This window comes from Eucalyptus grandis, chromosome 1 (assembly GCF_016545825.1).
Source record: "Eucalyptus grandis isolate ANBG69807.140 chromosome 1, ASM1654582v1, whole genome shotgun sequence".
Lineage (NCBI taxonomy): Eukaryota > Viridiplantae > Streptophyta > Magnoliopsida > Myrtales > Myrtaceae > Eucalyptus > Eucalyptus grandis.
The window spans coordinates 19,554,194-19,698,372 of NC_052612.1; the positions used below are offsets into that span (position 1 = coordinate 19,554,194).

At 39.6% G+C, this 144,179-nt stretch overlaps 6 protein-coding genes and 2 long non-coding RNA genes across 11 annotated transcripts in view; 4 read left to right on the top strand and 4 right to left on the bottom strand.

Annotated features, from left to right (window-relative positions):
* Positions 1–23,836: 23,836 nt before the first annotated feature.
* Positions 23,837–25,763, top strand: LOC120291057. Its single transcript, XR_005548856.1, has 3 exons — positions 23,837–23,896; positions 24,468–24,541; positions 25,460–25,763. It is a non-coding gene; the product is annotated as an uncharacterized LOC120291057 (long non-coding RNA).
* A 1,037-nt stretch (positions 25,764–26,800) lies between these two features.
* Positions 26,801–32,855, top strand: LOC104422262. 3 transcript variants are annotated; one of them, XR_721180.3, is made up of 5 exons: positions 26,804–27,525; positions 31,246–31,410; positions 31,540–31,644; positions 32,131–32,250; positions 32,349–32,855. It is a non-coding gene; the product is annotated as an uncharacterized LOC104422262 (long non-coding RNA). The 3 variants fall into 3 exon arrangements; XR_001985862.2 differs by having other exon boundaries at positions 26,801–27,537; positions 32,131–32,855; XR_001985861.2 differs by having other exon boundaries at positions 32,131–32,855.
* Positions 32,856–51,664: 18,809 nt separating this feature from the next.
* Positions 51,665–54,415, top strand: LOC104422172 (mitochondrial succinate-fumarate transporter 1). Its single transcript, XM_010034451.3, has 2 exons — positions 51,665–52,443; positions 53,647–54,415. The coding sequence occupies exons 1-2, from the start codon at positions 52,033–52,035 to the stop codon at positions 54,181–54,183; spliced, it is 948 nt and encodes a 315-aa protein (XP_010032753.2). The 5' UTR covers positions 51,665–52,032; the 3' UTR covers positions 54,184–54,415.
* A 2,070-nt stretch (positions 54,416–56,485) lies between these two features.
* Positions 56,486–63,644, bottom strand: LOC104422084 (chlorophyll synthase, chloroplastic). 2 transcript variants are annotated; one of them, XM_010034345.3, is made up of 15 exons: positions 63,263–63,619; positions 63,033–63,077; positions 62,831–62,919; positions 62,501–62,588; positions 61,670–61,755; positions 61,490–61,576; positions 61,347–61,412; positions 61,169–61,252; positions 61,011–61,072; positions 60,406–60,481; positions 60,227–60,289; positions 60,037–60,118; positions 57,996–58,072; positions 57,485–57,532; positions 56,486–57,051 (listed from the first exon to the last, which is right to left on the bottom strand). In XM_010034345.3, exons 1-15 carry the CDS (start codon positions 63,381–63,383, stop codon positions 56,989–56,991), a joined length of 1,137 nt encoding a protein of 378 aa, XP_010032647.1. In that variant the 5' UTR covers positions 63,384–63,619; the 3' UTR covers positions 56,486–56,988. The 2 variants fall into 2 exon arrangements, with proteins under 2 accessions (XP_010032647.1, XP_039156616.1); XM_039300682.1 differs by lacking the exons at positions 56,486–57,051; positions 57,485–57,532; positions 57,996–58,072 and adding an exon at positions 58,851–59,207 and having other exon boundaries at positions 63,263–63,644.
* An 11,023-nt stretch (positions 63,645–74,667) lies between these two features.
* On the top strand, positions 74,668–86,778 carry LOC104421999 (AMP deaminase). Its single transcript, XM_010034235.3, has 20 exons — positions 74,668–75,255; positions 76,342–76,523; positions 76,763–76,946; positions 77,792–77,970; positions 78,075–78,126; positions 78,256–78,383; positions 78,480–78,659; positions 79,362–79,429; positions 79,529–79,671; positions 82,149–82,210; positions 82,641–82,754; positions 83,230–83,370; positions 83,446–83,598; positions 84,186–84,239; positions 84,310–84,420; positions 84,523–84,696; positions 84,803–84,883; positions 85,608–85,706; positions 86,194–86,326; positions 86,401–86,778. Exons 1-19 carry the CDS (start codon positions 74,673–74,675, stop codon positions 86,263–86,265), a joined length of 2,760 nt encoding a protein of 919 aa, XP_010032537.2. The 5' UTR covers positions 74,668–74,672; the 3' UTR covers positions 86,266–86,326; positions 86,401–86,778.
* Positions 86,779–109,631: 22,853 nt separating this feature from the next.
* Positions 109,632–113,969, bottom strand: LOC104421922 (protein SCO1 homolog 1, mitochondrial). Its single transcript, XM_010034128.3, has 7 exons — positions 113,634–113,969; positions 113,216–113,407; positions 113,014–113,104; positions 111,129–111,341; positions 110,590–110,679; positions 110,351–110,483; positions 109,632–110,095 (listed from the first exon to the last, which is right to left on the bottom strand). Exons 1-7 carry the CDS (start codon positions 113,775–113,777, stop codon positions 109,981–109,983), a joined length of 978 nt encoding a protein of 325 aa, XP_010032430.2. The 5' UTR covers positions 113,778–113,969; the 3' UTR covers positions 109,632–109,980.
* A 1,281-nt stretch (positions 113,970–115,250) lies between these two features.
* On the bottom strand, positions 115,251–118,575 carry LOC104421791. The gene is made up of 6 exons (XM_010033931.3): positions 118,209–118,575; positions 117,800–118,067; positions 116,852–117,043; positions 116,090–116,771; positions 115,855–115,961; positions 115,251–115,769 (listed from the first exon to the last, which is right to left on the bottom strand). Exons 1-6 carry the CDS (start codon positions 118,395–118,397, stop codon positions 115,717–115,719), a joined length of 1,491 nt encoding a protein of 496 aa, XP_010032233.2. The 5' UTR covers positions 118,398–118,575; the 3' UTR covers positions 115,251–115,716.
* A 25,513-nt stretch (positions 118,576–144,088) lies between these two features.
* Positions 144,089–144,179, bottom strand: part of LOC104421716 (protein trichome birefringence-like 3) — a 3,952-nt gene continuing 3,861 nt past the window's right edge. The window contains exon 7 of the mRNA XM_039302003.1: positions 144,089–144,179. This exon is cut by the window's right edge and continues 622 nt beyond it. The gene's annotated coding sequence lies outside the window, so the exon portion shown is untranslated.

The window sequence follows — 144,179 nt, forward strand, 5'->3', positions numbered from 1 at the left end:
CAAAATGGATCGGTTAAGTGCCAATGGTGAGAAAATTCGGCCAAATTGCATACATGGCATTTTCCAGCAACATGCTTTACCAATGTGGCAAACATTTAAAAAAAAAAAAAAAGCACATGTGGACTAGGAAAACAACGTTGCCCCACCCGTGCTGGCTTGGCCAAGCTAAATGATATCGTTTTCCTTAGTGCTAAATGACATCGTTTAGCTTATTTTGGGTTTAACTAGATCTGGCCATCGCCACTCCTCTCTGTTCATGCTCGCGTTCACACCAAATCTGACATCCTATCGCCATTCATAGGTCACCGTTCACGCTCACTAAGGCGGTCATCGCTCGTCATCGTCGCTCGCCGTCATCACTCGTCATCATTGCTCGCCGTCATCACTCGCTCAAGTTTGTTCTTTTCTTCCCCTCCCCTATGGTGAAATTAGGGCTCGGACTCATCTATTAGGGTTTTAGGGCTCAGATGTGGTGCTATAACCCTAGTGGGGGTTCGAATTGGCAATTTATGGCTCGACGAGGGGAAAATTAGGGGTCCTATGCTACTATGATGTGTGATTTAGAGCTTGGATGTGGTATTATGATGTGCGAGAGTAATTTTTAGGGGTCAGATATGAAATGTGATGTGCAATGGTGATTTTTAGGGTTCGAAGTAGTTGTCATGGGGACCTCTGGGCATTTTTTTTAAAATTGAAGTGTTGAAATGAGTGTCATGAGACCCATGCTTATCTTGGGGACCTCTTTTTGTTGGTCAATATTTTAAGGGAATGCGACATAATCAAAGTAGTTGTCGTGTGGGAACCTCTATTTGCCCTGAGGACATCTTTTCAGTAAATCTTGTATGATCTATACATCTCTTCCCTCTATCTTCTTTTCTTTAATAAAGTCTATGAGAGTGGACCTCCACATCAATTGTTTGTTGTCTTTTGTGAATGTGGTCTCAAAAGTTAATTGTATTTTTTTTCTCCTTGGTTGCAGAAATGGTTTATGATAAGAACTATGTTACTGTCATTATTTGCTATGGTGGGGATTTTGTGATTGGAGATGATGAGTGGGAGTATGAGGGGGGAATGAGGGCACTATCTTTATATATATATATAAAGAATGCATCTTATATTGGATTTGTTCGGGATATAGTGACATGTTTGTCTTGTAAAGTACAAAGGTTGTTGTATTGTGTTCTTGAGAAAGTTTGAGAGATGGTTTCAGAAATTTAGAAGATGATAATAGTTTTAGGAATGTCCTATATCATTATCTTTATGGCGAAGAGGCGAAAGTATACGTTGAGTATAATAGTGATAGTGAGGACAAAGATGATGACGGAGATAGTACCTAAGTAGGAGAAGGATGAGATGGTATTTAAGCTAGTACTGAGGTTAGAATTAAGGAGAGCATGATAGACAGGACAGGGAGGAGAGGGGCGCAGATGATGTTCACCGGAGTGATGGTGACATAGGTAATGTCATAATCATTGAATTAGATTGGAAAGTGGCTGAATCCAGTGATGGTGATGATGACGATGAAGGGTTGCCTGTTGAAAATTTCTTAAGTGATGACAACGACGAGGAGCTTACACAATCAAGGAAAAAACAAAGGGACTTTTTGTTAGATAGATTTACAGCTTTGCAAGTAACTAATGAAGTTCCAAACAAAGACGAAGGCCATGCAGATGCTGGTGTTGCTGGCCAGGAGACTGATTATGAAGAAAGCGTCGAAAATGCTACTTCCCAGGACAAGCTTGAAGAAGATCAAGGAGCTGTGCGTAAAAGGAAAAGTAAGTTTCCTTCCTATGATCCATCCGTTGCCTCTCCTACTTTGTCAGAAGGTATGAAATTTCAAGATACGAAACAATTTAGGGAAGCTATACTGAAGAACCTCATTGCTGCACAAAGAAATATTGACTTTATTAGAAACACTAAGAACTTTGTAAGAGCTAGGTGTTCACAGCAAAATTGTTCATGGAAGATCTACAGTGCATTTGTTAGGAGTAGTTGGTCTTTTTAGATTAGAGCCTACCAAAAGGAACATACATGTTCCATTAATTTTCAAAACAAAAAGGTAACAAGTGCATAGTTGTTCAAGCACTTCTTCGATTTGATCACGCTGATGCCCGAGATGAAAGGTACTAACTTTAGGATGCTAGTGAGGGAGCATGTAGGCATCAATGTATCCAGGAATTAGTGCAAAAGATCAAAGCAAAAGTGATGAGGATACTTATTAGACAATATGACAAGGAATATGGGCAAGTGTGGGATTATACTTGGGAGTGTAGGCTGCAAAACCCTTCAAGTAGAGTGTGTATAGAGGTGGTGGAGAGGCCACTTCTGAATAGTGGGACCAAGTTTGATACGTTCTATGTGTGCTTCGAAGCATGCGGACGAGGATTTTTAGCTAGTTGTAGACGGATTATAGGATTGGACGGCTATTTCTTGAAGGGCTTATGCAAGGGAGAATTGTTGACCGCCATTGGAAGAGATGTGAAAAACCAAATGTTCCCACTAGCTTGGGCTATTGTAAGGATTGAGAACAAGGACAATTGGTCTTAGTTTTTTGAAAAATCTTATGACTAAGTTAAAGATAACAAATGGGGAATGGTGGGCGTTCATGAGTGACCAATTAAAGGTACTGCTTGCTTTTTGAAAAATCTAATCAATTGTTTACTTTATGATATTAACATGTTATTTACTTATATTTCTTACCTTGAATTATTGTAGGGATTGGTTTTGACAGTAGCCAAGTTGTCACGCCCCGATCCTCGGGGACGTGCCCATCCTTCTACTTGGTCGATTTTAAAGTGCGATATCCCAAGACTAAGTATCGCCGACCTTTCTTTTTATTACGCATGCGGAAGCAGTTTTAAATCCCCAGACAATAAAACAATGAGATAGAAAAGCAGGCCATATTTTTCTTATTGAAATTCTCTGCCACACTTTTACTAACAGCACAACTCATAGTATATTTACAATACTATTTACAGCAAACAAGTCCCACACCCATCTACACTAAGACAGGGTTCACAAAAGGGATGGGATCTCAATCCACACCCGGGTTATACTCAAGATCCCTCTCTGGATCATCTTCTTCTTCAAAAGTCTTTCTCCCCTTCAGGTTCCTCCTCCTCAGCTTCTCCTCAGGGTCCTGAAATGGTTATTCAATAACCAATGAGACCACGTCTCAGCGAGTCCTTCCCCCTAAGACCCGATTAGTAAACTAATACGCCAAACGGTTGCCTAAGCACAACACGAGTCAGAGGACTTACCTTGGCCTCAGTTCCAACTTGTAATTCAAGGTTAAACACAGATATTCAAACAATTCACGACAACCGATCAAGCACTGGTCAATCGACTTAGTCGATTACATGTCAATCAGACCCTCTCTTGGTCATTCCCACTCATACCATGATCTCCCAGTGGTGTACTCATTCACCAAATCACATGTGTTTCTCGGGCGTCGTTTTCGCCAATGACATACCAATCACCGACACCGTGGGTTCTTTAAGGCGCCGTTTTCACCAGTGATATCCTCGATCACCGAACCACATGTCCTTTCTAAGGCACCGTTTTCGCCAAGGTGACATCGGCTATAGACAACATCGTGAGTTCTTTAAGGCGTCGTTTTCACCAGTGATATTTCCTTAATCACCGAACCACGCTTGTTTATAAGTCATTCACGTGCGTTCTTTAAGGCGCCGTTTTCGCCGGATACTTCCAATCACCGAACCACGTATGTCCAATAATATCGTACTGGATTGGTCTCAACCAATAATGTTCTCGTTAGCTCTCACCATTCTCCCTACTATATAGCCCATCAACGTACTGGCGCTATATACCCATGCTCGGCCATTACCAATCAAATATTCAATAACAAACAATTTAGGACAATTCCTAAAATTCCACAATTAATTCCATTCCACACAACGTAGAACTCAAATAAATAAACAGCACCACGACAATCAACATAAAATTTGGTCGCCGGCCATCCCGGTTGAATTTCCGGAAAAATAATTAATTAAATAATTAATTTCGAAAATTAAATAAATAAATAATAAAAATCCAATTTAGGCCCGTATCGCCTGATTGGAGCCCGAAACGGGTCAGGAAAAAATCCCGAGATGCATTCAATAAATATTAGAGGCTCTCTACTTGCTAATGACTAAATCTAACCACCTAACATGCATCATTAAGTCACTAATTTAATTGTTCTAACATAATCTAACCACCTAATTGCACTTAATTAAATCTAACCAACCCTAAGAATAATTAGCAAACTAATAAAGCATTAGTGAGTAAAACTCACTTGATTAAAAGCGGGGACCGAATCACCGCAACGGCGACGCGACGGCGGCTGAGATCGGGCTTTCGACAACACCGGCAGGCTTGGACCGGGCCTTAAGCTTGGCCCAACAAATCTCAGCCCAACTGAGATTTGTTCTTGCTCTGAAATGGGCTTGCTCTTGGGCTTGGGCCTGCTGAAACTGGACTGAACTAAACGGGCTTTGCTGAATTGGGCTGAAAAATGCTGGACTGATGGGCTCATGAGATTTGCTGGCCCAAAGAAGCTGCTGGTTCTGTTGAAATCAATTCGTGGGCTTCAATGGCCCAACTGCTGGGCTGTTGGACCGAAGACAGAAGCAGCTTCGGTGGCTGAGCTGGGGAAGACGCGGCCACGGATCTGCTTCGTGGAAGACCTCGCGGACGGAGGCAGCTGGCAGGCGGTCTTCTTCGCTGAACGCTGACCAAGCTTGGAGACTTGGACCGAATGATGAAGAGAGCCCACACAGAAGCAGCTTGAACGCGTGGACGGCGAAGCAGCTGTAGCAGTTTTGCTGGTCTTCGATGGATTGCAGTATTGACCGAAGAAGCAGCTGTTGGCGAAGACGTCCGTGGAGGTATAACTGGCGATGGGTGAAAGATGGGAAGAAACGTGGCAAGCTGTTTCGGTAGAGAGAGATGCGGGCATGCGCTCGTGGCCGAGAGATGAAGCGGACAGCTGCAGCTTTGAAGAATTCCTCGTCGATGGAGTCAACACGGCTGCTGCTTCGCTGGCTCAACGAGGAAGCGGTTGCATGGAATGGAGCTGCACGTCAACAACCGGCAGAGGAAATCGCAACTTTGACTGGTGGGCTCCAAGGCGCGGACGTGTGGCGCTGCAGCTTCAACCAAGAAGCAATTTCGGTGGACTCGTGCGGCTTCACTTCGGTCTTCAACTCAGCTGTGTTGACCGAAACAAGAGAGGATGCAGCCAAGTGGCAGCAAAACCAAGCTGCTCGGTGGAGAAGGCGTGCGGATTGTTGGTGGGCGACAAGAGCTAGTGAAGCAGGGCGTTCGTGGAGCTGAGGAAGACACGCGGAGGAGGCTTTGCTGGGCTGGACTTCGACCGAAAGAAATAAAGCAGAAGCTGAGACCGCAGAGTTAAAATGAAGAGGAGCCGTGCGCGAGGAAGAAGATAAGAGAGGGGTGGGCCATCCTCGCCAATTTTCCACAAGAAATATCTTCAACAATCAATCTAGCCAAGATTAACCCTGGGCCCGTTACACCCACACCTCTCACAACTTCCGATTGTTGATTTTTACAGTGAGGAGGGGAGTTACGAATTTGTGCCCATCTCTTCCAATTGGACCGTCACACTCATGCCGAATATCGAATGTGTGCGCGTATTTTCATCTCTCAATCCATATCTCAATTTTGTAACCAAAATTAAATCTCCGGGCAAGGACCTACAAAAGGATTGAATCAATTAAACTTGGCGCGTTTTTAGCGTGACCTACACTGCGGTGACCCGTGGTCGATTTTCTTCAATTTTGGCGGTTAGCAAAAAGCACGAATATGATTGACTTTAGGATAGCAAAAAATTCATGATCGAGTTCTCAAGTCTAATTGCCTTAAAATTCCTAATAATTTCCCCCGAGATAGTCTAGTTATCTCAAGAATGATCGGTTACGAGAATTGACAAAAGAAAATCTGGTTGTGCTGCACATATACAAAAATTCCTAAAAAAGGATAAACTGAATATGATTGACTTTAGGATAGCAAAGCATTGGTGCAAGGTATTCTTCAATGAGGAATTCAAGTGTTATAACATCGACAACAACATATGCGAAGCATTTAATGGGAAGATAATAGATGACAAATGCAAACCAATCATATCGATGCTTAAAGATATACGAGTTATGAGCATGACTCGGCTGCACAAACAAAGAGATGAGGCTGCAAAGTAGACTAGATAATGTGGTCCTCGGATTGCCAAGAAATTGGATGAGAACTTGGCTGCAAGTAGGTATTGTCATCCCATTTGAAATGGGGATGACGGATATGAGATAATGAAGGGTTCCGATAAGTATGTTGCCCATCTAGGTATGAGGAAGTGTTCATGTAGAGCATGGCAATTAAGTGGAATTCCCTATGCACATGCCATATGTGTCATCCAGTTGAAGGGCCACAATGTAGAGGATTACATTGATGATTGATACAAAAAATCAAAATACCTTGCTTCGTACCAGTTCATAATGCAGCCAATCAGAAGTAGCAAGTTCTGCGAGTCAACAGATCATGAAGCACCTTAACCTTTGCTACTAAAGAAGAAAATGGGAAAACCAAAATGAAGATGAAGAATGACGGAGGGTGAGGTCTCAAGTCAGCAAAGAATGAGTAGGATAAGTGTAGAGATGACGTGCTCTTATTACCGCATAGCTGAACACAATACTAAAGGTTGTCAATTGAGAAAGTAACAAGAACAATTGAGGCCAGCTGAAGGGCTTAGTAAAGAGACAATTGAAGAAAGACAAACAGAAGGGTTAAGTGAGTCGACTGTTCTTTAGTCGACAACTAGAATCCCAGTAAGTCATGAAATTTGTGTTTATGTTGCTTTTGGTTTATCATAAATATTTACATAATATCCTATTTGGTTTTGTGTGTAATGTCTTTGTCAAGTTACAAGAATGACACGTAAAGGATTGGCTGAAACCCCTGCTATACTTGAAATTGAAGGGCTTGTTCGAAGAAGGCAAAGGTAAAAGACATATAGTTGAAGGATTGGCCCAAGCAGCTAAACGGCCAGTTCAGTCGACTGTTCTTCAAAAGAGAAAGAAATATCCAATAAATTCAACAATTTGTATTCAGTTTTCCTTTACGTTATTATATGACCCGATATTATATTTATGATGTCTTTTGCCTCTTTCTCAAGTTTGAAGAATACAAGTTGGAGCTCAACTGCCAATTGAAGGGCTACCAAAAGAACCACCACAAGTGTCACCACAAGGCCACCAGAAGAATCACTACAAGGGTCACCACAAGTACCACCAGAAGGGCCAACATAAGGTGTCACTGAAACTAAAGGGCTACATAGAATGACAACTAGAAGAAGGCTATGTGAAAAGGCAGCTACAAAAGGCTATCTAGAAAATGCCCAGCTGAAGAATTGGTCGAAGAAGCCCCGACTGTAGTTGAAGGGCCAAAAGAATGGCCCAAGAAATCACAAGCAAGAAAAAGAGCCAACAAATCACAAGTTCCTGAAAGTAACGCCCCCCTTCAAACAAGAGAGGCACTTGGGAAGAGGTTAAGATAATCTGGCTATGGATTTTATACAGATGAGCGTACTAGAACAATCATTCTGAATGTAAGTTTTATTGGATGCATTTAATTTAATTTATGCTGCAGACTTTTGCTAACAATTTAATTGTCTTTTTGTAGCCTAGGAGAAGTTCATAGGTTCTTATCTCTCAAGATCCAACTCAAAATCAACGGCTACATAAACAAAGAAGAAAACATCAGCTACGCCAACAATAAAGAAGAGCAAAAACCTAGTTGCAAGTCCATTTGAATCAATTTAAGCTCGGACAGTTACAGCTCCTTCTAAATTAATTCAACCTGGGACATTTACAGCTCCCTCTGAATTAGTGCATACTAAGAAGGTTGAAGAAGAAGTTGCACGTCTAGTTAGAAAGAGTGTAATGATTATGAATCAAATGAAAGGCACATCAAAAGGAGCACGAATAGGGGGCGTTGTGTATATTGATTGATTAGATGGGACTTGATAGGATTTGTGCAATTTATGAGTCAGTTTTGTTTATAATAACTTGCTATGAATTGTTTTCTTTTTTTTTTTTTAGTTTGACATTGAGTTTGTGAGACTTAATTTCAATATTAATGGAATGATCTTATTGTTTGTCAAATTCTTTTGTTTTTTGTAAGATGTGGATTCTGATTTTACTTGCTACTGTTGGTGTTAGGTTTATGGTGGTAGCTAAAGTGTTAGTGTGGCTAATGGTGGTGGATGGTGATGCTTGGTGGTAGTGGGTTTGTTGTGGGGGTTTGGTTGAGGGCTCGTGCAGCATTTGGTTCAAGTGTGCAATAAACACATCTTGCACCAAGTGGTGTTGGTGCAAGGCTCAACTTACACCAACACTTTCTGCAGCAGACCCACCACCAACACAATGGCTGCTGGGTGGTGGGTCTATGGTGGTGGTCGGATGCTGGTGTGGTGGCTGGTGATGCCTGGTGGTTGTGGGTTTATGGTGGAGGTTGGGGGCTTATACTACACCTAATGCAAGTGTGTAGTGTGCACATCTTATACTAGGTGTAGTGGTGCAAGCTAATGCAAGGCTTAATTTGCACCAGTACCTTGTGCAGCAACACCACTAGCACGGTAGTGACTGGAGTGCCTAGTGTGGCTAGTAGTGGTAGCTAGTGGCCGATGGTGGTGGCTGGTGCAATTTTTAGAGAAAACCTATAAAAATTGGCACTTAACTGATCACATTTTAAAAAACTTGACACTTAAGTGTTCACTTTTAATTACGAGTAACACTTAAATGATCACTTTAATAATAACTTGACATTTAAGTGATCAATTTTTCATCACGACTAGCACTTAAGTGATCACTAAATACAACTTATGGCACTCGAGTAATCACTCTTGTTTGTCTTGTGTATACGCTAGTTTGTAGCAAAATAGAGAAGCTGATGGTAATTCAACTTATGGCAACTCCATTCAATTCAATATTTGCTGCTGATTTATGTTTTTTTTTTTTTTGTGGTGAAAGGTAATTATATTAAGTTTTAACCAATAATTACAAACAAACGACACCAAAACATACACTCATAATGAACAAAGGCATAATAAGTGGAAGGGTGCCGAAAGGAAAAAAGAAGGCCAACAAGGTAAAAGCTACACGGCATAGTTAGCACAATGGTGGCCACATCCACAAGAAGGACCAAAAACAAAAGAAGGCGACCAGCTAGCCAAACAATGGCAACCCAAGTCCAAAAGCCCCACACAAAACGTCACCGCCCAAAACAGCAACGAACGAGACAAAACGACAGGAATGAGGCCAGCAGCAAAGCACAGTAGTGGACCATCCTACAGCACAACTCCCATTACCGAGAATACTATGGAAGCACTAGAGTAGAATAAAAGATGCATGGGTCAATCCCATAGCTACGTTGAAGCCTCATGTTTCTTGGATTGTCCTTTTCATTTGTGAAAGTTAAGGCCTTATCCTTAACCACTTTAATAAGGTGATTCTTCACGGCCGGAACCGTCAAGGTATGGTTTCTAAACAGAATCCCATTCCTGTATTTCCAAATAAGGTGGCAAAGAGCACCAAAAGAGAACCGGGTGATTGAGTGATAAAAGTCCTTACCATAATGGAACTTCATAGCCCAGCAAAGATCGTCAGCTCAAGTCTCATTCCACCAAGGAAGGTTGCATCTAGTAGCCCAAATGAAGGCAAAATTAGCTGTAATGCTACATCCAAAAAACAGATGATGAATAGAATCCGGCGTTAATTTGCAAAAGGCGCAAACCGCATCCCCAATCCTACCATAAGATAAAAGCAAAGCCTGAGTAGGAAGATGGTTCTTAGTAATAAGCCAAAGATTGAACTGATATCTAGGAGCTATAGCATTGTTCCAGATCAATGGAGCCCAATTAACCCAAGACTTCTTTTCTGATGAAGTGCCACGCCGAAGCAATCGTGAATAAACCAAACACTCTTCCATGCCAAGTAAAGCGATTTGGTACCTAAGAAAGAAGAGGAAGGGGTTGCTCCCAAGACTCTAGCACTGCTCGCATGGGCTAACCAGCAGGTGAATAAAGATCAGCCACCATAGCATGTCTGGGTAATCCAGAGCTGTAGATGAAAGAGTCAAAAAATAAGAGGTTGAGGGGGCCTCTTGAGTGCCAATGGTCAAACCAAAAGGAAACGGAACGGCCGTCTCTTATCCTCCAGAGAAAAGATAGCCGAAATTCAGTCCTAAGATGGAGGATACGCTTCCACGCCCAAGAGCAGAAGGTGGGTTGCTTAACCACCCAAAACTCTTCCTTTTCAGGAAGGTCGAATGGATCCACCCACACCACAAAGACTCCTTGTCTGTAAACAAGATCCATATGTGTTTCAGCATCGCTGCCTTATTACAATACCTCAATCTGCAAATGCCTAGCCCTCCTTCCTTCTTTGGAAGGCAAACATCATCCCAGGAAACCTCAGTCTGCAAATGCCTAGCCCTCCTTCCAATAAAGACGACCAGCAAAGGAGATGAAGTGCTGGGTCCACAACTAGACTCTATTGGTTATGCAATCAACAAGGGAGATGCAATCCACCTTGCTAAGTCGGGAAGAGATAATAGGAACACCAAGATAACGCACCGGCAATGTCCCTTCTAGAAAACCAAAAGCAAGGAGAATCTCCCTATGCAAGACTGCCAACCTCCAGCAAGAAAGATCTCACTTTTATTGGAGTTAGGCTTGAGTCCACTCCAAGCAGAGAAGGTATCCAAACCATCCTTTAAGAGTGAGATGGAATCCAAGTCAACTCTGTAAAAGAGAAAAACGTCATCCACAAAGAAGAGGTGTGAAAGACTCAAAGCCTTGCATCTCTAGAAGAACTTGAAACCCAATTGCATGGCCCAAGCACTAAGGATCTCAAAAAGACCTCCATAACTAAGGTGAATAGGTAAGGAGAGATCGGATCCCCTTGGCGAAAGTCACGGCCACTAGGGAAGAACCCATGAAGTTCTCCATTAAAAAAAAAAAAATCGAAAATTTAGGAGTGCAAACACATACCAATGATCCAAACAAAATGATCCCGGAAGCCAAAAGCACGAAGAACTAGCTCAAGAAAGTCCCAGTCCACCGTGTCATAAGCTTTCCGAAAGTCCACCTTGACCGCACACTTGGGCTTGTATGGATCAAGGTGGAAACAAGCAAATAACTCCTAGGCAAGAAGGATGTTGTCTCTAATTCGCCTGCCTTTGACAAAAGTATTTTGATAAAGGCTGATAATATCAGTAAGGACTGTAGCAACTCGGTTAGCTAAAACCTTAATAATGCATTTGTAGATAGTATTACAATAAGCAATAGGCATGTAATCATTAACAAACGTAGCATTAGGAACTTTCAGGATCAACACTAGGATGGTATTGTTGATATCCTTGAAAAGTCTCCCCGTGGTAAGGAAATCCTTGACCGCTTCAATGACCAATGGCCCTACCATTTCCCAATTATGCTTGAAGAACTTGACACCAAAGCCATCTAGCCATGGGGCCTTCCCCCGAGCAAGGGAGAACAAAGTTTCTTGAATCTCCGTAATCAGAGAAAGGACGAGAGAAAAAACTGACATGTTCCTCACTGAGAGGGCACCATATGACCTCCTGAAGATCCAGCAAGGAGGGGCTGGAAGACAGGGGACACAGTGCCAATAGCTCTTGAAAATGAGAGACGAATGTATGCTACACCAAGCTCGAATTTGATATTAAAACACCAGAAGAATCCATAACAAAAAGAATCTTGTTCCTCAACTATCTCCTAATAACGGAATGGTGAAAAAATTTGGTATTCCGGTTACCTTCCTTGAGCCACCTGATCCTGGACTTCTGCCTGAAGAAGGACTCCTCCTGATTCCTCAACTCCAGAAAAGTCCTCCGATGAGTCTTCTCCAAATCTACAAGAAGCTCACTAGTCGGATCCTGCCGAAGGCCAACCTGGGCAAATCTAAGAGCATCCCTCATAGCTGTAACCCTCTCGGAGATATTAGAGAAAGACTCTCTATTGAGTTGCTTCAAACGGCCTTTAAGGGCCTTCAACTTACTCACCGGCATGTACATAGGAACCCCTTTACCCGGACTCTCCCAAACTTGTGAGACAGTGCTGTGGAAGGTCGGGTGCTTAGTCCAGAAATCAAAGAACTTAAAAAATTTCCTTGAGAACACCGGCCGCATCACTCTAACCACCATAGGAGTGTGGTCAGAAATGCCAGGTGCAAGAAAAGACGCTTCCAAATAAGAGAACTCATGGCTCCATTTAGCATTCACAAGTAGTCGATCAATCTTCCTAGCCTTGCGGTTAACCCCCGAGAAAGTAGACCAAGTAAAGCAAAAGCCAACATACCTCAAGTCCTCTAACTCAGATTGAATCAAACAATGATTGAAATCATCAAAGCAAGGAATCCAAGTGTCAGAGCTACCAATCCGATCAGAGAGATCCTTGATAGCATTGAAATCACCCGCCATTAGCTAAGCCACATCCTGGCATAAAACACTCCTTTGAATAAGATCATCCCATAACGGCCTTCTAGTTACAAAAGTATGTTCCAGCATGTACCACCGAGACACAGCAGCAAATACCAGACATGAGAAACTTCAAACTACCATGAATTGCCTGGCTATTGGAAGAAATCATTTCAAAATTCACCAAAAAATAGTTCCAGCCAATCCAAATCCTACCCCTATGAGAGAAATCATAGTTGGCCACCCAATTCCAACCCGACAACAGCCTGGCGGAGATGGAGTCAAATCAAGAATCCTGGACTTTGGTTTCCAACAAACCGATTAGACAAAACCTATTAGATGACACGAGGCTCCTAACTTCTGCTTGCCTCAGGGGGTCAAGAAGACCTCTCACGTTCCAAATACCAATATACATATATATAAAAATATATAGATAAAATAAAAAAAAAAAACAAAGGGAGGAACGGAGGACCTACCTCTCGCCTATTCGGCTTTCGCCATGAGGCCGCCAAAGCAGCTGAAGTTGCAACAGTAGGGGGCCTGGATCAAGGGCCATAAGCTGCTGTTTATGTTTATATTTAGTTCAAGTAAAAAAGCTATCACAACACATTGACCCAATACACATATCATTGCTATTTTATATTCAAGAACAAGTAAAAATATAGTACAAGTAGCATATAATTCACCCATTCCTTTTCCTTGACTTCCCCACAAATACAAGTAACCCACAATACATATGACAGCACAAACAACAACAAAGCCACAACAATCTTGTGAAATAACACAAACTTTTTCTCATCTTCCAAAAAGAAAAAATTTGTCCACTCATTTTTAATTATGGCAGTCGGAGAAACTTTTTCTCATCTTCAAGTGCTTTACATTTCATCATAAAGTAGGATAGACAACAAAATAACACCATAATAAACGCTTGGTAACACTTTCGTTCAATTTTAATCCTTGAAACTTCATTCTTCAAAAGTTTAACCGAAAATACTTGAGCTTGCATTGAGTCAACATTGTCTAAGTTGTCCACAAGTATAGATGGAGATTGATGTCGTTCATTAAGTAGATCCAATATCACCTATGTGGCTCGGTGAGAGAATTTCGCATTGACCCATTTGAAGTATTTGCACTTCGACCCTTCTTTATATCAGGTGCATCCATAAAATCTTCTCCCAGGATTCATTCGAGTCCACGATGTTCTTCTTGGACTCGGTAACCCACAAAAACAGAAACTTTGGCCTTCTCCTTCACTTCCGTGAGAGGAATTTAAGGCACTACCAAGAGTCCTACTCTCCATTTCCAATATTCAACGATGGAATTTTGGGCAAATCGAAATTAGGGTCAGGACTAGGATTCGAGCACTTCAATGGGGATTTTCGCCGATTTAGGGTTTTAAATTTGGGGCAATTTGGGAGACGACGTCATTTTGGCAAAGTCGGGGTTTTATTTTGGTCACCTATGGAAACAGCGTCGTTTTGGGTGAGTTAGAGCTATCAACAATGCATCATTAAGCCATAATCTCGTCGTCAAACCTCACCATATCACCAAAAATATCCTCAATTATTCATATCATTCATCTAAACAATAGATTGCAACCTAAAGCTTGAATCCTAGCCCCGATCGTCTATTGCGATCTCGCCACTTTTGAACTTTAAGTAATTGACTAGAATAGCTCCTTGAAGATCTAAATCGCATATGAAACTTCGAGTTAGAATCAAGTGTGAAGTTGTAAACTAAGAACAATAGATTGAGTTTCTAAGGTTTAGGTGAAGATTGGTTCAAATCTAGCCGAGATTAAGTCACGGATGACTCGAAGAATGGCTAAGTCTCACGATCGCATGACTTCGAGGGGTTGAGGAAGTCACCGGACAACCAGAACAAGCTGTTGAACTACCAGACGATTGATCGATGTACAAGCCGATCTTCGATCCATGAGCTTGAAGCAATCGATCGGGAGCCTATTAGTGAGGGGGATGAACGGCGAGCTTTACGAACATCAAGGAAAGAGTCTAGTGGTGGTCAATGGTGGGCTGGCTTGCCAAAATAAAGTCGGCGATACAGCGTGGCTAAGGAGCTGAGAGAGAGATTTCCGCGAGAGAGAGAGCGAGAGAGAGATTCTGAAAATGTGCAACCCCCTTTTGAAAAATGAAGAGAAAAACCTTATATAGTCCTCCTTAAATTCAATCTCAACTATTGATGTGGGATTTAATCTTAAGGGATAAGATCAAAATGCTTTATGGTTAAATAAGTTTATGATTGGCTGAAATTTTATTCACTTAGATTAGTGACATGGCATATCTAATGTTTGAGAAGTATCCTCTAACGAACGGCCGAGATCAAATCCTCAAAAAAATTATCAAAGGGCATTTTGTTCATTTTTGCCCCAAAAGAGAAATTCATAACTTCAATAAACTATGGGCATGGGAAGGTCGGCCATGAGCTGGGCCAGCTAGGAATGGTCATCAACCACCAGAACACCACTAGAAAATGGCCGCCTGTTGGAGGTCGATCGAATCGGTCTGAATCGGTTCTGATTGGTTCAGCTAGCCTTGGTCGATTTTGGCTGGTTCTGTCCAAAGTTTTGTGTAATTTGGGCCCCATAAAGAATTTCCATCCAATTAGAAGGGAAACGATTCAAATTTCATCAATTTAAACCAATTAAATCCTTCAAAAAATATCTTAAAGAATCAAATCGGTCTAATTATCTCAAAAATATCAAAATTTATGCACAGATTTAGTGGGTACATGAACTCAGACCTTCCGAACAATTAACGTAATTTTTGCAATTCCCACACTTAATTGACAAATTGATTGAAATTGAATGCAATTAATATTACACAATAGCGATAGATGCAATTAATTGCACTAAATGTGGCCTAACTATTGATACATGATTTTTAGTCTGTGTCACAAATGGTAAAATATCGATATTAGGGTTTTCGATTATGACGAAACTCTTTTCTCGTGCAAAAAGTGTCATTTTTCATTTCTTTTTCATTGGCCTTTCATTTGTGGATGATCTTCTAGCCACTTTCAATAATTAAAAAAAAAATCAAATAGTTGACTTTTTGGTCAATTCTTTAACCAATAGTCAATCTCAGGTCAAATTTTGGCATTTTGCAAAGTTTGGGAACACCTAGAATGCCAAAACTTGGCACGGGGGGACACTTAAGTGCCAAAACTTCAAAAAGGTACACTTAAGTGCCAGTTTCGAAGTTAAATGGAACACTTAGGTGCCACTCCGGCTAAAATCAAAATGGCTGACGTGACAATTTTCCGGGGAGTTTGGTCGAAAACGGCATCGTTTTGCACGTTGACGTGGCGATTAAATGCAAAAACGACGCCGTTTCGTGTCTTATATGTAAATAATAATATAAAAATTAATTAAACTTAATTTAAACTTAATTTTATTTAAAATATTCTAAAAATCAAAAAACTTAAAATTAAAAAGAAAGGGGGGCCGAGGGCTAAGCCATCGCCGCCGCCGCCGCCTCCCCCGCCGCCGGAAGGGCGGCAACGGAGGGGGAGGGCGGCCGAGGGCCGGGTGGCGAGGGGCCACGAGCCCTCACCCTCGCCGCGATCCTCGCCCCAAATCTGAGCGAGGGCTGCGGGCCCTCGCCGCCTCCCGCCATCGGCCGGGAAGGGCCGGCGACGGAGGGGGAGGGTCATTTGGGGTCAACGAGCCTTAGCCAAGGGGCCGGGGTCGGCGACCCCGAGGTCAACCCTCCCCGCCGCCGGCCCTTCCCGGCGACAACGAGGGCTCAACCCTCCCCCACCATTGCCGGAAGGGCGGCAACAGAGGGGGAGGGTCGGCCCAGTCGTCGGCCCTCAACCGACCGGTGGCGAGGGCCGCGAGCCCTCGCCGGATCGCGGCGAAGGCCGCAACCCTCACCCTAAATCTAGCGAGGGCTGCAGCCCTCGCCGCCTCCCCGCCATCACCGGGAAGGGCCGATGACAAAGGGGGAGGGTCAATTGGGGTCAACGAGCCTTGGCCGGCCGGGGTCGCCAAGCCTTAGCCGGGGGCCGGGGTCGCCAAGCCTTGGCCACGGCCGGGGGTCGGCGACCCCGACCGACTCTCCCCTTCGTCGCCGGCCCTTCCGGCGACGCAGGGCTCGGCCCTCACCCGCCCCCTTAGGCCCCCACTTTTTTAAAAAATTTTAAGTTTTTTAATTTTTAATTGTTTAATTTTTAGAATATTTTAAATAAAATTAAGTTTAAATTTAATTTAATTAATTTTTATATTATTATTTACACATCAAATACGAAACGGCTTCGTTTTTGCATTTTCTCGCCACGTCAACGTGCAAAACGATGTTGTTTTGGACCAAACTCGCTGGAAAATTGCTAACGTCAACCATTTTGCTGAATTTTGACCGAAATTGCACCTAAGTGTTCCATTTAACTTTGAAACTGACACTAAAGTGTACATTTTCGAAGTTTTGACACTTAAGTGTTCCTCCGTGCCAAGTTTTAACCCTCGGGCTGTTCTTCTGCCACATTTTGCATAAAAAGTTTCAAATTGGTTCTAATTTCACTTTGACCACGATAGTTTTCCAAAGATTCAAAATTTTGATCATAAAATCAACCTTTTAGTAATAAGTCACTAAATGCTTGACATTTAACCAAAACAATTGAAAAATATGAAAACTTAAAAATCATCTCATTTTAGCTTCAATTTGACTTTGGCATTGAAAATTATGTGAAAATCGATTAAAAAAAAAAACCTAAATCAATAAAGAACCTCATTTTCCAAATTTTTCAGATTTACGTCCAAAATTGCCCAAAAATAAAATTACTTTCTTTCTAATCACATTTTGACTTTTTTATGTTTACAATATTTGATTTAGAGGCCATTTCAAAATCACTTGTGTGACCATCTCGGTGATTCGGCATATCAAAGTGAAAATTGCCATTTTTAGCCCTAATGAGAGGTCTTGATCGGTTTTTTATGGTTTAAGAGTTATCACCCTCAATCAACTCATTTTTTCAAACTAAATTTGAATCAGGGATCAATTTTAGCAAATTCAATTGAGAAATTTCCAATTTTATGGATTTAGCTTACTTGAAGTTTGGAAAGTTAGGCTAATGAGCTTCAATTAGTGTAATTCAAGTTAACCCATTCTGGACTAGGATTTAATTTGATAGGTTAAGGTTCAATTTCATCTTTGACCCTCAATTGAATTTTGACATAAAGTCCATACCATCATCCTAGTGTCAATTTGGATGTATTAAGTCATCATGAACATGCATAATTGAACCAATTGATATCTTCTTTTATCAATTAGAGTCAACTTCAATTAATTTGGTTTTTGAGGATAGGAATTACACAAATTGCGCTAGTTGGCTAGAAATTCCAAATTCGTGCACCCATTTGAGTTTAACATTAATTTTCAATATTCTTGGGGTGGTTAAAACAATTAAAATCAATCGAGATGTTTTTGAGCAATTTAATTGGTTTAATTTCAACAATTTTAGACAATTTACCTTCGAATTAGCCCATTTTCCTTCTTATCGAACAATAATTCTTTACAATTATGTTATATTTGCATAAAATCTTGAAAAGAACCATCGGAAACTAGCCAGAACCGACCGAACTGTTCAAAGTCAATTTGGACCGGTCCGACCAACTAGACTGGCTTTCGACGGGAAATGGCCAGTTCTCCAGCAAGCCATCGATGGCTGGCAACCATCCCTGATTAGCCCAAGCTAGGACCAACTTCCCATATCCCTCTTACGCAAAATTTACGGAATTGTCCCTAGTGAATTTATCAAAAAGCCCTTAAGTGCCATGTCACTAATCCTAGTCATTAGGATTAAGCCAATTAGGAGACATGCTTAGGGATTAAGCATTAAATCTCAGTCACTCATCAATGATTAATCCTAACCATTCATTTTGACATGTCATTGATCTATGGAATCATTTTTAAATCAATAGGATTAAGCCTTGATCAAGAAAGAATATTTTAAGTCATTGGATCAATCTAAGGGCCTAAATTTGATCTTGAAGGGGGTATAAGTTCATTGTTCCCTCTAAACTAAGGGGGTTGAATCTTTTTTTTTGTAGAAACTCTCTTTCTCCACCGCTTCCTTCGTCACTCCTCACCAACGCTCTTTCGATGGTATACTGGTGCTCTAACCACCACAAGGAGCCCCTCAGTCCAATCACAACTATTGTCCAGTGTTAGTACTGCAAGAGAGCTCTGATCGGAGCCTATTTCTCTCTCAGTTCAAAGACTGGCTCACTCGTTAAAATCTCACCCGACCAGTGCGATTGGTGATTCCAATGACTAGCAATTCTCCTTCAATGTTTAACACTTTGCGACAACCTCAGCCAACCTGTCCTGCCGAAGTTCATCCAATCAGTGGCATTTCTCTCTCTCATCTTTAATCTTCTTTGCGCTAGTCATTTGAGCTTAATCGAACACATATTCACTTTGTATTTCTTACGAAAATTATCTAGACCTCACAAGGAGGTTGGATTGGTCATCCCTTGAAGATCATAGATGGCCAAAATTCGAGCTCATAGAACAATCGCAACGAGGTAAACATCGTCAAATCATGAATTCAATGAAGCGAGGTTGCAGTAGGCAATCGATGCTAGGATTTGTACTTAGGTTGTGAATTATGTTTATATGAACTATATGAATGTTTGAGGATGATTTTGGTAGTATGATGAGGCTTGATGATGATATTACGGCTTAATGATGCTTTATTGATATTTCTGGAAAATCCAAAATTCTGATCTAACTAACCTGATTGAGGACTTGAAATGAGGTATTAAATGAGGTTTTTAAGTTTCAATGCCTTCATGAGATCTAAATCTAACGAACTTTTCAACGACATATCATACGCCTAATTTGAATGTCATTTGCCTTGTCAAAAGATCATCATAATATCGTGGTTTGATTTTGGAAATTCAGATGACTGATTGAACTAATTTATTTAACATCTTCACTTGAGTTTGAAGATGACATCGATTGTCCTTGATAACTTATAATGATTTGTAGATGAATTAAAGAAGTTTCTATAGACATCTTTTTTGTTAGATTTGGACATCGTTTTCTAGGTCAAATAATTTTTACAAAACCGAAGTTAGATATGTAAAGTTGACATGCTTCGTTTTAGTGCTATGTTTCTATAACCTTTCCTGTTCGTCAATTTCCTGTAATTTTTTGTGCATAGATTCTTAAGTCGGTGCCTTAATAAAAGTTATTCATTAGGTTCAGATCTACATCATATAAAATTCCCATGATGATTGAAGCTCATTTACTTAGGTCGATTGCCTTTAGAACATATGCACACATTGCTGTGATTTTGCTTTGCTTATTGACCTATTTGCAGTCGAAATTTGTGGGGTTAAGTACACTATCAATGCCAAAAGTTGTGTACAGTGCTCACTTTGGTGCCAAAAGTTTATTTTGGATCACTTAAGTGCCAAAAAGTTTGAAAAATGATCATTTTGGTGCCAACGCCAATCTGATTGACGGAAATCCGACGTGGCTTTTTTTATTAATTTTTAAGCTGATGTGACTCGCCGGAGAGTACAGTCGGCATTTAAACAACAAAACGACACCGTTTGGTATCTTTCCCCCAATTCAAAACCCTAAATCCCCAAATTGAGAGAGAGAGAGAGAGAGAGAGAGAGAGAAGGCATGGCATGGGCTTCCCGTCGTCTTCTTCCCCGAAGAACAACACTAGCACTAGCCAACAGCGACACCAACAGCGCACCAGCACTAGCACCAGCACAACTCCGCCTCCGGTTCGTCCGACATTGTTGACAAGCCCAAGCTCTTGTCCTCCTCCTCCTTCTCCTTCCCCCTTCGAAAGGACCCACTTTAGCCACTCCCTGAGCAAAGCCCAATCCGCCATCTCCATCTGTGCCCTCCTTGTTTCCCTCGCCCTCCTCTCCACCTTCGACCCCCCTTCTTCCTCCTCCTCCGCCCTCGCCTCATATTCTTCCCGTCACTTTTTTGCCCAAGCAACAACCTCAGCCTCTCCTCGCTCGCCTAGTTAAGCAACTACAACGGAGGCCAAGTGACGTGGCTAAGCGACGATGGCCGAGCGACTGCGGCCAAGGGACGATGGCCGAGCGACGGCGGCCGAGCGACGGTGGTCGAGCGAGCTAGGTTGACGTTGGGCTAGGATCAGTAAAAAAAAAACCCTAATTTCAATCCCCAAATGAGTTGTGCGGCGTCATTTTTGTGAGGCCATCCACGTATAACGGCAAAATGACGTCGTTTTCATAAGGAGGATAGAAAATGATATCGTTTAAAAGCCATGTCATTTTTTTTAAAATATAAAAGTCACGTAACTAATTTGGTCAGAATCTCTCGCCGGTGACACCAAAGTGATCGTTTTTTCTCCGATTTGGCACTTAAGTGATCCAACGAAAACTTTTGGCACCAAAGTGAGCGCCGTACACAACTTTTGGCACTGATAGTGTACTTACCCAAATTTGTGATTGAATCTTCTTGGAAGTTGTTCATTACCTCCTTGTTTACAAAACATAAAATTTTCATAATGATTGGACATAATTAGGTCAGGTTGATCATGCTTAAACTAAACCTATTTGTTGCTGGAAATTGGTCGTTCTAATTGATATGCATGTAATCGATAGTTTTTGTAAATTCGTGTGTTTTGAATCTAGATGTGATGTCTTCATGAGTGATGCTTCTTGATGTACTTCTGTGTTGCTGGTTCTGCTGAATGAGTGATGCTTGTTTATTGATTTTTGCAAATTCATGTGTTGATAATTGAACGATAGTGTCTATATGAGATATGTTTGGGCCATGCTCAATTTTATTATCAAAAATATCTAGAAAATATCAAAAATACCTAGAAAATAAAAACTTGATTTACTATTTTTGCCAACCCTCTCAAAGTTGCTGGGCTCATTGCAATTCATTTTACAAAATTGATTTGTGTGCATTATTGAGTTTTATAAGTGCATATAGTCCAAACCTCTGGATATATTTTACAGCATTGATGACCATTGGTCTGATTAACTCCAACATTTGTGTCACGATGTAGTTGGCCAAGTTATTTGTCTGGTGGAAGCCACACTACGGTTTGAAGCCATTCCCTCATTTGCTTGTCTGTTAGACTCCTCAGAACGTCAGCATTCCCTCACTAGGCCTCCTCCGCTACGGCTTTGAGCGGCGGAAGGTTTGGAGCGTGGAGTCCTGTCATTGCCGTTGCGCAATGAAGGATTTGCACCCACGGCATTATCACTTATCAGGCTCTTAATGATTTCTAGTTCTAGCCATTAAAATTCCTCAAATCAAAATCCAAGGGTCCCAGTGGGTGTGCTAAAAGATATTTTACCGAAAATGGGGTTTTACCCAAACAGTGAAAAATCCTTCACTAAAGGTTAATCTTTGATTTTTAGATGAGGTGAATTTTGTGGTGATTTTGAATAGGAACTCACTCGGCATTATAGTGAAGATGAACATCAAACTTGAAAATAAAAGACTGGAAATGATAAACGATGATGGACAATAAATGGACGATCATATTAGTAAACTGATAAAAGTATAATGAAAGGACGATCATATTAATAAACTGAGAAAAGTATATTGAGAATTTATAGTCGTTATCTTCTCTCATGACTACACACGGCCACTTATATAAGCCACTAATTACAACCATTCATTAGCAGTTATTACTCTAGGTACAAATATAATCGTAATCCTAAGATTCCAAGTCTCCCATTTGCACATTAGTCTCATCCACAAATAGTTACAACTTCCATGGCTACTGGACTACTCAATCATCGTTTGGTATCCTTGTCTTCAATCAATCTCCTTGCTCTCATGTCCTCCCTTTACTTCCAACACTTAGCCAAATTTCAATCAATCTCCTTACTCTCATGAAGTTGTCAATGACTTTATTCAAGGTCTCGGCTTCTTTTTTGGCATATGGGGCAAAGTGGGGTCGTAAGATTCTTCTCCGGTATAAATTTTCCACTGTGGTAATGCGTTTTGGCATGCGTTCGGAGGAATAGCCTTACTTTAGGTAGAATGTTTGAGCTCCAAATATGTTTCCATAGGCCCGGTTGTATTTGGTGAGAGGATGAGGCTTTGTTGGGGTGTGGGGGTTGCGGCGTTATCTCTTGTAGTCAAGTAGCCGCTCTTTCCGAGTATGCTCCAGATTTTGTTTGCATCCATACTAATGTATCTCGCTGTTGAGGGTAGGCCAATGGGTGTAGCTAGAACCTCCGTCACCCTTGGTTCATCAAACATCATTCGGATCTTTGTTTCATTCCACGTGCGACTTCTCTGTTCTATGAGTTCACACACTTTCTGCGGCTCGTCTCTCTCGCCGGACCTCCAATTATCCCGCTTCTTAGCCATTTATCTTCCCTCACCATAATTTTCTGACCATTACCAACAGACCACATAACATTTGGAGATATAGAATCCCTTCCCGCAATGATGCTTCGCCATCCCCACAAGGGTCTTGTTCCTATTCCAGCATTCCAGAAATCGCACTTTGGGTAATATAGACCCTTCATTAATCTACTCAATAAAGAGTTAGGTCGCTGCGAAATCCTCCATGCTTGCTTTCCTAGCATTGCCACATTAAAAGCTAGTAAGTCCTTAAAACCAAGCCCTCCTTCATCTTTCCTAAGCTTCGAGACTCCCATTTCTTCCAATGAATCCCAGCAGAATTTTTCCCATTTTTCCACCAAAAATTAGCTATCTTCCTCTCTATTGCTTTACATATAGACACCGGGATCTTGAATATAGACATTGCGTATGAGGAATAGCCTGCACCACCGATTTGATTAGTATTTCTTTGCGCTTTAGTTAGCAAATTCTCCTTCCAGCTTTCTAATTTCTTGTTCACTCGAGCCAAAATCCAAGCGAAAACATCTTTTTAGATCCTCCCCTAGATGTCAATATCCATGCTAATGACTTTAGGTTTAAGCCTATTTGTCATCACCTTAGATATTATTTTATAAGCGAAATTACATAGGCTAATTGGCCGAAACTGTTCGATCTTTTCAGGATTGGGGATTTTGGGGATAAGAGAGATTGATGTTCTGTTTAGATCGGGGTTTAGGTAACTGTCTCAAAAAAATTCTGCACTTCTCGAATATATCATGGCTGATAGATGTCCAATGGGTTCGATAGAATAATCCATTCATCCGTCTGGTCCCGGGAGCCTTAGTGGCCCCTAGTTGTTGCATTGCAGCTGTGATTTCCTCCATTATGCGGTTCAACAAGCCTCGATTCATATTTTCATCAACTGAAGCTGGAATTTGCTGTATGATAGGTTGAAAATTACGTGTCCCCACTGAAGTGTACAAGTTTTTGAAGAATCTTTGCTTTGTTATCTCCTTTAAGGGCTCTTCCTCTTTCACCCATTCATCTCCTTCATTTTCAGCAAGGTAATTCTGTTTCTAGATCTCCTGCGGATAGTAGTTGCATGAAAAAATTTTGTGTTTCGATCTCCCCATTTAAGCCATGAAATCCTTGAGCGCATACCCCAGTACATCTCCTCTTGTCGCCATAGTTGTTCAATTTCCCGAGTTATCTGCTTTGCTGTCTCACTTTCTTGATTTGTTTCCGGAGCATTTGTCAATCTTTGTAAATCATGCTTCAGCTCATTAATCCTGGTTTTTGCATTATATAGCCTCTGTTTACTCCAAACTTCAAGTTTTTGTGCTACTATCTGCAATTTCTCCACCATACACAAGTTTTGAGGTCCCAATTCCTCCCAAGTTGTTCTAACAAGATGCCCGCACTCCTCATTTTCAGACCAAATGCCTCATATCTGAAAGCTCTCCTTTTCCTCTTCCTTCGTACATTTAAAGATACTAGTAGCGGGCGTGGTCCGACCCGATGGCTAGTAGAGCTGTACATTCAGCATTGGGGTGTGCTATTCGCCATTCTATATCACATAAAGCTCTGTCAAGCCGCTCTTTGACTAACTGCTCCCCTGTTCTGTTATTTTTCCAGGTGAATGCACAGCCCTTGCTCTCCAAATCCATTAAGGAGCATTGTAGAAGGAAGTCCCTGAATGCAGTAAGTCTGTAAGTTTCTGCCCTCTTCTTTCCCGCTTTTTCCCAATGGTATAGTATTTCGTTGAAGTCCCCCAAGCAAAGCCATGGTAAATGGTTTCTAGTGCTATCTCTATATAGATCCCCCCATAACACCACTCTTTCTTGAAACACATTAGGGGCATGTACAAAGGTAATATGCATTTGCTGTTGGGTTTCTTTAAGTACGCATTGGGCATTAATATGGCTTTTTGACCAAGAGTCCATAAATAACTCTACTTGATCATCCCAGAACAATGCTAATCCCCCTGCAATTCCTTCTGGATTCACCACGAAACTATTTTTATATCTCAGCCTTTTTTGTATGCGCTGCACCTTTTTTTCTTGATTTTTTGTCTCCATTAAGAAAATAACACTGGGCCTTTCCTGGGTCGCTATGACCCTCAGGGCTTGAATTGTCAAGGGTGTGCCCAACCCTTGACAATTCCAGCTTAATAGCTTCATGGATGATCCGGTGGCTTATTAGGGCTAGCCACCAAAGCCTTGTTTAGACTTCTCCATCACATGGATAGGGGTTTCCACCAGCGTGTGGTGTCCGGGACCTGAGTTTTGAAGATTGTGCACCATACGGGCAAAAGCGCTTGCCTTTTTTCGTATTTGAGGCCTTTGACATGCGGGTTTTAGATTTCCCCAGCCCCTCTTCCTCTGGTATTATCTCTTCTACAGCCATCGCCGCTTCCTTCAATTGTTCTTCATATAGAATCATTTCTGACTCTGTATCAATACATCTGCTTCCTCTCTTCTGTGGCCCTCGCTCCTCCATTAATAGCATTTCTATGGGCTGATATGAGTGTCTGTTCTCCTGATTAAAGTGCTGTTCTGCATCATCCTGCCCACAGATGGCTAAATCTTGTTCTGAATTTTGCTCTTGCTGATTCTTACGTGTTTCAGGATTTGCATAGATGGGCGTCTCGGGCACACTCTCTACGTCCTCCGGTATTATCTCTTGCTTTCCATAAAATATCTTCCCATATGGACTGAGTTGACGAACTTCTGCTTTTAACCATTGGCCAAACCTTCCTGGTAGGTTATCTGCTAACCCCGATTTCTCATAGGGTATTTCTCTGCAAAATGTGGCATAATGCCCAATCTTTCCACACGAGTAACAGTAATGTGGGAGTCGTTCGTATTTGAATTCAATCCACAGCCTCTTTTTCTCCAAATTTACTAGGACTCCTGTCTTCAGAGGCTTCTCCGATCCGGCTTGATTACGGCCTTACCAAACTTGTATGTTCTTTGTTTCCTTTTGTTTCTATTTTCACCTCAATCACTTCGCCCAATTTCACAGCTATATCTCTTATCACATCATAAGTTACTCTTCCATAAGGGAGCCCATAGAATTGCACCCAAAATTCGCAGTGTGTAAAATCATAACACAACTCAGGAGTATCAGGATCACATTGTTGTAATACTAATAAATGACTAGAGAAAGACCATGGCCTCATATCGAAAACTCTTTGTTTCTCAACTTCAGATTGGAAGGAGAAGGAGTAGTAACCCGGTTCAAGAACAGTGCAGGTAACAGTATCAACTCTCCACACCCTTTTCATTGTGTTGAGGAAACGATAAAGTTTGCATTCGGATTAGTATAAAATTTCCCAAACAGAGTTTGCGGCATTGACAGTCTTTCATCGTAATATCACCTTTTATCTCCACAACATCTTCTTCGGACCATAGATTTCCAAGGCTTCGCAAAGAGCCGCAACTCGCCTCTCTTCCTCATTCGAGGCTGCCATTTTCCGTCTCAGATTACGCTGGCTGGCTTAACTATTTGGAAACAGCGAGGGTCGTTACCACGCTTGATTTGAAGGGAGCTCGGATGCGGGTATATCTAAAGGAGGATTCGAAGGGGTATTCAATAGATGTCAATATCCATGCTATATACTTGTCGATTGTCAATGGTTTGAATCACTTTCATCGACTAGTCTTCCTTGCACGAGTAACCCCAATGGTGTATTGACTATGATAAATCAGCTTTTTTTTCAGTGTATAACACATTCGCTTACATGTTAAAATCTAGGAAGGATGTTGTGCAGCCTACCTTTTTAATTAAAGAAAAATTTTATCATGCTTCTTAGTGTTTTTTTTTTGGGGGGGGTCTTGATAGCGTTTGAAAAAACATGAAATGATTTGATACGTCGTTGTTGAGAAAGATGCAGTAAGTCCTGGAGGAGGTTGCATGAGAATCAAGCTGGCCCTCTTGACTTTTTTTTTTTTTTTTGGTCGAACATACTTGTTGCATTTAATATAAGGAAACATTACAACCTGAAGAAAGTGCGTCAGCATAAACTAGATCAAGCAAAACAAAAGGAGAAAATAGGATGCAATTATGGGCTGACATCAAGTAATGGCCCGAGACGGAGTTGCGGGCCTTCGCAGCCCAGTCGGCTACAAGGTTTGCTTCACGTCTGCAGTGAAGTAATTTTAGGTTAGAAAACCTGGAGAGCAGAGCAGTGGCTTCGTCAAACAGAGGGCGAAGAGTCCATGGCGGCTGACGCGTTCGTTGCAATGATTCGATAAGAAGAAGACAATCAGATTCAACCTCCAGAGAAGCATTGTGGAGTCTTTGCGTGAGTAGATGCTAAAGAGTGTGTAGGTCAGCGCCAACACCTCCGCTTCAAAAGCAGATCGCGCCTAGACTCGGCCGGAAAACAGATCCGTAAGTCTTCCCTTCGAATCTCTACTGATACAGGCAATGGACCCTTCGTCACTACCATAACTGGCATCAATATTGCATTTGAGGATACCCAATTTCGGAGGGCGCCAGAGGTGCGATGGGTGCAGAGAGGAAGAAACAGGGCTCGATCGCAGTGCTGCAGAGTGGAGCCGAGAAGACTTTGTTTGAGCCACCGCTGTAAACACTGCATAGGAAGCATCGGGTTGCTGATTCCGAAAAGTGAAATTGTTCCTCATCCGCCATATCTGCCAAAGGGTGTTAGCAATCAGGGAAAGACCGGGTGAGTTCTAAGGTAAAATTACTCTTTTTGTAATCCGGGAGTCTAAATGCTCAGTTGTGTTCGATGGGGTTGGGATATTGATCTGGGGATCGGTCCAGATGGCCTGAGTCCATGTGCAGTTTAAGAAAATATGCTCGATGGTTTCTAGGGCGTTCTGTTGACATAGTGAGCATGTAGGATCTGTGATGATATGTCTTTGCAATAGATTTGCTTTTGTCGCTAGGGCATTGTGACAGGCAGACCATAGGAAGATCTTCAGTTTCGGTTCAGTGTTCATTGCCCAGATTTTGTTCCATAATGCCTGCTGGTTCTGTTGAGATGTTGAGGCGCCATCGTTAGGTTGAGTGCTGAATGACTATAAGAGGGTAAAATAGTTGCTTTTGACAAAATATTGACCATTGGCTGTGGCTGACCGTATCAGACGGTCAGCTGAATGAAGAGGTCTTACCGGAATAGTAAGAGCTTCCGCTGCGATCTGTTCTCCATAGAAACGTTGGAGCAGCATCTAGTTCCAATTGTGGTGGTTCTGATCAATTAGATCGGCCACCACGAGAGGTTCATCTCGTGAGTTAGGACCATGCAAAATACCCATAGGTAGCCACCGATCCCCCCTTATTCTGATGTTGTTACCGTTACCAACTGACCAACGCGTGTGCTGTAATATAGCATCCCTGCCCATAAGTAAGCTCTGCCAGCCCCAGGATGGCCGAGAGCCTTTGACAGCCGATAGGAAATCCGCTGAGTGAAAGTATAAACCTTTAAAGAATGAACTCCATAATGATTGAGGCTGCTGTAACAGGCACCAAGCCTGTTTCCCAAGCATCACTCTATTGAAAATGATAAGATCACGGAATCCCATTCCTCCAACAGCTTTTCTATTTTTCATAATGTCCCACTTTAGCCAATGGACAGCACCTCTATTATGGTCATTTCTCCACCAAAAGCGAGCAATTCTCTATTCAATAGCTCTACAAATAGAAAGGGGTAGCTTAAAGATAGACATGGCATAAGTAGGGATAGCCTGAATAACCGATTTGATAAGAATTTCTTTACCCCCCTTTTGAAATGAATTTCTCTTTCCACCCCTCGAGTTTTGCATTGACTCTGGCTAAGATCCACAAAAACATCTCTTTCTTCGAACGACCCCATGCTGAGGGTAAGCCTAGATATCTGCCACAACTTTGTAAAATAGGAACCCTAAACTCCATAGACATGTTTTCCTGAAGGGTAGTGGGACAGTGTTTGCTGAAAAGGATACCTGATTTGTTGCGATTGATTTGCTGTCCTGTAGCCACACAATATAAGTTTAGAATGTTGGCAAGGTTTTGACATTCTTGGACACAACCATGGAGGAAGAATATCGCATTATCAGCAAAAAAGAGATGAGACAGGGTAGGACACCATCTATTTAAACGAATGCCTTTAAGATGTCTGATACTGACTACTTGTGTAATAAGATTCGATAAAATATTAGCCAATAGGATAAAAATATAAGGGGATAGAGGATCACCCTGGCGGAGACCACGAGATGGATAGAAATAAGGCAAGTGCTCCCCATTAAACTTCACGCTGTAGGCGACCGTGGTAATACACTGCATAATCCAACGGGCTCATCGTTGATGGAAGCCCAATTTCAGTAGATAATCTTAAAGAAAATCTCATTCTACACGGTCATACGCCTTTGTCATGTCTGTTTTGAGAATCGCACTGAATTTGCACCGTCTCTTACGCGATCTAAAGTAATTAATAACTTCTTGGACAATCAGAATATTATCCTGTATCTGTCGGCCTTTCACCAAAGCTGACTGTTCTTTAATAATTAGAGTATGCAACCACGGTTTGAGTCTGTTAGCCAGTACCTTAGAAATAATCTCATATGCAAAATTGCATAGGCTGATTGGGCGATATTGTTCAAGCAGCTCTGGTTGAGGGGTCTTAGGAATAAGCGTGATAATAGTGTGATTAATCCCATTAGGCATTACCCCCGACCTGAAGAAGTTCTGAACTAGATGAAAGAGGTCTTCTTTAACAATGTCCCAATGTGTTTGATAAAATAGGCCGTTTAACCCATCAGGTCCTGGTGCCTTGGTAGTCCCCATCTGGAAGGTTGCTTGCCGAACCTCCTCCATCATGACAGAATCAGTCAGCTGGTCATTCATTTCAGAGGTTACCAGTTGGCCGCATTGATCAAGTAAAGGGGCATGGTGTCGAAATCCCGTCGTTGTATATAACCGTGCAAAATAAGTGGTCGTCATGTCTTTGAGAGCATTTTGGTCACGAATCCAATGCTGATCATCGGTGCGCAACATGGTTATTCGGTTGTGCTGCCTTCTCTGAATAGTTGAGGCATGGAAGAAACGTGTATTTTTGTCGCCCCACTTCAGCCATTGAATTCTAGATCTTAAAGCCCAGTATTGTTCTTTTTGTGTCCAAGTACGACGGAGTTCCTCTTTGATTTTAGATGCCTCTACCCTGTCATAAGTAAAATTTGGCTAATTCATCAAATTCTGAAGCTGATTTTGAAGACACGACACATTTTCATGTCTATTGGAATATTTTTTCCTACCCCATGCAGTTAAAGCTAATGTAACACACCGAACGTTAGTTAGAAAATCCTTAGATGAATTCCAAGCCCGTGAGATAACTTGATGGCATTCCTCATCCTCATTCCAGTAGCTCTCATAAAGAAATGGTTTCCTTGTCTTCTGATAAGATGCCGAAGTGTTGATTAGAAGAGGATTGTGGTCAGATCCCACGGCTGGAAACGCATAAACCTCTGCACCAGGAAATAAAAGACGCCAATCCATAGTACATACAACTCGATCCAATTTCTCCTTCACCAACTCCTCCCCCTATCTATTATTCATCCATGTAAACCGACATCCATTACTCTCTACCTCAGAAAACTCACAATCATTGAGTATAGTTCGGAAGGACAGCATTCTAGATTGATTAGCAGGGCGTTTGCCTACCTTTTCCCAAGGGTAAAGAACCTCATTAAAGTCGCCAGCACATACCCAAGGTAAGCTGTTGTGCGAATGTATCTGTCGGAGTTCGTCCCACACTTGTTGTCGCTGCTGAAAGTCAGTTGGCGCGTGCACAAAGGTAATACATATAAGTCGACCTCCCCACCCTTCACGACCCTGAAGATGAAGTAGATGTGGACTAGAACTAAGAACCTGTAGATGAACCATATCATTCCAGAAAAGAGCTAAACCACCAGCAAAATCATTGGGATTTATAACATGGGAATTTGGGAACTTTAAGCTACGTTGAATAAGTTGAAGCCTAACTTCCGGTTGCTTTGTTTCCATAATAAACACAACAGCGGGCTTTTCTTTGGCCGTCATGGCCTTAAGAGCTTGAACTGTCAAGGGATTGTCTAAACCCTGACAATTCCAACATAATAGCTTCATTTGTCTGTTGGTGGCTGTTTTAGGCTAGCCACCAATGCCCGAACATCAGCTTCATTTGCTAGGAAGACAGGGGTTTCCAGTAGATTTGAGTCCATATAGTCCGTCAAGAGTAGGCTCCTTGTGTCATAAGGGTTGTATCTTCGCTGTTTTTTGGCTGAACCCAAAGTAGGTTTCGGCCTAGTATTCTTCATCTTCTTTGGTACATATATCTCCATAGGATCAGGCTGAATACCTTTCAACTTGTAGTCTGCAGGGATAATTGATGTAGAATCGGACTGAGCTCCTTTCAACTTGTTGTCTGCAGGGATAAGTGCTGAAGAATGCTCGGCTAAGGGCTTCTAAAGCTGCTGCACAGGTAGAACTGGAGGTTCTCGGTGGTTTTGAGCAGCATTGGAAGTACCATCTGCTGGAATTATAGATGGTGGGGGCAATAAGGGAATATTCAGTATCCGTCCAAGCGGGGTTTCAGGTACAACATCTTCACCTTGCGCTGACATTTCCTGTGGAGTATAAAAAATGTTCCAGTATGAGCTATTTTCCTTTACTTCAGCGCGGAGCCACTGACCATATGCCATTTTCTCTCTACCTTCATGCATAGCTGCAGTATAGACAATGTCTTTGCAATTCATCGCATAATGCCCAAGTTTGCCACGGGAATAACAGAAGTGTGAGAGGCGTTCATACCGGAAATCAAGCCAAAAAGGTTGGCCATTAAGTCTAACCAACTTTCCTGTTATGAGAGGTTCAGCCAAATTGATTTCAACTCTTACTTGACCGACTCTAGATGATGCACCTTCCTTAGAATTCACCTTCACCTCTAGTATCTTACCAATATGCTGCACCGCCTTCCTAAACATACAGTCAGAACACCATTCTAAAGGTAGTCCTATCACTTGAATCCAAAAAGCACATGTAGAGAAGTCATAACAATGGAATGGTGTATTAGGAATCCAGGATTTGAGGATAACTAAGTGACCCGAAAATAGCCAAGGGCCTCCTTCAAGTATTCTCTGTTTCTCAACTTGGGATTGGAACTTTGCAACAAATATCTCTGCCTCACGCTGTGATATGTCCACTAAGTCAGTCCGCCAAGCCTTTTTTAGTGTGGTTTGGAAAGCTGGAAAGTTAATGGCTGGATTAGATAGGACTTTACCAATGAGGGCTAACCTACATTCTTCTATTGTTTCAGGCGAGGGATTATCGTCACAATTCTCAATTTGCTGTTCAGTGGTTAAGCGTCCCAAGCTAGAGCAAAGAGCAGCCAGGCGCGAGGTATCGGGAGGGTCGTTCGTAGCCATCCAGGAGAAAAGTAATACTAAAATCAAAGGAACTCAACCTTCAAAAATCTAATACCCATAACAGAATGCGGAAATAGCCCCTTGACTAACAACAAGTCCCCCTCTGCAGTGACTAAAGAAGTCAAAATGGAGGCATGCAGAAACGAACCAGAGTGAATCGGTTGATGATTGAATGGGCCCGCCTGCCATGGAAGTCCGACAGAATGAAATCCATCCAAAAGTAAGCCGATGATGTCATAATTGTTGAAGGAAACAGGGATGCCAGTATCGATTTAAAGAACGTAGAAAGTGGAAGAAAAGTTGGGCGAAAACAGGGATATCGAGCGAAAGGGTAAAAGATGCCACCTAATTTTAGGGTTCAATTGCAGGAAAGCCATGAAAATGCCAGCGAAGGAAGGAGAATCGGTGGAATTGAAAAGGAAAGAAACAGGAATTGGGGTTTTGAGAACTACCAAGAGCGGTAGAGAGAGCTCGACAAAACGAGAGGGTTCTAACCGATGTTAGGAACTTGCATGCCCTCTTGACTCTTGAGGGAGACAATTTCGCAGGCGATTTATAGACTTTTTAAGGTATGAAAAAGAAAGAGTTAACTTAAAATTCCAAGTCAATGATTTCAGATCTTGAAAATGTCGTCTTTTTTTTTTTTTTTTTTTAAATCTCATTTCTTTACTCGACCTTTTTCCACCCTTTCCGAACTAGTAAGGGGATGGAGGACGATTAAAACTTGCACCCATGAATCCATACGAAATTCCTCATCTTTCGTAAAGCGAATAGATCAAATGCCGTTATCACGCGGGCAATCATCCATTAAAGAACCCACTTTTAGATGTTAAATTTATAGATATGCGAATCCACTCCAACCCCACCTAATGTTAAAATATGATCGATCATTGAGGAACCCATGTTCTAATGATAAAGCATATAGATCTCACGCAATACCATCAAGTGGGCAATTAAAAATACATTGATTCTCTTCAGGTGCGGGTGGCACCACTCTCTGGCAAGCTACTCAACAGACAACTGGAACTGGACCACGGTCCAAACCCTCCATATAACAGTCTCATTTAACACCCCCGGGCCCAAAAAAAAAAAAAACAAAACAAAACAAAGAGTGGATTTCGTCCATCCGTAGTAAATTTTATATGTTTTTATATTTTACGACATTGTATATCAAAGTTATTAGGAATACAAATTGTTATGATCCGACAATTCGCCTTTTAGTGGACCTGCCTGCCCATCCGACTCAAAGAGGCATCCTGCCATTTTTACTCATTTATAAACATGGGTAAACAACCCACACGCGCTAATAGATATAAAAATCGCGATGTGTGTATTTATTTTGTAACTCGAGTATGTTCTGGTACCGAGTATTAATCCATACACTTTTTGGACAACCTGTTAACAAGATTCTTAGTTTTTTCTTTATTTTTGAATGGGGAGGTTTTTGCGTTTTCTTTTGAGTGATCGAACATCCCCTATTCGTATGACTGTAACTTCCTATTCTTGATTTTCAATCTCTAGTTTCTTGTGATGGTTTGGTCTAACAGTTGACGTGCTTATTATATTCCGTGACTTAATAGTGTCTTTAATAGGAAATCTATCGGACACGATTTTCGGGGAAATTTCAAACAAAGGTTTGAATCAAAAGTATCTTATCAAAAGATGGCTCAAAATGAATGTTGTCTAAAATAAATGCTTAAAATAACAAATTAGTCTTAAATAAAGGCCCAGGCTCACTAATCACTCAAATCTTCATCTGGCCAGGGGCATTTTCGTCAAAAGCCTTTTTCTTTTTTGTTGTTTCTCTTTCACTCTCTTTCTTTGCTATGCTCTCCTTTTATTTCTGTTTTCTTTTCTTTCTTTTTCCTTCCACATTCTCATGGATTGCATCCTTGTTAGGATTCACATGTAAGTTATATCATAAAAGTCTCATATAGGAGAATTGATGTGATATTGAGCATTTAATATATCATATTTATCTCATAACTTATTGGCTTAAGCTTTTGAGTGAATGTGGGTCCAACCGAATATATTGACAAGCTTGGATTTGGGCTAACTCTTGATGATATCCCTAGGTGAAAGTATCGGGCTTTTGTTGCACACTCCTAACAAAATGGTATCAGAATCAATGATTGCAATTTCTGGGCCGATAAGCATTTGAGTGAAGGTGGATCCAACTGATATATTGATGAGCTCAGATTTAGGCTTCATCTTGGCAATCTCCCTAGGTGAAGTTATTAGGCTTATGCTTCTGCTCCCCAATCCTCTTCGACTTCTATAGTCTCAACTGTAGTTCCCCACATATACTCCTTTGACACACTCATTACTCACCTCAATGAAACCCTGCAGGTTGTCGAGACGATGGTGATTAGTGGCTTCAGCTTCAACGCCAGAATTCTACTGGCCAAGGTGGCCACCTTCGAGCCTCAGTAAACGGAGTTCGCCCCGACGCTTCTCGGAGCAGCAACTTAGAAGACGAAAGCCAAACCTAGATCTTGGCAAATGGATAATTCCTAATTCTAGGATGGAGAGCACAACGGGAAAGTTGCTTTCGTCTCTTCCCAATTTCACATGCCCTCTAAAGCAATGGGATGACAGACGAGTGGCTACCAACAAAGCTTAGTCCAACATATAAAGCAGCAGAAGAAAGAAGGACAAATATCGATTTAAGAGAGAGAGAGAGAGGAAAAATGAGAAGAGAAATGGGATGATCTTGTGCGAGCAGCAATGGCTATTAACAAGCCGCTAAAATCTCCGATTCACCGTTCAAAAAGAAGATATTTAGCATCCATTAAAGCATCAAACGAGAGGTAAAATCTCCGATTCACCGTTCAAAAAGAAGATATTTAGCATTAGCATCCCTTAAAGCATCAACCGAGAGCATGAGTAGTGAGATGGAGAAGCTAGGTGTCAAGATTGAGAGGAAGCCTCCCGAGTGCGGTGAGGTTTTCTCGAAAAGAATTATTAAAAAAAAAAAAAAAAGAAGAAGATGTGTGGTGAGGTTGCGTAGGGAATAAAGGTAAAAGAAAAGGAAGAAAAGAAAACAAAAAGAAAAAGAGGGAAAAGAAGGCGAGAAAGAAAACACAAAAAAAAGGAAAAGAAGAAGAAGTCATCGGACGAAAATACCCTGGTCATATCAAGATTTGGCTAGTCGGTGATCTTTGGATCTCATTTGAGACTAAATTTGCTACTTTAGACCCTTAATTGAGACTGAATTTGTCACTTCATATCTTATTTGAAATTTTTCCCTAGTTGCAAGTAGTCAATTGTGCCCACAAATATGGGGTCGACCATAATATATCTAGGAAGAGATGAATTGTTTCTTTGATATGCCAAGCTATTCTGGAAACTTGACTACTCTAGTGTGTTGGGATCAGGATTCCACATTAAAATCCGTAATGGATTCGAAATGGGTACGGTCATCTAAAATCCATCCTATCACTAATCATTCTCATGGATTTTGCATTTTCTTCCATCCTCGATTGGAATCACACTTTTTAATCAGTGGGTAATGAATTATGCCATCACGGATGTAAGTTCAATGATCTTTTACCCCACAGGGCAAGAATGTATGAAATGACAATGTCATGCATACATTGGATCATTCTTTGTCACGTGCAATTTCTGTGTCTACTATTTACTGACTCCTTAGGCTGCGTTTTGTTTGTATTTCTTTTTTTTGTTTTTAAACACTTTTTTTGTTTTTTTGTTCTTTTGTTCCCAGGAACAAAAGAACGAAACAAGAAACACAAATTTTGTGTTTCTTGTTTCAAACACAAATCGAAACACTTTTGAAATTTTTCTTCTTTTTCTTCTTATTTTCTTTCTTTTTCTTTCGCCGCCGCCGGCCTCGGCCATGGCCGGCGGCCTCGCCCGAGCACGGCGAGGCTCGCCGGCCCCGGCGAGGGTCGGCCTCGCCTTGGCGAGCGAGCTCGAGCTCGCCCGGATCCGGCGAGGCCGAGCTCGCCCCAGTCCGGCGAGGCCGAGCTCGCCCGGGCCGCCGGCGAGGCTCGGCCTCGCCGGGGCCGCGAGCCTCGCCGTGCTGGGCGAGGCCGCCCCCTCGTCGGCCGGTCGCCGGCCATGGCCGAGGCCGCGACCGGCCAAAAGAAAAAAAAGAAAAAAGGAAAAAAGAAAAAAGAAAAAATAGAAAAAAATAGAAAAAATAAAAGAAATAAAAAATTATACAAATTTACCAAACGTGTTTCTATTTATTTTTGTTCCCGAACAAGTTTACTAAACGCGTTTTTGTTCAAAAATTGTTCCCAGAACAAACACTTTTTTCTATTTCGTTCCCCGGAACAATTTTTAAACAAAAACGCAAACAAACGCACCCTTAGTCTCGATTAATCACAAAGTTGTTGTAACATGCTGGATTCCTTCTTATATCCAACTTTATCATGTCTTGAGCATGTATCAAATATATGAGAGAATAAATTTTATCTTATTCTGAATATTAAATGCAGCCTTAGAAAACTATATCAAATCCTCAGTGTTTTGGTTGACTGAGTCAAGCCTCTCTTTGCTAAAAAATAATAGGAATGCATACCTCTCTATATTTTTCCTAATTTATAGGATGGTGTTGCGCCGCGCGGGCCCAACTAGCTTAATTGCACGAAATCTGTCTCTTCACGTCCAAGGAAGGAGTTGTCATTCCACTATATATTTCCTAGTTTACGGGAAAATGTCCTGCTCGCCGGACTAGTTTAATTGCGGAAAGTCTTGTTATCCTTCTTGATAGCGTTTGAAATGATATGAAACGATCCAATTTGTCGCTTTTGGTTGATGAAGATCCTAATGAGGATGAGAGGTCAAATGAATAGTGCAGCAAATCCTATAGGAGGCTACATGTGGATGGCAAGTGGACTCAGCCATTATCTTTGATGGCTTTATTTAATGTGATGGGCCTAAGTTGGCCCGTCCGCCCATAATGGGCCTAAAAGCTCGGCCCACAAGATTAGGGCCCATGGATGGAGGGATATGATGAAGGGGTACGTTCTTTTCTTTTGGAGGGACATATAAAAGGAGAAAGAGAGAGGGAGGAACGAACCTTTTGGCATTTTTAACGTACATTCCGCCTCCCTCTCTCCCTTGAAACGCTCTAAAAGAAAACGGTAAGCAAAAGGCGAATCCATCTTCCCTTCAAAGCCAATTGACGTCATCGGATCGAACGGGATCGGTTTCTCTTCCTCTTATCGGCGTCGGTGTTTAATCTGTGGCTAACAAGGTATGCTCGATTCCGTGGTGTGCTTTAGGATCGGTGATACATGTGAATTTCCCGGGCTTGTCTTCCGCATTCGTTTTAGGGGTTCGATGTAGTGTCGAATCCGGATTTTGGGAATCCGACAATCCCAACATTGGTATCAGAGCCTTAGTTCATGTTTTCCCGACCCCTTTCATGTTTATGAATGATTTTTGATTGATTTTTCGTGAAAATAATCGGTCGACATGGATCAGGGCGAAAAATCCCGACACTCGAGCACTGTTCATCCATTTTTTTGAGTTTCGTAAGTTGAAATCGATTTCGATGGCATAGGGTGAAAGAGCTCATCGAGACGCGTCCGTCGATGGGTCGAACGTCGCCGGGAGACGCCGGACGCGGCCACACGCGTGGCCAGAAGCTGCTGCGCATGGGCGCCACGCGCCTGAAGTGCTAGCACAGCCAACGCGTGCGCCACACGCATCGGTCGATGAACCGGCACGTGCGCGACGGCACCGGCCGGCGAACCGGCACGCGCCGGTCGGCGAACCGACACATGATGACGTCACCCAACGGTCAGTAACCGCTGGGATGACGTCATCGCCGGCGACAATTGGCCGGTCGGTCATCGGCCGGCGACCCGACCCGACCGGCGAACTGACCCGACCCGAGACGCGACCCGACCCGAGATCCGACCGGTCGCTCGCGCGTGCAAGGCACATGCCGGGTCGGTTCATCCAACCCGACCCGACCGTTGACCGTTGACTTCGACCGTTGACTGTTGACAAAAAAAAAAGGGATGAAAAGAATGTGTTTCTTTTTCAATTAAGTCTATGTGGATTATATGTGATCCATTATTTGTTCTGCATTTGTTGTAGGAACAATGCCTCCCCTAAGGTTGCGCATACCTATTCGCGCAATTACCGATGAACAAAAGGAAAGGCTTTTTAAGTTGATAGCTGAGCTGACTGATCATCGATGGGAGAGTGGTAACTTAATTGATCATGTCCTTGAAGTCAACGGGAAAATTCAAAAGGTCATATGGAATGGTCGTCCTATGCCACAGTCTGAGATGGTGCGATTTTTCATGAATACCCTTCCACCAGAATGGCAAGGAGTGTTGAATCGCATATGGAATGTCAACAGAGCCGCTTCATATAGGAAAATTGTAATGGATTTTATAGATGATTATTACTGGATTGTTACAAGGGAAAAGATCAAGAAATTGAATAAAAGATGATCTTTCCCAGTTCATGTACTGACTTGGTGTTAGATGTAAAGGCTGATCTTTGTTAAGTGTGCTTTGTGAACGTCTTATGTAATGTTTACTACCTGATTGTTATTGATGTAGCAACTGATATGTTAGTTATATTATGTGAAAGAATTATTATTCTATTGGATGTCAAATATTATTTGCTTCCTGTTATTATTGGTTGCTGTGGGTAGTTCATAGAAGTTTTTGTAGCTTCATAGAATTTATTTTGCATAAGACAATTATATTAATGATAGTTTTGAGTTAGGATTTTTGGAGGATGATTGGAAACATAGTGATCTTTTGATTCTGAAACCTTACTTGAAATTGTTCATTAATATGATGGGTCTATGCAAAATGGATGCATAAATGATAGGCATTAATAATTCGTGCATATATGTCTGATGTGTTCAGATCAATGGCTCAGCCACAAAGAGCATAGTTGCCGAGCTGAACAAAGGTGAAAAGCTCAATGGCGATAACTATAAAATATGGCACATGAAAATCCAATATGTGCTGGAAGAGCAGAGGCACTAGAAGCTCTTAACCTGACCATGGTAGAACCTGAAGAAGGAAACAATGCATAGCACAAGAGAGATAAGGAAGCATTTGCTGCATGGAAAAGAAATAACTCTCTTACTCGCATTACGTTGCTGAGTAGCATGGAAAATGACGTCATGCGAGAGTTCAGGCGTTTTGAGAACGCCAAGGAAATGTGGGAAGCATTGGTAGCAAGATTTGGTCATACTTCGGTGACCAAACTGAGGTAGCTCACTATTAGGTTTGACTCTTATAAGAAGCCTCATGGTCAGACCATAAAGCAACATCTTAGAAAGATGTCAAACATAATAAATGAGTTGAAAGATGCTGGTCATGTCCTGACAGATGAGCAGCAAGTGCAAGCAGTGATTTGTTCCTTGCCTTAGAGTTAGGAGCATATGAAAGTGCACCTGACCCATAATGAAAATATCAAAACATTTGATGATGCAATGCGTCATCTTGAGCTGGAAGAGGACCGCCTCTTAGAGGCTAAGCCGGAAGCTGAAATTTATCATGTTGGTTCTAGCTCACATGGAGCTTCAAGCTCCAAGGGCAAACGTCCTAGCTGGTTTGATAAAGGGAAAGGCAAGGAAGCAGGTCCTTCAGGGAAGAAACCTAAGCTTAACCAACATGAAAGAGAAAAGCGTCCTCAGATGAAGAAGCTTGCAAGGGTGAAGTGTTAAAACTGTGACAAGAAGGGTCACTATGCTCGCGACTGTCGTGAGCCAAAGAAGGTAAACACCCCTTGTACTTTTCAGAACTTTACTTTTGTGTCGAATTCTATATTCTTGACTGAGTCTAATCCTTTGTGGACTATAGATTCAGGAGCGACAGACCATGTAGCAAAGGATAGAGAATCCTTCGTGGAATTCCAACGAGTACCAACTGGAACTAAGTGGATCTATGTGGGAAACAACTCCAGAGCTAAAGTGAAAGGAATTGGCACCTGCCAATTGAATATGCGTGGTGGACGCACTTTGTTCCTACATGATGTATTGTATGCTCCGGAGATTTATCGAAATTTAGTGTCTATTTTAGTGTTAGTTAAATTAGGTTTTAATATGAACTTCCATAATAGAGGTGTTGATTTGTTTTTGGATACAAATTACTATGGTTGTGGTTATTTTCTGGATGGTTTCATTGTATTAGATATTGACTATGTTAATGCAAATGTTTGTTATTCCTTTCTCACGTCTCCTAATACATATGATAATGATGTGAATGTGTGGCATGCTAGACTTGGTCATATTGGCCAACAATGTATGAATAGACTAGCCAAAGAGGGCTTGTTAGGCAACATTGAAAGAGTCGATTTGCCCATATGTGAGCATTGTCTAGTAGGGAAAACGACAAGGAAACCATTTGGAAAAGGTAAAAGAGCTGAATTTCATCTGCATTTAATCCATTATGACGTCTGTGGTCCAATGAATGTGAAAGGAAGGCATGGGGCTGTTTATTTCATCACTTTTATAGATGATTATACTCGATTCGGATATGTCTATTTGATTTCTCATAAATCTGAAGCATTAAGTTGTTTCAAAAGATTTATGAATTTGGTAGAAAATCAATTAGACAAGAAAATAAAAGCATTGAGATCCGATCGAGGTCGAGAATATTTATCTGATGAGTTCAGAAAATTATGTGATGAGAAAGGAATAGAAAGACAATTGTCTATTCCATATACTCCTCAACAAAATGGTGTTGCGGAAAGAAGAAATAGAACCCTACTGGAAATGGTTAGGTCCATGATGGCGCATGCTAACTTACCTATCACTTTTTGGAGTGATGCGTTGTTAACTGCTGCTTATATACTTAACCGAGTGCATTCCAAATCAGTTACTTCCACTCCATATAAGTTATGGACATGTAGAAAACCGGACTTAAGTTTTCTTAAGCCATGGGGTTGTACTGTATATACTTATGAGTCCTCTCACAAGTTTGGAAAATTGGGTCCCAGAGGAAAGAAGAGTATTTTCATAAGTTACTCCGAACACTCGAAAGGGTATATATTCATAGGTGAGCAGAAAAGTGAGAGTATAACTGAATTTGAATCACGAGATGTCACAATCTTAGAGGATGAATTTCCTAAGAAGGGCAAAATAGGGGTAGATTACTCCCTATTTGAAACATTGGATCAAGATAATGATATTAGTGGAGTTCGTCCAAGTGGAAGTAATATGAGAAATGACAAATTAAATTCAATTCATTCTCAATTGCAACCACATGATGAGACGGCGTCATCATTATCTGATCTTAGTGGGAGCATAATGGGGAATAATGTGTAAAGTGTACAATCTCCCATACGGCGAACAAGTCGCCAAAGTATTCCCCGTCGACGTTTTGACATTGAAGGGGAAACTTTTATGATTGCTTCGCAAGATGAGAATGAGTCAAGAAATATTAATGAGGCTCTGAATTGGCCTAGTAAGGAAAAATTGATTCATGCAATGGAAGAGGAGATTGAGTCAATGAAGTCAAACCGAGTTTGGGAATTGGTTGATCTTTTAAAAGGACGCAAAGTTATTGGGAACAAGTGAGTTCTCAAAATAAAGCGAAAATCTGATGGCTCGATAGAAAGGCATAAGGCTCGCCTTATGGCAAAAGGGTATAATCAACATGAATGAATTGATTATGAAGAAACATTTTCTCCGTAGTAAGATTTACCTCGATTCACATTATTCTGGCAGTAGTGGCTAGTATGGATCTTGAGTTACATCAAATGGATGTTAAAACTGCTTTCCTCAATGGAAAATTAGAGGAAAAAATATATATGGAACAACCTGCTGGTTTCATTAAAGAAGACCAAGAAGAAAATGTATGTCGACTTTTAAGATCGATATATGACCTTAAGCAATCATCAAGACAATGGTATATACGTTTTCATAATTCCATAATGGCATATGATTTTACAATGATAGATGAGGATCATTGTGTATATATCAAAAGATCCAAAGATCAATTTGTGATCATATCATTATATGTTGATGATATACTAATTGCCGGAAATAATATGGAGTTTGTTAACACCGTCAAGAGTTGGTTGCCTTCCAACTTTGAGATGAAGGATATGGGTGAAGCTGCATACATTCTTGGAGCTAAGATTTCAAGAGATCGTTCGAAGAGATCGTTATCTCTTTCGCAAGAAACATATATAAATAAGGTTCTTGAACGATTTCGTATGCAAGATTGTAAACCCATAAACACTCTTATTGCAAAAGGTGAAGGATTGAGCCATAGACTGTGTCCAAGAACTCCACAAGAAAATGAATAAATGAAACATGTTCCTTATGCTAGTGCTGTTGGGAGCTTGATGTACGCTATGATGTGTACAAGACCTAACATATGTTTTGCAGTTGGAATGATGAGTAGATACCAATCCAACCCAGGTCAAGCACATTGGAATGCCGTTAAGAGAGTACTGAGGTATCTGAAGGGAACTGTTGATTACAAGTTGAATTACCAATGAAAGGATCATGCAGAACTTGAAGGCTATTCGGATGCTGATTGGGGATGAGATTTAGATGAAATAAAATCTACCTCGGATTTGCTTTCTTGCTTAACAATGGCGCCATATCATTGAGCGGTAAGAAGCAAACGTGTATAGCCTTGTCCACGATGGAAGCTGAGTTCGTGGCATTGTCAGCAGCGGTACAAGAAGGAGTTTGGCTTAAGAGATTTTTGGATCATTTAGGTGTCATCGAGAAAGCTGCAAATCCATTGTTGGTTAACTGTGATAGCTAAGTAGCTATAGCGTACACCAAAGATCCAAAATATCATGGCAAGACCAAACATATAGATACCAAGTATAACTTTGTCAAAGATATGGTTGCACGAAAGGATGTGAACTTACAGTACATATTTACACATAGAATGGTAGCAGATCCAATGACAAAGCCAATATCTAGATATGTGTTTTATGGTCATGTAAAATCTCTAGGATTGCGTAGAGTCTGATGTACTGTATTGTAATTTCCCTGATTTGTTCACATTTATGAACTTTTGTTTTTTCATTGTTAATGCCTATGAATTTTTGTTTGATCTTTATGCATCTTAATGCTTAGTGCATTATTTTTAAGTTGAGAAAGTATGTCGGACAGATAAAAGATTAGCCAACTCACACGGGTAATCGCATTTATTTACTGTGTGATAAATAGAGATGATATTGTTTTTTAAGCTTGTTATCTATGTGATAATTGAGAGCTCAAGCTTAAAATATATATGTCGCCTTAACTAAATGTTAAGATGATGACATAATATTTACTATGTCCGAAAGTAAAATAACCCACATATTTTACTTTATATGTCTATGATGCCAGATATGAGTTCTTATGAATTTTGTGAATGAGTAGATACGCGAACTCAAGTTAGACATTGGTATGAACTATCATCTGTACGGTATTGAAGGAAAAGACATACGCTCCATGGGAAAGGAGTTAATACCGTAATACGTATTTCATACTACGTATGCATGAGACGACCAATAAGAGTGGCAAAAGTTCGATCTCAACTTTTATGCCGTGTGAGACTCTTGAGGAAATGAGTCCCTCAATTTTAGTGCCCTCATGACTTTTACTTATTGTCAAGATTTCTATTTAGTGTTTGCTATCTTAGGATGTTGCTAATGGTCATGAGTTGATTCGATCTAATGGGACATTTCTAGAAAAGCAAGCTGAACTGAAATTGAGAATTTAAAGGAAAGAGGAAGATCGAATTTGGAGAATCACATTGTAGTTTTGTGTTCACTGGTCGATAAATTATGATTGTCTTTGGGATAATCATAATTGTGAATACAATATATATATATATATATATATATATATATATATTATTTAAAAGAGATCAAGAGATATAAATATAATCGATCGATCTATGGTACTACATACTAAATCTACTCAGAGTATGATGCCTATTATGAGCTGCTATATATTCCTAACAAATGTATAGCAACGAGCTCTCAAAATATGCTGGTCACACGGATTATTCACCGGTATGAATGTTGAAGAGAGGTAAAGAGAATCATGTTCGGCCCACCATGTGCGAGTGAGAGATGATGGTTTTATTTAATGTGATGGGCCTAAGTTGGCCCGTCCACCCATGATGGGCCTAAAAGCCCGGCCCACAAAATAAGGGCCCATGGATGGAGGGATATGATGAAGGGGTACGTTCCTTTCTTTTGGAGGGACGTATAAAAGGAGAAAGAGAGAGGGAGGAACGAACCTTTTGGCATTTTTAACGTATGTTCCTCCTCCCTCTCTCCCTTGAAACGCTTCAAAAGAAAAAAAGGCGAATCCATCTTCCCTTCAAGGCCAATTGACGTCATCGGATCGAACGGGATCGGTTTATCTTCCTCTTATCGGCATCGGTGTTTAATCTATGGCTAACAAGGTATGCTCGATTCCGTGGTGTGCTTTAGGATCGGTGATACATGTGAATTTCCCGAGCCCGTCTTCCGCATTCGTTTTAGGGGTTCGATTTAGTGTCGAATCCGGATTTTGGGAATCCGACAATCCCAACAATCTTGTAGTCGATTTCTTCGTAGATCATAGCAAAAGAAGGCACATTGGATTAGCTGCTAGGTAATCTAGATAGATTAGCAGCAATTTAGTTGTTTTTCGGTGAATATATTGAGAAAAAAAGAGATGTCGTGTTTTACAGGATTTTCTTTCGAGTTATGGTGATCATAATTTAAAAAAATAGTAACGAGACAAGTGCACAATCGATTCTTGGCCATTGATAAGCCTTCCGATGTTGACAAAAGTTCAAGACTTTCTACGCCATATGATGCCATAGCAAAAAACATTCATGCCACTGGTAGGGGAAAACTCTGTAAATATATCGGATTTCGCCAGTCCTAACATGTAAAGTCGGAAGGGTCGCAGCGATTGAGTGTTGTTCAATTTCAATGAAGATTAGCTGCGGCCAAAATGCAAAACGGGTGTTTTACGAAGATGGTGTTTTGCCTTCTCTCAGACGATTTCTACTCTACGCACACATGATCTTTTAGCCAATAGGCCGAGAACGTATAAAGTGAAAATGTCGTGCATACAGACGATCATTCTCTACTGCGTGCAATTTCTGTGTCTCCTATGTACCGACTCCTTAATGCCGATTACAGAGTTGTAGTAATGCGCCGGGTTCATTCGAGTCCGGTGGCAAATCCGTTGAGAAGACTGGATCGCATCCCCCCATCTTTTGGTTGACAGAGTCAGACGTCTCTTCGCTCAAAAGAACGACGGTTGCACCCTCCCAGTGTCCAAGGAGGTAAGCTGTCGCTCCACTCAATAATTTTCCGAATTCATAAGAAGATGCTACGCCTGCCTGCCTTGTTCAATTATAGGGAAATTTTATGGGAGAAGGACTCTAAGGGTGCGCATGACAAAATTTCAAATGAAATTGATTTCTGGCCAGTGATTTCTCAATTTCTATTTCAGAAACGAGAAGCTAAAAATTTTAGCTTCTGATTTTTTTCTTCAAATCTATTTCTGGAATAGAAATCTGTTTCAGAAATAGAGAAATCAAATTGTGTTACCAAACGGATTTCTGTTCCAAACCCGTTCTTGAAAATAGAGAAACAAAGAAATCAAGAAACAGAAATTTTATCATGCGCAGCCTAAGAGTTGCCCAAAATTGTATATGGCACTCACTTTAAAGTCAAAAGTTTTTGCTAACTCATTTAAGTGCCAAATTAGAGAAAAAAACTATCATTCAAGTGGCTCCAATGAGCAATTCTAGCCAAATTGATTTCATGGCATATGTAATTAAAATTTTAATATGAATTGACACATATTATTAAAAATCTAGAGTCACGTAGACGTCCAAACGACGTCACATAATTATCACTTTTTAATTGAGATTGGTACTGAAATAATTACTTTCTTATAATGCTTGGCATTGAAGTGATCATTTTTTAATAATAACTAATACTTGAATAATCACTTTGATGATAATTGGCACCCAAACGATCCATATTTACGATTTTTGGCACTCAAATAATTATTCTTCAACTTGTCTACACGACGTCGTTTAGGGTTATATGCTAACCGGGCACACCACTAAGCCTTTTTTTTTTTTTTTTTTGGTACTCGGGGAACTTCCGTGCGCTGCTTCGCGGTGAAGTAAACCCCGGAGGAGCTGGAGAGTCACCACCACCCTTTTTGCCCCAGGCAAGACATGAGTTCCTTTCCAACAAGGCAGACGACGTAGGGATTCGAACTCCAGACCTCTTCCGAAAGGAATTGAAGCTCAACCACTACGCCGTCACCATGGGTGGTTGCACACCGCTAAGCCTTGTAGAACCAATAAATTAATAAAATATGGCAACACTGGATTTCGGGCTACCCAAATCAAAGTTGACACTTAAATAATCATTTTAAAAAAAGAAATAGTATTTAAGTGATCTAAAAAAAAAACATGTATCACTAAAATAAACGTCATATACAACTTTTGATGCTTCTAATATTCTTCTCTAGAAATTTTATCATCCTTCGTGATGCTGTTTGAACAGACATGAAACTATTCGATTCGACTTAATTAGTCGCTTTTAGTTTATGAAAGTCCTGATGGGGATTTGAAGTAAAACGACTAATGCAGTAAAACGGCGGTCGGCGGTGAAGGTCGGCAGCCAGCAATCGTGTAGCGGTGGTGGCTGGCGGGCCGGCGGCAGCGACGGGCGGCGGGCGGCGGCGGCGAAGGCGGCGATCCATCGGCAAGAATAAAAAATGAATAAATACAAAAAAGAAATTGTTGCGTTACCAAACACATTTCTATTCTTTTTCTATTCCAAGAGTAGAAATTTTATGTCGTTACCAAACGGGTTCTTTTACTTAGAAATTGTTCCACGGAGCGAAATAGAAAAGAACTATTTTTGAAAAAAACTCTTCCTGAAATGAAGCGTTGTCATGCGCAAACAACCTAAAAGTCCTGGAGGAGGCTGCATGCGGCACGGCAAGTTGGCTCTCGTGACGCTTGAGAGACAATTCGCCGAGTATTCATAGATGCTGTCTCCCGAGTAGCAGAGTCGTAGGGGCTTGGCAACCATTTATCTTGTAGTTTTTTTTTTTTTTTTTTTTTTGATTATAGCACGAGGTAGAATGGCTAGCTGCAAGGTACTCCAGATAGATTAGCAGCAAATCAGTTGATTTTTCAGTAAATGTATCGAAGAAAGGGTTGATGCTCTACAAAATCCTAAATTCATACTCAGGTTATAAACTAATTTTCTACTACTTCATATTAACCAAATTAATATACCAATGACCAATTTATCAAAGTCTAGGAAGTAGAATAAGAGAATTTACCAGATCTAAACGTAAGGAGGCTCTGAGGGCAAAATTAGCATATTTTATTACCTCAATTGTCATGTGTATTTTCGTGTCAGCAATTCCATGAGAATATTGGAGAGAAGCTAACATGCGATATATTTGTCTCAGATGTACAATTTAAGAATTATTACACAAAAATTAGATTTGAATAAATTTGGTACGTGTATACTAGTTTATAATCTTTTGTGACACAAAAATCAATTTGGGGTGAATGCAATATGTACATATTATTTGAGATTTTTTATGACACCATTTTTTTTTTATAAAAATGACATACTTTATAAGATTTTCTTTTGAAGTATGATGATCATAACTAGATACGAAGCAGAACCAGTTTTTTTCAGTTGATCAAGTCCTCAAAGTTAAAATATATATAATAAGTATCATCAAATCCCAAATCGGTCATTTCCCATGTTGGAAATCTTAATTTATTTTATCCTATTTCTTCACTCATATCTTTTCCCCCTTTTCCGGGGATGCAATTTTTCCCCTAACAAAAACACTTGTCAAAATGGGGCTCTTACCCATTTCTTAACCTGTACCAATGGCTGAGTTATTAAATGAATGAGATTTAGAATGATAAAACTCAAAATATTATTAGTATTAGATGGATTCATAGCTTATTTAAACATAATCCACTTCTATGATTCTCTCCTCACTCTATCCCTTACCCTTACTCGATTTCGTATTCACTCTATCCCTTACCCATATTCGATTTTGCATTCATTGACTTCATACTCTCACCTCAATTTGAGTGTAAGTTTTCTCAAATTAAGTTAAACATGAAAACGTTTTAGTAGAAATGGGTCGGGTTAAATGAGTTCTTAAATTTGTATTGTATGAAAATGGGTCAAAATGAGTTAAATTTATCAATTTGAGTTGGACTGTTTCGAGTGGACCTAATGGTTTGACAAGTCTGCGTAAAGATCAAGTGTGGTAAAAAAATTTGCTATCGAAGTTCCACATCAAGTCCTGATCTTTCACGAAACGAAGAAATCAAATTCTGGGAGGGGACACGACACCGGGGGCAATCAATTTAATAAGGAACCCATGCTCCAATGTCATAAAATATTGAATTCACGGATCCATGTCGAAACCCCGACCTTTCTCCAAAGCAGAAGAAATCAAATCCCGAGGGGCGATGCTATCACGCTTGCAGATCGATAATCGAGGAACCCACGTTCTAATGCATGTCCCAATGTTGATAAATTTATAGATCCTCTCCAGGGGTGGGCGGGACCGCTTGCCTGTTGCTCCTGAACAGACAACTGGAACTCTTTTTGCTTTTCGCCTTTGCTATAAAAGAACAGACAACTGGAACTGGACCCGGACCTTATCATTCAAGCACCTCCCACGATGGTCCAAACCCTTCGTAACGGCGTGGATCTCATGATTAAAAAAATAAATGTACTGAAAATCTCAAAGCTGATCAAGAGTCTTAAAATTTTCAAAAATCATAATCAAGTTTTAAGACACGTCATAAAAGTACAATTGAATCCTGAAGCTTTCAAACAATGTAATCAAGTTATAAAATTTATCAAGAAAGTATAATAGTCATAAAATTTTCAAATAATACAATTAACAAAAGAACTTAAGTAGACCAATTCGATAAGTTTTTAGACTTGATTGTATTTTTTTTTTTTAAGTTTTAATATTCAATTGCACTTCATAACAAATTTTAAAACTTAATTGTATATTGAAAATTTTAGAAAATTTTAAAACTTAATTGCACTCTCATGACAAGTTTTAAAACTTTCAATGCACTCACCCTTAAAGACTTATATAGGAAAAACCAATTGAACATCAAGTTCTGTGTAAACAATTGTGCATACAAATTTGGGGTTGACAATGTATATTCTGTTTCTTTGAAACACTTGGGTTATTCCGGATACGCAAGGTGCACATAATAATTGTTATTTTTCTATTTCAAAACTATTTTTTTTAATTCCAAAAACAAGTTTGGAACAGAAATCCAATTGGTAACCCAATTTCATTTTTCTATTTAAAATAAATTATTAGTTCATAAATAAATTTGGAATAGAAATGAAAATTAATTTTTTTATTTTTTTTATTTGTGGAATCAAATGATAAATAAAAACCCTTCTAATCACTCTTCCTCTTTACCGGCTAGCCACCCATCGACTGCCCCCGCTGCCACCACTCACCATCATCGCCACCGTCCACCGCCGATCGCAAGCAACTGCCCCTTGCTGTCCACCGCTGCCCAAAGGGCTAAATTTTATATAATTTATATTCTGAAAATAGAAATTTTATATTATTACCAAACATATATTTTTACTTGGAGATTTATTCAAAAATAAAATTATAAAAATCTATTTTTATTTGATAAATCAATTTCTAGTCATAATAATTATCATTCACGCCCTTAGATTACTCTAGTAGGTTGGCATCAGGATTTTGCATCAAATTCACAATGGATTTGAAGTGGGCACAACCATCCGAAATCCATCATATTACTAAGCATTCTCGTTGGATTTGCATTTTCCTCCGCCCTCAATTGAATCACAATTTTTAATAGATGGATTATGATTTACGATATTATTAGGATTGTGCAATCAGATCAAACTATCCTAAAAACTAGTCTAGTTCAAAGTTTCTATTGGAATCGATCAAGTTCCTAGTTCTAAATGAAGAACCCACTAGCAATTGCATCAATTGAACTAAATTTGGAATCGGTTTCATAAGCTTAAAAACTTTGGATTTTTTTTTCTTGACATCTTTTTTCTCTATTTCTCTCTTTTTCTCTGTTCACTTTACACACTTCACAATTCTCTTTTGCTCACAACTCCCCCTCCTCCTCTTGTGGCTCCCCTTGCTTGTTCAAACCTCGCAACCCATGCTCATTCTCGACTAGCCTTTGCTCGCTCGTTCTCGCTTATCTTGTACTTCGAACCATCTTGTTATCCCTATTATTTCAGTGTACAAAATGGGAAATTAAAAAGAGAGAGACAAGGGAACGAAAGAAAAACAAATTCTCATATAGATTTTGAAGTTTGGACCCAAAAAATATGATAAATTCCATGACAAGTGGAGTAATCCAGGATTTGGGATAAGTACACTGTCAAATCTATAAGTTGTGTATGGTGCTCACTTTGATGCCAAAAGTTTGAAAAAAACGATCATTTTAATACCAACTCCGATTTGGTTGGTCGAAAATTCGATGTAGCACTTTTTTATTAATTTTTGAAGCTAATGTGGCTCGCCGGAGAATACAGTCAGCATTTAAAAAACAAAATGACATCTTTTGGTGTTTCTCCCCCAATTTAAAACCCTAAATCCCCAAATTGAGAGAGAGAGAAAGAGAGAGAGGATAAGCTAATGGCAATGGGCCAGTCGCCGTCCTTAACGGCCCCCGCGCTCGGTGACCGCGACTTCGACCCCAACTTTGACCCCGACAACGGCCACTTGATGGCCAAGTCGACAAGTCAAAGGCCGTGATCTGGCCGGTGCTCGGGGAGGCCGCCAACGAGTGCGGCCGCCCCCAATCTCTCCCTCTCCATTTGCGATCTCCCCGACGAATGCCTGGCCTGCATCTTCTAGTACCTAGGCTCCGATGACTCGGGCCTGTGCTCCTTCGTGTGCTGCCACTAGCTCGCAATCGAAGGCCAGAGCCGCCAGAGGCTCACCCTCCACGCCCACTCAAACTTGCTGGACACAGTCCTTGCTCGAAGAATTTGAGGACATTGAAGCTAGTGAAATGTTACCGAGATTGGGACACAATGCTACACGAGCGACGGCGGCCGACGTTGGACGAGGATCATTCCCTAATTTCAATCCCCAAATAAAGAATGAAAATAAAAATAAACCAAATGAGTATGAGTTGTGCAACGTCGTTTTTTCAAGGCCATCCATTTAGGACGGCAAAACGTCGTTTTCTTAAGAAGGATAGAAAACGACATCGTTTAAAAGCTTTATCAATTTTTTTTAAAATATAAAAGTCACGTAATTATTTTGGCTGAAATCTATGTGATTATTTTTTGATCATTTTTCCACTGATTTGATACTTAAATCATTTGATGGAAACTTTTGACATGCCTCGCACTACTTGTCTTCCAAGATTCCAACGAGGTAGGTTAGGACCTAGCCAGCCTGGAACCAATGGTGCGTCGATAGGGAGTAGGGAAAAAGCAAGAAGACAAGTGAGAAAGAAGGGAAGCGCCGCGACCGTGGGCAGCTCTTGCCACCGGACCGTCGCCCACCCCGAATCACTTCTTGTCTCCTTCCTCACTTCACCACTCGAAATTCGCTAGCGAAATTCTCTCGCCGCACTCCATCTCCGCCGGTCCCGGAAGCTTCCGAGGTCAACACGCCGGCGGCGAGAGACGCAGAGAGAGAGAGGGAGTGACGCAGGAGTGGAGAAGACGAACTTCGACTCCTCTCTCTCTCCCTCTCTCTCTATATATAAGCCGACCACCGCCGAGCTCTGCCCGACCCATATCTTGTACCGAGCACCGGGGCGGCTGCCATGGCGAGCGGGCCGCCGCGACCCTCCTCCGATCCCGACCGCAAGCGCACGATCCCGGTCTACATGAAGGCGGTCTCGGGCTCGCTCGGGGGCACCGTGGAGGCCTGCTGCCTCCAGCCCATCGACGTCATCAAGACCCGGCTCCAGCTCGACAAGTCCGGCGCCTACAAGGGGATCGCCCACTGCGGCGCCACCATCGCCAGGACCGAGGGCGTCCGGGCCCTCTGGAAGGGCCTCACGCCGTTCGCGACCCACCTGACGCTCAAGTACACGCTCCGGATGTGGTCGAACGCCGTGCTCCAGTCGGCGTTCAAGGACCCGGAGACTGGGAAGCTCACCAACAGGGCCAGGCTCCTGTCCGGCTTCGGCGCCGGGGTGCTCGAGGCGCTCGTGATCGTCACTCCATTCGAGGTTAGCGGCATGAAGTGGGAATGCGATTGGTTGGGGTTTGAGTTGATACTGGGGAGGTCGGTTTGCTGTGTGGGCTAGTTGTTAGGAATTGTGTTACGGCTGAGAGGTTTAGATGAGCTCAATCTTGGTTGTTTGTAGTTTAAAAATGGGATGTTGATTCTGCGGCATGTCACCAACTCAAATGGAGGTAAAGCTAAGGCTTGAGTCAATGCTTGGTGCTTTTGCAGAGCGGTCTTATAAAATTGGAGTCAATGCTTGAGTCAATGCCTTTTCTCTTCTAAAATCCTTGCAGGCGTTTACTCCTTTCATTTTAAAAGTGCCGTCTCTTTTTCAAGTGTAGTTCCAGTGAAGATTTAGACGATGGAAGTCAATCTGAACGGATTATTGTAATGCTCCATAGGTGGGCCAAATTCACTAGATTCTGTTGCGGAATTTATGCTTGTTGTTGCTTGAGCCAACGTTTGGGACTGAGAGTTGGGTTAGCAACTTGTAGGCCTTAAAGGTGCTTTTAAGAATGGTAAATTTCATTAATCTTCGCTTCCCGACTCCTCTACATATTGTTTTTAGCATAGCCTTGCTTCTTGGTAGGAGGCCACATTTGAAGAAACAGATGCTGGACTCTTTATCCTTTGACGTGGTCGTGCTCTATTACCTTGCTTGCTAGATGTTATATTTGACAAAAGCTAGTGAGGTATGGTGAAGCAGAGGCAAAAAGAAATAGTATTTTAGAAAGGATGTTTATGCCTCAACGGAAAGGAAATGGAGGGGCTCAAAGAGGATCCTTGCCAATGTTGTTAAAACAACTACTTCGGGATGCATGCTAGGATGGCTGCATCCCCTCTAAAACTTGGAAGGATTGTAACCAAATAATCCTTCCTACTGCTTTTATTCCATCACCAAGATGTACAGAAATATGGATACTTTCTTTTCCTTTGAAATTAGCATCAAATTTATCGAGAATGAGTGAGGAAAGAATTAGCCATACTCATTATTTGCTTGTCTATAGAGATTGAGAAGTTCACCTGGATTATACAAATATGTAGCAACACTGTAAATTTTAACAATTGGTAAATGCAGATGCTTTTGGTGGTGTTGTATTTGAGTTTATTGCCAAAAGGTTCATGCTGCGTAATAATTATCTTGACAAGTTGTTCTGTGAATTACATGTATTGCATGGGAGCTAACTGATAAGATCATTGACAGGTTGTTAAAATCAGGCTGCAGCAACAAAGAGGTTTAAGTCCGGAGCTTTTAAAGTACAAGGGTCCTATTCATTGTGCCCGGACAATCATCCGTGAAGAAGGCCTTCGTGGGCTGTGGGCAGGGGCTGCACCTACAGTCATGCGCAATGGGACCAACCAAGCTGCTATGTTTACAGCGAAGAACGCATTCGATGTACTATTATGGAAGAAGCATGAAGGCGATGGCAAGGTCCTCCAACCATGGCAGTCCATGATTTCTGGATTCCTAGCAGGAACTGCAGGTCCTGTGTGCACTGGGCCCTTCGATGTCGTCAAGACGAGGTTGATGGCTCAAAGTCGACATGGTGGAGAGTTGAAGTACAAGGGCATGGTTCATGCCATCCAAACAATTTTTAAAGAGGAAGGACTTCTCGCTCTGTGGAAGGGACTCCTGCCTCGGCTCATGAGAATCCCGCCCGGCCAGGCCATTATGTGGGCTGTCGCGGATCAAGTAATCGGATTCTATGAGAGGAAATTTCTCATAGATGCGCCGGTCTAGTCATTGATTGACGTTAGTCTTTTTTATCTTCTGTGGCCATTTAGTAGGTAGTCAAGTCAATTATTTGATTAGATTATCTTCTTTTCAATTATCTAGATGAAACCCATCTAGCTAGACGCAGTCGTCATTGATTTTGAATTGTATAAACATGATTTCCTCAATTGGTAAGCTTTCTAAAAGTTTTGACAGGGATGAAATAAAATAAAAAGCATGGACATTGCTTATTGATTCATTTTGAGTTCCACGCTCACCATAGCTGATACTTCAACTATAGACTTCATCGGTCTGTCGACATTACTTTTGAGAAGCTTAAGTAATTTGTCCATGGAACTAAGCTGATCTATCGTTGGCTATTGGCAGTGCTAGTATTAAGGTTAAAGTTGACTTGGTAAAGATAGTTGAGTTTGTTTAAAATCAAATCTATGCTGACAGAGTAGAAAAGAACTTCAGTAACCTATGTGACAAACTCATTGTATTTCAAAAAGTCCCAATTTGACCTATTTCTACATGTAGTCAGTCTTGAAGGAAAACTAGCTTTCAACATGTATCATTGTAAGAAGATTTATCAAATGTCGGGATCGAACTCGAAAAGCGATAGAATCACAAGTTTTACTTGTTAATTTAGGCTTTTGATCGAAACAGATGATGTGCGTTCGAAAGGGTCTATGCCTTTTACATAGTTCAAACTTTTCATTCAGGATACTTGAATTTTGAGACTGCCTGAAGAAGCAATTTGTCAACCAACCGTCCTCCAGACTCGAGGTGGTGCTTCAGACCATAGATTGTACTTTAAATTTGATATTGAGTACCTATCCCCTTACTCGCTAATTAGTGGGAAGAACGTGAAAAGAACAAGGGAGACTGGGGCAGGTCCTTAATGAAAGCGTTGCTTTGTATTTGCTACCGCATAAGGTGAGAAATCTATCAGTCGTAGAATTCTGGAGTCGACTCTGCAATGTCTATTTAGGGTGCGTTTGGGAACCACTTCCAAAGCCCCTTTGAAGCCTAAAGGTACTTGGCCAAATGCCACCCGTTTGGGAAAATTTTTGAGCCCGCATTTCGGAAATGCCAGCATGTGTGAAAGCCCAAGGCGGGGGACCTGCCTTGGGCTTTCGGGCTTTTTCGACATGCCCACGCGGCACCGTTCATAATTTTTTTCCGAAATTGTCCTCACGAATGTTTTGTTTTTCCGGTTCTTGCCCTTGTGTCGCTACTGTTCATCTTCTCCGGGGTTCGGTTCCCGCCGATCTGCGAGCGGCCGGCGACGCTAGAGGGATGCCTGGCGATCGTCGGGGGTGGCGCGACCGACGGAGGTGGCGCGACCGAGGGCCGGGTCACCGCAACCCGGATCTGGAGCGGCGACGGTCTTCTTCTTCCGCGAGCGGCCGCCGACGACCGTCGCCCGCACGAGCGACGCCGGGCGGTGGCGCGACCGCCGCAACCCACGGCAAGGTCTAGGTCACCGCGACCCGGATCTGGCGGCGGGTCGCGGAGGACCTTGCCGCCCGGGATCCGGGCAGCGGCGGCGTCGCGCGACCTCGCCGCCCGGCCCGAGGGCGGCGCGGTCGCGCGACCCGCCGCGACCCGGTCCGGGCGGCGAGGTCCTCCCGCGACCTCGCCGCCCTAGATCCGTGTCGCCAGAGGTCGCCGGAGGTCGCGACGACGTCGCGCGACCTCGCCCCCAGATCCGGCGTCGCCGGAGGTCGCCGCGGCCACCGCCCTTTGGTCAATTTTTTTAATTTTTCTTTTGATAATTTTTTTTTTTTTTTTTACCACAAAGATCCTTTGTAAGTGTAATTCCCCAAACGCTATTTTGCTCAAAATACTTTACAAAGAGCTTTCAAAGTACAATTTACCAAACATGGTTGCATTTTGGAAAACACCTTTAAGTCAAAGGTATTTGCGTTTTTCTAAAGGCTTTCGCAAAAGTGGTTTCCAAACGCACCCTTACACGGCCAGATCCAATGAATCCCTTTCGTTTTTCAATGCGTACGAGCCGCAACTCTTTTGGTAAGGAGAAGTGCCTGTCTAAATCCCACAAACCGCTTTCAGCAACAAAAGTACAGTGACGGAGGTGACAATTGATATGATGTCAAATTTCATGAAAGTCGTGGACTAGATCCAAAGACTCAATATCTCGATTACGTGCTGGGAACTGCTGGCTAAGGATTTCATTGAGATAGACATTGCAGTTCATGCTCGAGTTGGTTAATACTGATTCTGAGACCAGGTGAACCGATGATCCAATGTCCAGGTTAGGTATCAAGTGTGATGGCAGACAAGAGTTTCAGTCAAACTTAAATGTTCAAACAGGTTTCCATTTGGCTTGCATTCACAAAATGAAAAACTAGAATTATGTAAGTGTAGCAATACTGTGCCAATCTTCCGGGGCTCTAAACATGGAAAATCATAAGACGCGGTCTCAAGTGTCTCCTCCACGGTACTGGCCAGTTCTGATAAAGTCAACTCCAACGGTGTACTGTCATTATCCCAAATGAGGAACAAAGCAAAAGAAGAAAGTCCCATATCACAGGAAGAAAAGACAAAATTACATCCACAAAGGCGAACCCTAACCCACGAATCATAATGCCAACGCAGGCAAAACATAGAGATAATCACTCGTTGTAGAGTGCATTCAATTTTAGAAAATGACGCAGTTGGAGGAAACCTGGAAATCATTTCAAACAAGCACTGAGCCTTTTCTAGTTCACCGGAATTTACTGTTCGTGAGAACTCAGTGGCTGGTTCTTCCTCCATGCGGACTCCTGTACCTTGTGATAGTGGGTGTCATGGACAAGAGAGTGATCAGTGACTGGTTGCCAAAGCAGTGACCAGCAGACCGAGCACAAGGAATGGCTGCGCACTAGCCTGAAATTATTATACAGATGCAGTAGTTGAGTTAAAAATGTCACTCTATATAAGAATTACTATCCACAATGTGCTATAGATGGCTGTTAAAAACTGCAGTCATTAACAAAATGATATCCAGTGCCCGAATTAGTTCACAAGACGACATTGCTAGCTCTAGGAACTCGATGCTGAGTTGAGTGACCTCACTACCATTCTCAGCGAACATTCAGGACATTAGAAATCGTGATACTCTTAATCACGGAAGTTGACAAAGCACTGATATTAGATAGATACATGTCTATGTCATCTGACAGGAATAACAACAATCCTGTAGAATGACAAAACTATTAGAGAACAGTCAAACAACTGAAGCACCCTTATATACCATTTAGTTTCTCAATTCACCAAATCTTTTCCTAATTTCAGATGATACGGATGAGGGAAACAATACCTGATACTTTACATCATACTTCACCGGGTCTTTCAAAAAGTATTGAAACTGCACCAAAATGAGAAGTATAAGCAAACCACTATCTAGAGTTAAATCAAAATGACCAGTTCTCAAAAAGATGATATGCAACATTTGATGCCTGCAGAGCATTTTTGGCAATATACAGTTATTTGTGCGAAGCTATGACACGTAAGCACATGCAAAAGAATAAGAAAGCATTGGAACCACTGCGAGGTGGATAAACTGATACTTCCATTTAAACTCATGCCAGAGAGTGGGTTTTGCAAGGAAGAAAGTTTAGACAATCTTCCAAGTAGAATTAGTTTCAAAAGAAGGCCTAGAACATTTATTTGGACACGAACACTTAAGGCTAGCTAGGCCTCATTTCAGTAGGAAAGAAGTGGAAAATTTATGAACATATTTTTAGTATTTGCTTAGAAAAAAACACTTCAAAGGAACATCATCTCTGTCAAGATACAATGTCTCACAACTTTAATACATACGTATTTACCTGTAAAACAACTTGTGGAGCTATGAGAGCTAGGAGAGCCAAAGCATAGAATGGTTTACCAGCCCCAAGCAGATAACCTGGAGCATATATTTTTAAATAAGATCAGAAATTCTTAGAAGCTCAACAAGACAGAGATTTTAAACATTATGAATGCTCAAAGCATCTCATGTACCCTTTCCAACGGATCGGAGAAAATGAATCCCTTCTATGACCTTAGGAGTACTCCCATGCCCAACACAGATAGTTTGACCCCGTGACAGTGGAAGCAGATTCAAAGGTTAAATCCTTCTTGCCATATCTCTGCCTCACTACATTTATATTAAACTCCTAAACATGTTTTTCCCTCTGGGTACCTTATTCTAACAAATGGACCCTAACATAGCCTTTTGTTCAAATTATTAACCTATTTCTTCTCAAGAATCTCAACACTAATGATCTGTCAGTTAAAGTTACCAAGGACCAAAAATGATCTAAGTTCAATAATCTCATTCAGATCACTCTCACGGGTCACATATAAGCTAATTTTCTTAATTGTCCAATGGAATCACTGAATCAAATGATAAGAAAATTCTGACCCACTTATTGATCACCGAATTTGTCAAATGGTACAAAAATACCTGATGTGGTCCTAGTATATTGATTTCACCAGTCTGTTCGACCTTGATCGCTGCTAGACAAGTTCCTAACTCGAGAATATAACATACTAATGGAAAGTGCTTGTAAGGCAGACATATTTTTGCCACACTGGTATAGAGCAATATACACTACATAGAAAGAATGAATGACCAATAAGGACCTATTTGGTAACCATTCTGTTTTCAGAAATAATTTCTACTCAGAAATGTTTTTTTTTTTTTTTTTTTATTCTGTTCCCCTGGGCGAGTATCTAAGCATTTAAAGGTGTTTGGTAACTATCCAACATTTCTATTCCCAAAATAGAAATGCGTTTGGTAGAACCCTCAAATTCTCTTGTGATTTAAAATTTCTTTTAATTGTTTAATAATTTTATTACACTTTTCTTTTTTCCTTCTTCTTTTTTTCTTTTCTTCTTCTCCTTCTTCCTTTGGCCAGCAACCTCGTCAAAGCATCGCCAGCTCCAAAGGCCAAGCCTCCTCGGTCAAGCCTCGCCTTGGCTTAGTAAGGTTCAACCTCACTGGGCCATGGCCGGGTGACGCCGCCCTTGCAATGGCCAACAACGCTCCAACGAGGTCACTGGCCAAATGAAGAAGGAGAAGAAGAAAAGGAAAAGAAGGAAAAAAAAAAAAAGAGAAAAATATTTATAGCCTTGATTTTGGACTTGTTCTCGGGAACAAAGCAACAACTTCTTTTTACTTTGTGATTATGTTCCACATTTATTCTTCAGAACAAGAGAACAAAAAAATTACCAAATGGATTTTTTTTTAATTCCAGGGAACAAAAAAATAAAATCAGACACTGTTTAAACACTTACTAGAAAGAACTTAAATATTTTTGGAACTTCTTCCTTTTGACATAACAACTCTCCGACATTGATGTACTGAATGAAATTGTATGCTCATCATCACATTAAACCATGTCAAAATCCAGTTCGAAATGAGTACTACAAATATTGAGGACTAGCATTAACACAGCAGGATGACTGTTTGCATTGATCCATCTTGCTAATAGTTAAGTCTATCTTTTTACAGTATAGAAAAGTTGGAGAACTTTTGCATAAATAATTTACTGTACAACTTTCTGCTTTAAACATCTGAAAGGATGGTGATTGTTATAGAGGCTTTGAATTGGTAGAGGTTTGGTCATGGATCACAGAAATGATTCTCAAATGAAGCTTAGCCATGTTCAGTGCATGGAAGTTGACTATTTGACCAATTTAAAACAGCACAACAGAACAAATCTTAGTTCATATTTCACAGTATCAGCCATCCTTCTGAAAATCGTACTAGGAGATAGTGCAGTGATCTACATGCATGACACTATTAATTTGATTCAAAATAACAATTTCAGCAAAAAAAGATGTTCAGATTAAAAACTAAAAAGTTATTGAGAATTGATGATATACCAGCCACAGATAGTTGAGTTATGTCAATGGCACCAACACATATCCATTTTGCAGTTTCAGCACCAAAAGCCACTGGAATGGACTGTTCAAAGCAAAGAGATTGTGGAAAAAAAAATCATAAGAATGTTTACCATTGCTTACATAAGCAGAGTTTCCTCAAAAACTGTACAACAATAAGTACAAAAAATACCTGAAGCCCCATTGCCCTGTCGCCTTCAACGCTTTTGAAGTCATTTACAATGGCAATCCCCAGCTGATAAAAGCACAAAGTAACAGTAAACTATGGTTGCCAATAAGTACTGGTTACCTAAAAAGAAGAAAAATACAGATTTCATACTGCACTTGGCAATACTTTCCAAGGAAACATACCCCTGCTAAGCTATACAGTAGGGTCAGCACGATTATATCAGGTGTAAGGGTCCCAAATAAAGCTTGACCAGCCCACCTATCAGCCAGAAGATAACAGGAACTTGCTAACTTAAATCAGAATGTACCTAATAAAGATGATTAACTCTTCCCCCACATGCTGTGAGATGACTGTAAAAGCAAGTTATTGTCCATCATGTTTTAACACAAAATCATGGAGGGAATTAACAGCCACATATAGTCTCCATATAAACCTTTTCGACTTCCATGTTTACCCATCTTTTCCATTACTCAAGGCATTGGCTTTTCTTTGGATAGCCAATCCCTCATAATTTACTTAGAATAACCAAGACTATAGGTACTTTCTTAAATGCTCTTCCATCTACAAATAGAAGCCCTTGAATATGTTAATTTTTCTGTGACCAAAAAAAAAAAAAAATCCGACCAAAAAAATATGTTAAATTTTCATAGCCAAATCAAGTTGCGATTTTGATGTAACAAAGAGTTAACACGAAATCAGACAACAATAAACCAAGCTTGGTGATTTTTGTCTGTTTATTAGTGTCAATGAACATAAAAATTGAAAGGCCAAAAAGAGAGGTACAAACCACGGCAAACTGATATAGCTTGCTCCAAGAGCAAAATTTCCTATCCACCCATTTTGCTTCAGCTGCAACCATGTAGACGTCTCACTTAGGAACAACAGCTAAGGTACATATCCGTTCATTAAAGAGAGACATAAGCAAAAGATAACTTGAAGAACTACCTTCAAAGGTGGAGCAGAGTATATGTATGAAAGCAATGAACCACCAACAGCAAGGTAGAAAATTATGGGAAAATCATGCCCTGCCTATACAAAACATGGATTCAGAAACTGATCTTTATTTGTTCTACTTAAAAAGAAAGGAAACTGAAACAATTTGGCACTAAAGTAAATCACTTACCCATACATCTAATATACCAGCCAAGCCAAGGCCTGCTAAGAGCAACACCCAGATTTGAGTAATAACCTGATAAAAAATATTAGTCAGATAACATGGTATTGTTGTCCTTTTCCAGATATAATTCAATTGGTGAAATCACGAACCTCATTCTCAGAAATTGCCCCTGATGGAATTGGACGATAAGGTTCATTAATGGCATCAATATCTCGATCATACCAATCATTTATTGTCTAGAGATGCCATGTGAGCAGAAAGATAAATCCTGTGAGTTTGAGAACATATTGTTTCAATGTTTTGATGAATTTCAAATATTCAAAAAGTACCTGTGTATAGCCTGTGAGACACGGGCCTGACATCATCATGCAAACAATTGATTTGGCCACATCCTCCAGATTCCAATGAAAGTTTCCTGCATGATATAGTTATTGCAATTTGCAAATAGTTGCTCAAGTTCCAGCATGATTACTCAAATTGATTTTTTTGCGGCATCCTGTGATTCGATAGAGTTCATTTGTCTGGACGGCATCAAAAGGTGAAATTCCTTATTTTCTTCGGATCACCGGAAAGGTTTTTCTATCAGAATATAACTAATTAAAGATGTAAAAAGAAATTGAAACTGTATAAATGAGCCCTTGCATCAGCTTGATGTTTAACATGTCTATTCCCTTTCTTTTGATATATAATGAGCGAACAAACAATAAAAAGTCAGCGATAGATTCCATTTCGTGCATTACATTGAACTTTTGGAGAAGTGATCAAAGAAAAACTGGAGAACACGATTCAAAATGTTGGAACTTTTTTGTGCACAACAGAGGTATTAGCTATTCAATCAGGACAGAAGCATTAGCTATTCGATTTCACAGCGATGAATAATCTCTGAAAACCGCTTTCAAATGCTCTTTATGTCTCACAGTAATAAACATGATCAGAGACCACCATTATCACTCTAACTATGGATTCATCAGAGCAGGGACATTAAAGATGCACGTAAGAGCTTTCCACATAAAATACAAATGTAAACTGCTCTTGAAGGAGTTTAGAGATATGAGAACCATGTGTGGGTAAAGATAACATCTTTGATAACAATTAGCATGACAAGATAGCAATAAGTACTCAAGGTGTTAACAACTTCACTATGAGTCTGCTAGACATACCCGAAGCAGCAGCTCCGCAAACCACTCCCCAGACCAATGGAGGCCAAGTGACAGGTTTCGTAAGTTGTAGGCGAATCTTCCATTTATTCTGAAAGGTTCATCTTGCAGTATTTAGTTCCGATGCTAGCTGAGATATGACCTAATTATCTTATTTCGATAAATTCTTGAAGAAAGAAAACATCAAAGCAAACAACTTCTGAACATCCAACTACTTCTAGGCATCATAACACAGTTCGCAATCAAAAGTCGCCGAATCGAGACTGCATTCTGAGAGCAGGATTCACGCCAGCCGTCATCCAATAAATAAACATTTGGCACGCGGAGACTCACGGTTTCTTGCGCGGCTCCTTTGATGCCGAGAAGCTGGTTGAAGCTGGAACCTTCCTTCGCCGGCGCCTTGTCCGGTACCTGAGGATTCACTGCCAAGTACATTCAACTTGAGAAACCCATTAACATCACTTCAAACGCGAAACTCGACGCAGACAGAAACTACGAAATATGCAACCAAAAAAAAAAAAATTTCGCAGGCAACCTTCGTTCGTGTCGGTCTCCGCAGCTCTAACAGTAAGCCTCCGCCCTGCACAGAAAAAAACATCAATTCGCGACATCAATCAGGCGCACTAATGAATGAACTGCTGTAGCTCAGCCACAGTTCCGCACGGGCAATCAAAACGACACTCGCAAACATCCGATTCCAGGATGAAGACAAAGAATCGCCGGCGAGTCCTCGTTCGAATCCTCACGGCAGGGGAGAATACTCACGGGTGAAGGAGACGGAGATAGGCGCCGGAGACAGGTGGCTCCGAGCGCGAGCTCGAGCTCCGCCGGCGCTGGCGCCGCCGGTGAATGCGACGGCCGCGACGGTGTTGAGCACGGACGCCATGGGAGTAGCTCCGGAACGCCTCGAGAAGAGAAGAAGAAGAAGAAGAAGACGACGAAGATAAGGGGGAGTGCGGGAGGTTTTGCGACAGCCGAGCGGAAGCGAGAGACAGTACGGACAAAACCGAACCCGATAGCTCGAAGTCCCGACTGCGGACGAGAATCTTTTGCTGGAATCGGAGAGGGGGAGAGCTTGTCTGCGGTGCTTCCCACCACGCGCTCGGACAATGGTGCGGGCGGGTCACGTGGCCCGCGCGCGATTGGCTGGGCGGTCGGGTTCGGACAAGAGCAGTTCGACGTCGTGCGCGTGCGCGTGCGCCGGCGCCCGTCCTCAAGTCGTGAGCCAAGTTGATTCCCGGGTAGGGCGTTGTTATTGGCCTCCCGCATTAGTTTAAACTTTGGTAACCATTTTGATCAAACAAATAAACAAAACTATACATTTTGACCAAACAAATAAGCAAAACTATAATAATCAAATTCTTGGATATTCGCATATCTCGAGACGTTGATACCATTCTTGGAAACTTGAAAATCACGATTTAGATCCGAAATAACCCTTTGTCCTATCTTAAGTGGAACTATTTATAGCTAATCAATTGAAGATTCTCACATATGTTAGTACTAGCAAAGTGCATTGAAGATGCACTAATGTTAATGATTCTTCCAAAAGTAGATATGTAAAAATGGGTCATTAACCCATTTCTTAATCCATATGAGTGTTATATAGATAATAAATGGATTAGTAAGGTTAAATAAATTGGTCATAAATAAATTTAAACATAATATAGATGTTTTTGTATATTAGCTTATTATATATATGAAAGTGTTTTAATGATATAAGTAGAGTCGGATATTAAATATGAATGAATCAAGTCAGATATAGTCGTTATATTTACATTGCATGAAATTTGATGAGAATTGGTTAAATAGATCTATTTAGATTTGATCATTTTCGACCCAACTTGCCCTTTTGAGAGGCCGTAGTCATTGCAAGCACGATGAACGCACGTTTGTTACGTCACTAATATTTTGACTTCCCATGTTATAGTTATACCAGTTTTAAGCAAAGTTTGTATCCAATGAGATCTTGTTAATGGCATTTTCGCAATGACCGTGAATTCATTTAATTGTTTATTTTTAGAATATGTGCACTGCTGGTCTGATTTTGTCGGTATCATACTATGTTTTCTGAGAATTAAACAATGAATTTTCTCTAGGTTTAGACAGAACCGCCTATAAGTGTAGTGGCCATCGAAGACTTCGAGAGAAAAATTTGTACACAATGAGAGGGAAAAAAAAGAAAAAGCCTCATGGTCAGCCTCATGTTTCAGGCCCAAACGATGGCCCACTTGTGCAATATTGGGCCTAAAAGGTTTTGTACCAAGCTCGGGCGAGCTATATCGAATTGTTTTTTCTATTTCACGTACTAGCATCACAGCACGTGCGCCACGTGCGCCCCAAATCATCATAAAGAAAAAGTACGAGCTATCTATGTTTCCGGTTCCACATCATGTTTTATTCAATTTTAAAATAGCTACGATCAAAATATGAGATTTTTTGGGGGCACAAAATCTCTCATCCACAATCAACTCACCCCCACCATTCCTTATAATAAATCGATCAGAAAGCAAAAGAAAAGTTAATGTAGGGTTCGACAACCCACCTCCACGATTGAACTAAGAAAATCCTAGTTGCAAATAAAGAACACGACAAACATGTGAATAGTATGCTGTAACAACTCGATCCAATGAGTGTAGGAAGTGTTTGCCGAGGCCAAAGGGCCCAGACAAGAAACATCTCCTGATAAGCTTTTAGGTTGGCGAAAGGGATAAGAACAAATCAAATTGCACACCAAACATGAGAGAGCACTCCTCATATGTATATGTGAAGTTGGGATTAATCCATGTGAGATGTTTTTTGACGTAATGACAATACTTAGCATTGAAACTTCAGTGTTAAGCATGCTTGGATGAGAGCTCTATCAAGATGAATGACTTTATAGGAAAAGTGCCCACATGTACACTAAATAACAATATCATGAGATTCTATATGAAATAGATCAAAACAGATACTCTCTCACATGACTTAAAATGGGGATGTCACAAATGTATATGCTGGTTAAGTTCTTTGAAGTGGCTTGTATTTTTGGGCCTTCCATCCTTAGCACGAAGTTAAAAGGCCACATCTCAAACCTCAGGATCCATGAGATGTAAAACGACCAGAGGGTAGAACTAAGTATAGAGCTTGATAAAAATAATGTACCAAGGCAATAAGGGAGAATAGACGCATGCAAGCACTAATACGTTAAAATAACGAATACACTCCAATAGCCTGCCACAAAAGTGGATAGGCATAAACAACCCTGTAGGTTAAAAACAGCCCCTACTCACGAAACCAATGATCCAAAGCAGGCCCCTAGTTTTCGACAAATAATATGTCGAGTGACTTAATCTAGGACTTGTATATGCGGATCAAGTTCTTTTGAAGTGGCTTTATATTCTTGGGCCTTTTGCCGATACAGATACCGAGGACGTCGTTCTCCCATCATCCCGAGAGAATCCGATGTCGTTCCGTGGATATCATACGCACGCAGACACGCACCCACCCGTCCATCACTTGTTGGCTTTTGTGCTGCTTTTTTCAGCCATATCCCAATAGCGGGTGACAACGGCCAATAAAGAAATAAGTTCCACATCCCCCACTATCCGGCATCCACAGTGGCGCATATTCTCAATTATATGCCATCACCCTTTTTTTTTCCTTTTTTTTTTCATTTAAATAGAGCTAATTTTTATTTTAGCTTTTTGGGTTTTTAAAAAATGGGTACCCTTTAGTGATTTTCCTCTTTTTTTTTTTTATTGTCCTTCCCCTTTCTTTGGTATCCTTATCAGTTCCAAAGAGGTATAGGGTAAGGATTCCGGTGGTTATAGGCTACATGTTCATCCTTTTCGAGAAATTAAGATGCGAATAATTACTATTTTATTTTTTAACATAATTTCTATTTCTTTTCTCTAAGCAAGTTTCTTAGCAAAAATACGCGTTTGATAACAATATAAAATTTCTATTCCCTAGGTGGCCAGTGGTGGTGGGTGGGCGGCCGACTAGTAGTAAGGGTGAGTGATGAGAAGATTTTATTATTTTTCATTTCTGTTCCGTAAATAAAAAAGTAGAAAATTTTCACTTCTCATTTATATTCAAAACCTATTTCTAAACTAAAAATTTATCCCATAAATTTAAAAAATAAAATAAAATTACATTATCAAACGGATTTCTATTCCAAACTTGTTTCTGAGAACAGAAAAATAAATCAGTGAAAAATATGATTATCATGCGCACTCTTATTGTCCCTTGACCTCATGATACCTTTTCGTGATGGACCTGATCATTCGATAGGCAATTCGGTGGACTCAATTAGACCCATCTAAGCTCGACCAATCGAAAAGGGTCAAAATGGGCACACGATTTCCGCCGGCCTAAGCTTGTCCAGCCTAACAATCAATTTCATATAAAACTGCATATATTTTATATAATAGGCAAAGGCCTAATCAAGGACACTTTGTTGCGACTTTGTTCAGTAACTTCTTATTACAATATTGTCGCTATCATGCCAAATCAAAGGGGAAAAAAATTTAGGTCTTCTACTACTTTGTGAGACGTGACCTTTGAGATCAGCAAATGATATTTCATGGGTGCAAGTGGGCTTATGGCTTTTCCGCGAACTGCTTTTGATTCATTCTCTAACATTTGTTAAAGCATTTTGCAGGTCAAAATTCGAATTTTCTTCTTTCTTCTTTCTTCTTTTTTTCTGGAGGAATTTGCTTTTTTAACAAAAATGCCCGTCAGATTCTCGACCCAGCAATATTCTCTTGAGGAACTCTCGTAATAAGTACCATTTTTATATTATTATTTATATTATCTTATAAGAATCCCTAGGAAGAATCTCTCGACCTGTGAGATGGGACAAATTGAGCTTAAGAGAGATAGCAATCCTGTGAAGAGAAAAAAAATAATTTTAGTGAAAAGGACGATGGAGGAAAAGAAAACAAAAGTGCTATTAATAAAAATAGATTTTTTCTTTTGGTCGAAATCAATAAAATAAATGAAGAGAGGGTTTTGGGGGTGGACATGTGTCGCTCCTTCAAGCCGTTCTTTTATTATTTTTCTTAATTTTATATCCACAGCCGGTGGTGAACTCGGGACATGCATGCGTGGATACTATGTCAGAATAATTAAAAAAATATTGTGCATATTCTAATCTCTATTGTCTGAATATGTAAATCCTAAATAATTTATTATTGGGAATATCACATCCAAGCATGGCCATTTCCCAAGTAATTCGTTCCATGACAATCTTTATGTCCTCTAATTTTTCCTCTTGCTTAGTCATCCCTTTGCACTTGTGATTATTTTATGGGAAGTGTCCATTCAATTTCACGTGGATACACAAACATATGCCTTTGGATTTATGGTAAAGTTATGAGAAAATATAAATATATTGCAATGAGAAAGTTTCAAGAAAAAAATATTCATCAATCATGTGGAAGAAAAGAAGAAGAAGAAAATACCGAGATACCTTTCTTCTCGCTATTAAAATTCCTATTGTCTTTTTGCTTAATCCCTTTCTTTAGAAAACCCAATTATATAAATCTAAAAAATTGGCATCTTAAGACGTGTTTGGTAATGTTTCTGTTTTGAAAAACAATTTTGGAACAATTTTTAAGTATAAGAATGTGTTTGGTAACTGCAAAAAATTTCTATTTCATAAAAATGAATTTAGTTAACTTGTATAATTTAGTTATTTCTTTTAATTTTTCAATATTTTTATTATTTTTTCTTTTTTTTTCTTCATTCTTTCTTTGGGCCGGTTGTCGGCCTTGGCCATGGCCGGCAACCGGCCAACGAGGGTCGATGACCTCATCGGAGTGTAGAAAAGAAAAAGAAGAAGAAAGAAGAAGTGTTTCTTGAAATTGTTCCCGGGAACAAAAAAATGTTCTCGAGAATAAAAGTTTTACCAAATACATTTATGTTTTTTTTTGTTTTTACATTTTTTTTGTTCCCCTAACAAAAGAACATAAATTTTTGTTCCGGGGAATAAAAACACTTTTTCCGAATAGGGCCTTAAACTCGTCATGATCATGCTAGTCTTGGAAACGCGTCCTTCGTGCCGCCGTGTTTAGAGCGGGGGGAACTAAATAATTTAAGGATGGTATTTAGCCATGAACAAACCAAATTGCAGTTTTTTTTTTCTTATTTTCCTAATTAGCAAGTTTTCTTTTTTGCTACATTTTGATATTTCCAATTCATTATTCTAGGGTTAGTAATACGAAAGACTACAAACTAGTATAAATGCAATAAATTTATCATAAATTAATTTTTTTACTATAAAAAATTACAAAATTATATATTTCCGATAAATTCACTCTTGATTAATTTTCGCTAAATTGGATTAATAAACTGATGTATTTATGACATACAGATAGTAAAACCTTAAATTAATACACCCGCCAACTAGCACGTGTCATTTAACTCGATAATTTAATAGTAAAATTTAACGAAAAGCTAACGGATGGTAAATTTGTTATAAGTATACTAGTTAGGATAATTTGAGGTAAATTTGTCACAAATATATCAATTTAAAATTTTTTATGGTATTAATCTTTATTCTAATTGACTTGATAATGATCGCAAGCAAATTGCCTTACTCATGTTTCTTGACCTAGACAAAACCTCCTTTTCACCCTATGAAAAAACTAAAGTTTCCAGAAATTATTTTAAAATATGGATCTCTGTGTTATTTTAATGTTTATTTACCGTCAATTTATATTATACTCATAAATTATCTTATCATTAAAAAAGCGTGGCTAATTAATTTATTCCGTAGACGTAAGAAAAATGTGTCATCCGGTGAAGTCAAATCATGCGAAGGGAACGTCTGCCCGTGCCCGTAGTATCAACTTCGCTGCAATTCCCATGTTCCCAGCCTGGGCATTTCCGTAAAAAACGCAACATATTTCGATTCTACTTCTAATTTCCTTTCGATTCGAGTCGCGATTCAATTTCTTCCCGCATTTTCGAAGTCTCTTTTCAAATTCAAGGGCTCGGCGATTCAATTTCTCTTGCATGTCGGCGAGATCTGATTGCCTCCCGGTCGAATTTCCCAAAGAAAAAAGAAAAAAAGAGAGGGAGGGAATGGATTTCCGCCTTTCTAATATGAACCGAGAATAGATCGCACCACGGAAGGCAATCTAACAAACTCCAAAAGAGTTTCCCCACGGCTCTTGTCTCGTTGCTCAGCACGGACCCCATCCGAGATATTATTCGATGCGACTTTTTATTGTCTAGCGTCTCTACGACTCTCGTTAAAAATTCTAGATGAAGAAAAAATTATCGTCGACGGCGCATCGCCTCTCTCATATAATGTTGCCATCCACGCGTTAGGAAAATGGCAATGCTTCGAAGTTGAGCTCGGTCTGCGAGTGCTTCTTCAACACGTGCGCGTGCCCACGTTGCACCGTGCGGATAACGAAAGTGACTCGTCAATCCACATTCCGCAGCGCTTCCAAAAGGAAGTGCCTACAGAATTTTGGCCTAACCCAGCCCTCCTCACCTTTTTGGGGGTTCCTAAAGCGACAAGGGCCTGAGGAGCTATCGTCCTTTCTACTTTCTTCCTTCCATTCTCGCTCCTCATTTTTTAACCTTAAGGTCGTTCGTTTCGCGAAGAATGAGCCATTTTCGAAAATTTCTTTCTAGAAAAATGATAATATTTTCTCGTGTTCGGTTAAAACTTGAAAATGTTTCGAAAAATATTTTCCGGTATTCGGTAGGGAAAATATTTTCCGCTCATCAGATTGGCGAGCGCGAGCGTCAAGATCGAGACTCATCAGATCGACGAGCGCGAGCTTGAGGTCGACGGGCTTGAGGTTCACCTGGTAATGGCCGATGACTTAGGTTGTACCGATACGGATACGCGACACGCGACACGACATGACACGACACGCCGACACATTATTTCTCAAAAGTAGAAAATTTCGACTCGTTCTGACACGTTATATATTAAATAAATATTTAATAACTAAATAATAATAATAAAAAGAGCCTAGAATTAATCTATACTAAAAACATTAATAATACATTTGTTAATATCATTCATTATTTTAATTTGACAAATTCAACTACATTTCATTATAATAATCCATAAAACTTAGAGGAAAAAACAAGTAATCCACGTTTCATTATTAAATTTAAAATTTAACAATAAGAAAAAAATCAACATTCCATCATCAAATATAACAAAAATCATTCATCCACATTATCTACTTCTTCTGAAAAAAAAAAAAAAAAAAAAACTCTCCGACTCATTAAGTGAAAAATTTGCAATTTCAAGCACCTAACATCTTCAAATGAGTATTAGAAATTTGTTTTAGCTTTTATTATTATTATTATTTTTATTATTTTTATATATTTATATTTAAACCCCACAAGTTTTGAAAATTTGTAAAAATAACCCTGTGCGTGTCGAAGACAGTTGATCACGTGTCGGATTTTCGGACACCCGTTGACCACGTGTCGGATTTGTCGGATACGTGTTGACCGGCGTGTTGGATACGTGTCGGAGTGTCGGACACGACACGAAGGGTCCCAGAAAGTGTCCGTGCAACCTAGCCGACGACTAGCCAAGAAAGAAGAAGATGAGAAGTAAATAAAAGAAAAAGGAAATTAAAAATAATTTGAATTAAAAAAGAAAAATAAAATTAAAAATGAATTTGAATAAAAAAAGAAAAGAATAAGAAGAAATGGGAGGAGGAAGTGAGGATTTGTAGATGTGTGAAATAAGAGAGATTAAATAGGGAAAATGTTTTTTACTTTTCAAAAGTGGAAAGTATTTCCCAATGTAGAAAACATTTTCTTCTAATTTAGAAGATTTTTTCCTTTTATGAAAGATATTTTCCCAAAGAATTCATTTTCCGTGAAACGAACGCGGAAAATCCTAAAACATTTTTCCGAAATTATTTTCCGAAAAATTTTTTCGAAAAATATTTTCCGCGAAACGAACGGAGTGTTAATCAGAAGGACAAGTTCTTACCTACCTTAGAATCACGACGGCGGGCCCGCCCTGCGCAAGACCCGCGTAATTTGATGAGTGCATATCGGGTTCACGCGTGTACGGGTGCGTGCAAGGCTTGCTTCTTTGCAAAATTGAAGTCTATTCGAGCGATGGGGGACGGAAAAAACAAGGTCCTGTGCTTGGGAGAAGCTCGACGTGGTTTGACTCTCATTCGAAACAACGTTCGAGTCGGGCCACGAGAAAATGTGGCTTTGTCGATCTTCTTGTCCAGGAGATCGTAACTGTCTCCCAACCCCCCTCTCTTTGAACCTGTCTTCATCTCTTCCCTTTACGGAGGGGAGGGATTTAACCTAGATCTCTCCTTCCCCTCTCGGTTGTTTTGACTTTTGAAATTTTCTATCACGTGTCATTTTAATAACGAATGAGAATTTCTTTTTGACCAAAAAAACTTCTAGTCTTGACAAGGACGATCTGTCTTGGACCAAATTGAAAAGATGAACTTAATTTGACTGACTAATGCTGGTCGATTATGAAGATCTTCGACTTTAAATGCTTTGCCAAAATGTGTCATATGAAAAGCTTGTGCCAAAATCTAAAATGGGTTATTATTGCATATAGTTTATAAATGGGCAATTGTAGTTATAACATTTAATATGACTTTCAACTAGGGGTGAGTATGGCTTCGATAGATGGTTTATACCTTGAAATCGAGAATTGCTCACTAAAAATCATATCCAAAAAGTTAGAATCAAGAACAGTATGTTAGTTTCATGAATTCATTCAAGAATCGAACCGCTAGTCTGATCCAGTTTCCGAGTGGGAACTAGTCCTCATTATTGTGGACTTCATCCACCAACGCAAGAAGGGCATAGTCCATGCAATTTCAACGGCCACAAACAAGATCAATGTCTTCCATGAGAGATTACTGCTAGCCTCTCCCTAGAAACATTAGAAATTGTGAGTTTCATTTGGAACTGGTGCAAGACTTGTCAATTTCATTTTCATTGCAATACGGATTGTAAGTGATCGTGCCATATTTTCATTTTACTGCTCGGCTTGTTCTTCGCCAAGATTCACCAGACAACGAGGGGGGTGTATAGTTTCATCCTAATGCTCATTCTTTGCCAAGATTCACTTGACAACTTGGGGAATGTATTGATTCATGCGGAAGTTAGACATCGTAAGGACGAAAGTAGGTTCAGTGATAAGGCACTGTGCAAGAGGCATTATGCATAGCAATTATATTTGCTTCTAATTACAAGGAAGGTGAATGTGAATCCATCACCTTTTTAGACAAATACTGTACTTAAATTAATTTGAATACAGTAAATCAATGTGTTGATCTAACTAAATTGTGTCGGGATCTTTCGATAAGCATTAAACTTCAAAGCGCAAGCGTGTGCACACATACACCGGTCCAGTTCAGGTATGTGGATAGGTGGTTCCACACTTTGAACCATGAATCGTCGGTTCCAAGTTGATCTGGTCCGATTTTGGGCGGTCTGAACCGTTCTCGATTTCTTTGCACATCCCTACTCTCAATGAACCTTTCATCTTCCTTATTAAAATATATAATAATTATCACAAATTCTATAGATTAGGAAAAAATTTCAATGTCATTGATAATTTTGAATTCATATTTTGAAAGTGGATCATAATAATAGTCTAAGTATTGCTATTGTTTTTCTCTAAGAAAGTCTTAATCCAATACACAAAAATTGAGTCGGAATAAAATCGAAAAAATTAGTAAAGGAGAACATGCGTACTAATATCTAAAAAAATAAAAATGCACGAGATTAGCGTACTACTATCTCAACTATTTAACTCTCGATTGGTCCATTCTACCATTCCTTTATTTCTAAGCAATGTCCTAATTAGAGCATGGATATTTCATGACCTTCATTAAGCAAAGCTTTCGAGCCGAAGTCCTTTCCAAATCTACTTTTCGTGCCGTAAGATTCAAAGGGAAAAAAATCTCCATCCGACACAGCAATCTATTCGGTCAAGAAGAGTCGATCATTTTAAATCTCAATTCGATCCGTCCGTTTGACAGATGACCTCGTCCTTCGATTGATCAGATATGCCTGTAGCCCAAAAAAAGCCAAAAAAAAAAAAAAATCACACTTCCTACGAACGGTCGCGTGCACTAGGGCTTCCAAAGGTTGTCTCTTTCTCACTCTTTTTTTTCCTTCTTTTTCTACTGGATAGGAAAAAGGCAAATGCAAAATCCCTGGCCATCGACGCCGTGTCCCAGCGATCAAGGCAACTCCAGGACGCTTTCCACCAAATTTGCTAAAAAGTTACGCCAAAAGCGGCGACCGTACGAAGCGAGCGTCGCACCGGAAAATAAAATATTTATTGTTTTAATAATTCTTTTAATCTTTTCACCCACCACTCCACCCAAGTATAAAAAGGGATGGCGACGAATTTTACTAACGGCGTGGCAAACCAAAAGAGTGACAAGTCATTTATTGCTAAATCCAATTAAGCCAATAAAATCCGAAAAACAATTAATGAGATTAAAAGCTCAATTGATAATTACCATGGAGGCCATGTACTGAGATCGAGAATATTTCAAGGGGGATATCAGTTTAAGGTCACTATTAAGAAAAATCCTAAATTAATATATTGATGACAATTTATTCTAAATTAATTTTTTAATCACTAAAAATCTTAAATTGATATGTCTATGACAAATTTATCTCCGTTAATTTTCATTAAATTTTATCATCAAATTTTCGAGTTGGATGACACGCAAAAATTGATGAGTACACCAATTTATGATTTATTTATTTATTTATTGTAGGGTATCAATTTTTGATTTTTCGTAATAGAAAATAAATTTATCACATATATATCAATTTAAAGTAAATTGAAGTTTGAGAATGAGTGTTAGAGTAGGACCGATAAAAAAAAAGAAGTAAATTTGTTACAAATATATTGATTTGAAGTTTTTATGATAATATTAGTTCGAAATAGATTGATGATGGATGTATCAATTTAAGGTTTTTTTGTTGTATTAACCCTAATAATTATCATGGAGGCCAAATACTAAGGATATTGCATGGGGGAGTTAATTTAAAGTAGGATTAAATAATGAAAAATGGAAAATTGCAAAAAGCTAAAAAAAAATTGGAAGCAATAGGCAGTCCTTTACAGAGGGGGAGAATAAGTCCCCTCTCTCCCTCTCTCTCTCCCATCTTGGCCTATAAATATCGCTGTAAGCCGATGGTGTTGAGACTAAAACCAGAGAGCAGCACTCCCTGCTCTTCCGCAGCTCGCCGCGAGCAGCGCCGCCCCAAATACCTCGCCGGAATCGGGAGCTTCCGCCGCGTCCGTCGCCGAATCGGCAGAGAGAAGAAGCGCGCGCGCGCTAGAGAGAGAGAGAGAGAGAGAAGGAGGGGGTGGAGGCCGGGAGAGAGGAGAGGAGGGGAAATGGACGCGTACAGCCTTCACCTGGCCATGGCGGCCCTCGTCGGGGCGTCGTTCGTGGCCGTCTCGGCCTACTACATGCACCGGAAGACCCTGAACCAGCTGCTGGAGTTCGCCAAGACCGTGGAGCGAGAGCGGGAGCGCGGGGACGACGACTCGGAGGAGGAGTCCCCGCAGAACCTGAGGCGGCGACGCGGCGGCGGTGGAGGAGGCTCGCGGCGCAGGGGGGGCGCGTACCGCCGCGCCTCGGCTTCGCTGCCGGACGTCACCGCCATGTCCGGCGACGGCGGCGGGATGGACGGGGACGAGCGGTGCAACGGTCCGATCGCGCTGGACGGGATTCCGGCCGGGCTGCCGAGGCTCCAGACTCTCCATGAAGGTACGGCCGATGCCGTTGGTTTTTCACGAATCTCTGCCCTTTTTTTTTTTTTTTTTTTTTTTTTTTTTTTTTTGCGGATGCGCGCGCGATTGACGCATCTTTTTCCGCTTGCTGAACCGTATCGGTTACTTCTTTTTGATTGAAAAAGGTGATTATCGAATGAACGCCTTAGTCCTTGCGTGTTTTGCTTTCTTACGCGTCGGTTTACACTCGTGTTTGTTCGGGAAGAATGGTGGGCTGAGAGCGATTTATTAGGTATTTATGGTTGAATTTTCCGGAACAATCGCTTGGCAGTGTATGTATAGTGACAAGGACGATACCTGGAAAGCTTTTTGCTAATGTCTATTTGTTCTATTCGGCGGCAGCGGTGTTTCGTGAAAATAATTTGCTTTCAACTTTCTGGTTGCTGTGTTAGAGATATTCTAATTGAATGGTACACTGCAATGGTGTTTCGTGAAAATAATTTGCTTTCAACTTTCTGGTTGCTGTGTTAGAGATATTCTAATTGAATGGTACAACCGTGCTGCCTGAGATTAGATGTCATAATCCTGTTTTGAAGCTGTGATGTTGTGTACAATTGTTGAAGTTGGATCTGAAGAGAAGTGTAAAGTAGTTAGCTGAACCGATGTTTTATGGTTTGACGTCTTGGTATTGTTCTAGTTTGTTTTCTGAACTGAAGATGGTGTGACAAAAGCAACCAAAAGTAGGTGTTGATTCTGGTTTGTTTGTTTGCGTCGTTCAAATTAATATGGGAAGAGGATATGCATAGCAAAGTGCATTTTGAGCTGTTGGGGAAGATTTTAACAGAATTATGGAAGTCAGTCTGCGGTCTTCTTCCTCAAGTCATTCTCACAGAAGAGTCATTCTTCTTATCATATGAACGAGATTGAGACTATATCGAACTATGAAATCCCAGTAGAGATGTGCTGGAATACATGTGGAAGCTCATGATTGTTGTGTGCCTATTGTACTTTCATTCTACATAAAAATCTGAATTTCATTTTTCCTTCTTTGCTTGAAATTTCTTCTAAAATTCCATCGCTGTGGCTGGCTTTCATTATGTTTTCTCTATCACTTCTGTTTCAGGAAAATCTGCTCCACTTTCTTCTTCCGTGAAGAGAGTCGGGAGTCTTATCAGACCAACTTCTCCCAAGTCTCCTGTTGCTAGTGCTAGTGCCTTTGAGAGCTTGGAAGGATCAGATGATGAAAATGACATGACTGATAATTCTAAACTAGATCCGACTTATCTCCTTACGAATGGAAATGCCGTAAGTTCTCCTTGGACTTGTGGGCGACTGCTCATTTACTTTCATTCCTGATTTTACACTGGTATCTAGTATAAATACTTAGCCCCTTTCTCTTTAAGTCAACAATTGCCCATAGCTGATGGTGAAATCGGAAGTGTAGGAATGAGTATTCATATTGCGTGCTTTATTATTATATATGTCGTCAAAGGTTATTTTCAATAATCAAAGCTCAGATTTTGTATTAAATATCATCATTGCAGGGACCAGATGGTAAAACCTCGCTGCCAAATGGTGAGCAAATACCTATGGCGGCAGCAAGCATGATTAGGTCTCATAGTGTATCTGGAGACCTGCATGGTGTGCAGCCAGATCCTATTGCCGCTGATATATTGAGGAAGGAGCCGGAGCATGAGACTTTTGTACGGCTTAAAATCAGTCCAAATGGTATATTCACATTATCGAAACATCTTGTGCTGATCCGATTGCTTCCCAACTTCTGATCACAAGAGGAGTAGGTTGGCTAGGAACTTGTATGCTAGGATATAAAAGTTCATTAAGATGAAGTCTCGTACAACCCATAAAAGCTTTCTAACGGCATCAATTGATGAAAAAAAAAATCCTTTCAAGACTTCCTTGCTCATCAAGAAAGATACCTCTTCTTGTCATACATCATCTGGTAAATTAACTATCATCGAATTGCTTTGAGTACTCACATTGATGGAGGCATAGGCAGTGCCTTCCTGTGCCGCATATTTAGTTCAGCCAATTCCTGTGTCTTCACAAAACTTTTGCCTATCCGAGGGATGTTGCTACTGCCGTTTGACATGCCAATGTCATGTTCTCTCCATTCTGATAATTGTTTTCTGATTTTCCTTTTGTCTCTTGAAAGTTGATGGGATCCGGAAGCTTAGCTCCTGTTTTGTAATCTGAAGATGTCACTTTTTACTTCAGAAGTGCATCATTTATTGCAGTAGCTGTCCAGCACTCTTAACAGTTAGAAGCTACATGAGTTTGTGCTTGATGAAAAATCTGCGATTATGAGGGGGACTATGAAGAAATTTTATACACTGGAATTACTAGTTAGTACTTCAGTAAGTTTTGGCAAATCAAGGTTGAAGCATTAGTCTATAAGCCAATTGCCACCATTATACTGCTAGAGATGTATGGCTATTTTGGGTCATTGACTCATGGAAATGTAGTCATAGTTTTTGAAGACAATGATTCTGCATATGGAATGTTATTGGTGGTGGTTTAAATTTTTCAACCATTTCATTTTTATTTTCTTCCAGAGGTGCCGGCATCTGATGAAGTTGAATCCTATTTGATTCTTCAAGAGTGCCTTGAATTACGAAGACGGTATGTATTCAGGGAATCGATTGCTCCTTGGGAAAAGGAAGTCATATCAGACCCCAGCACACCGAAGCCTAATCCTGCACCATTTTCTTACACTTCAGTGGGAAAATCTGATGTGAGCCACTAATGAGCTGTGAACTCTACAATTTGAACACCCTTAGTTTATTCAGTCAAGAAGAAGCTTATAGTTCTTTTTCATGGCGTTCGTTTTTGCTGCAGCATCATTTCGAAATGCAGGATGGAGTCGTTCATGTCTACCCGGATAAAGAATGTGAGACTTTTTCATTGCTATTTATCTTCTTCTTTCCAACAAGAAAAGATTTCTATCTATTACTACCACTTTGGAGACTCTTTTCTTCTCTTGAGAATTCATGCATGTTTGATCTCTTTTCTTCCTCAGCAAAGGAAGAGCTTTTCCCTGTTGCCGATGCAACAACCTTCTTCACAGATCTACACACTATACTTCGAGTTATAGCTTTAGGAAATGTCAGAACTTTGTGCCATCGTCGGCTAGTTCTTCTAGAGCAAGTATGTCATTCTCCTTTTACATTTGGTGATTTTTTGCCCCAAAATTCTCTAATGATCATTATTTTTCTGACAAACCTTCACTTGGGTGCTGTGCAGAAATTTAATCTTCATTTGATGCTTAATGCGGACGGGGAATTTATCGCTCAGAAAAGTGCTCCACACCGTGACTTTTATAATGTCAGAAAAGTTGATACTCATGTTCATCATTCAGCATGCATGAACCAGAAACATCTTTTGAGATTCATAAAGTCAAAGTTGAGGAAAGAACCTGATGAGGTATCAATTTGTTGTTGTGCCTTATGTTGTTGGTTCTATGCATGAGTAGATATCCTTGAGCATGTGCTATATGTTGTCAATGGAAATGGATTGGAAAGTAGTGCCGCACTATGATTTGGTACAGATTACTTCTGAATGGTGTAATGATCTAAACTGTGGTTTTAGAAAGCTGGCTTCTCATTATGGAACCTTTAAAGCTTGTGGCATTTCGTAAATTTTTACATACTATTTGTGTTGAACACATTGATATGAGTAATGACTCTTCCATCTACAAGTAGAAGATAGGTATCTGGTGGCATAAATCAGGCCATTCTTCCTGCACAATGCATACCCATCTTTAAATTTTTTGTAAGTGTAGATCATTGAGGTCAGCAAGTTGCTTGGCTGTGTTAAGTACCAGATATGAAGAAGCCTAGGCATGGCAAAAGATATTATTGGCCGGGACACATTACCATGCAAAAATGTGAGGGAAAATGCCATTTTGAAGTCAGATGCAGTCATTTCTTAGGATGGTCTTCTTGATTCTGTATCGTTACCAACTTAGAAGAATTGAAATTATACCAATAAGAGGAGAATTTTTAGTATCATTAGTCGGAGGTAATTGGAAGTTTCCTTAAATTGATTACTTGATTACTTGGTGATAACGAATTGATCAATAAGCATGAAATATCAGTGACCGGCTGTCTTTTTTTGTTTTTTCAGGTTGTAATTTTCCGTGATGGGACATATCTTACCTTAAAAGAAGTTTTTGAGAGCTTAGATTTGACAGGGTAATGAATTTCTTTTCCTGCTCTTATAATTATCCACCTGAATATGGTTCGTGTAATCTTAAAGTCCTGGTATAATCCTCCCTTTTTATTTTGGAATAGGTATGATCTGAATGTTGATCTTCTGGATGTTCATGCTGACAAGAGCACATTCCATCGTTTTGATAAGTTTAATCTCAAGTATAACCCTTGTGGTCAAAGTAGGCTCCGAGAGATATTCCTAAAACAGGATAACCTTATCCAAGGTATGTTCTATATGATCATGTTAGGCCAAAGTGCTAGATTCTTGATGGCAAAGAACTACTTAAAAATAGCTTCTGTAGATAGTGATTTTCTTTGGATATATAATGAAAAAATTTTATTAAAGAAGAAAATCTAGTACATTCAAAATGTCCAAGAATAGGACAGAACAAACAAACAAACAAAAGTAAGATGTCACAATGCTAGACAGAATTGAAGCAAGATGACCCAAGTTGAACACGGTTTTTCCAAATGCACCACATCAGACAAAGTAGTGAAATGTTTTTAAGATTCTTGGAGATTTGAGTATTGTCTGTAGGCACTTCTATAGTTAAACAGCTGGATGGCATTTCCTGGCATGATCCAAACAACTTCTGATAAGCTGAATTTATAATTACATAAATTGAGGGAGGTCATACAAAGGAGAAGATGATCAATAGATACATTCGAAGTTTGCACATATAATGCCAACCCTTGAGGATGGAATTTCGTTTTTGGAGATTCTCAATGGTAAGCATGTTAGTCTATGTACTAGAGGAAAGAAATCCTATAAGGATTACAGAGTCAGATTGCTTGTGAGGGGAAAAGGGCGAAGGGAGAAACCCCCAAGATATTTATTAGTGAACATCTTTCTATCTTCCAGATATCACACCATCTTGTCCTCCAAAAAAACAGGGACACTTTTTGAATAAAAAAGAGCTAGGGAGGAATAAATTGATGATAGCTTCTGATCATTCAGTTCATATGAAAATCAGATTCAAATGAATGAAAGCACCCTCCAAAATGAGCATGTTTGCGTTGACTTTTAAATTTTTCACTTTTATTCTTCTCATTTTTTAGTAATGTTTAGAATTTAGCATTGATTTGATTTCATGTGTGGACCCAAACCATACAATTATTGACATATTGAATCATTTGAAGTTTTTTGAATATTCTGAATATTTTTTTTTTTTCCAGATTATTGAGTGAGGGGAGAAAACCATTTTCATATACCAAAACAGACCTTCAGTAATAAAACCATTTCACTGTTGTTGGCTGCTAAAGAAAATAAACTAGGAAAAGAGATTTGAGAGGTGCTACATTATAACGCCTCTCAAGCCAGAAACAAACTCTTCTTCTACCTTCTCCAATTTCAAACTTAATCAATTTGGACAAGCTCCTTCCTTTTCTTAGGAATTTCCCGACACAAACCCCATAAACTGAAGAGACTTCCTTGGTGCACCAACCATAGAAAAATACATGTGGAATATTTTATTTTTTGCATGTTATGGGAATGTGTTGACCTACATTAACACATGTAGCACTATGTGGAAGTTGACCGAAGTGCAAAGAATACGATATTCATTATATGTTTGAGAAACATTTATGGGACTGTAAATGTGTTTGAGAAGATAATGTGGTAATTATGTTTGCAAGTTAATTTAGGAAGGATTTTGAGAGGGAAAAAAATGCAGTGGTATAAGAAAAGTTTCAAATTCAAGATGAAACCAAAGCAAAAGGGGTAGTCTGACCAACCAAATATTTGAACTTTAAGTTCAATTTCAAAAAGCTTAAAGTAATACAAAAACTGCATTATCCATCATGACATAGAATTCAATGAAGTGGTGTAAAATTATTTATGCCATCCACTTCTACTAGTGGGATAAAACTTGGTTTTTTGTTTTATATAGATGGTAAAAACATAAAGTAGTGATCTTACCTTTACCAAAAAGAAAAAAAAAACATAAAGTAGTGTGTTTAATGTTTTAGTTTGGTTTAGATGGGAAATATTGCAGAATAGTGATAACGGGTGGATTGGCAAATTAAAAGGAAACACAAATGCGACAAATGGATACTCAGCACCTAAGGAATCCACCCTAGGATGCAAGGGTGTATAACTCACCACTTAATGGAATCCACCAAAGAGATAATGTTTTAGTGTTACTCTAATCCAAGAGATTGATTAGATCACAAATCTGAAATTTCATTAATCAAAATACCATTAACCCTCAAGGAAACCTTAGAGGAGTTTTAATGGACTCAATTTGGAATGACACTCCAAGCATAGGCACTTTTTTCTCTTTAGTTTCCCAGACAAGACCAACAATCCTTAAAGAAAAGGACAAATGAACGATAATAAAAATTCACATTAACAACATTATATCATCAATAAATTATTGAATTCATGATCGCAAAAAGCAAAAATGTTCTCAACTTTGAAACATAGTTTTACTTAGAAAATAGACTTTTTTTTTTTTTTTAATTTTTACTGATTTAAAAGTATACAGGAGATAAGGTTACTTATTTTTGTTTGGAAAGTTAGATAAATTTGGCATGTGAAGGAGAAGGATAGTATGATTATTCTTAATGTTAATGTAAATATTGAATCAAATCTTCTGATCTATGGGTGGTTTGGTTAATGTTAACATAAAATGATGTGTTTTAGCCAAAAAGGGTGCTGCCCTGCTGCAAACTAATTGTATCATCTCTGCATACTGGATAGGCCGTTTCCTTGCTGAGCTGACGCAACAAGTATTTTCTGACCTTGAAGCAAGTAAATATCAGGTTAATCTCAACTCCCTTTCGTGATATATCTTTTCATAGTATGTCTTTGATTTGAGTTATCGAATCTTTGGTTCTACCATGGCCAGAAGAAAATTACACTTTGGATGTTGCTGCAGCAACCCTCCTTTCCCCTCTTTCTGTGAAGGCAGAATATGCAGTAACACAGTCCCTCACTCATGCACCTCGATATGCACGAATCCATCCACACACATGCTAGTGTTTTCTTTTGTGATCCTTTCTGTCGCCAACGCATTTACATATGCACATCCATGCCTATTTACTCACCCACTCAGACTGATTCTTCACTGCCTTTTGTTTTTCCCTATGACTAAGAGTATAATAGCCCCTTTCCTTTTATGTTGGCTTTGCTTCATATCAGGGTGCATCTTGAATGGTTGAATATACTTTTTTTGTCTGTCCATTCATACAGATGGCCGAGTACAGGATATCCATATACGGTAGAAAAATGAGTGAATGGGATCAATTGGCTAGCTGGATAGTGAACAATGAATTATACAGCGAGAATGTTGTATGGTTAATTCAGGTAGTTTCCTTCACTCTGATGCCAACTTACATTCTGAAGTGTTTTTACACTTTTGCTGGTATCATTTTGACTTTCAATATTCAAAGATATAAAGGGGACCCTTTTGACATCTTATGTTTACCTTTTCTGGACAGTGGTACCTTTGTTGTTTTTGATCCCACTTGTCAATACTTAATGACACGTTGTCATTTTACCTCTGTTGTGTTTAGTCCCACTTGTAAATACTAAATGATTCACTTGGTAAATGTTGAGCTTGCTTTGGACCCTAAAAGGTAAACATTGGTAGAAGAACTAGTTGTACGATGGCAATGGAAATCAAAATTAAGAAGAGTAACAGTGTATGGTTTCTTAGAGATATTATTGCCTTACATTGTTACCGGAAGTTGTCTGGCTATTTTAAATGGCCTTTTTTTTTTTTTTTTTTTTTTTGTTGATGTTAATGGCCTTATCTTCACTTCCTAATCTTCGTTTCCAGCTTCCACGGCTGTACAACATATACAAAGAAATGGGAATTGTGACATCTTTCCAGAACATCCTTGACAATATATTCATACCCCTCTTTGAGGTCACAATTGATCCAGATTCACATCCACAGCTACATGTTTTCCTTAAACAGGTGCTGACTTTGGAATGGAAGTTCCTGAATTTTCTCCAGACTCCTTTAGGCGCTCACTGAACTTATCCCTTTCAGGTTGTTGGCTTGGATTTGGTGGATGATGAAAGCAAGCCTGAAAGGCGCCCAACGAAACATATGCCCACACCTGCTCAATGGACTAATGTATTCAATCCAGCATTTTCATACTATGCTTACTATTGTTACGCTAATCTCTACACCTTGAACAAGGTTTGTACATTTTTTCTTTTTAAGATAACATTCTTAAGGAAACTATGGTCCTCTTTTTTTCTTGATATGCTCATTACTCTTACTTTGATGAGAGAAAATAAGGATAGAAACAACCACACATTTTTGCTAGAGCTGTTACTCACTCAATGGAATAGTTGCAAAAATGAGGGGATTATGTGAAGAGGTTTTGATCCATTTCTCCTAGATGACTGAGTCCTCATCTAAAGCTTACTCTGCAAAATGGTAGTTGGTTCATGAGCTAACAAGAAGATTTCAGCATACTTTCACCAATTAAGACACAACGCCACTACTGGTGGTGACTCCCTTACTATTTATAGAAGAGCCCTTTTTAATTTTTCAAGTTACAGACTTAGGTCTCTTAGGAGTTTTTCCAACATTGTGTTCATTCAAAATATTAGAGCTAGTAATAACATAAACTTTGATAGTTTTCATTATCTAGATTTGGACATTTCTGCTCTTTTCTTGAGCTCTTGTTTCTTTCAATTTTTCCTCTTGACTTGCAAATTAAAGATTAGAAGTTTGTTTATTTTGGTCTCAAGTGCTGACCTGCTACACTTTTTTTCCAGCTTCGAGAGTTGAAGGGAATGACAACTATAAGATTTCGTCCACATTCGGGAGAGGTACTTGTGGTCTATTTTGATTGTTGGCAAACACATTTTCTAGATACCTTACTTATGCTAATATTTACAGGCTGGTGACATTGATCACCTTGCTGCGACATTTCTCACTTCTCACAACATTGCACATGGGATCAATTTGAGAAAGTCTCCCGTACTCCAGTATCTGTATTTTCTTTCACAAGTGAGTAGCACAGTTGAATTTATCTGCCAATACTATTTATTTGTTGCCATCATCTGCCAATTCGAAATTTGTACCTGATGTGTTTCACTGGTATTCATTCAGATCGGTCTGGCCATGTCTCCTCTGAGCAACAATTCTTTATTTCTAGACTATCACAGAAATCCATTTCAAATGTTTTTCCAAAGGGGTTTAAATGTGTCTCTTTCCACGGATGATCCGCTTCAGATCCACCTCACTAAGGAACCTTTGGTTGAAGAGTACAGCATAGCTGCATCGGTGAGTTCTCTTGACCTTTTCAATAACCTCTCTTTGAACTTCATGATCTTGTGAAGATAATTGTGCTTGCGAGTGTTGAAATTATACTAATGTATTGTTTTTGCAGGTTTGGAAATTGAGTTCATGTGATCTATGTGAAATTGCTCGAAATTCTGTACTGCAGTCAGGTTTCTCGCATGCTTTAAAGGTACATGCAAATGCAGATTTATCAAATTTAGGAATGTTAAACTAGCTGGAAGTTGGCTTAGAGTAGTCTGTGTTGATTCCATTCTACAAAAGTATGAGGATCATCTCCTGTACTTCTCAAATCTCCGGGGTTATTCCTTTTAAGGGCATTTGAGATTTCCAAGTTACTATCCGTTATTTTCTCATTTTACTTGGTGTTCTGCAGCAAGTGGATGTACTTTGTTTATAATGATGGAAAATGTGGCACATATATTTTGCATCTGATTCAAATGGTCAAATTTGATCTTGGCACGATTAGGCCATTCTTAATTTTCTTTTTTTCACTAAAACTTTCCAGTTCAAGCATTTAAATGACTTTGCTGAAGCTTAACCGCTCATGCGCTCATGCTAATTCTGAATCCAGTCAGGAACCATGACAATTAATTTTTGCTTATTTCTGATATCAAAAGAGCCACATAGCTACCAACTAGGATGGATGGATAGTCTATGTACTGGATGACTTTGGAGGAGTTACTTATGAATAATCGTCTGGCATTTATTATTTGTTATCTTACCCAACTCTTTCTATTGACTCCATTCTATGAAGGTTCCTGAAGTGAGTTTGAATGTATTGCCTTCAGTCTTCCGCATAAATGAGTTACTGTTTGATTACATATGTTTGCGTTGATTACTAGGCATCATTTGCTAATGGTGCTTCCTATTTATCCTCTGAATTTATATTTCAGTCTCATTGGATTGGGAAAGGGTACTACAAGAGGGGAGCAGATGGAAATGATATTCGCAAGACAAATGTGCCTCATATCAGGATTGAATTTCGTGATATGGTATGGTCTTTTGATGCTAGTTTTCTAGATGTGATCTTTCTATCACTCATTTCCCGCTTGTTATTTCTCCTTTGAAGGCTACTCTATTGGATTGTTTACTTTTGACTATTGGCTACGATTCTAATATATCTGAATAGAAATTCCAAAACAAAATAAATCAAACATGGACTACATAGAATTTGCCATATTTTCTGAGGTAGATGAAAGATATTTGTTGGGGAAACAAGGTCTGCGTGAATAGACTAGTCCTTTTTCATTTTCAGTCATGGATGGGGGCATTATAGCAGGGATTTTACCTTAACCTCCCAAGTTTTGTTGGCACCACTACTTAAAAGCTTCATCTCCTGAGCTAATATGATTTCTTTCTGAGGGAAACTTCTGCCCTTAAGTTTGCTACACGCAATTTAGAGGGTCATCTATTTGGTACTTAATTAAAGTAGACCAAGTTGGTAGTAAGTGGAAATTCATGCAATTGATTACTTTGCAGATCTGGAGAGAGGAGATGCAGCAAGTTTATGCAGGCAGTGCAAATTTCCCCGAAGAACTTGACATTAAGTGATCGGAAGGGATAAGACGTATGTCTTGCATGAATAGTTGGCACAGGATGCAGTGCCTATAAGGTTGGTTTCATCATGATAGATTTTGATATCATGCGATTTATTCATCCTCGTAATTATATTCCTGTAATTTGCAGGAAACAAGCATCGGATTCCTATATTATTAGTAGCCCAATTTCTGCAGAAGTTTTGCTTGCTTTGAACCAATAAACCAAGAGAAATTAGCTGAAATTTGCGGACAAGCTGGGTCGCATAGAGGAGGATTAAGCTTCACGTGGTGCACGTGCCCTATATATATAGTTTGTAGTCTGCCCTCGGGAAAGCATGGCCATCCTGGGGAAAGATCATGGGCTAGAGTTTCTGTAATTTCTGGCATAGAATTCGTACAATTTCCGATTTTACACAGGCCAAATTTTGTCCCCTCAAGTTTTCATGTAAGATGCTGACATAAAACGGCGAGATGCAAAACTGATGCTTGATGATTTCGGGCATATTTGCGGTCCTTTCTGCTACAATTTGGCGTGTTACTTGGGTTCTTCTCTCTCCCTGGCCCCCCGGCGGCGGGGGATGTGAACTGCTCCTTTTTTATGCTTGGCCACATTTTTCAATTCGTCATTGATGGGCATCTTCAAGTTGCTCGAAATTCTCCACGAGAATTTAGCATTCACAAACATCTCCATCTGCGTCGAACCAGGACTGCGTATCACCACAGAGAATCAGATGCGATGTCATGTACCCCCCGTGGCGTGGCTTGGCTTTGCTGGATTATCGCACCACCCATGATAGATGTAGATAATCTACACCCAGCATCGGGACCGGCTCACTGAGAGCGGAATGGTCGGATTCTCAGATCTCACAATTGATGTGGGCCAAAACTGATTTAAACGGGTTTTTAGTCTCTTCAAGTAGTCGAGTTAGTGATGTTGGCTAAATAAATTGCGACTATCATGAAAAGTCGGTATGTCAATTAGGATGGCAAACCGTTGAGTGAGTCTTACATCCGTCGGGTTAAAACTACTGCGACATCATACGATATTTGGATTTCTTTAACTTGAAGTTCCAATGACGAAGGGATTGGTGATCTGAAAATTGGCTGTTGCGATTACAATTGCTCGGTGCTCTATTTTCTCCTACAAATCTTCATTTTGTTTGATAGAACCAGCAGTTGGGATATCAAGTTCCAAGGTCTCTCTCCCTAAACGATTCGAACACCGTATCTTCTGCCATCAAAACCTTATAACGGCAAATTTAGAGTCCTATTACAAATAGCACATGCTATGTAGATAAGATGGGTAATTGTTGACAAAGTGCGTCAATAGGCTAAAACTAAGCAACGAGTCCATGGTCATGAGATCCAGTCATCTCTGTAGCTCTCATTCATTTGGATTTGTCATCCTTCTCTCTGACTCAATTGGCTGGAAAAATTAGGATTCTTGATGCAGCCGTGGGACAATGGTACCAAAGAAGGAATCGTGAGGACCTCAATTTATTTAATTGATTCAGTGCTAACTTTGTTGCTTTCTCTCCACTATATAATAACCGTCGAGTCATCTTTAATCAATTAGTTGCGATTGTAAGGACCTCCATATGAAGTTGTCGTCTCTTTTGCATTGTGGTCTCAAAAGCTAATTGAGATTTTTTCCTCAAGTGTAGCGTGGCATGGGGGACACAATCTTGCAGCCATCAACTTTGGCGGATGCCATTCTTGTATTCAGCATTGTAGTTGGTACCCATGCCACAATCTTGTAGCCATCAACTTTGGAGGATGCCATTCTTGTATTCAGCATTGTAGTTGGTATTGTACGTACGTATGTACCGGTGTACTTCAAAGTTCAAAAGCTCTCGTCAAGAATTTGCTTTTATCAACTTGAGCAACTACCGAAATAGAAGAAAGATTGAAGAGTTGTAGCTTCTACGGATCAAACAGAAGTACCTATGAAGCAATGCCAGTCATTCGGCTTTTAGTTACGATTTCGAATTCTCGGTGCTCCCTTTCTCCTACAAATTTTCATTTATGTTGATAGAATCAGCTATTGGGATATCAAGTTCGAGCTCTCTAAATGACTCTTCCACTCTGTATCTTCTGCCATCAAAACCCCGTAACGGCAACTCAGATTGAGCATTACGAGAGCGCTATTACAAATAGCACAGGCTAAGTAGATAAGTGGATAAGGTAATTGTTGACAGCATGCGTCAATAGGTGAGAAAAGTATCAAAAAAGTCATAAACCCATTGTATTGGTACCAATTCAGTTCTAAACATTTTAATTGAACCAATTCAGTCCTAAACATTTTAATATTGGTATTAATTCAATCCATCCAGCTAATTTTGTCTGGCCGGTGCTGACGTGGACGTCGGCCGGTGATGGGACTCTGACGTGGCAATTTTTATGATTTTTTTTATTATTTTTTCGAACTTTTTATTAATTTTTTTCTTTTTCCTTTTCTTTTCTGCTTTCTTCCTCATAGTGGCCGGCGAGGGCCGCACCTCACTTGCCGCCGCAAGGGTCGCAGCCCTCGCGCGGCCTCTCCTGTGGCCACCGGCGAGGCGGCTTTGCCCGGATCTAGGCGAGGCTAGCCTCGCCCGCGACCGGCGAGGCCATGGCGGCCATCGCTAGGGCGGAGGCGAGGGCCCCGAAGCCCTCGATTGTTGGGGCGGCGGGCTAGGGTTTCGGAGGCGAAGATCGGGCGGAGGAGCGGCGGCGTGAGGCACGGGAGGTGGGGGACTAGGGCCTTGAATTGGGATTTCGTGGAGGTGAGGGCGGCGATGATGAGGTCGAGAAGCTCCGGGGTCAACAACGGAGGAGGCGCTAGGGACTCAGCGGCAAGGCCAGGGCGAGGCTAGCCTCACCAAGATCTGGGCTAAGCCGCCTCGCTTGCGGCCCTGGGCAAGGCCGAGCCAACGGCCCTAGGAGAGGCCAGACGAGGGCCGCGACCCTCACCGGCAACAGGTGAGGGCTTCGCGGTCCTCGCCCAGTGGCCAGCGAGCCTCACTGGAGGCTCACCGGCCACCACTAGGAAGAAGGCGGAAAATAAAAGGAAAAAGAAAAAAAGAAAAAATTAATAAAAAAAAAAAAAAATCATAAAAAAATCATAAAAATTGCCATGTCGGTGTCCGACCACCGGCCGGCCAAAATTGATTGGATGGACTGAATTTGTACCAATATTAAAAGGTTTAGGACTGAATTGGTCTAATTGAAAAGTTTAGCACTGAATTGATACCAATACAATAGGTTTAGGAATTTTTTGGTACTTTTCCCTCAATAGGCTAAAACTAAGCGATGAGTTCATGGTTATGAGATCTAGTCATCTATGTAGTTCTCACTCATCTAGATTTGTCATCTTCTCTCCCTAACTCAATTGGTTGGAAATTAGGGCTCAAAGGAAAAAATTAGGGTTTTTGGTCCACGATGATACTAGAAAAGGAATTGCGAAACAATGAAGTTATGATTGTGTAGACCTCAATTTACTTAATTAATTCAATGCTAGCTTTGTTGATGTCTTTTCACTAAGTGACAACCACTTGAGTTAATCTTTAATTAATTAGTTATGATTGTAGAGACCTCCATATGAAGTTGTCCTCCTTCTGTATCGTGGTCCCAAAAGCTAATTAATTAATTTTTCTTGAGTACAGCGTCCGTATAGGGGGACACAATCTTGCAGCCATCAACTTTGGAGGACGTGATTCTCGTAGTCTGCTTTGTAGTTGGTATTACACGTATGTATGTGCCTATGTACTTTAAAGTTCAAAAGCTCTTGCCAAGAATTTGCTATTATCAACTTGAGCAGCTGCTGGAATCGAAGAAAGATTGAAGAGTTGTTGATTCTGGGAATCAAACAGAAGTACCTATGAAGCAATGCCAGTTAGTCGGCTGTTAGTTTTGATCAAGCTAAAGCAGGTGAGTCTTGTCAATCAAATCCTTAGCGCGCTGTACACACGCGTAAAGCCCTCTACCGTCTCTTATGGATTCCTCTTTGCGGAGGATCCTGACGTGCTACAAGGGAATGGATTTAAGTAAAGAAGCAAAGATCCTGACTCTGCTGATCATAGTAGTAATCTCATGGGGGGATCTATATGGCGAACTTATCTTAATGATGCAAGTATTTAGTGGTCTGAAAACATGCATGAAATGTGTCCAAAATGCTGGACGTTCCATCTCTGCGACGGATTTTCGTTTTTTGTCGAAGGGGTCAAGGGAACGTCGCCTTCATTTCACGCCATGCGAATGCCGGGCTCTTTGAGGACTTTTATTGTCATCCAAATTGGATTTACCTGAAGATTTCTAGTTGCTGCTTTCACTACATGCGTTCTGTGGAGTTGGATATTTTGATTAAAGGGCAGAGAGAGCTGCCGGTGGATCTCAACTGAGCTGAGGATCACGTGGAAGAGATTCCACGAGCTTTTCGAAAGAGCTTAAGAGAGGAAAAGATCTGATGAGCATGTAGACCCAACTGTACCTATTTTCAGTTTCCATTTATGGTCTTCAAAAGATGTCTGATTGGAACTTATTTTGACCTCTCAGTTGTTATGATCATGTGGTCTGTTCCTCATCTTCAAATTAAACTCTCACTCTTCTATTTCGAAGTCTTTTACAGTCGAATCCACTATGCAGCTACAAAATGGAATAGACGAGGATATACTTTCCCGTATAAGTGGCAAAAGTACGTTTTTGAAACAAAAATGACAGCTTTGTTAGGTAAATTTCATGACGTTTTAACAAAAGTTAACTGCAGTTAGTTAACAACGGATGGAAAGTGATGCCAGGTGATAGAACTCAAGATGCAAACTCGCATTTTCCAAAATAGAGGATGGAAAATGGTAAAGGGATGAAAAGTAAAAATGCTTTTCTGGTATATTCATCTAATTTATATGATAATAAGTTCTAAAATATCGTTACAAACTATGCCTTAGCCATACCAAAGAGCTATCCAAATACTTCTCTGTAGCAAGCAAATTGCCGAAGGATCAAAGCATCTTGTGCTTGGTGCAAGCACCATAAACCAATCATGATGTAAATGTGTCCCATCTTTATATGTTTTAGCTACTGGTTGAATTATCCGATGAATGGGAGTATAGGGACAAGAAAATATTAGGTGCACCTTGTAGCCAGCGCAACAAGAAAATAATCTGACATTGAGCCCCATTTTGGACACGTGTCATAACTCAAGAGCCTTCTTTTTTGTTGGGCTGGCTACACAAGATGCACCCAATATTTTCTCGTAAAGATGTCACTTCTAAAAATAGAAGAACACGAACATATTCTTCTTCTTAATTATGTGGAAAAGATAAAAAGCCATCAAGTTCCAAAGACATCTTCACTCTTACACAAGAGTTAACGTGCGTTCCCTACTCAAAAGAACAATTTACTTTTGCTTTCTGTATTACTTTGTTTCATTAATCACACCATCTGTAGGTGCATCAACATCATTAATCTTGCCGAAAAATTTCACGAAATCCATATTTGGACCCATCAAGTACCTGCAAAATGGCCACAATGAGGTTCGGCAAAAAATCAACCCATCAAGCACTCCAAGGAAAATAGAAGGGAGAAAGAGATACGGAGAAGCATTGACAGTGATTATTCAACTTAGATGATTTGAAGAACATCCAAAAATATCAAGTCATGCAGAAAACTCTGTTTAAAATTTACTACATGCTGATCTCACTACAATACTAACCACAGATAAAGAAAGTAAGCAGCTAGATTGAATAACAAAGAATTAGGGTTCTTGGTGTAACTATGGAGACAACGGTACTAGAAAAGGAATCGTGAAATAGTGAAATTGTGATTGTGGAGACCTCAATTTATTTAATCAATTTGGTGCAAGCTTTGTTGCTTTCTTTCCACTATAGGACAATCAGTAAGTCATTCTTTAATTAATTAGTTGAGATTGTGGGTTCCATATGAAGTTGTCGTCCTTTTTGAATTGTGGTCCCATATGTTAATTAAAATTTTCTTTTCCTTGGATGCAGCGCCAGCATGGGGGGACACAATCTTGCAGCCATCAAATTTGGATGATGCAATTCTCGTTTTCAGTTTTGTAGTTGGTATTATACGTATGTATATCTGATGTACTTCAAAGTTTAAAAGCTCTTGTCAAGAAATTGCTATTATCAACTTGAGCAACTGCCGAAATCGAAGAAAGATTGAAGAGTTGTTGCTTCTACGGATCAAGCAGATGTACCTATGAAGCAATGCCAGTTATTCGGCTTTTAGTTTCGATCAACTTAAGCAGGCGAATGATGTCAATCAAATTCCTTAGTGCGCTGTGCGCACGCGGTAAAGCCATTTGCTGTCTCTTACGGTTTCTCTGTGCGGAGGATCCTGATGTGCTGCAAGGCAATAGATCCCGACTCTGCTGTTCTTATTGTTTGTGAAGTAGAAGTAATCTCATGGGGGGGATCTATAGCGCGAACTTATCTTGATGATGAAGTATTTAGCGGTCTGAAAACATGCACGAAATGTGTCCCAAATGCTGGACGCTCCATTTCCACGATGAATTTTTGCTTTTTGTTGAAGGGATCGAGGGAACGTCGCCTTCATTTCACGCCAGGCGAATGCTGGGCTCTTAGAGGGATTTTACTGTCCCCCAAATTGGGTTTATCTGAAGATTTCTAATTGCTGCTTCCGCTTCATGCTTTCCGTGGAGTTGGATATTCTGAATAAAGGGCAGTGGAGCTCACCTGAGCTGAGGATCACATGGAAGAGATTCCACCAGCTTTCTGAAAGAGCTTAAGACAGGAAGAGATCTGATGAGGATTTAGATCCTAACTGTACCTATTTTCAGGTTGTATTTACGGTCCTCAAAAGATGTCTGATTGGAACTTATTTTGACCTCAGTTGTTATGATCATGTGGTCTGTTGCTCATCTTCAAATTAAAATCTCACCCTTCTATTTCGATGTCTTCTATAGTCGAATCAACTATGCAGCTACAAAATGGAATAGACGAGGTTGTACTGTCCCGTATAAGTGGCAAAAGTATGTTTTCGAAACAAAAATGACAGTTTTATTAGGTAAATTTCATGATTGTTTTAACAAAAGTTAACTGCAGTTAGTTAACAACGGATGGAAAGTGAAGCCAAGCGATAGTACTCAAGATGCAAACTCGCATTTTCCAAAATGGAGAATGGAAAGTGGTAATGGGATGAAGAGTAAATATGCTTTTTCAGTATATTCCTCTAATTTATATGATAATAAGTTCTAAAGTATCGTTACGGACTATGCCTTGGCTAGACCAAAGAACTATAAAAATACTTCTCGGCAGCAAGCAAATTGCAGAAGGAGCAAAGCCTTTTGTGCTCGGTGCAGCCCCCATAAACCAATCAAGAATGGATCTGAGAGAAACGAGAGCGAGAGAGAGAGAGAGAGAACTTTCAAAATAATCTGACGTTGGGCCCCATTTTGGATACATGTCGCGGCTTTAAGGGCCTTCTTTTTTGTTGCGTTGGCCACACAAGGTGTGCGCCTAATATTTTCTTGTTCCTACACTCCCATTCATTGATAATTCAACTAGTAGCCAAAACATATAAAAATGTCACTTTTAGAAACAGAAGAACGCAAACATATCCTTCCTCTTAATTATGTGGAAAAGATAAAAAGCAGTCAAATTCCTAAAAAGGGAATTAGTTTCTGCTTTATACGTGTGTGCCCAAAGTCAAACTTTGACTCTGGCCCCACCATAACTTTCCTTCTCTACGTGCATGGGCTTCCTTCGACGTGAATGTTTGTGCGTGCGCCCAAGGTCAAACTTTTGACCTTAGGCCCCACCACCTTCCTCATTCGACTTCCTCCTGCAGGAAGAAAATAATAAAAGGAAAACCCTTGCTCCTTTTTTATTTTTATTTTTATATATCCTATTACTTTTTTTTTGTGCAACTTCAAAAGTCCAGCGAGTTGCGTTTTATAAACACTCAAACTCGAGATATAATTTAACAATTCTCCACCTTGGCTCGATATTTGAAGTCAATTTATAGTGCTCATCATCTATGCTACTCTCTCAACGCCTTGATAGAATGCTTACTCTCCATAGACGCAAATAGAGCTCAAACAGAACTTGAGCTTCTCCAAAGGAACAAACTTAGTCATCATGTCTGCCGGGTTATCTGCTGTAGCAATCTTTTTAACAATAACAATACCCTTAGCTAAGACATCTCGGATGAAGTAGTACCTGATATTGATGTGCTTCGTTCACTCGTGATAAACTGTATTATATGCCAAATATATCGCACATTGGTTATCATAGTGTATATCCACACTCTTCTGTTCTAACCCAAAGTCCGAGAGCAAACTTTATAAACATATTGCCTCATTTGCTACAAATGTTAGTGTGATGTACTCTGCCTCAGTTGAAGATAAGGCAATGTAATCCTGTAAGGATGCTTTCCAACTAACTACACCACCCGCTAGCGTAAACACGTACCCTACTAAAGATCTGCAATCATCCAAGTCACTAGCGTGATTTGAATCCATAAAACCAGTAGTTTCATTGCTATTGCTATTCCTCCGGTACACTATACCAACGTCTGTTGTCCCCTTCAAATATCTGAGGATCCACTTCACAGCTTCTCAATGAGCTTTACCAGGACGCTTCATATAGCGACTAACCACGCTCACAACTTATGAAATATTAGGCCTAGTGCACACCATAGCATACATAATACTACTCACATCACTAGAATAAGGAATATAGGATATATGCTCCTCTTCCTCCTTAATCTGCGGTGATAATTTATCTAAAAGTTTAAAGTGCTTTGCTAGAGGTGTACTTACAAATTTTGTTGACTGTATATTAAAACGTTTTACGATCTTCTCAATATATTTATTTTGAGATAGACGTAAAACTCCTGCAGTCCTGTCACACAAAATCTCCATACCCAAAATTTTATTTGCAACACCTAAATCTTTCATCTCAAATTTAACATTTAATTGCCTCTTCAGCACATCAATATCAGACATATTCTTAGCTACTATCAGCATATCATCAACATATAAGAGTAGATAAATCAAAGAACTCTTCTCCAATCTCCTATAGTAAACACAACTATCCATCTGACTTTTTGTATAGTCTTGTTTATACTATTGTTTAGGAGAATGTTTCAACCCATACAAAGATTTCTTTAATAACTGGTTGCCTCATGTAAATCTGCTCCTCTAACTCACCATGAAGAAACGCAGTTTTCACATCTAGTTGCTCTAACTCGAAATCCTGCGAAGCAACTAAAGTAAGTAAAACACGAATAGAAGTATGTCTTACCACATGAGAGAACATCTCATTGTAATCAATGCCCTCACGTTGTGTATACCCTTTCGCCACAAGTCTCGCCTTATACTTGTTGTCTCAACTTCAAGAATGCCCTCTTTCTGTTTGAAGACCTATTTACTTCTGACAATCTTTTGGCTCTTGGGTACTTTGACTAGCTCCCATGTCTGATTTCGATGAAGTGATTCTATCTCTTCACTCATAGCCCCTAGCCACTGTAACGACTTCGGACTAGCCATCGCCTCAGAGTAAGACGAAGGCTCATCTATCTCTATCTCATCACCTACAGTCAATTCATAAGTAATATTTGTATAATCATAACGTACCGGTGATTTAATGTGCCTTCTCTGTCTATCTGCGGCTATAATGTGCTATGGTTTTACTGGTTGTCCACTATCACTGACTTCAGGAACAGCGGTTTCATCTACAGTTTGAACCTCTATTACCTTCAAAATCTCTGGAGTTTCTACTTGAAGCTCCACCTCACTAATGACACCATGATCTGTCTTCTCTGTTGGTTGTGTCTCAGAACTCCTCTGTTGAAGCATTGCAGTCTTGTCGAAGATCACATTTTTGCTGATTAGAAAACTAGGTGATTTGGGATTAGTACACCACAGCCGGTAGCCTTTCACCCCATGTGCATAACCTAAAAATATATACTTCTTCGCCCTCGGCTCAAGCTTACCATCACTCGCATGAGCATACACAGGACATCTGAATATATGTAATCCGGAATAATCAACAGGTTTCCCTGACCATACTTTCTCAGGAGTCTTTCACTCGATAGCAGATGATGGAGATCAATTAACCAGGTAATATGACATGTTCACTGCTTCAGCCCAAAATTTCTTACCAAGTCCTACATGTGAAAGCATGCATCTAACAAGCTCAAGCAAAGTTATGTTCTTTCGTTCTGCCATGTCATTATGCTATGGTGTCTCAGGTACTGTATGGTATCTCACAATACCTTCTTTTTCGCAGAATTTAGTAAAATTTTTATCACAGAACTTCATGCCATTATCGGTTCTCAAGCATTTGATTTGTTTATCTGACTGCTTCTCAATCAATGCCTTAAATTTCTTGAACCGATCAAACATATTATATTTGTGCTTCAGAAAGTATACCCATACCTTTCTCGAATAATCGTCGATAAATGTCAGCATATATCGGGCACCTCCTTTCAAAGGAACCGAAGACAGGCCCCAAACGTCTGAATGAATATATTCTACTGGTCGTTTGGTCAAATGAATAGCTGTAGTAAACTTAACTCGGTGCTGCTTCCCATAGATGTAATGCTCACATAAGTCCAACTTCCCTATCTTTTGACCATTTAACAACACCCTTTCACTTAGCATCGTCATACCTGTCTCACTCATGTGCCCCAAATGCATATGCCATAACTGAGTCAAGTTAGAGTCTGACTCATCTGATGGAACTGCAGCGGTTCCGATCATGGTCTCTCCTAGTAGATGATGGAGAGTATTCACTTTCTTCCCCTTCATCACTGCCATGGCACCTCGAGAGATCTTCAGTACTCCACCTTCAGTAGTGTATCTACACTCGATGTCATCGAGTGTCCCTAGAAAAATAAGGTTCTTCTTGAGCTTTGGTATATGCCTCACATCTGTCAATGTGCGAACCACCTTATCGTGTATCTGAATCCGAATTGTCCCTATCCCCATAGCCTTACAGACTGCATTATTCCTCAAAAGAACCCTACCACCATATGTAACTTGGTAAGTAGTAAACTAGTTCTTCCGAGGCGTCATATAATAAGAACACCCTGAATCTAGCACCCATTCATCTCTTGACAAAGTAGCAGTTACACATAAAACAACTTCTGCATCACTAGTGTTCCCATTAGCAACATTTGTCACGCTGCTTGTGGCATTTTACTTATCAACTTTATTTCTCCGCTTTGGACAACCTCTCCTGATGTGCCTCCCCTCGTGACACTCAAAGTACTTCACGCGTCCCTTGGATTTTCTATGGCGTGATTTTGATCTTCTTTTACCTCTGCTGCTACTAGGCTCTTGATGTTGTTCTTTATCCCGAATCGTCAGTGCTTGCACTACTCTTTTCGCTAGACCGTCATCTCACAACTTTCTCTGCCACTCCTTAGAGAATAAGGCAAACTTTACCTCCTTTGAGGTAATAGTAATACGCCATTGCAACAGCGAATTAGTAAAGTGCTCCCATGACTTTGGTAAAGAGGCTAACAACATCATGCCATGTTCTTCTTCATCAAATATCTTACCGACGTTCTTCAAATTTAACATGAGTTTATTAAATTCATCTAGGTGGGTTCTGATAGACGTACCTTTAGTATATCTAAATTGAAATATCTTTTTTCAATATGTACAAGCGATTGTTCAAATCTTTCTTCACATAAAGTGCTTAAAGTTTTGCCTATAACGCTGCGAGATCCTTCTCCTCAGCAACCTCTATTAAGATCTCATCCTTCAAATTTAACAGGATTATACTATTTGCTTTTTCCATCAGCTTTACCCTCTCAGAGGTTTTCATTATGATAGGCAACTCATCTTCACCATCTAGTGCCTTGGCCAAACCTTGTGTTATCAGTAATGCCCACATCTTGATGCTCCATAACATAAAGTTGTTGCTCCCATCAAATTTCTCAATCTCAAATTTCTTCTCAGACATAATTGCAATAATAGAATTTTTAGATAATAATCAGACAAGCAAAAGCCCCAAATCACAATTAAGAAATCCAATCCCACGCTCTGATACTAATTGTTGGGATATAATACGCGGAAACGATAAGATCTTATAATTTACGTCAATGCGAAATCACCAGAAAAATAAACAATAAAAAATAATGACACCAAAAATTTACGTGGTTCGGTCCAAGTATCGGTACTTACGTCCACTGGGAGAGTCAGCAGCAAATAATCAACTATAATCGGAGAATAAGAGTTTACAATCACTCATACGCTCAAGTGTTTCTCACACCTAAATTTAACTCAAAACCCAAAAGTATTTATAAATAAACAACTCATTTGGGTATAAATTCACGACACAAAAATACTATGCGTTCAAGTCGCACGCCAAAAAGAAAAATCTCTAGCTTCTCTTCGGCGAACGTGCAACTTCTTACGTTTGGCTTCGGCGGAATCCTTTTTTTCGTAGGGTTTTTCACCGACTTCGTGCAAGCCCCAAAAAAGGGAATTAGTTTCTGTTTTATATGTGTGTGCCCAGAGTCAAACTTTGACTCTGGGCCCCACCATAACTTTCCTTCTCTCCATGCGTGGGCTTCCTTCGACGTGAATGTGTGTGCGCCAAAGTCAAATTTTTGACCTTGGGCCCCATCACCTTCCTCATTCGGCTTCCTCCTATAGGAAGAAAATAATAAAAGGAAATCCCTTGCTCCTTTTTTTTTTTTAAATTCTATTACTTCCTCTTTTTTTTATGCAGCCTCAAGAGTCCAACAAGTTGCGTTTTGTAAACGTTCAAATTCGAGACATAATTTAATAAATATAGGACAACTAATAATTCATTCTTTAATCAATTAGTTGAGATTGTGGGGACCTCCATATGAAGCTCGTCGTCCTTTCTGCATTGTAGTCCCATATGTTAGTTAAAATCTTCTTTTCCTTGGATGCAGCGTTAGCATGGGGAGACACAATCTTGCAGCCATCAAGTTTGGAGGATGCGATTCTCGTTTTCAATTTTGTAGTTGGTATTATACATATGTATATCTGATGTACTTCAAAGTTTAAAAGCTCTTGTCAAGAATTTGCTATTATCAACTTGAGCAACTGCTGGAATCGAAGAAATATTGAAGAGTGGTTGCTTCTGGGAATTAAACAGAAGTACCTATGAAGCAATGCCAGCTATTCGGCTTTTAGTTTTGATCAACTTAAGCAGGCGCCTGATGTAAATCAAATTCCTTAGCGCGCGTACGCACTTGTAAAGCCATCTACTGTCTCTTATGGATTTCTGTGCGGAGGATCCTGACGTGCTACGAGGTAATAGATTTAAGTAAAGAAGCAAAGATCCTGACTCTGCTGATCATATTGTTTGTAAAGTAGAAGTAATCTCATGGGGGGATCTATAGGCCGAACTTATCTCGATGATGAAGTATTTAGCGGTCTGACAACGTGCACGAGATGTGTCCCAAATGCTGGACGCTCCATCTCCGCGATGAATTTTTGCTTTTTTTTTTCGAAGGGGTCGAGGGAATGTCACCTTCATTTCTCGCCATGCAAATGCCGGACCCTTTTGAGGGGCTTTTACTGTCATCCAAATTGGGTTCATCTGAAGATTTTTAGTTTCTGCTTCCGCTACATGGTTTCTGTGGAGTTGAGTATTCTGAATAAAGGGCAGAGAGAGCTGCTGGTGGAGCTTGGCTGAGCTGAGGATCACGGGGAAGAGATTCCACGAGCTTTCCAAAAGAGCTTAAGACAAGAAGAGATCTGGTGAGTATGTAAATCCTACTGTACCTATTTTCAAGTTCTACTTACAGTCCCTCAAAAGATGCCTTATTGGAATTTCTTTCCGGGAGCTTTCATGTTGTGTTGGATACTTGAACACATGTCCAATATATGGTCAATAGGTATCAAAAAATCTAACACGTGATCAACTCTCCCGCCATGTGAGTTCAATATAACGAAGTGCACAATGTCAATTTTAAAAAATTTCAATAAATGAAAGGTTCAAATGTAAATATGTAAAATAATAAAAATAATAAAGGGGGAAAGAAAGATTTCTTATTCTATTTGATGGTGAAATGTGGATTGTTTTTTCTCTAAAATTTATGGATTATCAAAATGGAGTGTAGTTGAATTTGTCAAATTGAAATAATAAATTATATTAACAAATGACAGATTAATATTTTTGGTGTAAATTCATTCTAGATTTTTTTTATTTAATTATTTGTGAATTCGAATCAAATTAAAAATAATAATTTATCATGTTTATATAAAAATATACATTTAATGTATTCTAATGTATTGAAATTCTCTATTTTTTGAGAAGTTGACATATCGAATCGTATCGCATATCATGTGTTGGTGACGACACTACTTAGCTTCTTTGGACTTCTCAGTTGTTATGATCACGTTTCGTTGCTCATCTTCAAATCAAAATTTCACCATGCCATTACAATGTCCTCTATAGTCCAATCCATTGTGCAGCTACTGAATGGAATATATGGGAATGTATAATCCCATATAAGTGGAAAAAGTAATTTCAAGATAAACATGACAGTTTTATTTAGAGGTGATCGGTTCTAAGATGAGCAGTTTTCACTTTGAAGTCAACTTTCCACAAAATGGAAATCGGAATTGCCCACAAGTTCAATAGATCATGGTCTGATTCATGTGTGGGTCCATGAAACTAGCCACGCCTTCCAAGACTTCCCAATCCCCACCGCATGTCTGCCTTAAACAGGCCGCCCCCACTGCCACCGCCACCGCCACCGGCCAGCACGAACTTCTGGTTGGAGAGATTCTGTGGCAGCTCGGGAGGGATGATGGAGGCCAGGAAGCGGGAGGAGGAGACGGGAGACCTGGGCACGGCCCGAGAGGACGGTGGTTGGGCCAGATTGGACACCGGCGTTAATAAGGTTGTCGTTCTCGTCGATGTCGGACTGGGAGGACGCGTGGAGGGGGATGGTGTTGCTGAGGGAGTGCAACATCTTTCCTTCTTCTCGGGAAAGTGTTGGAAAGTGTTGGGGGTTGTGGGTTTCTCGGGAAAGTTCTCAGCGGGTGACGATGGAAATGGGATTATCTAGAGAGAAAAAGAAAGGGAGCAAGATCTGGAAAAGAGAATGAAGCAAAAAGGATGGGTTTGGTTCGACTTTGTAAATGAATTTTGATTTATAATGCAAATGCTGAAATTCGAAATTCTTTAGAGAAGTGTAAATTGTGTTTAATAAAAACTAATTACAAATGGATCTTGGGTTCTAGTAGTGTTTGATGCAATGAACTTTGATCCAAATCTAGCTCTGATGGCCACCGGCTAAGGTCACTTGACCTCAAGTGGCCCTCACCAGGCAATGATGAGAGTTGCTAGACTCAAGCGACGGTCGCCAAACTCAAGCGGCGGTCATCTGAGGTCGACTGGGTCGCACATAAATGCTACATTGGAATATTAGATGAAAGTAGCATTGAGCTTTTAACAATTCTAATTCAATATTTAGCTGAAAGCTATTTCAAAATTCTTGTCAAACGCTTCAACATTTTTCCTAATAGGTTTGAAGGCTGAAAATCCCTTAGAACCAAATGCATCAAAAGAGATTTGAGGACATGATGGCAGCAATGTGTAGGAAATGCGAGAGGATGCACAAAATTGACATTTTCATGAAAGTAGGGTGTTTTCAAACTTCTAACATAACAAATCAAAATACAATCAGTCCGATACAATCAGTCTTGATCTGAATGGACTATTCCACACTTGAATAGGAGAACATGACCTATCTCCATGAGAACCGCCCAGTGAAGTTCTGGATAGTTAACAAGAAAAGTACCATTCAACCTTCGAACTGCTCCCAAAATATCTGGGTTTTCCTCTACCGTCTGGTAGCTTCAATCTCCCGCATGGAGGTCTTCGATTGAGTTTATTCCGTTTAATTGACCCAGCTCCTTCGCGGTGAAGTCCTCCATCTTTTGTTTCTATGATCGACATCCACCGTCCGCCCAATATGTCCTCTCGGTTTCCGATCCTCCATTCGGGAACCCTAATTTGGGCTCTCCGTCCGTTTTTTCTTACGGGTTTCCTCGTTTCTCTTTTCTTGGGTTTCCCTTCGCTTTTCATTTCCCTTCCCTTCCATTTCCTTCGGCCCAGCACCATCGCCCATTTACCCAAGCCTCAACCCCACTATCTCCCTTGCGACGGATGCTTTCCATGTCTTGCTCGGAAGTGGGCTTCCTTTGTTTAGTTGCTGGTCAAAGGCTGGAAGATGTTCGCTGCACCCCGAACGATAAGTTAAGTATGCACAGGTTCTCTTGTAGGTCCCTGTTGCTTCTTAAGCTTTCCCTAGGTCTCCTTGTGCTATTATAGTCGAGCAGATGGTTGATTATAGTACAGAATCGAGCCGATTAGAGGCGCTCTGTCAAAGCCTTGGTAACTTATGGTCTGAGGATGATGCGATAAATATTACACAAGGAATATCGGCTGAAAAACTTGCGGAAGGTAGACGTACCTTATTTGGAAAGCTTTATTCCCGTCAAATGTTAATTTCCGGCATTTATTAAGACTATGACATGGGCTTGGAAGACAGATAATGTTTCTGTACCACTTTAGAACCTGGATTTTCTCATTCACATTTAAATCGGAAGCTGAAAACAGAGAATCCTTGATGCTGTCCCTTGGTCTTTTTCCAGAACCTCCTTGTGCTTCAACAAAGTGTGACCCGGATATTCCCGATATTTGCTATGATTTCTCCCAATGCCCATTTTGGGTGCATCTATTTGGCCTCCCCTTTGGCAGAGTTACATCGGAGGTAGTTAGAGAAATTGCTTCAAGGATCGGCGAAGTTCTTGAGGTGAAGCTGGAAGCAAAAGGAAACAGCATATATAAGATTGGGAAGGCTAGGATTAAGCTCAACCTAGCTACTCCTCTCAAGACATGGATAGTGGTTAATTTAGGATGCAAAAAGCTGTGGATCGAGTTCAAGTACGAGAGGCTACCACACTATTGCTACTTTTGTGGTAGAATTGGCCACTATGCCTCGGCTTGCAAGGAAATTCCTTATGAATCTACAAGATTGGAAGAAGACATATTGGGTAATTTTGGGAATTGGTTGCGAGCAGAAGCACGGATACTAAGCCCATATGGCAAAATCTTCTATGGAAAACAATCCCAGCTCATTGAAGAAGAAGAAATGGTGCCGGAGACTCCTCTTCTAGCGGAAATCCACGAAACTCAAGAACCATCAAATGTAGGAAAGCAGGCCCTTTTGCCTCCCCGATCACAGCACTCTTATGAGGAAGAACAACAAGCTGCACAACTTGTATCTTCCCGAGCCTTGATTATTATGGAAGGCAAATCTCCTCAAAAACGTGATAGCAGCTGCTTGGATGCTGAATCTATGCTCACCCTTCATGATGAAAACCTCAAAGAAGCTGAAAGAGAGAAGCAGCCTGTTTACCAACAATAAGAAACTCGCGAAAGGTAAAGCAAAATCTACTAAACGTCCTACATCCAAGAAAGGAAAAAGATTCTGCCCCTATGGTGCTCAGTCCACAAAATCAATTGATGCTGACAACTCACAACTCATAGAAATCCCGATCACGGAGGAAGAGAAATCTATTCAATGGGCTTTGGTGGCTGGCCCTAATAAGCCACCGGTGCAGCCACGAAACTCCTGAGTTGGAATTGTCGTGATTGGGGCTCCCACGACAATTCAAGCTCTTAGAGTCCTAGCGACTCAAGAAAGACCAAGCATTATTTTCTTATGGAAACAAAGAATCAAGAGCAGAAAGTTTAGCGTTTGAAAAGAAGGCTTAAGACTACACACAACTTTATTGTGAATCCGGAAAGGTTTACCGGGGGTTTGGCTCTCTTTTTGGGATGACCAGTTTCTCTTTCAATCGAATCTCACTCTAACTTCTATATACATATGCACTGTTTTCTGCATGAAAATAACCAGAATATGCAAATTACCTTCCTCCATGCTCCTAATGTATTTCATGAACGCCTTATCCTATGGGATGATCTACAAAGAATCAGTCTCTCCAATCACTGTCCTTTGATATGCATTGGGGACTTTAATGAAATATTATACCATTGGGAAAAGGTAGGAAAGAGGATGGCTGAACATTGTCGCCTTACCACATTCAGGGACTTCTTATATGCATGTTCACTGATGGACTTGGAAGCCAAATGGTGCGCTTTTACCTGGACGAACAGAAGAGAGGGTGAAGAAAATGTCAAAGAAAGGCTGGACAGAGCATTATGTACTATGGAATGGAGAATAACTTACTCGAATGCTGAAGTTACAGCTTTACCAGCCATTGGTTCAGACCACAGTCCTTTTATCTTGTCAACTCTACCTGCTCTAACACGCAAGAAGCGACAGTTTAGATACGAACCATTTTGGGCGGAGGATGACGAATGTAAGGAAATTGTAAAGCGGACATGGGAGGCGTCCCATAGGAAGAACATGGTTGTCAAATTATCTAATGTAGCGATGCGTCTAACGGCCTGGAGCAAAAAGCGTTTTCCTAATGCTTCCAAACAAATTGAGCGGCTGAAAAATGAACTTATGTTCCACATGAATAACCCTAATTTGGAGTATGATCAGAGCAGAATTCGGCATATTCATAAAGAAATCGACTCGCTATGGCGTCAGGAAGAAATGTTTTGGGGTATCAGATCTCGGGTTAAGTGGCTGAAATGGGGGGATCGGAATAGCAAATTTTTTCATGCGGCCACTATACAACGAAGAAACAGGAACCGTATCTCGATGCTACTGAATGCTGAAGGAGATTGGGTGAGAAATTCTGAGAACCTTACAAATATGACGGTGGAGTATTTCAATAACTTATATACTTCGGTCGGACCGCGAAATTTCCAGCCTATTCTTGACCATATCCCAACACCAGTTACTGCAGCTATGAACTCAAAACTAAAAGAAGCAGTGACAATGGAAGAAGTATATGCAGCTACTCACCAAATGGGGGCTTCCAAAGCTTCTGGACCGAATGGTCTGAATGGCCTATTTTTCCATCAGCATTGGCAAGACATAGGTGCGGATGTTTTCAGAAAGGTACAGCGTTTCTTTGAGTCTGGAATCATAAACCCAGACATCAATAGAACCCGAATTACTCTTATTCCTAAAAATTCAAACCCAGAAAGGTTAGATCAATTTCGGCCCATAAGTCTCGTGTAACTTTATCTACAAAATCATTTCTAAAATACTCGCAAATAGACTCAAACCTTTCTTACCGGACATCATTGCCGAGGAGCAGAGCGCTTTCGTCGGGAGTCGGCAAATTCAGGATAACATCCTAATTGTTCAAGAAGTTATCCACCGGTTACGAACTCGAGACAGAGGAAAAATTTCAGGCTATTCTTAAACTCGACATGCAGAAAGCTTATGATAGAATCGAATGGGACTTCCTGCAGGCATGTTTACATAAAATGGGATTTAGTGCTGATTGGGTGAAGTGGGTTATGCAATGCGTTACCACTGTATCATATAGCATCAATCTCAATGGTGAATCTTTATCCTATTTCAAGCCATCTAGAGGTATTCGACAGGGGGATCCGTTATCACAATATCTGTTCATTATTGTTGCTAACGTCCTATCTTATATGATGAAGAAAGCAATAGCAGATGATAATATTCACGGCATCAAGCTAAACTGGACCTGTCCAACCCTATCCCACCTATTATTTGCTGATGACTCTATTTTCTTCCTAGATGGCACAATACGGGAATGTCAGAACTTGTCAACTGTACTCCACCACTATCGCTACGCATCTGGTCAAGCCATAAACCTCAACAAATCGGGAATGTTTTTCAGCAAAGGGTGTCCAGATAGCCTTAGAAGTAACATGGTATCGTTCTTTCGGATTCCGTAAATTACAAAAACTGGGAAATACTTAGGAATTCCTTCAGACTGGGGATCCTCAAAAAAAGATATGTTCGCATGGATATTGGCCAGGGTCAACTTGAAATTGGAAAGTTGGAAGGATAACTTACTTTCAAGAGCTGGAAATGAGATTCTTCTCAAAGCAGTGGTTCAGGCGATACCTCAATATGCTATGTCAAGTTTCAAAATCCCAACTTCCATTATCAAAGCAATTGAGAGGAAAATCTCTAATTTCTGATGGCGAAGCTCTAACAAGAATTCTGCTCCACATTGGCGTAAATGGGAGACTCTAAAACTACGAAAGGATGAAGGCGGCCTTGGCTTTAAGGATCTACAAGCTTTTAACACGGCCATGTTAGGGAAACAAGCTTGGAGGATGTCTCAGAGTCCGAATACACAATTATCCCAATTCATGAAAGGCCTTTATTTCCCAAATTGTAACTTTTGGCAAGCAGGAAAAGGCTCTTATCCGTCATGGGGATGGCAGAGTTTATTGGCTGGAAGAAATGCAATTGCTCCCCAACTTATTTGGGCTGTGGGTAATGGACAGAAAATCTCCATTAGAGAGGATCAGTGGCTGAAATTAGGAAGAATTGGAGGAATGGCAAGCCCGAATGAACCGCCCAAAGTTGCTGATTTGATAGATTTTGAAGCTGGAATTTGGAAGGAAGATCTACTGCTATCCTTATTTGATGAACCCCTAGCAACAACAATTAAGGAAACACCCTTCGGACTCCCAACTACCGAAGACAAGTTGGTTTGGCCAAATAATAAATCAGGAACCTATACAGTAAAGAGCGGCTACTTTTCAACTAGGAAGCCAGACATTCCTAGCAGATCTATACCAACATCATCACACCATTTTGACCCACTCATTTGGAAGCTTATTTGGAACTCTGTGGTACAACCGAAAATTAAGTTCTTTCTATGGAGTGCATGCCAGAATGCGCTTCCTACCTTGGATAATCTTTATAGGAGAAAGATGGTACCTAAACCGTTATGCCCAATATGCAAGTCGGAACCCGAGACGATTGAGCACACTTTACTGCTCTGCCCCTGGACGACCCAAGTGTGGAACGACTCATCCCCGCAAACATGCACGGATCGAGTTGGCTTAACAAGATTTGATGATTGGTTGTCTCGATATTTTGTGAGGCAAGGTGACTCAAATAAGTTTGAAATGGTTGTCACGCGTTCTTTGGTGCATATGGAAGGATCGCAACCAATTTATCTTTAACCATCATACCTTAAATCCGCACCGAACCTTGTTCAACGCCACTACATCAAAGGACTCGTTTCTCTCGCTTGGAATAGAAAAGCCCCAAAAAGAATCAATGCCAAGGGGAATATGAAAATGGCATCCTCCACCACACGAACTCTTATAGTTAATATCGATGCCTCATTTAATATCATTGGCGATACCAACAGGTCGCCGGAGGTACAAGTCCAGCCGATATCATCTTGTTCAGAGTCAAGAAGTCCAGCCTCAACACAAAGGCGCACTGCTCGTAACAGAATTACAAGTCCGATCGTGCCATCCCGCGTCCAAGTATTACCCAGAGCACCCACGATGCGAACGGATACAAAGTGATGCAAGACAATAGTCAATCTCTATGTAGAAGCCTAAATATAGTAGCTCCCTTACCGTCCGTGCTGACCTCATGAAGACATTAGCCCTCTCGGGATATGCGAGATATAGAACCTGAAGCGGAAATACCGATTGATCCCGATGTGGAAGAGACCCGTGGAATCATTGCTTCCGAACCCAACGCCTTTGCAACCGAAGATCATCCACTCGAGAGTTCCTCGTTTTTAACCGAAGATCAAGAACCCAGACTACCAGCACCCAGACTACCAGCACCATTGCGAGATAAAAGACCAGTGAAAGATGCTCAATATAGCATGCTTCGTGCTTCGAATCGTAGAGAAAGACGTTCCCCGCCCGCAATCAAGGAATCATCCCTCGCATTTATTGGATGTGATTATTCATCACCACAAAGAGCAGCTCGAGTGAATGTCGCGGCTCAGAAGCTCGCATTATGAACCGGATGAAAGGGAAGAAGAAGTATTGAACAAACTCACCTGTGCTGTGGAAGAACGCCCGCAACTCGGACCAGACCCCACCGGTCACTCCCCGACGACCGCGGACCAATTGCTGCCGTCGATCTCACCCCTGCAACGACGCCCCCTCTCAAAGCCACCGAATTTGCACATCTAACAAGATCGCAGCTCGGAAGACCCAGATCGCAGCTCAGAAGACCCAGGGATGACGCCCGTGGCAAGTCTCGCGGTTCAGAAGAAACAGAAAACCTTCCTCTGTGTCTTGGCACCGGTATAATCGAAGCTATGTATGCTTTGCCTCCGCATCGAAGAAGGAAATCTCGAGATCTACCGATCTCGAATACCCACCACAGCAAAAAATCACAACAGCATTGCCGACGCACACCATGGAAAGCGGTATGAACCGGAAGAGGAGGAAGACGCACGAATAACCCACGCACTTTGTCTGTTGATGCAAGCGAAGCCCCACATCCAGACCTCGGCTTACCCATCAATCTGCTAGCAGACTTCTACCTTCGGCATTGGGCCACGCCTCACCCGGAGAGATGACCAGAGAGAAGACGTCGGTTCTCTTCGACTCTTCGCAGACCAGCATCTGCTCCGTTTCGTCCTCACCATCCAAGCGCAAGACCTCGGGCTACTATTGCTTGTGTCTGCAGAGATTCTTTTGGGAGGATTCAAAATGGGTTTGCAAAGCATATTGAGGTAGGTTCGGTTGAGCAAGCGGAGGCCGTCGCTTTGGTTGCAACCCTAGATTTTATCTCTTCAACCCTTATCCCTAATTCCCCATAAAAAGAATTTCTTATTCTATCGATTGTCGGTTGCTAGTGGATAGTCTATTGTCGTCCTCTACTTTTAATTGGTCAGTGCAACCCCTTGTGGACCGGGCAAAGCACAAATTGGAGTCTATTTTGGGTCTCTCTTTAGCCCACTGCAATAGGAATTTTAATCGGGTTGCTGACTGGGTTGCTAAAGCCCAGTGTTTTGATTTCCTTCCTAACAACTGGGTGTCTAGTCCCCCCTCTGCTCTTTTGGATCTTCTTTGTACTGATGCTCATGCTGTATCATCTTTACCTAGTATCTAATAATATCAGCTTTGTTTCTCGTCAAAAAAAAAAAAAAGTTCTCGATAGTTTGAGCGATTTTCGATTCTTTTGCACTCCTAACATATTTCATTACTGTTTTAACCAAAGTAAATTGCAGTTAGTTAACAACAGATGGAGAGTGAAGCCACGGGATAAAACTCAAGGTGCAAACTAGCATATTTGCAAATTTGCAAAATAGAGGACAGTGAGTGATAATGGCATGAAAAGTAAATATGATTTTCGGTATTTTTCCATAATTATATGATAAGAATTTCTAAAATTTCGTTGTAAAACTATGCTTTGTCCAGACCAAAGAGCTATCAAATGCTTCTCAGCCACAAACAAATTGCAAAAGTAGCAAAGCATCTTGTGCTCGGTGCAGCCATCACAAACAAATCATGACGTAAATGTGTCCCTGTACTGCAATTCATCGGATAATTCAACCAATAGCCAAAACATATTCAGATATCCGTTCTAGCAACTGAAGAATGAGAACATATTCTTCTTCCTCAATTGAATGGAAGAGATAAAAAGCCGTCAAGTTCCAAAGACATCTTCACTCTTACAAAAGAAATGTACTCGGTGCATCAGTATCCCAAACAATGGAGCAAACACCTCTAGAACCCAAATCAGCATGAAAGCCGCCATTAGTCAGAAGACAGAACTAGCAAATGATGCAAGCAACATTCACTGCCGTGCCTGAAAGAACTCTTCGAGTTAACCCGCATTCGCTACTCAGAAGAATAATTTACTTTTGCTTTTTGTATTGCTTTATTTCATTGATCACGCCTTCTGTTAGTGCATCAACATCATTATTCTTGCCGAAAAATTTCACGAAATCCATATCTGGACCCATCAAGTACCTGCAAAATGGCCACAATGAAGTCCCGCAAAAATCAACCCATTAAGCACTCCAAGAAAAATAGGAGGGGAAAGAGATAGGGAAAAGCATTGCATGATTATTCAACTTCGATGAATTGAAGAAGATCCAAAATATCAAGTCACACAGGAAACTCTGTTTAAAATTTACTACATGCTGATCTCACTGCAGTAGTAACCACAGATTAAAAAAGTAAGCAGCCATATTGAATAACAAATGCAGGAACAGGAATACATACATGACTATTGAGTGATCGACAAGATAATCCGAGTCTTCTTCTGCTGTTTTCATATAGTAAACTCGATATGCACGAGCAACTTTTTTTATCTCATCTGGAGTACCAGTCAAGCCAATTAAATTTGGATGGAACTCTGCAACAGAAGTACCATACCACAGAATTAAACTATGCTCTCCAACGTAACTAAGTTAACCACTTTATCTGAAGGGAAAAAAATATTTCCAGTGCTAATGCAACACCTTTGACATATTCATGGACCTGCTCGACAGTATCTCTCTCAGGATCAACAGAAATAAAGACAGGCACAATGTTGAACCCTGCTTTTTCTTCTGCAGGCATCAAAGAAGAAACCTTGATGTATGATAATCAGTAGAAAATATATTCAAACAAACTGAAAAAAAAAATATTGATATCTCAACAGGCATGATACCTTTGGCGTTTAGAATACCAACAAATAAATTCAAGAGTTTAGCTTAAGCAAATTCTGACCACAGACTAAGTGTTCTTCAGCACTAAAAAGCGAGTGTGCAGTACCAAGAAGATTTGTCATTTACAAATTACATAAGAGAACAAAGGACATGAAAATATGCCGAACAGAGAGTGAGCAGCCAACACAGCAGGGCACAAAAAGCACCAATAGCCATCTGAAATCAGGTTTTTAATCCAAAAAGACATTGTTTCAATCCAAGATAGGGTGTGGCATATCAAATGACTCCAATATGATGTTCCCTCTGTATTATGGCCAAACCGTAAGCACAAAAAATCATCAGTAGCTCACTTATTTTATCAACTGCAGCCGCCAACTTCTGTAGCTCATCTGGACAGATGTCAGGGCAGTGAGTGAAACCAAAATAGAGCAATGTCCATCTTCCCAGGAAGTCCTTTTCAGTTACATTCTTTCCGTCATCATTGATAAGATTAAATGGCCCACCAATTGCAGCTTTGCCAGCAGAAGGTCCTTGTTTGACTGCTTTTGAAGCATTACTTATATCTGCAACAATAAAATTTGATAAAGAAAAATAATATATGCGACAGCAGATGGAGGATCAAAATTGTTATCACATTCGACAAGGACATCTACTCAAATTAAAAAAGTTAAAACTCCTTGCAAGTCAAAAGTTTGGCCGACAATTCTTGACAAATACACACAATTAACCAAGACCATATGGCTCTTTCTTATCATTTATCTCGCTCAACTACCATGTCAACACCCTAATCCTTTACAGAGACTCTTTAAGTAATTTCTAAATTGTATCAACCAGCCTCAGACAACAATAAAATAAACGACTAAACAGCCAGAGCAATGTGCATATGCACCAAACTATATGAAATAATATCCGGATGGCATTTTGTGCCCAGCACAAAGAGACAAACAGAAACAAAAATGTAGGGCTACTCCATGCAATAATTCTGAGAGATGAGAAATAGATTTATGTAAGTTCATGAGTCAAGGGGGACTACCTATAAGATTATATTCATAGGCATCATTATTTAAAGCTTTTACATCATCACTCTGTCCAAAGTCATATATAAGAATTATACTAATCCTAGAATTATTAGCATCAGAAGTTGAAAATATGTATGTAAAAGCTAATCTTCATAAACAATGTAAGTGTCACCAATAACAATCAGGTTCCATAACTCTTGGGTCCAGAATTTTACACCAGATATAAGTGTCTAATGTTCCATGTCCTCCACATCAGAAAACCCTCACATGGGAAAGCCTCAAGTAATTAAAAAAAAAAAAAGGGTGAACCAAATAAAAAAAAGACATAAAAAGTCCGTGTAAAAGTAAACAATTAAAGCTGATGTAATTCTACTTGCTAGGTAAGCTGAAATTACAAGTTAAAGAATAACAAATAACAAGAAAAGTAGTTACATATGTGCAAAATCATATCTTCAAGAGGCATATTAAATCAGCAATCCAATATTTCGTGTGTATTACTAAAGCAAAAACAAGTTGTCTTCATAAAAAGCATCATAAGATTATTAGAAGCCAAAATGAGTTCTCCTCTTATCAAGCATGTCACGATAAAAATGCAACATAAAAGAATAAAAGGAAAAAGGGCAGCCTCTTCAGCATAAATATAATCAATGTGCAGATCACCCTATGCCAGCAAACGAACAAAGTTCTATCCTGTGTTCTTCAGACTTTTTACATTTATGAGGAGATAAAGAGAACAAAGTGTCACTGTTACTCTGGTGCAAAAACAATACTCGGAATTTTTAAAACAACTATTGCATCCTATTATGAATGCCTAAAATCCTCAAGAAATAACAGCAAATTGATAAGGGAAGCTTAAATTTAGGAGAGGAGACAGAAATAAATAAAAGAAATGAAAAAGTAGCCACTGGAAACCCTCATGTCATATCTGATATTTTGTTAAACAGAGAAGATATAAAGAGATAGAATCAAGTTAGCTGGTGAATCCGTGCTTGACTACATTACTGAAAATGCATTACCATCAATATGCAATTAAAGTTCCATATACAGTATGGGAGTACACCGAGAAAATTTCATCACAGGAAAAGATCATACAATCACAAGAAAACAAACACTTCGCACATTAGCAGAAGAAAAAAAATTGACTTTGGATAGACAAATCCTACTACCAGACCCATGAAAAAATATAAATAAGTACCCACTCACCATAGTAATCTACCTTCAATATGCTGTTTCTTTTCCCTGTCGTAGTAATAGATCAATCCAGCTCCCGTCGCGACCAACAGAAGAAAACTCAACCACGAAATAGGCTGCAAAGAACCCCCAAATCACGTGCCTCGTCATTTCCAGCAGCATACTCGAATAATCTCTCCACACTAGAGATTCTAAACACCAGGAAGGAGAGAGACCAGAGCAATTACCCCTCCGCGTACGGGTTTTCCGGCATCCCCACTTTGATTGGATCCTCCGGACTTCTCGTCCCCTCCACGAGCAGCCTCGGCGGGAGCTTTCGCCTCCGAATCTCCGGAACCAACAGCAGTCGATGTACTCGCGCTGGAGAGGCACCTCTCGTATAGCCCCAGCGACTTCACTCCAACACCCGCAGGCGCGAGCTGAGGAAGACAATACACGAAAAGCAGAGAATCACATAATCGAAGAACACGATGAGCAGCCAAAGTAATCCAGCAACACTAGCGAGCTTCGAATCAAGCACTAATCACTCGAGATCTGCTCCAACATTTCATGCAAGCGAACAAAGAGAGAGGCGATGAAGAATCTCGATTCGGATTCCTTCCGAGCTCGAATAGGTTTTCAAAACGGGAGGTTTCGAACACGAACCGAGCGGAGGATCGGAGACGACGACCGGCCCCGGACGGCACCGGGGAACGGCGGCGGCGATGGCGGCGCTGGCCGGCTCAGCGAGTGGAGGCACCGCCGCGCGAGGCGGAGGCGGTTCGCGCTTCTGGAAAGGATCGTCGCCATTGGAGAGAGCTTTGAGGAGGACTCGGAGAGAAGTTTCGAATGGCGATCGCCGAGGTCGTGCTGTTCCTTCGAAGCTGCTAAACCCCTCTGCACGCAAGCAGATTTCAGCGGGGGGTTTTTGGGGGAGGAGGACGAAGGAACGAAGGAGAGAAATGTGTTGTGGGCCTTTGGATTGGGCTTTTGGACAAGAGCTTGGGCTCACATTCGACAGATAAAAGCACATTTCTTGCATCTCTTACCTTAAACCCAACAAAAAGGAAAAGGGAAAATATCATTTTGCTTAATACCCCCAAAACACCTTGTCCAAAACTAATTTTTTGACCATTAAAAATCTCAAATTAATATATCTATGATACCGTTAAATTTTCAAGTTGTTGCATGGGTGTATATTGGGATTTTTCATTGTATTATCCAATTTAATGAAAATCAACGAAAGATAAATTTGTCATAAATATATTAATTTATGATTTTTTATAGTAAAAAAATTAATACAAGATAAATTTATCTTAAATGTACTAGTTTATGATTTGTTGTGGTAAAAAAATTAATTTTTTTATAAATTTGTCATAATTATATTAATTTTGGATTTTCAATTATATCAATTATGAATTTTTTTTATGATAAATGGGTTTTGTTCGTGTGCATTATTGTTAAACGTTCCTAATAAGAAAAAATTCAATTTTTTAAAATATTAATTATGCATATCACCGAGATATCAATGCATTGGAAAATTGGGAAATCTTCATATATTTGGGTTATGTAGATCACTTGAATAGCAACAGTTCGAGAAGTGGTAAAACTGCAGAGAACACGAATGGAGCTTCTGCTGGATTTGTTTCTCCCACTAAGATGCGTTGGCGGGCAGAACAAGTTTGAAATTGAATCTGCATTTGACCATAGAAGATAAAGAAGCAGGCCCCTCTCACCCTATTGGAGAAGCGAGTACATTGGTTGCTTAAAGAAAAGATGATACCAAAAGGAAGCTAACCCTAGGTACTCGACTTGATAACTTTGAAGTGTTGTTTACTTGTAATCTCTACTTAGGCCGTGTAAAAATGACCAATAACTCCGTGCAACTTGTCGTGTTTCTTGGAGTAAAATGCCGATACAGACATTCAGTATTGATATCATCTCTTTTACTGTACCTAAAATACTAACCCTCCTGCAGTACACAAACTATTTCATACCTGTTATTTCAATGTACAATTGCCAGGCACAGATTTGGATAAATCGAATCAGTTATTTTTATGAAGAAACAGGTGCAGAAATCTTTACTGTGTACAGATGGGGTTAGTGCTAAGAACTTTTGGGACTGCTCCTTTTTGTCCCAAATAATCCAGCCTGTGTAATTTGTAATAGAATCATAGCAGCAGAAGAAGAATTAAGCTGTAGTCAACTGATGCAGGAGCTTCATGCAACTCAATGCAAGGAAAATCCCTTGTTTTTGACATTCAATAATTTATTCTTGTCAATTTGCAATAGCCAGTAAAATATCACATCTTTTGTTCAAGAGAATTGCACTTCCATGGTGAACTTGGAAACAGGACCGATCAGCGAAAAAAATGTACAAGCAGCCGTGCGGATTGGCTGATAAGGTGATGTATGGTTAAAGAAGAACTTGAAGTACTCTAACAACTGCATACAAGTTGAGATGTTGATGGGAAATAATCAATCAAAGACTTAGTATATATGCACCAAATTAAGTCAGTGCTCTAACATTAGACACAATAAACAGGGCTAGATTAGCTTGTCTGGTAGATTCAGATCAGTTTGCTGTTAAGTGTCCTAACTGCAACGTAAGAGGGAATCAATTCTCTGATGCATCATACTCCTGGTCCAAGTTCTCAGACCCTCTGCTGCAATTTCAAGTTAAAAAATCCATGCTTTTCTTAGTAGTACTTGAGGAGGAAAATGATGCAACATCAGAACTGGACAAAAGTTATTGCCCGGGCTCCGGATGCTTTTCCACAGTTTCCATTGTTCCGCTTAGGCCTGAGAGACAAAGTTAATCATCAATCTTTATCGCTTGCATTTTTGGAATCATAAGAAATGAAGGAGAAGCTTGACTAATCCAAACCTGTGAGATTCATGTCATTTTCTGAAAGAACTTCTATAACTGGTCCTGGAGACTCTGACAAACACTGATGAGCCCCCAAATTGTTACCCCTTGATTCAGGAGAAGACCTGTGGACCATAACATTGATCATATATTGCTCATTATTTAGCCATGTGGACTGCAAAAACTGGAGCCATAGATAACTTCTTAGCCAAAAATAGAGAAGCTGAAATACAAGATTCAAGCATTAACATACTCTGAGATTGTTTCTGGAGAAGCATCTGATAGTGGCTGGCTAGAAATATTCATCCCATCGCAGTCAAAATCAAAATCAACTAAAAATTCAGAAAATGAGACTCCAAATGCTTCTAAGTTGGGGAAATCTATGTCAAAAATGTCAACATCGCTTTGAGATTGAGATGTTGAAGGATTGTCAGCCTGCTCTTCGCCCAAGCTAGTTGGCACGTCAGGATTATCAAAATCCAATCTTCCCTTAACATGTTCCCTTCTATGAAGTCTCTTCAAATCCGTCTTGGCTGGTGAGGTAGAAGAAATGCAGTGGCTCCTCTCAATCGTGTAAAGGCCACCTTGCTTATAAGGGCTCACTGTAACTCTTTCGTAGGAAACCACAGTGCAGCGACTTGGGCTGGCTTCTTGAGGTGTAGTATTGTTACTGCAGCCCGCATTTGAAGATACATCTACTGAGGATGCAGATTTGTCATTCACAGAAGAAATCCCCTGTGGTGGTGTTTTCGGACCAGATGATTTATTTGGAGTACACGGCAAAGGCTGATTGAACAACCTCTTGACAATACTGGACCCTTGAACCGATGAACCACTGATTACACTTTTCTGGGTTAAGCTTTGCACTGACCCGGAAATGTTAGCATTTCCTTGATTAGTGTTGCCTTCAATTGACTGTGTAATTATACCTGCAGCTGCAAAACACTTGTAGTGAGAACAACTTTGAGATTGATTGTAGAGATGTAAAGACCATACTTTTCTAAGAAGCACCTACATTGGTCAGGCAACCTGCTCGAGGATGAAATACTGCGAGGTTTCTTTGCCAATGAAGTGGAAGTGTTTGGACCCTTCCTTTTGCCTGAATATGGTTGACCTCCTGAATGCAGAGAGCTCTTCTCTGGATTTAAACCGGCCTTTGACAACATGGATGGCAGCACAGGGGAGGGCGTATTGTATGCAGGACAACCTGACCACAACAATACATTAAAAGAAAGACATTAACAGTGGTTCCCCCTTAACAACCAGTGACCATTCATCTCCTGGTTTGTCATGCAACGGCTCCACATTGACTCAGAAGAAAACTGAATCAGCAAGTAAAAGAAATCAAGCAATTTTGCAGCTTTGATTTTTATCCTGACAGAATCATTGCAATGGAAACTATTTTGTTGCTTAATCAGTCATATGCCATGACAGCATTCATTGTACACCCAACAAAACTATTCCCCATCATCATAGTAAACTGTGATTTCATACTTCATCAGAACTGGATCAGTACTAATATCCATATCGAAAAGTCTGCCATCATCGAGTTCCACAAAATGGCGATTCCCAATTCCCTTGTACATCAGAAAAGAAGCATAAAATTCAGGCTGACACACGAACTGCACGATTACTTCCTCAGAAGACAGCCTAACAATCAATTCCCTAATTTTCTTATTTGTTGTATGACCATATCATTCTTACTAGCCAAATCTTGCTAAGCTTTGAAACCCATTCAGTAGTATCGATAGAACAGAAACTGCAACCTCCTAGACATTTCGAAATAGAATCCCTGTTTTCACCATCTCCCAATCCAGATTTATCATTCTACATCCAGCAAAACCAGGTCAACCCACGAGAATGCCAGCAAAATTCACTAAGTAAGAAGCCCGCGGCACGAATCGCCGTCCCGTTAGGCAGAGAACAGATACCGATGGCCTAAAAAAGGGGCTCGGCTTCGCACCTGTAGGCGATCCGCCGCCCGGGTTGGGCGGAGGAGGATGAGCGACCGCCAAGTTGTCGGCGGGAGGAGCTTGAATCACCGGAGTGGGGGGGCCGGCGGCGGCGGCGTTGTAAGCGCTCATGGCGTCCTGCATGCCCTGCAGCAGCGCCTGGATCCTCCACCGCTCCTGCTCCAGCTGGACCCGCTCCTGGTCCACCGCCACCTTCTGCTCCTTCAAGCTGATGTACTCGTTCAGCATCGCGTCCAGGCTTAGCAACCCCTTCGGCGCCTACTCCGACGGACAAAAAACAACGCCAAAAGAAGAAAAAGAAGAAAAAGATCACACGGCGGTCCTCAGATGTACTAGTAGCGCGACGCCGCGAACGGCGAGCGACCCACGAAAGTAGGAGCAGGAGGGAATGGAAAGGACCTCGTGGAGAGGGGATTTGGCGAGGGAGGAGGCCTCGGCGCGGAAGGCGGAGCGGCTCTGGCGGTAGCCGTTGTCGTGGAGGTAGCGGTCGACGATGAAGGCGATCTGGACCGGGGTGACCTTGCCCTTGCCGACGTTGTCGGGCTTCTTGCCGCCGCCGCCGCCGCCGCCGCGCGGTTGCTTTCCCATCGGCAGCGGTCCTGGTGCTGGTGCTGGTGCTGCTGCTGCTGCGGAGGGAAGCGCGCGGAGGGAGAGAGGGAGTTGAAAGTGAGATCTGAGGAGGAGAAAGGAGGGAGAGGGAAGAGGGAGCTTTGTAAGGAGGGAAGGTGAAAACGCGGGAGCGTTTGAAAAATTTTCGGGGGTTTTGCTCGCCGCGGTTAGTCGCCACGAATCGAGACCGAGGAAACGGTGTCGTTTTTTAGGGTCCCATGGCGTTTCGGTCTTGCATTCGCGGTCAAACCGTCTATAATAATCTTGCTTTGGCGCGTTCCACCCCCCCCCCTCTCTCTCTCCCCCTTTTATTTCTTCCTCTTCTTTTTTTTTTTTTTTTTTTCCCCTTCGAAGAAGGTTTGTGAAATAAAGTAATTATCCCAAGAGTACTTACTTCGACTAAATGCACCTTAAGTGGAAAGGAAATCGAAAAAATGCAAAGTCATTTCTTGAAAAAGTGGAGAAAAATTGGGTACACTAGTTGTGCCAAATCAACAAAAAAATGAGTCAATTCATTAATTGACATGTGATCAATGGGCGCCCCTATCCATTTAAGCTTTTTTAAAAATCTCTTTTACACTCATCTTTTGACTTTTCATAAACGCCCCTCCCCCCTTTCTTCTTCCTTCATCTTCACTCATCCTCAATCCCCTCTCTCTTAACCCTCAGATTCAAAATAGTAGATGCGCAAAAACTTACCAAAGCTTCCTACCTCAGCCCTAGTGACTTGGACCTAACCCAAGCCTTCTTCGAACCGATCCAAAACACCCCGCAATTGTTGCCCTCCGAGCACCACACCAAGATTGTACTCGTCAGGATTGGCAACGTTAACATGGCCATCACCTAGACCATCCTCTCCTAGAACCTCGCTGACGAGCTGGTCCTCATCGATGCCAAGCTCGACAAGCTCCACGGCGAGATGCTCGACCTCCACCACATTGCCGCCTTTCTCCCCCACACAAAGATCTCGACCTCTGTTGACTACTCCGTCGCCAGCCTGTTGACGGAGGACAAGATCTTTGGTGAAGGGAAGACCAACTTCCATAAACACTAAGATCTTTGCCTCTACCTTTGTTTCTGAAGGAAAGAGACGGGGACCGAGAGACGGAGTGAGATGAAGGGTGTTTATGGAAGAAAGAAATTGATCGAGAAAAGAATTTTAAAAAATCTGAAATATGGGCCCTAGTGAATACATATCAATCAACAAATGGATTTTATTTTTTTTGTTGACTAGGGACAATTAATGTATTCAATATTGTCTCGAAAATGTGGTCACATTCATTTTTATACTATGCATAGATGATTTGATTCGATGATCAACCAAATCAAATTTCAAGAGGAAATTTGTAAATATGCGGTTTGAAGGATCTTAATTTTGCGAAGACATAGACCAAGAAAAATATAAAAATTTGCTCCAAGTTTTACTTACGGTTCTTCGGTTCCAAGTTCTACTCTGAAATCATGCTCTCCCTATATATAAATAAATATGATAGCTAATCTAGCTAATGTAAGACTCCATTCGTTTCACGGAAAATAACTTTTAGAAAAACATTTTTCACTATTGGTAAATACACCTTCAAAAGTGGGGAAAATGTTTTCCATAACTTCTTTCACTTCACTTTCTTTTGCCAAACACATTTTTCTTGTATTTTTACGTTTTCTCTTTCTTTTTAATTTTTTTAATCGAGTTTTTATTTTTTGCTTTTCTTTCTTTTCTTCTTCCTTGGGCTTGGCTGGTTGCCGCCTATGGCAATGGCCACTGGCGAGCTCTAGCCTCACCCCAAGCCAGCGAGGGGTAAGGCTAGAGCTTGGGTGTCGCTTGATTAGGCGATGCTCGACCTTGTAAGAATTTGGTGAGCTCGAGCCTTGCCGATCTTGAGTGAGTTTGGAGCTCGCAATGGCTGCTTGCCGGGCGGCCGTTGCTGTAGCCAACAATCGACCAAGGCCGTGGAAGAAGAAGAAAAAAGAAAGAAAGAAAAAAGGAAAGGAAAAGGCCAAGGAAGAAGGAAAAAAAAAAAGGAAAAAGAGAAAGGAAAAAATTATAAATTGAAAAATCAAATTTATAAAATAAAATAATATAGAAATTGAAAACGAGTGCATGTAAGAAAAGATTTTCCTTACCAAACAGTAGAAAATATTTTCTAGTTCATTTTCAAAGTTTAGCCGAACATTGGAAAATATGGTTATTTTTTTTTAAATGGCTTTCTAGAAAATGATTTCTAGAAACGCCACATTTCCTGCAAAATAAAAGCCTAAATAAATGTTTGAAACTCATAATCGACTTGTAATTCTAGTGAGGAGAAATTAATCAAATCCATAGATAAAAGCAAATGCATTTGATGGTTCCTAAATCGCCTTAAAGCTAGTATTTCCTGTTACAAATTATTAGTATTTCTTGTTACACAAATCAGCAATGATTCCAGCTTTACTTATATTTCTACACAATTATTTAACTTCTCTGATAATTACACTTGTAATATATCCAATCATACTACAGAAAATCCACATTTCACTAATGATACATCATGTGTCGTATTAGCTAAAAAAAAGGTAGAAATATATATGCGATATCTCCTATGTGTTAGCATCGGATGTTTGCCTGTGATGACAAACATAATTCCTTACTACTCACATTGCCTTCATATGAAAAATTCGATACTATTCCCTATTATATTCAAAGATAATTTTCATCTCCGGTACACGCTTGTCGAATAGTTTGTCACTTAGGGCGTGCATGGAAACGTTCCAAAGAAACGTTTCTGGAACACTTCTGTACGGATTTTGTTCCCGGGAACAAAAAAAAAACAAAACGTGTTTGGTTGCATTTCTGTTCTTTTTTTGCTTTTTTGATTCCGGAACAAAATAAGAACAAAAAAAGAAAAACAACAAATTGTTGTTTCTTGTTCCGTAAAAAAAAAATGAAGAAACGTTTTCTCTTCTCTCTCTTCTTCTTCTCTTCTTCTTCTTCTTCTTCTTTTCTTCTTCTTTTTTTCTTTCGCGGTCACCGGCCTCGGCCATGGCCGGCGACCGGCCGTCCTCGCCGGGGCCGGCCCCGCCCCTTAGGGGCAAGCTCGAGCTTGCCCGTCGGCCAAGCCTCGCCATGGCTAGCGTCTTGAGCTCGGCCCCGGCGAGGCCGAGCTTGCCCGGCCAAGGCGAGGCCAAGCCTCGCCCAACCACGGCGAGGGTCGGCCTCACCGGGGCGAGGGGCCGGCCCCCATCGCTGCCTCCGGCTAGACCGGCCGAAAAAAAAAAAAAAAAAAAAGAAAGGAAAAAATGAAAAATAAAATAAAAATGTTTAAAAATTAAAAGAAATAAAAAAATTAAAATTTACCAAACGTGTTTCTATTCATTTTTATTCCCGGAACAAACATTACCAAACGCATTCTTTTGTTCAAAAATTGTTCCCCGGAACAGAAACACTTTTTTTTGTTTCTGTTCCCTGGAACAAAAAAAGAACAGAAACGTTACCATTCGCACCCTTAAATTGCAATCAGTAGTGATAAAAATTACTTTTGTCACCTTAGGCATACCCAAAGTAGACAAAAATCCTCTTAGGGTGAAAAAAAGGCAACAAATCTAAATCAATGGCAACGGAATTTATTTTTGTCACTATAGGCATACCCAAAGTAGATAAAAAAAAGTCACTTTATGGTAAATACAAGACAACAAATCCAAATCAACGGCAACGAAATCTACTTTGGTAAATGTAAGGCAACAAATTATGAGGTTTGTTGCTTTTTAGTATTGATCAAAGGCAACCAAATTCTAAGTTTGTTGTCTTAAGTCATACCCAGAGGTGACGATAAAAATGAGTTTGTTGCTTTAGGTCTATTCTAAGACAACAAAATTTGTTTTTATCACTGTATGTTCAAAATTTTCCCTCCTTAATGGCAATAAAGCTTCGATTTGATCTTTTAGGCCTAAATCTAAGCTAACAAAACCATGATTTTGTTGCTTTAAGTCTAACTTGAGGCATCATTATCACGACCGAACCTTGACGCCCCTTTCAACCTCGACAAGCCGAACATGCATAAAGGTAGTGTTTAGAGATGGTTAACCATGAAAATTCCCTCATGGCTTGTAACTCCAAGGTGTCATCACCTCATCCTTTGGGATCGACACCATGAGGTCACTTGGTCATGGCCATAAGCTCTCCTAAGCTCGCACCTCATGTGACAGTAAGATTTGTTGTGACTCTACCTTGATGCCACGGCACATCTTGATCAATGTTTTTAAGGTTGAGAGGAAACCGAAAGTAAAGGTGAGTTTAAGGATATCTCGAACTGTACACTATTCCAAGAGATCTCATCACCTCATCTTTTGGGATCAACCACATAAGTATGCTAAATCATGATCGTGAGCCTTCTCATTACCCCTTGCAATAGATTCATTTATTATCTGAGTTATTTAAAACAACCTAAATGACATTTAGGAATCATCACTAGCCTTGTTTTGGAGGCCAACTAGAGTGCCTAATTGAGGATTGGGAGCGATTTTTCGATATGTAAGCAACCAAAGATCTCAAATTTGGGGACTTGAGTTACGCTAATGTTGCTATTAGTGTCCTTTCGGTACATAACAATCAATGTGTTATCTAAAGTATTCATGCATCTCTATTTGCCTTTTCATGCAAGTTTAAGAGACAAAAGTGATCAAGCGTTGATGATTCGTTTCACGCCATTCTAATCTATTCTAATTACTTAAAGAAAGTGAAAAGGCAAATCAACCATGCAATTGAAATTGCGGTGTGAGTAAGTAAACACCCAAGAATAATAAAAGAGTATAATGAAAAGAATTTACACAATTCTAATAAAGAAAAAAAAAGGAAACCTACAACTCATAAGGTGTTTATACAATGTTAAAGAACAATATAAGACACTTGTTGGGGGAATGAATAGTACACATGAGAGGTCAATTGAACATCGACCATCCATCATCTTCAAGTCTTTGGGATCGCCATCTCCATGAGCCTATCCTAATTCTAGTCTAACGTTAGAACTAAATTGAAAAGTATGAAAACAACCAATCTATGGCAATCCACAAATATGATCCCACATGTTAAATCACTTAAGGAAAAGGAATCAATCAGTCATAAATAGCCTTGGGATCAGCTTTTGAATTTCACACAATGACCCACTTAAGACTCCTACCCAATTCATTTTAATATGACTCATCGCTATCAACCATCATTTGTTTTCGCACATGGTGGCTAACACTAAAAGTTGCTAATGTGGGTTCTAAGTGTCATCCCAAAGTAACCTCTAGTGATCATGCATCGCACCTAAATAATACATCTAAAAATCACATGTGAAGCATGTATGAAAGCATGCATACAGGCCATTCGACAATATTTCTCAATGAATCAATCAGTTGAGTGAGCCAACAATAGATCACTTATTTAGTCGTCATGTGCCAAATACAATCACATACATTTCATGAACACCTTAAGAATATGATGATTCATGTGATGCCCCCAAAATGTTTTTCAAGAAATTGAGACATTGATTCAAGAAAGCTTAATAAAGAGAGGACATAGCTCCATCAAGGCTATAGAGTACATTTAGCCATCAAAGCTAGTTTGGGTACATCAAGGGCACAACTGATTAAACATCAGAGACATTCTAAATATGATCCAAACTTTGATGAAATCCATATCAAATCACAATTTTAAAGAAAGTGTCAAATAGGGGCATGATTTTATCAAATCAAGAATCATGTCTAGTCACTAAGATGAGCTCAGGTGCATTGAGGGCACAACTAATCAAGCATTACAAACATCCTAAACATGAATCAATAATTCAAGAAGCTCATGTCAAATTATAGTTCAAAAAATGCTGAAGAATTTTTCCTATGGGCATCACGTGAACTATCAAAACTTCAATTGATTTTGAAATCATGTTAGGAAATCAGAATTTCATAACATCCTCCAACTTTCAGATGGATGGTAGGAATACCAAATCACAATTCTATTTTTGTGAAAATTTATTGTGACAAGGTACAACATATCACGATTAATTCTCGAGGGGGAATCGAGACCAAATTCATCTCACATGATTTTCTAAAAATTCAAGAATAAAAGCATGTTAATCAGCCAAAACTAAGACCACAGAAATAGGGCATTGATGTGAAATCTATAAAAGCACAATCAATGACTATCTAAGTTTATGATTTTTATGACAAGTAAATCAACATGTGATAAGCAAGTTTCATGAAGGAAGTATCTCTAAATTCCTAATATGATTATATAAAAATCACAGGACACAAATAAGTCAATTTGGGACAAAACAGGGCAGCAGTAAGACTTGAGTTCTAAGGCTTCTCAACCCCATCTATTGATGTAAAAAATGTTGGACGCAAATTGCGTAATCCCAAGATCTCCATAACTAGAACAAGAACATGCATAATTGAGTAGAAATATTAACGCACCTATTTTGGGATCCATTGTTTTTAAAACGGAAGCGGAAACATAATGTTCCGCACGCAAGTCCTTCTCCTCTATTGCCCTCCGTATCACTGGCTCAATGAGGCGGCCCCCCTCACGTATAGCGTTAGGTAAACGCCCTTAGGTGAGGATACATGTGAGAATTAGGGTTAGATGAGAGACTTGAGCACTATTTATAGAGTTTCAACCCAAGTCCCCTCATTACGGGCCAGGCTCAACTCGACCCATACTAGCCAGCCCATATTAGACTAATTAAGAAATCTTCTATCTCACCTTATATTAAACCCCACGGTAAATTACAATATCAATTAATATAGTCCATAATTAGAAAAATTCTTACATTCTCCCACTTGGACTATATTAATTGAAATCGTACTGTATGTTCGCACATTGGTCTAGAGATAATTCTTAATAGTCAATCATATCTCATAAAGTCTTAAACACCGAATCATGGTGGTAACTACATGTATACACACAAAGCCTTCCATGGTCACGAATGCTCTCAACTTTATTGATATGGATTCAATATGGTAGTGTGACAAATGGATAACATCTCTCATAGAGAGATCCCATTTGTCAGTCACCATTCTCTTACCTTAGGTGTCACAAAAGCTTGTGCCGCTAGAGAATACTTTATGGTTCCAATGAACCCACATATGTCTTGTCCTTATGGTTAACCTTTTTTTATGTATCACAAGACATATGTACAAGGCTAATAACCGGATGCTCGGATGCCCCTAGCATTCACTTAAGGTTTATACAATCCCTCGAGACTTTATTAATATGTATTCAACATAATAACAATACATTCAAAAATATTTTATTGAATGCAAAAGTTGATACATATCATACCGTTACAAAGTGTAACGAATCACAGATAAAACATTTACCAAAATAAAGCCAAAATAGCTCCCACTAAATAATAGTATCTCATGATGCTCCTAGGCCCATGCTAATGACATGTCGCTCAAATACACATGGGCGTATGCCGTTAATTAGTGGATCCGCAACTATATCATCTGTGGAAATGTATTATATTATTACGTCTCCTTTCTATATCGTTTCCTTTTGATAAAAAATTTTGACCACCATATATTTAGACCCCTTGAGACATTTGTAGTTAATAAAAAATATTACAAATTTATTGTCTCAATACAATCGTATGTGTTTATTCATAAAGTTAAAACGATTAACTTTTCATGAGGTTTTGGAGCATAATAGCCCAAGTAACAGCCTAAAAGAATGTTACTAACACTGCTTACATAGTAAAAGATGACATAGAACTTTATTTACTGCACTTCCTACTAACATAAATATGTATTATGTTATTGATCTCATGCCATCATAACAACCAGCAAAATTTACATCTAAATACCCTACTAACTGCAAGAATTGAACATGTTTGTAAATTAACATATAATCTCTTGTCCTCTTTAAGTACATTAAAACCTTCTTAACAGCAACCCAGTGATCATGTCCTGGATTTAAGCAATATCTGCCTAGAAATCCCATCACAAAGACAACATTTAGTCTAGTGTAAATTCGAGCATACATTATACTTTTAAGTGCACTGACACAATGTACACCATTTATTTAGATTTTTTCAATATCTAAATAAGGACAATGTAATAGATTTAGTCCATCACCTTTAACAACAGGAGCAATTCTTAGCTTGCAATACTTCCGAGAAAATCTAATATAATATGGCAAAAACAATCTTTATATACCTCAGTATAAATGATATAAGATATCTCAAAATCACAACTTGTTAGCAAAATATTATGTACATAAAGTATGAGAAAAAATAAATTTCCTCCCACTGACCTTGTAGTATATTGAATTACTTTGTTCCCAATTGAACAAAATAACAACACTATGAAACTTTGATAATAATGTCCGGAAACTTGCTTAAAAACTATGAATAAGACTTTTTAGTCTACTCACAAGTTTACTTGAAACATTTATTGCAAAATTCTCCAATTGCACAATATAGATTTTGTATCTATTTGGCGTAACTTTATATCAAAATAAATTATTAATGTCACGTTCACTTTGGAAGAATATTTAAAGAAATAATTATTTCTTCACTATAAACAATTCACCCCTCTTTCAGAGTGAAAACTTTAATTACCAATTTGGTTTTAAATTTCACAATCTTTCTTTGAAATTCTTTTAGTTTTGTACGCCAATTTGCAACTAATGAACTTATGATCTTTAGGCAAGTAAGTTAGTTTCCAAACACTATGATGTTTTATAGATTGTATATTACATTTTATGGCATCTAATCACATACTTAATTAAAAACAAGAAACGGCATTTATATAAGTTGCTAAAACAACCATGTAATGGATATTGTAATCACGCTCTCACAAATAGATTATATAGTTTGATGGTATAATTAATCGTTTTTCTTTAACAAATCTCCTTTATAAAGCTGCAACCACTTCATTTTGCACTTGAAAAGTTTAAGAAATTTCATTATAAACTATATCAAGAATAGTACTTTGAACCTCAACAAGTATAGTTTATGGTACAAGAGATTCTATAATTATTTGTATAGGTAAAGACAAAAACATAGTAACCTCCATCATACTATTATCTTTAATAGTCTGAGAGCAGCTATCCTCTACAATTACATTAATCTTTAGAAACTTTAGAGTATGTGATTCAATAATTCTCGTATCTTCTTTAGGGTCATAAAATCAATACCCCTTTAACAATCTAGATAAGATACAAAATAATTCCGAGTGAATCTGAATTCCAACGCACTTAATATTGAATTAGATAACCTCACTTTTGCATGACACCTCTAAATTTCATATGATTCAAGTAATTTATGTCCAATTTATAACTCAAAAGAAGTTTATAAAACAACTTTGATAAGAGATACATTTTATATGTGAAAAAATTGCTTTCATAATATCAGCCCAAAAAAAAAATAGATAAATTAGTCTTACTAATCATACTCATCACCATGTTCATTATGATGCATCATGTTTTTTAGCCAAATTTTCTTGTCAGGATTTTCAGGCATAGTAATTAAATTACCACCCCAGAATTTACTAAGTATTTGACAAATGACCCTTTCAGCAATTCGGTATTGTCATACTTGCCAAAATATTTACCACTACTTTTAGGCCTGACAACCTTCAAGACTAATTTTAAACAGTTTATTCTTTATCTCGATTATTTTCCTTAAATAGAAAACTTTCGGAAACAATATTTTAATCATATACGAGATGTATATGTCATTAAGACTTGAACACAATCTTTGCAGATATATCATAATTTCAATATCAAACAAGACATAATTTCAAACAACTAAGGCTTCCATTATCTTATTGTAGTGCAGTCCGCAGGCAAATATCTTTTCAAGTGTTTCAGAATGGAATGCTTCATGGACAGTAAGCAAATTCAATTACTTTTTTCTCAAGCAACAAATCATATGTCCACAACTTAAAATTTGAAGTAGTAAAAATCTCAATAATAATGAAGTTATTAATTACAGAAAAGGTGACTGAAAACCAAGCAATATATATAATTAGCATTATGTGAGTACCATGTAACTTGACGTACAAGTACACATCCATAGAGTTACACGCATAATCATATAATCACTTTTGGGCAGAATACATGACATACAATTGTACACTCTCCACATGATAGCGGTTATGAGAATATATTCAAATTCTTCGTGAATTCATCACATTTGGGCATATGAATCACTAAAATCAGTCACTCCTCCACCATGCTATCATGTATCCCTCCATGAACTAATACACAATCACCTCCTTTGAGACTATGACTATGCATTAGATCATGAGACATCCCAATCATTATACGAGACCAAAATTTCTCAAACCCAATCAAGCGTGCCACTTTGGCGGTCATTACTCAATTGAATCATTGAAATTCTCTTATACTAGGGATATAAATTTTACTCCTCACATACACCATATATATGTGATTTTAACTTTAGTGATATGGGCAGCATATCACCAAAATCACATATTATGCTAATTACAGTGCTTTATTCATTAATAATATATATATATATACAGCGAACCTGAAAGACAGATTCCAATAAAATCATTTATCATAGTAACACAAGAAACTTCTCATAACAGAGAATAAAACATCTTTTATGCACTCCAATTACATATTACCAGAATAACATAAAAATAATGCTGATCTAAAATATCTATCACAAATTAACATCAATAGTAATACAAGGTACTTCGGATTGACAACATTGATAGTTGATCAACTATTGCTTATGAGTTTCATAAGGCAAAACATGACTCCAAGACCAATAGCTGATTTATTAGCCAATTTTAAGTAACAAATTATCATTGCATCAACTAGTAACCTATAAATTGAGTCAAAACACAGAACCAAATATCTAAACTATAATAGTAGATACAATTGCTCTGTGTAAATGATATCATACTTCTTAACTATAAAAAAATATTCAACTTGATAGACATTAACCAGCGACCAGATGGGTTTAGATACAATATGCAATAATATAACTGACATGCATTACTCACATTCAATGGATGTGTTAATCAGTACAATCAGTTTGGTCACGGGTTCTTAAGACGTCCATCATTCAAAGATTAATAGTGTGTCAAGGAGTATATTTGAGTAACAAAAGTTTCATAACATTTACTATTTCTCATTAGCTCAATACATAGCTCAAATACTATCTCATACTGATTGTATCTCATTAAACTAGTTTCAATTTATAATAAATTTTGATTTTATTAATGAATCACACATTCATAATGTTTATGTGATAATATACTAGTAACTCATCACCTGTATTTCCAAAATCATAGAAAATACAAGAAAAATAAGTAAAAATACACTAAAAATGCACGTATTTAGGGCTTCGTATGTATTTTCACATCCATAAAATTATCAAACATGTAAAATAAATACACCACGACGTAGAGGATGATCATACAAACCTAATGCCATCATCCACGAGTCGAATGGAGGCTCCACGTGCCCACACGCGTTGCCTGAGTGCGCGGCATGTGGATCTCATGTGCGGTGCGTGTTCGACGCCTAGGCGTGTGGCCGCACGTGGGGGCGCGTGCGGCCTCCTCCGGCGACGCGCCGCCAACCGTCTTGCTCGTCTCCTCGAGCCCAATCCGAATTTATGATTTTATTTTATTTTTATTAAACAAAAAATCACGAAAATAACAAATTATGGCAAAATCACTATGCGTTCAAGTTTTAGGGTTATGGAGGCTCTAACATCACATGTTGAACGCAAATTGCGTAATCCCAAGATTTCCATAACTAGAACAAGAACATGTATAATTGAGTAGCACCTATTTTGGGATCCATTGTTCTTGAAACAGAAGCGGAAACACAATGTTCCACGCGCAAGTCCTTCTCCTTTATTGCCCTCCGTATCACTGGCTCAATGAGGCGGCTCCCCTCACGTGTAGCGTTAGGTAAACGCCCTTAGGTGATGATACATGTGAGAATTAGGATTAGAGGAGAGACTTGAGCACTATTTATAGAGTTTCCAACCAAGCCGCCTCATTATGGGCCAGGCTCAACTCGGCCCACACGAGCCAGCCCATATTAGACTAATTAAGAAATCTTCTATCTCACCTTAGACAAAATCTCGTAAAACGGTAAACGTTAAACGGTAAATTACAATATCAATTAATGTAGTCCACAATTCGAAAAACTCTTACAAAAAATTCTCGAACTTTTGTACGTGATAGGCACAGATGTTATGGACAATTTTCATTTGGACTTAATCTCAAAATCAACATGCATAAAATCACATAAAATTAGCAAACAGTCAGACTCAGAGATATAGCAACATCTCGAGTCAAGACAAATTCCAAATTTCAAAGCTCCATTTGGAAAAAATGGAAAATAGGGAAAACAATGGGCAAATTGGATAAACTAGGCATCGTTAGAAAGCTTAGCGTCCTTTACAAGTTCCTAGAAGGTGATAAGTCTAATTAAGGTCTTTTACTAACTTAAGTGAAAGCATTCGTATAAGAGGTCATATCAGATCAAAACAAACAGGACATAGCACGCAACCTTTAGGCCACCACCCTACTCCAATGATGCATGAATTTTATGATATTTTGGTATGTTACAGGTTTAGATGTTGGGGACAAATATGATGAAGACATTTAATCCTAGATCGATGTTGACAAATCATGGAAATTCATTGATGTTGTAGGTGAACTAACTTATTCATGAATAGTGTATGACCAAAATTGCAGAACAAGTGCAATGACTTTGGCAAGGGTTTTGACATATCAAATGATGCTCAAATGATGCATGCCATATATCATTCTAGAGCTTGAAACATCCTCTACGAATTCTAGAACACATCGAAGGCAATTGGAGACATCTACTAGCTCATTTAAAGGCAAATAGCAATTAGGTCACAAACAAGCCAAACCATACTGAGGACTATTTAACGAAGATTTTCCTAATCAAATCAACTCCAAAAAATCTAAAAAAAATTGTATGTTGTAGACAAGGACATTTCGAACAACTTGCATTAGACAACGACCTATGAATCCAAGCACAAAATTCAGTAGAAAATTGGCAAATAGTAGACACGTTCAACAATCATAACAACAATAGATCTCAAATCAGATTTCCAGAACAGTGCCTATAATATCGAGATGGATTTGAGCTAGCAAATGACTTCTGTTCAAGGCCCATAATATATCAAATTGAAGTGTATCGAAAATAGATTGATTATCTAGAACAGATCAATTCAAGATTTCAAGGTTTAGGACCTTGAATATACCATAACAGAAACTAGGTACCTATCAATTTCCAGAGAATGCAAATAAACATAATCAATATATTGATAATCTATTAACCATTGCAGCACCTATAAATCATGATTTCAAGCATATAAGAGTTCCTAAACTTTGAACCCTAGCCCTAATCGACTAACTCGACCTCGCTTCATCAGATTCAAGTGTTAGATCATTACTTTTGCAATTTTCTCGAATCGTGACCAACTAAGCTTGATCAAACCTTGATCAAAGATTGTTGCAAGTCAATGGAGACCGAAGGCTGGAATTGTCGAAGGTGCTCATTGGCGTGATCGTTGGTGCTTGAATAGAGAGAGGGAAAGGCTAGGTTATGGACATCATGTTGGTAGTTTTATATAAAACAAATGAAGAGGTGCCTTGTCCCACATCGAAAAGATGTGAGTGCGCACGTGGATGAGATTTCGCATTAACTGACGATCATTTTTATTTATTTATTGAAAATTTTGATTTATTTTTATAAAAATTAACTATAAAGTCTTGTTGAAATAGTGCGACTGTTCACGAAAAAGTTACGGTTATTTTTTATTTATTAGTTATTTAATTCCGAATTTTTATGTCTTCTCAATGTAATCTTTGAGACGTACTTGGTCATTTTGCAACATTTCCTGAAATGTTGTCTTTATTCTTTTTTGCAACCTTTTGAAGAGTTGCATCTATTTAAAAGACAAAGATAAGTACATTTGTTTTGAGATCAAACTAACTTCTTCCATTTTTTTGTTTTCTTTCAAAAGAAACTACATCTATTGTTTTTAATTGTTTTCCATGAAAGATCTTGGAGAAATACTATAATTCCTATCTAGTATTCTCATTTGAGACTTTGTTGTATTCTGGAGGAAATTTGCTGGTGATCATTAGTAACTTTGTGGGGTAAATAAATCCTTAAAGAAAGTGATATCACACCTTAAAGTCCGATTTGATTACTTTAAAGATCCAACTTCATTATTCTACCCAATTCGAAACCATAATTTTCCAACACATCCGATGGTGGGAGACGGTGGGAGTTCGTGTGACTGGCGAGAAGAATAAGTGGTGGGAGGTTGGTGTGGTGGCGCATTGCTGGTGAGGGGCGGCAAGCGGTAGAGGTCGAGGGGTGATCGTGCGGGGGAGGGGGAATATGAAAATGGCCTCTCTCCTTTGATTTTGGAGGGAAAAGTTGTTATATAATCTAGATGCAAGATGCAATCCAAGGGCTAGGGATTGATTTTACTAGTTTAACAAACTTGATTAACCCCTAATCATGCACATGTTAATTTGAACAGTCACGATGTGTCTTCAATGGATGGTGATAATTGATTTTTGGGCTAAATTTGAAATTATGGTCTAATCAAGAGTATTTCCATAATTCTGCAAATCCAAGGACAATTACCTAATTTTGAAAAATGATGGTACAAAGTTGTTGGCCACGAGGCGAGCCACCTCGTGGTGGTCACCAGCCACCATGGGCTAGTTGGGAAAATGGCTGAATCGGCCATTCCCATTAGTGACCGGTTGAACTGGTTGAATTAGTTGTGAACCAATTTGACCGGTACGATTGATCATCCCCTTTTTTTCTATTCTTTTGTGTAATTTAGTCCTAAGAAAAGAATCTTTGCTCAAAGTAATGCCTAAATGGGTAAATTCCAATACTTGCTTATGTCAAAATACAAATTGGTTAAGAATGAGTCCAATTAAAATAACATTTAAATTAACATCAGAACAAAGGTGTGACCTTTATGTCAAAAATAAATTGTGGACCAATGTCAAAATTGGACCTCAATCTATTAAATTAAACCTTATTTTAGAATGAGTCAATTTGAATTGCATTAGTTGGAGCTCATTAGCTTGGATTTCTTAAGTTTAGGTAAGCTAAATCCATCAAATTGGAAAGTTCTTTAATGAATTTCTAAAATTGACCTCGAATTTGGATTTAATTCTATAAAACGAGTTGAAGAGAAGGGATGCTATGCAAATCATGAAGATTCAATTTGAATCCCTAATTAGGGCTAAAAATGGCCATTTGCTCGCCTACATCCCAAATTCCAATACTAGCCCAACAAGTGAATGAGTAATGATTTCTAGATCAAATGTCGTAAAATGAACTAGGCTAAAAAATATGAACATAATAAAAATAATTTTATTTTTGGTCGATTTTGAACTTAAAATAAAAAAATTTGGAAAATGAGGTTTGTAATCGATTTTTACAAAATTTACCAAGCTAAAGTCAAATTGAAGCTAAAATAAAGTGACATGTGGATTTTTATATTTTCTATTTTTTTGTCAAATATTTGATCAAAAGTCAACCCTTTAGTTGACTTTTTTTCACAGAGGTTGATTTTATGATTAAATCTTTGATTTTTACCAAAACTAATGTGGCCAAAGTGATATTAAGGTTAAAATGAATCTTTTATACAAAAAGTTAAATTTTGACTCAGGATTAATTTTTAGGGTGCACATGACAATGTTTTTATTTCTTTATTTCTCTATTCCCCATAACAGTTTGGAACAAAAATCCGTTTGGTAACGCAATTTCATTTTTCTATTTCTGAAACAAATTTATATTCCAGAAATAGATTTAAAGTAGAAATCAGAAGTTAAAATTTTTAGCTTTTTTTATTTTTTGGAATAGATATGAGAAATTAAAACTTTTTTTTTTATTATTTACTTTCGTCATCACCGTTGCCCACCCACTGCCCATGGGATGTCGAACGCCCGCCGTCGGTCGTCGGCCACCGGCCTCGGCCATCAGGCGCTTGCCATTGACCATCGGTCACTGAACGTCGGCCGTTAGCCACCGGACTCCAGCTGCTCGTCATTGATTGCCGGCCGTCGAATGTTGGATGCTCATCGGTTGTTGGCCGCTCATCACTAACCACCGGACACCGAAGGCCCACCGTCGACCACTGAATGTCCCTCGCCGATTGCTTGTTTGTCACCACTGGCCGTCGGATGTTGATTGTCGGACTTCAGCCATTGGCCACCCGCCACCAACCGCCGGTCGCCGGCCACTAAACTTCAGCTATTGGCCACCTGCCATTAGCAACCGAACTTCGGCCATTGGCCCCCCGCTGCCAAACACCGGACTCTGGCTTAGCCACTCGTCGCCAATTATCGGACTTTGGTTGTTGGCCACTTGCCGCTAGCTGCCGTTCATCGGCCTCCGAACGTCGGACACTGGACGCTAGACTCCAGACATCGGTTGCCGGACACCAAACTTCGACCACCCACCATCGATCATCGAACGCCGAACACCGATTGCTAGACGTCAAACTCCGGCCACCGAATGCCGGCCGTCGCCGCTCTTAGAAATAGAAATTTTATTCTCTTATCAAACAAATTTTTACTCTAGAAATATAAATTTTGAATTGTTATCAAACACGTTTCTTTGCTGGGAAACTCGACCATGGAGTAGAAATTGATTTCTATTTCAAAAATTTTGTGATGCGTGATAGTAAAAAAGGGCAAAAGAACGCTTCAAGTGCTTTAACTTTGCACAAAGGGACACTTAAGTGCCATAACTTACGAAAGGTACAATTAAGTGCAAAAATCGGAGTAAAATGGATCACTTGAGTGCCAATCCGGCCAAAATCCGGCCAAAACGTTGACGTGTCAATTTTCCGGCGAAGCGAGTGCGAAACAAAATGGCGTCGTTTTAATGCCGACGTGGCCAAAATTTAATATAAAAATAATTTAAAACTAAATTTATTTAAATATTTAAAAAAATATTAAAATATTAAAAAATGTTAAATTTTAAAAAATTATAAAAATTATAAAAAATTATAAAAAATATAAAAAATTTGAAAAAAATTAAAAAAATTTGTAAAAATATTTAAAATTTTGTAAAATTTTTTAAAAATATAGAAAATTTAAAAAAATTTGTAAAAATTTAAAAAAAAAATTGTAAAAATTTAAAAAAAAAAATTGTAAAAATTTTGTAAAATTCTATAAAAATTTGTAAAAATTTTGTAAAATTCTATAAAAATTTGTAAAAATTTTGTAAAATTCTATAAAAATTTATAAAATTCTATAAAAATTTATAAAATTCTATAAAAAATTAAAAGTCTATAAAATTTATTAAATATTAAAAAATTAAATAAATTAAAAAGAAATTAAAAGTTAAAAAATAAAAAAATTCAAAACTTTTAGATAATTTTAAAAAAAAATTCGAAATTTTTTAAAATATTTTAAAACATTTAAAAAAATTAAAACATTTTAAAAAATTTAAAATATTTTAAAACATTTAAAATATTTTAAAACATTTAAAATATTTTAAAACATTTAAAATATTTTAAAACATTTAAAAAAAAATTAAAACATTTAAAAATTTTAAAAAATTTTGAAATTTTTAAGAAAATGAGGCGGGCCCGGCCAACCCTCCCCACCTTCCGGCGACGGCGGGGAGGTGGCGGCAACGAGGGCTCCGCCCTCAATCGTTGGCTGCCTTTCTCCTCCTCCTCCTACATTTTTTAAAAATAAAAATAAATTATATTATTGTTTTGTTTTAAATTTAATTTAACTAATTTTTCTATTATATTAAAATTCAACTTATACCAAAACAATGTTGTTTTGGCTGATTTAAGTGCTCTAATCTGGCCAACACCCGAAACGACGTTAATTTGGTGCTGACATGGTAAAAAAATTAATAAATAAATAAATTAATTTTAATATAAAAATAAATTTATTTTAAAATTTTAAAAATAAAATTTTAAAAATTAAAAAATTTGCAAAATTAAAAAGTTACAGAAAAATAATTTAAAAAAGAAAAGAAAAGGGAGGCGGTGAGGGCTGAAATTTTTGTAACTTTGTTAAGTTTTTGTAACTTTCTAAAAATTTTGCAAATTTTTAAATTTTTGTAAATTTTTAATTTTTTTAAAATTTTTTAAATTGTTTCTAAATTTTTAAATTTTTCTAAATTTTGTAAATTTTTTGTAAATTTGTAAATTTTTTGTAATTTTTGTATTTTTTAATGTTTTAAAGTTTCTAATTTTTTAAAATTTTTAAAAATGTTTTAAAATAAATTTATTTTAAATTTAATTTAAAATAATTTTTATATTATTATAAAATTCAAATGATGTCAAACGACGTCGTTTGGCCGAATTCGAAATGACTCGGCTCTCCGACGAGACATATCGGCGAGAAATATTAATATTTTAATGCCATGTATGATTTCCGGCCAACTTCGCAGGAGATGGCACTCAGTGTCCCACTTTTCTTAAAATGTGGACTTAAGTGTCCCTTGGGCAAGTTATGGCACTCCCTGGTCCGCACGTCAGTAAAAAAGTTGATTAAAAAGTCAAATGGTTGACTTTTTGAGTTTTTTAATAGAAATGAATAAGAAATTAACAAATGATTGGCCAAAAAGAAAGAAAAAAGAAATGATACGTTTTTTTTTTTTTTTTTTTTGAGAAACTGGCTCTGTTATGACGAGGAACCCTAATTTTGACTCCTTTTTTTTTTTTTTTTTTTACCTTTATTGATATATCGGTTGAAAATTATGTGTCAACAATCACCATCAGACTTAAAGGGGTAACGATCGCGTGTCACTATAGATTCTAAATTGTCCCATTTTTGATTGAATTAATGTTAACAAATTAAGAACTTTATCCCTTAACTTAAACTTAAGGCGATGAAACTATTCTTATTGACTTAGGGCATGACCTGAAGTGCCAAACTCCAAGTTTTTTCGTTTTCGGTCAGTTCTTTGGGTCATAAAAACTATATTGTGTCCCCCTTAAATAACCTAAGGCGATAAAAAGTTGTATCTTGTCTCCTTTGATAACCTAAGAAAACGAAAGTTAATATTGTCGTAAATGTTTGTCATATTAGATTGTATTTCTTGTAGCAATATTTTTTTCTTGTTGAAAAAAAAATTATATTCCTCGCTAGTATATGAGAAGTATAAAGCAAATTGAAGCAAAGCAAAAGGCTAAAACACTACAAAATAAAGCCCAATCCAGAAAATAAGGAGAGTTAATAAGGCACCAGCAGAGTTAAGCACACACTTATTTCAAAAGAACGGATCTGTCAAGCAAAATAATTAACGACTAGCACACGTTAAAAATTCATTTTCCAATAACTACTGAGTTGCCATTCCTAGTTAGACTTCCTCTACACTATCAAAATATATTGAATAAACATAAATTTAACCTTTAGAAAAATGAATTTTCATAATTTAACGAGACGCCAGAACTCTTGCAATTATCATTGAACCTAGAGAACCTAATACGAGATATTGAATCTTCAAAAATATTATTAAACTCCTAGATCTAAATCGGGTGGGTAGAACTCCTCGATTTAGAATTAGATTTGCAGAAATCAAAGTCTCAAATATAGAATTAGATTGACAAAGCACAACTTCTAGATCTAAATCGGAAGAAAAAAAGAGAAAAAAGTACCCAAAAAAACTCAAAAAAATTAAAACAGATGAAGAAGAGGGTGAAACTGGCCTAAATCCACTCATGATTAAGGATTGAAGGAGACAATAAAAAGAGGAGAGCGTAAAAGACTTTTTTTTACGGCTTCTTATGAAAGCTGCCTTCTAATATTATTTGATTATGAAGTTATTTTGTCGATTTTTTTTTTTTTTATTTTCAATTTCACAGCTTGCGTGTTTATGATAAACCTCCATAAAACTAGTTCAAAGCGTAAATCCCCAAATAAGTATATAATAAATAAGGAAGGAGACAGAGAGCGCACCACCATCAACCGCGGGCACCAATGAAGCGAGTGGCTTCTCTCTCCGCATGACCGCCAGACACCGCCGTCGCCATGGCCACCCAGCATCCGAGGATGCTGATCTTGGTGCGAGGCCAAGGTCGGCAGCCTCAAGATCAAAGGCCTTGCGCGACCGGAGAAGAGAAGCCGTTTTCGTCTCTGAAATTTTCTCAAACCTCAGAACATGCAGCCGTAGGTATCGGACTGCAAAGCAACAAAGAAACCTGGAAGGTTTGAGATCGCTTTCGCTTCCGGGAGCAAACCAAACGGGAACAGCACCGAGATTCCCGATGGCCTAAAACAAGAAGCTTCCGATCATGATCTTCTGTCACTTCGAGAAGATGGAATCTAAAAGCAAATTACTCTAGAACACGAAAAACATGATCGTTTTGGTCAGTGCCAGAGCACAAATTCAAGCTGACACAGCAACTATGATTAGCGAAAGCTCTGATCATGGTCGAGAGACCTTGAGAGGCTTAAAATAGCAGACAAAGGATGGCTCTCGAATCCGCTAGAGTCTTTGACTTTTGACATTCGAGAGCGTGAGGGAAGGGCCGAACGGTCGAGGCTCATTTCGTGGACTCCGCGGCCCAACCGGATGGCCCGTTTGATTGAGAAGTACCTGGTTTTTGGTTGTGGGCCCCCAAAGGAATTCAAGGGGACGCATTTTAAAGTTTGCATAGTTTTATTATATAACTAACAAGAATTTAATATGATATGATTTGACCCGATTACAAAATGTGAACACGAATAGTCGGCCCCATTGAACTACCGGATTCATTCCTGACAGAGGATCGCAATGTAATTGGGCCTTGAAGATGCATGAGGTTCGAAATCTTACTTTTGTATGACCTCTTGGACTCTTTCTACACGAGATGTAATTCCTTAAGAGACCAGGATATCTTGCATATAACATGGAGACAAATTTGGTATGTTGTGTGAAAATTGATGAAACATGCTGTTACCCTTATTTATTATTGACACCTAAATTTCGACTCACCATTTAAAATTAATTGCATAGAGAATTAGGGATTGATTTTTAGCCCCTATAAAAAATAATTAAATTGTATGGCATATATTTTAATAATATATATTATATAATTACATCTGTATTGGACCGGTGATAGTGAATGGGGCTGAATTAATCGCATAAACTTGGCCCGCATGGAGCAAGCCTTGGTCGAAATGTTTAAAGGGTTTGAGCTTAATTAGATAAGCCCTAAATGGGTTAAACCAGCCCATGGAGCAAGCCTTGGTCGAAATTTCTAACGGGCCAAATCAAGCCCAACTCAGTTAAGTTTAAGCCCATCAAGAGTGTAGTTACGGACATGCCTTAAGTTAATTGGGCCCGTCACTCTGGAAAGGTCGAACATCGAAGTCCGACCAATTAACCTAAGTTAACACCATATATTTAGACTTATGCCTCATTAATTGAGGTCAGCCAATGGCCTGCATGTTTTCACTCTTTTTTTTTTTGTTTATAAACAGAAATTCTGTTTTTTTATTCTTCGAACAAAAAAAAAGAACATAAACGCGTTTGGTTGTGTTTATGTTCTTTTTTGTTTTTTTGTTCCCCGGAACTCAAAAAGAACAGAAATGAGAAACAAAAAATTGTTTCTCGTTCGAAACAATTTTGAAGAAACAATTTCTTGTTTCTTCTTCTTTCTTTGGCTTCTTTTTCTTCTTCTTTTCTCTTTGCCATGCCGGCCACCGGCGCCGAGGGCTGGCGACGTCGTCGAGGGCCGGCGACCTCGCCGTCGCGGGCCGGCCCCCGGTGGGCCGGTGTCGCCGGCCCAGCGAGGCGCGGCGTCGCCGCCGGCGGGCGAGAGCCTCGCCCAACGACGGCGAGGCTCGGCCTCGGCGAGGCCGAGCCTCGCCGGCCCCCTCGGGCGCCCGGCCCCGTCGGCCGGTCGTCGAGCGGCGACCGGCCGAAAGAAGAAAAAAAAAAAAAGAAAAAAAAAATGAAAAATAAAATAAAAATATTAAAAATTAAAAGAAACAAAAAAAAACAAAAATTTATCAAACGTGTTTCTATTTATTTTTTATTCCCGGAACAAGTTTACCAAACGCATCTTTTTGTTCAAAAATTGTTCCCCCGGAATAGAAACATTTTTTCTATTTCGTTATCTGGAACAATTTTTGAACAAAACGTTACCAAACGCGTCCTAAGGGCTGCATGGTAATGTTCCTTTTTTTTGTTTATGAACAAAAATTTTGTTTTTTTGTTCCCGGAACAAAAAAGAACAAAACGTGTTTGGGCGTGTTTTCATTCAAAATTTGTTTTTTTGTTCTCGGAACAAAAAAAGAACGGAAATGAAAAACAAAAAAGTTGTTTTTGTTCCGTAAACACTTTTAAAGAAACACTTCTCTCTTCTCTTTTCTTCTTCTTTTTTTTTTGGCGGTCGCCGGCCTCGGCCATGGCCGGCGATCGGCCGTTGAGGGCCGACGACGCCGTTGAGGGTCGGTGACCTCGCGAAGCGTCCGCCGGTGGTTGGGCGAGCTCGGCCGGTGACGCTTCGGCCTTGCCGAACTGGGCGAGGCCAAGCTCGCCCGCCAAGGCGAGGCCGAGCCTAGTCGGTGGCTAGGGTGAGGCCGAGCTCACCCAGCCACCGGTGAGGCCGAGCCTCGCCGGATTTGGGCGAGGCCAGCTCGCCTAGCCAAGGCGAGGTCGAGCCTCACCCAACCACCGACGAGGCTCGGCCTCGCCGTGGGCCGGCGAGCCTTCCAGGCCGGGCGGGCGAGGCTGCGCCCCCGTCGGCTGGGTCGCCGGCCTCCGGCGACCGGCCAAAAGAAGAAAAAAAAAAAAAAAAAGAAAAAAAGAAAAAAGAAAAAAAATTAAAAAATTAAAAAATTAAAAGAAACAAAAAAAAATATAAATTTACCAAACATGTTTCTACTTATTTTTTATTCTTGGAACAAGTTTACTAAATGCATCTTTCTGGTAAAAAATTGTTCCTCGGAACAGAAATATTTTTTTCTATTTCTGTTTTCTGCAACAATTTTTGAACAAAAATGTTACCAAAATCCTAACTCACATTGATAGTCACACGCGACGAATAGAGAGAGAAACGAAAATGAGAGGTTACAGTCGAATCACGTTGACCGCAACTCCCCACTCCCCTTTTGCTTGGCCAAGACCCCTCTCGGTGAATGGCGACCCTTGTCGTCCTAGCCGTCCACGTAAGCTGCTCCAGCCGCTGATCATTGCTGCTTCCTCCAACGACGTTGACCAGCCGAGCTGTCCTTGCCCTGACGAAGGCCGCCGCTACTCCCTTTACCGTCGCTTGTTGCTGCTTTGCTATTGTCCAGCCCACCGTCCGGGCTATTGCTTTCGTTCCCCAGCCCGACGACGCTGCCAAGCTCCAGTCCGTGACGCCTGCTCCCGCAGCTTGCGATCCTTGCCGCTGCACCACGGCGAGGGCCTTGCACCAAGACACCGCACCTGCACTTGCCCTCGCCGCTGCATCCCGATCGACAACCTGTTGTTCCCTGGCTTGAGATGCGATTGCAACGCCTTGCCATGCCGCTGCTTGTGGTTGTGCCCTTGCTGAGCCTCGGATGGAGGATTGGACCTATCTTGTGGGTCTGTTTTGATTCTATAGTTAACTCATGACTAACTAATTTTTTTTATTTCATTTTTGTTTTCTTTGAAAGAACAAACATATTATTTGAAATTATATATCTATTTATAATGCGATATTGTGCAAGGTGAATACTAATACAAATCAAACATAAATCTAAGATGAGGTAACAATAGAAATCTCCACTCGCCAAAGATAACAAACTATAGAAAATGAATATGTAAAATAAAACCATTAACAAAAAGTTCAAAATACGTAATATAAATCATGAACTATAGAATTTCATGTCTTGTTCATTCATTAAAGAGTTCAAATTCTAAACACCTAAAAATGAAGCAAACAACAAACATAGTTAATACTTAACATTATTTTTAAATTTGAAATTAATATATGTGCAATTGATTGAACATCCATCACTTATATTCTCAACTTCAATGTGTAAACTTTATATATCAATGGTAAATTACTTGATACGACAATCCATATCTAAAAAAAGAATTCGCTCATTAGATATACAAAGAGATCAACAAGTAAAAAAGAAATATGCATGACTTAAACTTATGCAATTCAACCTTTTTGGCACTCTCAATGAATTTTTCGACATTAATGGACTTCACCCAATCCAAACACCAAGCGGTCCTCACACCTTCAAGCGACATTAATGTGGCGTAGCTATCACTATAACTAGATCAACAACTTGTAGTTGCCTCATCATCTACAACCCTTGAAACATGGAGAGACATCTCTCCCCGCCAATCACAACCAACAAAACACTCCATTCCAACAAAATTAAGGCCGCCGTCCACCACGACTTGTAATAGATGAATAGAAAAAAAAAAAAAAAAAAAACATATATGAAACAATGAAAAGAATCAGGGACACACTTATAGCAGTGAAAATATAACTAATTCAGCCACCACAGGCACAGGCAGAAGTGCGAAAGGAAGAGGAAGAAAATTGATCGCTTAGTTCAAATGAGTAGAGAAAAGACGAAAAGACTGCCCTTGAAGAGATGGAAATGGAAGGTTTTTAGAGATAATTTGAGATTGAAAAAGAGAGCGAGAGCAAGACTTTGAGAGAGAAATAGAGGATGAAGAGGAGGGGCACTCATAGCTATATATGTAGGGTTTGGACAAAAAAGGAAAAAAGATTATGAAAAAGTCAAATTGGATCAAGAAAAAGTCAACATGAATTACCAGCCCGTTAAACTAGAGACGAGCATGATCTTGGGTGATCCAGCACTTAACTCAGGGATTAACCCATATAGTATTAGTCTCAATTTTTGGGATTGAGAACTGACTTTATTAAGCTTGGAACTAAAGATTGAATCGATTCTAAGGGTGGTCTAGTTTTAGGATTAACTAGGGACCAATTGATTTTTTTTTTTCATTTTTTGTATTCTTTGAAAGGACAAATGTACTATTGCAAATTACATATCTATCCATAATATGACATTGAGCAATTAAACTATAAATACCATTACATATCATATATAAATATAAGATAAGGTAATAATAGAAATTTCATATATGCTAAAAGAAATAAATCATAAAAATGAACACATAAGGCGAGTACAAAGAGGCGAGGCGGTTGGACAAAGGTGAGTGGCAAGGGGAGTAAATAGAGGCGAGTAGGTGAGCAAGGTCGAGAGGAGCGAAAAGGGTTTATTTTTCATCTTAGTTGAATTAGGGCTCGGTTTCTTACTACTTTCTAATTACATGGCAAACTAAATTGTGAAGAGAGCCAGAAGAAGAGGTTTTAAGATTTAGAGTAGACAAAAGCATATAATATATAATATACCTAATATATATATAATATATGGTTGATCTAGATTAAATTAACACTAAACTCTTAAGATCAAGAACTAATCCGTATAGTAGAGGGTCCAAGGATTCCAAAATCAAGGACCGACTCAGTCCATTTAGAAACCAGATCAGGACTAACTAGATTGGGTCAGTTTAGGGTTGGTCTAGGGTTAACCGTCGACCAATGCTCAACCTTACATGCGAGGTCGGCGACCTTGAATTGAAGGCCTTGTGCAAGCAAAGAAAAGACGCCACTTTTTTTGTTGTTGGTAAATATAAGAATATATTAAGGGAAAAATTAGCTATACAAAAAAACGGCGCCAAAAACTTTCACTAATAGTGCAAAAAAGCAGAATAAGTGGAAGGGAGCTGAAGTAAAAGAACTAGAGCAAACACAACAACACTAG

What these genes read in the sequence shown, in the direction of transcription:
- LOC104422172 (XM_010034451.3), top strand. Translation starts at nt 52,033, where the DNA reads ATGGCGAGCGGGCCGCCGCGACCCTCCTCCGATCCCGACCGCAAGCGC. An exon ending in TGATCGTCACTCCATTCGAG is followed by an intron (nt 52,444 to 53,646) that starts GTTAGCGGCATG and finishes GATCATTGACAG; the next exon opens with GTTGTTAAAATCAGGCTGCA.
- LOC104422084 (XM_010034345.3), bottom strand. Translation starts at nt 63,383, where the DNA reads ATGGCGTCCGTGCTCAACACCGTCGCGGCCGTCGCATTCACCGGCGGC. An exon ending in TTGCGGAGCTGCTGCTTCGG is followed by an intron (nt 61,756 to 62,500) that starts GTATGTCTAGCA and finishes TATATCATGCAG; the next exon opens with GAAACTTTCATTGGAATCTG. An exon ending in AGTATGATGTAAAGTATCAG is followed by an intron (nt 57,052 to 57,484) that starts GTATTGTTTCCC and finishes TAATAATTTCAG; the next exon opens with GCTAGTGCGCAGCCATTCCT.
- LOC104421999 (XM_010034235.3), top strand. Translation starts at nt 74,673, where the DNA reads ATGGTGTTGAGACTAAAACCAGAGAGCAGCACTCCCTGCTCTTCCGCA. An exon ending in ATGTTGTATGGTTAATTCAG is followed by an intron (nt 82,755 to 83,229) that starts GTAGTTTCCTTC and finishes CTTCGTTTCCAG; the next exon opens with CTTCCACGGCTGTACAACAT. An exon ending in TACATGTTTTCCTTAAACAG is followed by an intron (nt 83,371 to 83,445) that starts GTGCTGACTTTG and finishes TATCCCTTTCAG; the next exon opens with GTTGTTGGCTTGGATTTGGT.
- LOC104421922 (XM_010034128.3), bottom strand. Translation starts at nt 113,777, where the DNA reads ATGGCGACGATCCTTTCCAGAAGCGCGAACCGCCTCCGCCTCGCGCGG. An exon ending in CGTCTCCGATCCTCCGCTCG is followed by an intron (nt 113,408 to 113,633) that starts GTTCGTGTTCGA and finishes TGTCTTCCTCAG; the next exon opens with CTCGCGCCTGCGGGTGTTGG. An exon ending in GGTCCATGAATATGTCAAAG is followed by an intron (nt 110,484 to 110,589) that starts GTGTTGCATTAG and finishes CTTCTGTTGCAG; the next exon opens with AGTTCCATCCAAATTTAATT.
- LOC104421791 (XM_010033931.3), bottom strand. Translation starts at nt 118,397, where the DNA reads ATGGGAAAGCAACCGCGCGGCGGCGGCGGCGGCGGCGGCAAGAAGCCC. An exon ending in GGGCGGCGGATCGCCTACAG is followed by an intron (nt 117,044 to 117,799) that starts GTGCGAAGCCGA and finishes TGTTGTGGTCAG; the next exon opens with GTTGTCCTGCATACAATACG. An exon ending in AAATGACATGAATCTCACAG is followed by an intron (nt 115,770 to 115,854) that starts GTTTGGATTAGT and finishes TTTGTCTCTCAG; the next exon opens with GCCTAAGCGGAACAATGGAA.